We start from the raw sequence: 110,679 nt of genomic DNA on the forward strand, positions 1-110,679 counted from the left end.
TAGGCTTTTGCAGTTTCAGATTTTCCACAGTCCAGTGGAAAGGGGCCATCAGGGCCAGGCTGCACCAGATCCTCAGCTGGATGCCATTCATTAGTCACTCAACAAACACAGAGGCAGCATGGTGCTGTAGGAGTTGCAAAAGGGTTTGGGATTCAAACTCCAGCTCTGCTACTTACTCTCTATGGGAACCTGGGCAAATCACTTAACCTCTTTGAGCTTTGGGAGGGTTTTACCCCACATCTGTAAAGTGAAGACAATATTCTCCAACTTGTAGGGCAATTTTGAAGAGTAGTAGTACGTAGGCTCCTGGCACATAATAGGTACTCAGTGATAACCACACCACACAAGACAAATAAGACACAGTTCCTCATCTCATGGATGTTTCACTTTAGCAGGAACAGCACTGAAGTGGCTAATGGTGACACACAGGCTGTCACATCACGGTATGGGCAAAGGAACACAGAGGAAGATGGGAATGAGTTCAAGGAAGGCTTCCTGGAGGAAGTGGCGTTCAGTCAGACCTTAAATAGCATTATACGGTCCAGGGTCTCAGCTTCTTCTTTCTAACTTGCTGCTAAATTTCCATGTGACCTTGAATCAGTCACTTCCCCACCCTGGGCTCCCCAGATCCCCATCTGTAACATAAGGTTGTTGAGCATCTTTTGAGTCACAAGCTCTTTGGAGAAGAATCTCTGAAAGCCAAAGCCCATCTTCTCAGAGAAATGCACAGACACGTAAGTTTGTCTGTAATGGGGGAGGGGGGCCCTTATGGACCCGGTAAAGCCACCCTAGACTAAATCCCAGGGTTCGGCGATCCTGGTGGATCGCTACCACTGCAGAGCTGGCCCTGTCCTCACACAGAGCTGGGCAGGCACAAGCAAGCAGAATCACTGACTCAATCTGGGAAAGCCCATCAGGCACTGGGCTTCAGGACAGAGCAGGAGCCTGGGGAGGGGAGGTCACTCCAGCTGGCTGGGGAACTGGAGTTTGGTTCTGGGAAAGCGCCCCTGACCAGTCCTCCCCTGACCTCACCTAGTTTATCAGCAACTGCTTTGGGGAGGAAGAGGAGCGTGGGCCGCTCTGGGCAGGCTCCCAAACAGGCCGCTGACCCCCATCTGTCACCCAGGCTGGAGTTCCCGGACACATCCTTCATCTTCCCTAATCTAAACACCCGCAAGCCTCGGGTGGTCCACCCCCCTCCAGCTGCATCCAGCCTCCCAGAGGAAGGCAAGCTGGCTGTCCCTGTTAACACTGGAGCTGCTGCCATCACCTGCCTGCCTTTCCATTCAGCCAACCCTCAGTCAGCATTTATTAAGCACCTATTGTTTGCAGGCAGCTGTGGATGAGATGGTGGAGGATCTCACCTTACCTTCCTCCAAGGTCTCTTCCTCCTGGCCTAGGTCCCCTAAACTCCCCTCCGCGGAAGATGCTGTTGCAATCCCACTCACCTGGAGCAGGTGGGTGCTTTGAGGAAGTAGGCTCTGAAGTGGCTAATTGGGTGCTGGGAGGAAGATCAGCTCTGGGTTGATGTCTGGGCACTGCTCAAACCTGCTGTGTGATCCTGGCTGTGTCTTACCCTCTCTGGGCCTCAGTCTTCCCACGTGTACACTTCTGGTTCATGATTCCATCTGGCATAGAAATGGGCCTTGTTCGCCCCTCCTCACTCCCCTCCCCCAGAACAGTGGAAGGAGAAGAGAAAGCCACCCTGGAGTCCTCTAAGATCTTCCTTTGGGCAGTCTCTGGATCGTGGTCATTCATTCACTCAAGCACTTATTGAGCACCTATTGGGTTCCAGGCCCTGGGATGGGCAGCTGGAATGTGAAGACGACTAGGATTCAAGCAGGAGACCCATAGACACCTCACTCCAAGCCTGGCTTCCTGCCTGGGGTCCCAGACCGGCCTAGCCGAGGATTTGGGGCGCCCGCGGACTCGCGTGTCAGCGCCAGCGGCGCTTCGGCCCGGTCTGTCTCCTCCCCTTCCTCCTTCTCCGCCCCCTCCGCCGCCCCTCCCCGAGCGCGGCCGCGGCCGCCTCCCACCCGCGGGATCCCGGCGTCCAGAGCCGGCGCGTGCGTCCGTCGGTCGGCGGGGCAGTCTGTCCGCGCGCGGAAAGCCCAGCGCCCCGGCGTGCGGCGGCCGCGGGGCCTGGGAGGGACAGGGCGCGGAGGCGGGACCGCAGCTCCCCCCCACTCCGGGGGGAGCCCAGGAGGCGGCGGTGCTGGAGCGCCAGCGGAGAAGGAGGCAGCACAGCGGAGAGGCGGTGAGAGCGCGGGGTGCTGAGGGACCCCACCCCCGACTCCTGCAGGGGGCCGGCGCCGCTGGGGAGGTCTGGGCTGGGGAGGGGGCGCTGGCACCCCCAGAGCGGGAGGCAGCGACGACCCGGCTCTGGCTTCGCCTCCTCGGTGACGCGACCCCCGAGGGGCCCTGGGCCGCGCCTGCAGCGCCGCGCATCCCCGCGCATCCCCGCGCATCCCCGCGCATCCCCGCGCATCCCCGCGCACCCTGCATCCCGGCCCGGGCGCGGGCCCCGGGGACGGGAACGCTCGGGGAGCTGAGGAGGGGGCGCCGCGGGCGAGGAGCCTCGGAAAGCCGCGCCCCCGGCCCCAGCCCGCCCTTCGGGCCTGCCCCCGGGGAACGCGGGCGGCGACCCCCTGAAGCCCCCCTCGCCGGCCCCCCCATCGGTGCCCCATTGTTCTCAGCCGAGCGCTCTCCCGGGAAGGGGGAGGGGGTGCTGCGCTCTCCTCTTAAAGGGCCCTCTCCGCTTCTTGTCTCCCGGCAGGTCGCGAGCACGAGTGGGGTGGGGCGTGCCCACGGGCCCCCGCCCCCCTCGTCCCCCCGCCCAGCTCCGAAGCCGCAGCCCGGCGGGCGGGCCAGGGGTACGCGGCGCGCCCTCCCCGGTGCGATCTTCAGCCACCCAGGCCTACCGGGACGCCGTGCGGAGCGGGGACGAGGGGGACTGGGACGCCCCCGTGAGCAGGAGCCGTCGGAGGGGCGGGCCCGAGGCCAGGCGAGCAGCCCCGTTGGAGCCGGGCGCAGCGGCTGGGACGCAGCTGGGAGCGCAGAGGGCCGGCGGGGCGCCGCAGAGCCAGCAGGCTGGCCCGGCCTCCTGGGTGACAGGCCCTGCGGGGCCGGCTGGGAAGAAGTGACTGGAGACCAGCTGGAAAGAGACGACCTAGAGTAGGGGCGGCTGCCTTACTCCCTCTCCCGAGCCAGCCGAGGCAGCCAGGGAATTGAGAGCAGCGTTTCCCCAGTCATAAAAGAGACACTTGCTTTCCAGAGCAGCACCTTCGCCCAGACACTGCTGGGGGGAGGGGTCCTTGGAGCCCGGAGCACCACCCCACACTCCCTTGACTGAGGCCTCCGGGCCTGGGAGAGGACCCGAGTTAGAAAGGAAGCAGCGGTTGGCTTCTTGCTGCCCCCGAGGGGAGAGGACGTTCCCTGCCGGTCCCCAGGCCCAGAAGGAGCTGGGCCAGTAAGAGTGGGGCCCTGGCCCCTGAGGCTGCAGCAGCGGCCATGTCAAGGCCAGGCCAGGGTGTGATGATGCCGGTGAGCGGCCTGGGCTTCCCACCGCAGAATGTGGCCCGGGTGGTAGTGTGGGAGTGGCTAAATGAGCACAGCCGCTGGCGGCCTTACACGGCCACCGTGTGCCACCACATCGAGAATGTGCTCAAAGAGGACGCCCGCGGTTCTGTGGTCCTGGGGCAGGTGGATGCCCAGCTGGTGCCCTACATCATCGACCTGCAGTCCATGCACCAGTTTCGCCAGGATACAGGTGAGCAGACTCGTCCCCACCCCACCCCACCCCACCCCACCCCACCCCACCTCACCTGTCGGGCCAGGCTGAGACTGAGACAGAGCATCACTAGCACACCACCACCCTTCATGGCGGGATGCTAAAATCCCTGCAGCATTCCCGAGGAGGGAGACTGGAACTGCAGGGAGGCTGGTGTGCTGGTCCAACCTTGCTGGGCTCCCAAAAGGGGCAGCCTAGCCTAGTCCAGATGAAGACTTGGGTTCCAGTGCAGCCTTTTGTATTAGTTGTAGGACCTTAGGTGAGTCACATCACCTCTCTCAGCCTCAGCTTCCTTATCTGTAAAATCGGTGGGTCAGTGTCTCTCACAACTGTGTGAGGATTAGATGAAATTGTGCGCACTGAGCGAGCACAGGACCTAGAAAAGCGTTAGCACTCAGGAACGGGGCTTTCCATGCACTTTCTCATTTGACTCTGTTCCAACAATCACAGACACCAAGTCTTATTATTGAATAATAATTATTATTATCATTATTGTTAGTCCCATTTTACAGATAAAGAAACTGAGTCTCGCAGAAACAGATCATTTAAACTCAGAGCCGGGATTTAAGACCAGGTGATTGAATTCGAGAGCCAGTGCTCTTGACTGGTTTCCTGCAGTGGCTCCAGATGTTGGTGGTATTGGGATGGTGTGGTGGGGGTGATGGTGGGGTCAGTGTTGGTGGTGTTGCCAATGGTAGTGTTGATTGTGGAATTGGTGGTGGTGGCATTGATGGTTGTGCTGGTGGTTTTCATGGGGGGAGGGTGTTGTGATGGGGCAGTAATGATGGAGAAAATGAGGTTGGTGGCATTCGTAGTGGCTGTGTGATAGGTGATGATAGTGATAAAGATGGTGAGATCCACGCTCAGCATTCATGTTCTGGAAGCATGCCATCGCTGTGGAGATCTCTCTGAGTCATTGTTGCTCGGTGGTCTTTGACAAGCTTGGTGGGCAGTGGCGGATGGTGAGTGCCTGCCTCAAGGGAGCTGCCAAAGAATCCTTGGCACGTTTGAACCCAAGGATCAGCTGATGGAGGTTTGGGGGAGTTCCTGTGAATCCCTGGTTGAACTGCCTGTAACAGCCTTGAAGATAGTAGGTCACTTCCCTGCTCTCTAGAGCTGTTCCGTACGGTAACCACCAACTACATGTGGCTATTTAAATTCACATCAGTTAAAATTTAGTAAGTTTTAACATTCAGTCCCTCAGTCCCATTATTGCCCCATTTCAAGTGGGGCAATAGCCACATGTGTCTCACAGCTACCATATTGGACAGCACAGATCCAGAACACTGCCCTTATCACAGAAAGTTCTAGGAGACAGCTATGCTCTAGAACATTGCTTGGTGCCTACCGATTGCTCACCAAGTGTGGAAACACAGATGAATTCATAATACATGGTTTTAGTATATCTGTTTCCATAATTCCAGGCACTGATCTCAGTCACTGGTGGTGCCAGGCATCCATTCATACTACCACACAATCATTTATTGATCTCGCTGTGTGTCAGACCCTGTGCTCAGCACTAGAAAAATGCATGGAACAAGACAGGCAGGGTCCTGAATAGAGGTTTGCTGGGGGACCTACACTAGAGGACCTACACTGCAGGTCCCAGGGAGCAAACAAACACATAATGCACAGATAATCAGTTGCAGGTGGGAGAACATGCAATAAACCTGGTGAAGGGGTGGTGACGGAAGGTTAATCTGAGGAAGTGGTGCGTGAATGGAGATCTGAAGAATGAGTGAAGGGAGCAGGGTTCCAGGCAGAGGGAACAGCCAGTGAAAGGCTCTGTGGCAGAAAGGAGCAGAGTACATTCAAGCCCACTGTGTTTAGAGTGCAGTGAACGAGAAGGTGGTGCAAGAGGAGACCTGGAGCAGAGCTTGAACAGTCACGAGAAGGGCTATGAATTTCCTCACGACTGTAGAGAAGATCACCATTGAACCCTCCTGCCCATTCTTCCAGAGAGGCACTGAGTCCCTGATAGAAAAGTGAGAAATGATAGGCATCCCTTGCCCTATTCATCTGGTTTATCCCCAAACCTTCTCTGGCGCAGGGCAGGGGTCTGACATCAGGAGGAGGTGGGTTTCTCTTTGGCTTGGTGCTTGGCTTTCCGCAGGTTGAGAACTAGCACTGGGCATGAAAGTGTTCCAGGGCCTGGCTTGGAGTGTGGTCCTTAGAGGGAGGGGTAGCCCCATCCAGGGCTGCCAAGTTGGCCACTCAGTCTTTGATCCCCTTTCGGTCCCCTCTTTTCTCCTAGCACCCCCACTTCGGCTCCTAGCTCCCCAAACTGCCTCCATTTCCCCCTCCAATAGTCCCCTTACTCTCCATGGCACCCCTCTCAGGATTCAGCCTTGCCGAATCCCCCAGTTCTCTGCACCTCCTCCCCAGAGCTGTTCACCCACACCTGCCCCCTGTTAGCCGGAAAAGGGAAAAAAACACTTATCACTCAACAGGCTGCTGGGAGTCTGCCAAAACCCCCCAGCGAGGGAGGAAGGCCTGGAAACCTATGGGGTGGAGGGTGGGTCACCTTGGTTGTGGAACAGTGTTGGAGGGAGGGGCTAAACGCCTCCCCACCAGACATGTTATGGTGTGCCCCCTGCCTCTCCCAGAAGTAAGACAGTGACATCTTGTTCTCACTGTTTATGGTCCAGGGGAGAGCCTCAAGCTGGTATCCTTAGCTCTCTGTGCCTCAGTTTACACATTTATGAAATGAGCAAGAGTTTTGCCTTGCTAGTAGGTGGTTGGGTTGATGGGGAGAACCAAGCCTGTTGTTTTATCCCGCAAACATTGACTAATCACCCACCATGTGCCTCGCATGTATTAAACACTATGGATGCACAGGAGATGGGTAGGAAATGCTAAATCTTGAAAAGATTATGATTCTCTCTCTCACTCTGTCTCTCTCTCTCTCTCTCACACACACACACACACACACGATACAATATACAGTTAGAAAACCCAAAGCTCACATATATGTACTGAAATGAACACAGCTCCTATATTGATATTCTAATTGTAAAATTCTTCTTCATCTTTTTTTTCCTTAAATATTGTGTTTATTTATTTATTTATTTATTCATAAGAAACAAGACAGAGAGGCAGAGACAGAGGCAGAGGGAGAAGCAGGCTCCCTATGGGGAGCCCGATGCTGGACTCGATCCCAGGATCATGACCTGAGCTAAAGGCAGACGCTCAACCACTGAGCCACTCAGGTGTCCCTAATAGTAAAATTTTTTTAAACGATTTTATTTATTTATTTATTTATGAGAGACACAGAGAAAGAGTCAGAGACACAGGCAGAGGGAGAAGCAGGCTCCATGCAGGGAGCCCGATGTGGGACTTGATCCCAGGACTCGGGATCACGCCCTGAGCCAAAAGCAGATGCTCAACCACTGGGCCACCCAGGTGCCCCTAACTGTAAAAATCTTGATAAGCTCACTGAAGCTGGACTTTAACTTGTTCTGGGGGGAAGTAGTAGTGTGCCCCAGCTTTGCTAGTGCCCTAACACTGAAGCTGACAGCCTTTCTGGTAAGGTCAGATAGTAAATATCTTAGCCCCTTATGGGTCATATGTCTCTGTTGTAAGCGCTCACTTCTGCAATTGCAGTATAAAAGTAGCCACAGACGGTGAGCAAATGAGCACATGTGGCTATGTTCTAATAAAACTAGTTGTGGACACTAAAATTTGAATGGATAGAATTTTCACAAGTCATGAAATGTTCTTTTTTTTTTTTTTCCAACTATTTAAAAATGTAAAAGCCACTGCTTGGCTCAGGAGCTGTGCAAAAGCAGGCAGTGGGCAGATGTGGCTCGTGGGCTAGGATTCACCAACCCCTGCTCCCTTGTGTTCTTAACCTGCCCCGGACGTGAGACAGCCACAGCCTGCCCGGCACAGCATATACTGAGCCACACACTTCGTGGTGTGCACCAGAGCGCGTATGCGTGTGCATACATGTGCCCGGCACCAACCCGCTTGTATGCCACGGACACACGCATACCCTATCTCTGTGCCTGTCACACATCCAGCGGAAGGAAGCCCAGGTGTCAGGCTCGGACCACAGGAGAGGGGTCAGGCCCGGTCCCATGGGGGCTTCTGTTTGTTCAGCTGGTGTCCGCTCACCTCTTCCCTGCTGGACTGTTTTCATCTCTCCCCATGGAAGGTGGGGTTCCCTTTGAAGCTCTGCAGGCCCAGAGCCCACGTGTAGGGGGAATGCCGTGACCCTGGAACCACGTGATGTGAGATCCCTCGCAGGGGTGTCCCAGGCATAGGGCTGGAAGCCAGAGTCAGAGGTAGGCGAGGGATACGTCAGGTGCCCCTTCACAGGTGTGTGCTCGGCAATATCATGAGCTGCATCTTGCTGCTTCCCCAAAGCTTTCCTCATCTTCCTTGGGCTTAAGCTCCCCCTACCACAGGCAAGTCAAGATTTCACGAGTGGGAAACCAAGGTCAATGGGTTTGCCTGGGTGGGTACAGCAACTGGGAGCAGAGCTGGACCTGGGAGCCACGGTGGCCTTCAGGGAGAGGAGGTGGCTCCCACTAGCAGTGGGGAGATCATTTGGGAACCACTTTCTGCCTCCCTTGCAAGGCCATAACTTCCCTGAAGATAACTGCCTCCCATCCTGCTGTTGGGGCCTCACGAGCCTGGATTTTCCTCCTGGACTCACATGGCGGGGGACAGAGGGACAGGCCACCTTTCTGACTTGGTGTCTCCCATTCACTTCTCCCTCTGCTGCTAGAGTGACTTAGGGCAGCCCATTCTGTAGATGGGACAGCTGAGGCCAGGAGAGGCCAGGCCAGGGACCATCCACAACTGCCGTCCCCCAGGCTCGAAGCAGGCTGCACCAGCACTCCCAAACCTCAGGGCTGGAGTGACAGGGGGTGGCTAATTTCAGTGTCTCCCAAGCCTACATCATTCGTTCTCCAGGTCGCTTGGGCTCCACATGGTCCTGGTCACTGCCCTTATGGGAATTTCCTGTCTGGCACAGCCATCACCAGGCATCTAAATTCTGGTGAGAATTTAGACTCCTAGGCAGGACATTGTTACAGATAGAGAGACTGAGGCCCAGAGATAGTGACTTGCCCAAAGGTCACACAGCCATTCAGCCCCCAGCTGGAATCCAGGCCTCTCAGACAAGTCTCAGGGATGGAGAACAAGGTGACATTTGGTATTGGGCTGAGAGTCTCCTCCCTCTTCTCCCAGAGAAGGGAGCTCTGTTGGGGCTTGTTGTCAGGGTCTTTACCAGGGCAGGAGCGGCCTCTGCAACCCCAGAGGCCTCTGGGACCAGCTCCCTAGTTACAGGACCCCTTGGGACCTTCTCTCAGCCAATCTGGAAGGCTCCTGCAGCTGGGCTTACCAGCAGAGGCAAGAAGGATGATGTGTATTTGGGCAGGGAGGGGTCTGTCCCATGGTGGCAACAGGTCCAACTGATCCATTCATGGCTGTCTCCCACTACCACCTGTTACGCTGCCTACATTTCCACCACTTTTGGCCTCTGGCCGCTTTTCTGGCTCCAAGAGCCTCTTCTGATAACGTAAACTCATTTTCACTTTTATTTGACAGTTCAGGGGTGCCTACTCAGTGACAGGCACCGGGCCGGGTCTTGGGGACTCAGAGAGAGGGACACGACCCTCGCCAGATTGATCTCAGAGTCTGGTAAAGTCAAAGGCAGATACGTAGTATGGGAATAGCAGTTGAACGCTCTGACTCAGACAGGGAGCCAAATTCCAGCTTGGCCTTTTGCTGGCTGTGTGTGACCATGGCCAAACTCCCTAACCTCCGGAAGCCTCAGTCCTCTCCTCTGTGGGAATGACAATAGTCCAATAGTCCCTACCAGAGGGGTATCATGAGGATTAAATGAAATAATATAGGGAAAAGCACGAAGGCTGTTACTTTGCACATAGTTATCACTCATGCTCAACTAGGAAAAACATCGAAATGCTCCATAGGAGAGGTGCAAGTTGCCTTCAGCCAGGTGAAGGTGAAGTGGGCAGGGTGAGCCTGGGGGCTCGGAGAGAGAGGACTTCCTTGAGACAAGTTCTGTTTGAGGAACACTTCCAGGTGGAGGGAGCAGCATCAGCATGGTCCTGGATGAGACCTCAGGCCCAGGTAGAAGAGGTAGGCTGTGACAGAAGAGAGGAGGGGGTCAGGGAGGCGTCTTGGGTCCCACTGGGCATCACAGGGCTGCCAGCTGCTGCCCTTTAGCGGACGGTCCCAGGGGACCCAGAGCCATGCTGCAGGACCAGCCTCGTTAATCACAGGCCCTTGGAGGCCAGAGCTGAAACAGGCTGGGTGGGGGCTAACACAAGCACATCCTTACCGTCCTTTGGGCTCCCTCTGCCCAGCCAGTAGGCATCACCTCATTTTTCACACAGCAAAGCTGAGGCTCAGAGGGTGGGGAGCCACCCACCTGAGCTAGGAAGAGGTAGGTGGGACGTTCAGATCCAGGTCTGCACACCCACCTAGCGCCAGGCCTGGCAGCCCCAGCACCTTGGACAGCGCTGCCAGCGCCCCGCCCATACCTGCAGGGGCTTGGGGTGTGGTGGGGGGATCCTGGGTCAGATCCTCCTCACAGCCAGCCCTTTCCCCCTCCTCTCCTGTCCCCTGCCCCTCCTTCTCCTCTCTCTATCCTTCCCTTGCTTTCTCCCAACCTCCCAGCCTCCTCCTTCTAAGGGAGCTCTGGAGTCTGACCCAGAGGTGAGGGAGGTGGTGAGCGCCGAGGTGGGGGCAGGGGACTGATCTGCTATTACAGTAAGGTGGAGTCCGGGCGTGATACAGGCGGTGGTGTGGTAGTGTCAGGGAGAGTCATAGTGGCTGTCGTGGTGGGGACAGAGGACAGTAGGGGTTCTATGGGGGGTCAGGGGTGGAGGGTGGAAAGAAGATAATGAGGAGTGAAGGAGAAGGCATGGGAGTTCTGATGGGGAGGTGATAGAACACATGACTGGAGGCTAATGAGGAGGGGTCAGGGTGGGGAGGCGATGGGGTGGGACTGGTCATAGCTGTGGTGCCCACTCAGGCCCTGAGTGGTGGGGTCCCTAGTTCCCGTCCCCAGTGTAGTGGAGTTCTCAGGGTGTGGAGGGTGCCCTGGGGCTTCCCCAGCTCCCCTCCCCTAACATCCACGCCTCCCAGGGCCTCCCTCCTCCCACTAACTCCTGCATCACACCCCAGGGTAGCCTCTCCCAGGACAGCCTCCAGGCCCTAAGACAGTCATCCCCCTACCACATAGCCCACACAGCCTCTGATTGACACTGATACCCTCACCTGTCCCCGGCTGCCCCTGGCCAATACCCACTGAGGACATGGGGTCCAAAACCTGGAACTGGCTGCTTCAGGGAGTGTTGCTGGTGAGGCCCAGGCTCCAGGTTCCCTATAGGCCAGGAGAGGAGGGGCAGGCCTGTGGCTTTGAGTAAACAGCACTCCCTCCCCAGCCTCCCTTCCTCCTCTCTAATGTGGACCCAACAGCAGCACCTATCTCGAGGGATTGTAGTTAGTATTAATTCCTTCATTCATGCAGCAGGAATGTCATGAGCACCTGCTATGTGTCAGGCACTGTCCTAGGCTCTGAGGCTGCAGCAGTGAACAGCACAGACAAACCCCTGCCCTCAGGGCCCTTTTATCTGGTGTGATCCAGGAGGCCAGGCACCAAGGAGGTCCCAGGGTGTGGGGCTATTCATGACCTTGGGGCCCCACGAGCTACCAGGTTGAGGACTCAGTTTCCTCTGGATCCTGTGTGGCTGTCACCCAGATCTGCTACCCTGGCTAAGCTCCTCTCCCTCTCTGGGCTCCTCCCCTTGTACCTCTGGAGCTGCTCCAGGCTGCTACCTCCACCTGCCCTGGCAGTAGTAGCAGGCCGATGATGGGGTATGGGAGGGAGTCTGGCACCTGGCCCTGGAGCTGACTGCCCTGAAATGCAGAACAAAGGACAAGACAATCAAAGGAGGCAGTGCTGGCGGCCAGGACAGTCCTGGCAGCAGCTGCAGCATAGCCACCTCTCCTCCCGATGACAGGCTGTGCCCCACCACTGCTGAGCCTCTGTCCCCTCTTCTTCCAACTGCAAGCAGAACACACCAGAGGAAGCATACAATTTACCTGAAATCACACCATTATGGGGCTCTCCTTGGCTCCTCTCTCCTGGAGAATGAAGGTTCATTCATGCCAACGTCTAGTCACCTGGTCCTGTGGAAGTAACAGAAGGGGTTGAGTTCAAGATCTGCATCTAATTTCTTTTTTTTTTAATTTTTATTTATTTATTCATGAGAGACGCGGAGGGGGGGGAGGGGCGCGCAGAGACACAGGCAGAGGGAGAAGCAGGCTCCATGCAGGGAGCCTGACATGGGACTCGATCCCTGGTCTCCAGGATCAGGCCCTGGGCTGAAGGCGGCACTAAACCGCTGAGCCACCTGGGCTGTCCTGCATCTAATTTCTATGTGATTTGGGCCACGTCCTTTTTCTTTCTGGGACCCAGTTTCCCCATTTTGACAGAGGCTGAAAATTCAGATGCCTACAGAGCCTCAGCAGCTAACAGAAGTGTGTGCAGGGGCTGGGAAGGCAAAGGTTTTCATCTTGCTGCTCTCTAGTGCTTGGTACACAGTAGGTGCTCAATAAATACTTGAAATCGTGCATGTGGTGGCCGTGACTCAGTTTCTGCTAACGGTTGCCAAGGAGGCCAGTGCCTGCAGCCACATCTTTGGATATTTTGGGATTTTTGAAATCCAGACTTGAGTGAGTCTAGCCCAGTTTTTGAATGCTGGTCATTTTTAAAAATGTAATATAACATGCAGATGAGAACAAACTCCCTTCCACCACTAACTTGCCATCTCCAAGCTAGTCATTTGTAGCACTCACTTAGGTTCACTCATGTATTTGGTCCTTCTTTCCTTCATTCAGCCAGCATTCTCCAAGTGCCAATCCCTGTGATCCAGGCTGTCAGGGGATGCTAAGGTGGCTGAAAGCCAGACCAACTTTTGAGAGGCTCCCAGGCTGGAGGGAACACAGCCTCGATATTTTAGTGAGCTGTGTGCTTTAACGGGGATACTGCAAGTGCAAGGTGCTATGGGAGCCCCAAGGAGGGGGTGATTCTCCCTAAGGATGGCAAAGAAAATTCAGCTCAGTGCTTGAGCTGAACCTGGGAGATTGCTTGGGAACTCAGCAGGGCGGAGAATGGGGCAGGTGGATGGAATGCCAGAGGCAAATGCAAATACACAGAGGCATAGGCATGCGGTGTGTTCAGAAAATAACTAGAAGCTTGGTGTGGTTAGAGTGTGAGGCTGTACAGACAGCTTGTGATTCCTAAGGGCACTAGGGAGCTACTGATGGGTATTGGGCACAGGTGTGATGTGGTCAGACTTGAGTTTGGCTCTGGCTGCCACCTGAGGATGGCCTGCAGGGTGCAGAGGGTGGAAGCTGGGACACAGGGCAGAGGCTACTACAGTAGTCAAGGCCAGCAATAATGGTGGCTTGGACCGGGCTGGTGGCGGTGGAAGTGGGTAGAAGTTCAGATCCGTCTGGGTGATATCTTGGCTTAATAGCTTAGTAGCTGTGTGATTTGGGGCAAGTCATGTCACCTCTTTGTGCTACAGCATTTGGACCATGCAATGATGCTAACGTACCATTCTGTAGAGCATTGTGGGGACTGAGAGTTGGCATATGTGAAGCACTTAGAACAGACTCTGGTGCGTAGTAGGTCCTCTGTGGGCATTTACTACTATCATTATGGGTATTTCAGAGATGAGGAAAGAGAGGCTCAGAACAGCCAGGTCAGCTGCCCAGGGCCACACAGGAGACGGAGACTGTCTGTTTCTTCTATTCCCTACCCCCTCATTTCCCACTTGTAGCTGTCACTGCTGTGCCAGGGGGGCGGAACCCAAGTGTGCCAGAAGCCAGGTGACCGAGAAGCCCCACACGCAGCCCATAAAGTGGGCACAGCCAGCTGCCAGCTGCCAGGAGCCTCTCGGGCGAGGGCCTTTCAAAACCCATTTAAAGGCAGTAGCCTATCCAGCACCACGCAGCCCCTCAACCCAGCCCAGCCCGCCCGGCCCTCCCCTCCCCACCCTCCCCACTGCCCTGGCCTGGCTGCCAGCCGACCCTGGGGAGCCTGGGCCAGCTTCAAATGTGCAGAAACCACTAATGGGCCACGGCTCTGCCTGACGAGTCCCCTGGGAGAGTTTGAAGGCAAACAGAATGCTGCGGGATTATTGATCACAGGGTGGGGGGTGGGGGAGACGTGCCCTGGGGGCCACAGCCTGCCAGTCAAATCCCAGCCAGGCCCCTGCCTTAGCCACACCCCCTCATCTCCTCAAGGAGCCTGACTTGCCCCATCTTCCAAATGGGGCTAGTACCTGTAAGGCCATGTGGAGACTGGGTGGCGCACATAAACCCCTGACCCTGTGCTGGGGGTGCTCCTGTGCTGGGGGTCGAGCACAGGAGCAGTCGATAAATCGAGATGGTTGTAGCTGTTGCTGCTGCTGTCAGAGGGTGTTGGCCAGCCATGCAGACGGGCACTGGGGATTAAGGGAGAGAACGTCTATCCTGGAAGGTCAAATAGGCTGGAGCCTCAGCGGTGTGCCTTGCCTGACCTCCATGCCTCAGTGTCCTCCTCTGGAAAATGGGCTAGTGGGAGTAGAGCAGAGCGGTGAAGGGGACAGCGATGGGAGCCAGGCAACCAGGCATGGGGTCTGGCCAGACCACTTGCTCACACGTAACCTTGGACATGTTCCTAAACCACTGTCTGTCTCCGTTTCCTTGCCCCTAAAATAGGGTAATAATCTCCCTATCTCATTAGGCTGTCATGTGGATTACAGGAGTTTACATGAACCTAAGCCAAGAAGTGTGTTCTCTGGGAGCTGTTGGTGTTATGATTACTTCTGGGTTGGTGGAGGAGTCAGCTACCCTAAAGTAGCTGAGGCCCGGCATCTAGTGGGTGCTCGGCTCATGCTCAATCCACTGCCCAGTGTCCGGTCACAGGCCTCAGCCTGCAGCAGGACTCCCTCCACCTGACAGGAAGTCCCATGACCACCTCCCACGGGGCCCTCCTTCCCATTGGGGTCTGGGTGCCCCCCAAACTGAGATCACTTCCCGGCAGGAAGCCACCCCCAGAGGGAGTGCTTCCTTGCTGGCCATTGGGGCTGGCTCAGTCCAGGGGGAGGAGCCCTTTGGAGGCTGAGGGGCAGGCAGGAGGGCAGGGCCCTCTCTTCTCTATAGTCAACTTCTTCTTAATGCCAAAAGCTGGGTGCTTAGACACCCACACAGCCCACCTCCAGAAAGGGGGTCAGACCAGCACCACATTCTCAGGGCACAAACCTCTTACAGAGAGCAAAGCTTAGGTAGTGACTTCCTGGTCACTGGAGGTATCCTAGGCTAGGCTGCTGCTTAGCTGGGTTGAAACCCTGAGAACTGGTACCACATGGCCTTTCCTTTACTCCACGAATGGAGCATCAGTCCCAGCTGTCCCAAGGTTTCACTTCACTGGGCCTCAGTTGCCTCATCTGTAAGGCAGGAATAATTCTGGTCCCTCCCTGGAAGGAACCGTGTGCAAGGAGAAATGAGTTAGTAAAGGAAAGTGCCAAGCACAGCATCTGGCACACAGTGGGTGCTCAGTAAATGCTCGCTGCAGCTACTGTCAGACCCCTCGTCTCTCCTCCCGGCTCTTCCTTGTCTCTTGGCTTCACCTCTTGTTCTCTCTGACTCTCCGTGACTACGTCAGTCTCTAGGTCTGGGCTTTGTTTCTTCGTGTCTCTCCCACGTGCTCCCCGTGCTGCCCCCAGCTCTCCTGGTACCTGCCACAACATCTCCCATTTTGATCTTGGCTTCCCTTTGGCAGTCTCTCTGTGCCTGTGTGTCTCTCTGCACCCCTCTCTACCTATCTCTCACTCCCCACCATGTTTCCATCTCTCTCCTTGTCTCTGCCCCAGGCGGGAACCACTCAACTGGCTGTAGTGGCTGAGGCTGCGGCCACCCCCACGCCCGGTCTCAGCGGGCCCAGCTCCTGAAATCCTCCAGCTGACATTTGGCCAAAGCTCCTTTTGCCTCGGTTCAGCTGGAACAAGATTGAAATTTTTCAACCAAACATTCTTAAGAAACAAAGGGGAGTTTAGGGGACAGACAACGAAAGTAGACACACAAAAACAGGCCCAGAAGCGGTCTGTGCTTGTCACAGGTTCCTAACTGCCACAGGGGGAGTACGTACCACTGTGGTCGGTGTGCTGGGTACCCTGGATGCCCGAGAGGGAAGTGGTCCTGCTCAGGGACACTCAACAGAGTGGGTGGGTGAGAAAGACCAGCTGTGTCTCCAGGCCCCCAGTTTCCCAGGCTGAAGAACCTCCAGCCCCATCTTAGACCCATTGTTGTTGCCAAAAATCTAGGCCAAAGCCACTGGGGAGGAGAAGTGCTCCTGCTCCCCTAGAAATCTGAAGATCGCAGCCCAGGCATGTCCCCGGGGAACCAGCCGACCCCCCTCAGCCTGGTCCCCGGCCAGCCGGAGCCCCAAGGTGGATGGAGGGGCAGGCGGGCAGCAGCAGGCATTGCAGGGTGCAGGGCCCAGCAGGGAGCACAGCAGCTGCCCTAATTACTCCAGCTCTCCAGGTTCCAATCTCGTTTCAAAAGGACTCCAGGGACGCAGCCTTTAATAACTACCAGTAAACAGGCAGGAAAATCGATACGTGGTAAATAGAGCCCTGGAGAGAGGGACGCCTGGGCTGGCTGGGCCTGACCTGCTGGGAGGGGCTCGGAGTCCTTTGTCGCGGAGCTGGCCAACACTGGCCTCTGGAGCCCTGTCCCCCCTTCCCCGGGGACCTGTGTGCGCTTTGGCTCCCGCTGCAGTCTCTGCTCCCTCTCCATTGACATCAGCCTCTCCTCCTCCTTTCCACTCCCTCCGAGCCCCAACCTGTGCCAAGTAGCTTGCCCATTTCCGTTGCAGACACCTCCTTTGCGCCAGGCTCTGTGCCTGGTGCTGGGAACGCAGGCATGGGTCCGACCTGGTTCTTGTCCTCCTGAAAGTCATCAACCAGTGAGGGATATTAAGAACAAAAATGAATCATGACAATGCAAGGACAGTTGTACAGTGTAAAGCTGCACACGCCGGCCATAGCAGCAGAAACAGAAAAGCAAGTCCAGGAAGAGATGGACACGTGGAGGGTTTTGTTGGATGAATAGGAGCTCACCAAGTGCATAAGGATGGGGAGAGAGGGCATGTGGGTAATGTGTGTAATAATATCAACTGTCCTAGTTAGCATTCATTGAGCACTTACAGGGGCCAAGCACTCTGCTGGGCACCTATGACAAGCATCGTCTTGTTTTGTCCTATAGTACTTCTTTGGGGTTTTTATTCATACCCCCATTTTACAGATGAAGACACTGAGGCTTTGTGTGCAGCCAGGATTTGCACATGGCCTGTGAGACTTCTGAGTTGTCTCTAAACCACTTCACTGTGCACCTCCCACCTCTGATCCTGCCCTGCCCAGCTCAAGACTTGACACACAGAGGTGGTTAAGTAAAGCAAGTTCCCATCCTTTCCCTTACCATCCAGGGGTTACGCCTTTCAGGTAACAAGGTGCCTTAACCCTCACTAGGAGGCTAATGGTGGTACTTGACACATGTCAGACCTGAAGACCATCTATCACGAGCCCTCATTTTGCAGATGGGCACACAGGCTCTGGGGAGAGAAGACCAGCACTCAGGAGCAGAGCAGGAACAGAATTCAGAAATGTTGCCTCTAATCCCCTCTCAGGCCTGCCCTGGAGGAACAGCATTGTCAAGGAAAAAATCAATATGCACACACTCAATTAAAATGATAAATCAGGCATCAGAATGAGGCAGCCCGGGAGACAGGGCAGCGGAGCGGGGGCGGAGGGGTGTTCATGTGATTGGCTTGAACAATATAGGAGTCCAGGGACTCCACCCTCACATGTCTCTCTCGCATCCATGACTACAGCTCTCTGCCTTGATTTTCCCAGCTCTTGGAGTCTGGGCAGTTGACAGGAGGCAGGGGTAGTCCATAGCCCTTGGGATTCTGACAGAGGGGAGAGCAGAGCACAAGCTGTTTCAGCCCTGGGTAGGGATCCAAGTGAAGGTCAAGGAGAGTCTATGCTCGGGAGAGAAGCCTGAGCGAGGCGGGGGGGAGGCAGGGGTCTTCAGGAAGGTTCATGGTGGGTCCCCACCCATCTGGCTGCAGATCCCTCAGCCAGGCACCTTGGGGTTGTGCCAGTTAATAGCAGTAATGCCCTCCACGTTGTGAGGGTCTCCTGCCTGCCAGGCTCTGTGCTTGGCCCTGGGGATACAGCAGTGAGCAAAGCAGTCAAGATCCCTGACCTCTTGGGCTGACAGCCTAATGGGAAGAGACAGCGAATAAAGGAAGTATGCAGATTAGTATATCGTATCAGGTAGTGCTGAGTGCCAGGAAGAAAAAGAAAGCCAGGTAAGAAGAGGACAACCGGACAGCTGTGTTAGAAAGGTGGTCTGGGAAAGTCTTTCTGAAGAGGTGACACTTGAGCAGAGCCCCGAAAGAATGGAAGCAGGAAACCATAAGAACATCTAGGGTCCACTAAGTCATATTCCAGGTGGAGGGAATAGCAGTTGCAAAACCCCAAGGCTGGACAGTGCTTGGATTGTTGGAGGAACCACAAGGAGACCATGGTAGCTGGAGTGGAGTGAGCCAGAGAGAGGCGGTAGGTAATAAGGCAGAGAGGAAGACGGGATTCTGTAGACTCATGGGACTTGGTAGGAGCTTTGTAGACAATGGGGGCCTCGTAGGTCATAGTGAGGACTTTGACTTTTACTGCAAGTGAGAGGGGAGCCATGGGAGAGTTTTGAGCAGAAGAAAGATGTAATCTGATTTGCCTTAAAAAAAAAGGTCCCTCTGGCTGCCATGTGGGAAACAGACTACAGATGGTACAGGCAGAAGCAGAGAAGTCATCAGTCTACTGCAACAGTCCAGGCAGGAGAGAAACAGTGGTTTAGACCAGGTGGAATCAATGCAGTGAGAAGTGGTCAGGTCTGGAGTGTTTTTGAAGGTAGAGGTGACTGCCTCTACTAATAGACTGGATATAAGGTATGAGATAAGTCAGGGATGAATCCAAGTTTGGGGGCAGGGGTGGTACTGGGGCCCAAGCAGCTGGAAGGATAGAGCTGCCAGCAATCACAATGAGGAGCACCTCAGGAGGAACAGGTTTAGGGTGGGGAAAGATCAGAGCAGATCTTTTCGCAGGGGGTAGTTTGAGATGCCTGATGGGCCTCCACAGCAACCTGCCGAGGAGGCAGCTGGCAAGTCTGGCTCTCAGAGGGAGAGGGTGGGTCTGGAAATGATGGAATTTGGAATCATCAGTGATCCTTTTCACAGCCCCACAAGGGGGTTGTGGGGTTGGTGGCTTGTGCCCATTTTAGAGATGAGAAAGCTGAAGCTCAGGGATGTTGAGTCACCACACCACAGGCACAGAGCTGGCAAGTTGGGCAGTGGGACTTGAAGTCTGCCTGCCTCCCTGCACTGGTGCCCAGCCCAGCCCCTGGGCTCTCTGGCCATTCCCACCCAATCCTCCCCGCAGCTCTGTGGGAGGTGCGTCATGGGCTGGCATCACCTTCATTTTTGAGATGAGGCTCCGAGACTAAGGGAGACTGAAGGGACTTAGCCACAGTTGAGGAGCAGTCAGGTGTGCCAAATGAACCCGGCAAAGCAATCCCTCCACAGTGGTCCCAAGGCACAGAGCGGGCTAAAGCGTCTGAGAAGTCCTGCAGCCAGGACCTTGCCTTATCTCTGTTTTCATGCAGGGTTCCAGGGAGCCTCACTCTCAGCACCTAGAGCTTTGGGAAACATGAAGTCGTGTTTGGGAGCAAAACCTTTTTTTTTTTAAATGGGGGTGAGAATGCTCACCTGACTGGGGTTATCAGGTGGTTGTGTGCATTCTGAATGTACACTCGGCGTGGAGTCCCCCCCCCCCCAAAGAGCGGTCAGCAAATATCTGTTCAAGGAAGGCACACGTGAACAAACAGATGAATAAAAAACAAAGGAATTGGTGGGTGAAGGGGGATGGACAGATGGAGGGATGGAAGGAACACAAGAGTGACCAAACCCAAAGATGATCCGAGTCTGAACTACTGACTGCATCCAGACATTCAGCAACTCTCCGCTGAGCACCTACTGTGTGCAGGCGCCGGGGATACAGCAGCAGTGAGGAACACGAAGTCCCTGCCTTGGTGACATTCTAGCGAGAGGAGACAGAAAACAAGATAAATCTGTAAAATAGAACTTATGCCAGATGGAGAAAACCAAGCAGGGATGGAGAGAGAGGAAAGGAAGTTTGTGGAGGGGTGGCACATTTTTAAACAGGGTGGCAGTAAGTGAGAGAATGGCTGAATGCATGAATTAAATTAGGGAGTGAGAAGACATGCATCAGGGAGGGGCAGAAGGGATGACTGCAGGCATGGGTGGAAGATCCAGTGAAAGAATTGTTGAATGAAGGAAACCCAGGAAGATATGAATGCAGGAACTAAGGTGGGAAGGAAGGAGGAAGGGAGGGAGGGAGGGAGGGAGGAAGGAAGGAAGGAAGGAAGGGAGGGAGGAAGGAAGGAGGGAGGGAGGGAGGAAGGAAGGAAGGAAGGAAGGAAGGAAGGAAGGAAGGAAAAAGGAAGGAAGGAAGGAAGAAGGGAGGAAGGAAGGGAGGGAGGAAGGAAGGAGGGAGGGAGGAAGGAAGGAGGGAGGGAGGGAGGAAGGAAGGAGGGAGGGAGGGAGGAAGGAAGGAGGGAGGGAGGAAGGAAGGAGGGAGGGAGGAAGGAAGGAGGGAGGGAGGGAGGAAGGAAGGAGGGAGGGAGGAAGGAAGGAGGGAGGAGGGAGGGAGGAAGGAAGGAAGGAAGGAGGGAGGGAGGAAGGAAGGAGGGAGGGAGGGAGGAAGGAAGGAGGGAGGAAGGAGGGAGGGAGGAAGGAAGGAGGGAGGGAGGGAGGAAGGAAGGAGGGAGGGAGGAAGGAAGGAGGGAGGGAGGAAGGAAGGAGGGAGGGAGGGAGGAAGGAAGGAGGGAGGGAGGAAGGAAGGAGGGAGGAGGGAGGGAGGAAGGAAGGAAGGAAGGAGGGAGGGAGGAAGGAAGGAGGGAGGGAGGGAGGAAGGAAGGAGGGAGGGAGGAAGGAAGGAGGGAGGGAGGAAGGAAGGAGGGAGGGAGGGAGGAAGGAGGGAGGGAGGGAGGAAGGAAGGAGGGAGGGAGGAAGGAAGGAGGGAGGAGGGAGGGAGGGAGGAAGGAGGGAGGGAGGGAGGAAGGAAGGAGGGAGGGAGGAAGGAAGGAGGGAGGAGGGAGGGAGGAAGGAAGGAAGGAAGGAGGGAGGGAGGAAGGAAGGAGGGAGGGAGGAAGGAAGGAAGGAGGGAGGAAGGAGGGAGGGAGGAAGGAAGGAGGGAGGGAGGGAGGAAGGAGGGAGGGAGGGAGGAAGGAAGGAAGGAAGGAAGGAGCGAGCCAGTGGGGGAGTGGTTGCGGGAAGAGATAGATGACTTCGGGCCTGGGGCTTGAGCTGAAGCCCCAGGAGGGAGGGGAGGCGTGAGGCCGGAGGCCGGCGGGGTGCAGGCCCCAGCACCCCGCCCCGCCCGCCGCGCCCTGACCGCCGTCCCCTGTGGGCGCAGGCACCATGCGGCCCGTGCGGCGCAACTTCTACGACCCGTCGTCGGCGCCGGGCAAGGGCATCGTGTGGGAGTGGGAGAACGACGGCGGCGCGTGGACGGCCTACGACATGGACATCTGCATCACCATCCAGAACGCCTACGAGAAGCAGCACCCGTGGCTCGACCTCTCGTCGCTCGGCTTCTGCTACCTCATCTACTTCAACAGCATGTCCCAGATGAACCGCCAGACGCGCCGCCGCCGCCGCCTGCGCCGCCGCCTGGACCTGGCCTACCCGCTCACCGTCGGCTCCATCCCCAAGTCGCAGTCGTGGCCCGTGGGCGCCAGCTCGGGCCAGCCCTGCTCGTGCCAGCAGTGCCTGCTGGTCAACAGCACGCGCGCCGCCTCCAACGCCATCCTGGCCTCGCAGCGCCGCAAGGCGCCCCCCGCGCCCCCGCAGCCGCCGCCGCCGCCGCCGGGAGGGCCGCCGGGCGCGCTGGCCGTGCGCCCCAGCGCCACCTTCGCGGGCGCCGCGCTCTGGGCCGCGCCCGCCGCGGGCCCCGCCGAGCCGGCGCCGCCCCCCGGGGCGCCCCCGCGGAGCCCCAGCGCCCCCGGCGGCGCGCCCACCCCGGGGCAGAACAACCTCAACCGGCCCGGGCCCCAGCGCGCCGCCAGCGCGAGCGCACGCGCCTCCATCCCGCCGGGGTAAGACGGGCCCCGGGCGCGCAGGGTGGCTGCCCCCGGGGCTAGGAGCGCGGTCCGCCGCAGGACCCTAACAGCCGCGGGCCTGCCTAGCAGGTATCCGCGTTGTGCCAAGCCTTAATTAAGCACCCTGACGTGCTCTCGCTGGTTTCCCAACATGCGCGGGGACTCGGCGTACAGGTAGGTCCGGCATCACCGCCCCCACCTTTACAGGTGAGGAAACCCAAGCACAGGAGGGTTGTACTTACACCCCCAGGAGCACACACCCCACAAGCGGGGGTGGGGTGGGGCGTCAAAGCAACAGAAATGGAGTATGGAGTGAGCTCCGTGTGTATCGCTGGCTAAACTGTCTGCCGCACCTCATTTATTACCTGCAGCCCCCCCCAACACGGTCCTATCATGACTATTGCAGGTGGGGAGGCCCAGGCTGGGAGGGGTGTGTTACCTTCCGACAGTCACCCAGCTGGAGAGCAGGGATTGGAATTCAGAGGACGAGGATTGCAGAGCGGGTGTTGTGTGGTCTTGGAGGTTTTAGAGGGTTTCCACCCCTCCTCCGCTCCCCAGTCTCTGCCCATCTCCTGCGGAGGCTCCAACCAGCACTGGCCCGTTGTTGAGAATATTTCCTCCCTAGGCCGCACCTGAAGTATCGCCGGGACTTTGGGCTAATACTGTGGTTTTCAACCCGCTGCTGAGACTCCCTCGCGAGTCACCTGGGGTAGTGGCAGCAGGGGGTGGTGGATAAGAAGTCAGGCACACAGGAGCCAGCCTCCCTGCTCTTGTTCTAGCCAGAGCAGCCCTTTTAGGAATCTCCTATGAATCGGTTTTCCCCGCACGATTTCACTGAGGAAGGGAACCCGGTCATGCGTCCTACGATCATAGTGAGAGGGTGGAAATCCCCGGGTGAGAGCATTTCCAGGCTCCAGGATAGGGACCCAGCTAGTCTGTCCGCTGCCTGCCCTGGAGCCCTGACTCCCATCAGTCTCAGCTTGAGGGAGTGGGAGTGAGAAGGAGGAGCAAAGCCCTTGACCTTGGGACAGACCAGAAGGGAAATGACCAAGTGGGGTGTGAGTTGTCTCAGGCCCCAGGCAGGCACCAAAAGCCAGCTCTGCTTATATCGCTGTGGCATGATCCAGGGAAGACCAGCAAAGGTCGGCCCTGGATATAACCTTTGAGGTCACCAAGTCCAGGCTGGAGAAGGGAAGGGACCCTAAAGCTGGCCACCTTGTCTGGCTTCTGTACCTTTGAAAGTGACTACTTTGGTTTAGATCCCCTCTCAGGCACTTGTGAGTTGTGTGGTCTGGGGAAGGAGCGTCCTTCCCCATCATTGAGCCTCAGCCTCTTCACCTGGAAAAGGGAGGCAGGGTGTCCATTGTGTGGGGACACGATGTGCCTGAACACCGTGTCTACTCCTCGCAATACTGCCGCAGCGGCACTTAGGACTCTTAGCGTCCAGGGAGAAGGTCGGTGTGGGGGCAAGGGAGCCACCGCCAGGGCTCTGGGTGGGCGGATGACTCCTGATTCTTCAGGTGGACTACAGCAGCCTTGTCATTCTTCCCTGCATCCTCCCCCCAGGTCCTTCCTCCAGGAGGAGAGGAGGGGTGCAAGCAGAGGTGCACCCCATGTGGCCCCAGCCTCAGGCAGGCCCTGTACCAACAGAGAGGGGCCCCTTGGAGGTCAGGATGTCCTCTTGGGGAGGTGTTGCAGGAGGGACTCATCCACTTGGGGTCATGGGACTGGAGTGTTCTTTGTGGGTAGCTGCTTGGCTCTATTGTGAGAAGGGGGGTCTGGCAGGCCCCGGAATGACAGCAAGAGTAGTCAACAAGCCCAAGTGGGTGTGGGAGGGGGCAGGACCAGGGAAGTTCAGCAAAAATTTGAGAATCTTCATTCTGGAGCTGTATTGATGGAACCCACTGGTGGGTTATGAAATCCAAAGGTTGTAACCAGATTTCTCTTGGAATGGAATGGAATGGAATAAAGTAGAATAGAATAGAAAATACTGGCATGTATCCTACAAAGTGATCATAAGAATTGTACCAGGAACCTTTTACATCCCTTCTCCGTATGTTCAGTGGGTTTCCAGGTGAACTGGATTTCTTAGTCGCTAATGGACTTTATGCAATCCAGTCTTTCAGTGAAGGCTGGGAATTACTCAGCTTTTATTGCTCAATATTAATTCTCCAAGTATGTATCGTGGGTGTGTGTTCACAGAATTGAACAAGGCACACTGGGCCCAGAGAGACGGGGAGACAGACATACGGCAAGTAAATGAGCTAAATGAACACAGTGGCTGGAGAGGGAAGTGCTGGGGTGGTGTGGCCGAGAGGGAGTGGGCAGGTCAGGGAGGACCCCTCTGAGGAGGTAACCAGATCTGAAAAAAGGCTGTTCCAGGTAGAGGGAAAACAGCATATGCAATTCAGCGAGGCTTGGAGAACCTGGCACATTCAGGGAAGGGCTAGGGGTGTGCGGTGCTGGTCAGAAGGACTGGTCAGGCAGCGGCCCTGCAGGTGCAAAGAGGTGGAGGAGAGAATGTGTCCAGCAGGTTCTGGAAACCATACAAGGATGGAGGTTTCCTGCTGGAACAGTAGGGGCTGAGATTTTTCCCAAATGGGGTACAGAGCCAGATTGTGTGGGGATTTAGGGGAGCCTGGGCTTGGTGCTGCCGACATTGGGGAGCTATAGAGTGTGCTTGAGCTCAAGAGGGCTGTGGGGAGAAGAATTTCTCCTTGGAGGTGCTGTGCTGATCACTGAACATGTCCTCCTGTGACCCGCTGGAACTCTGTTCTCCCCAGCCATGTGCCCCCGCCCAGTCTGTGCTGCTTCCCTCCTCCGCCCCCTGGGAGCCTTTTGTTACCCTAAGAACTGACATTGGCCTGGCAAGGGGGGAGGTTGGAACCGTCAAGGGCTTTCTCATCCCTCCCCACCCATGCAGACCCTGCCCAGCCAGACAAGCCTGTGTCAAGGCTCCCAACCCACTTCCCCAAGGAAGCCCAGCTGAGAATATGCTGTGTGGCTCAGAGCGGGGTGGTGGGCAGGGAGACGTTGGGCACAGGACCCATGGAGCTGCCTCGGAATGGGGGGCGGGTCGGGTTCCTCCCGGCTGAAGCAGCTGTTGCCAGGGCACAGCCTATGGGGGGAGAGGGATGGGGGTCTCCAAGGAGCCCTGCAGCCAGCCCCCCAGGCCTCACCCTGGTCTCCCCACACCCCAGAGCCCTCATGGCCCTCCTCACGGTCTCTCAGACTCTGTGTTCATGTGTCCAGTTTCCTTTGTGAGGACATTGGTCATAGGCTAGGCCCACACACACAATGTCATTAGACTTCATTCCAGTCCCCTTTGCAGGAACCCCGTCTCCAAAGGAGGGACTGGGAGTAAGGACCTCAACATCGGAGTTCTAGGAGGACACAATTCAGCTGATAACAGGGTCCCTGTGTCTGGCTCTCTGTGTCTCTGTCCATCTGCCTGTTATTGCATCCCTCCACCTTTCCTCTTCCTCCCTGCTCCCTTCTCGGTACTTCCTTCTGCCCCACAAGACTGACACAGACCCCGAGTCCAGGCCTTTCCTGGTTGGGTGACCTTGGGTGCATGGCTTCGCCTCCCTAGCCTGTTTCCCTATCGGCCAAATGGAGCTAAGACCACTACCACTCACGTGTGCCAGTTCAGCGGGGTCCATGGCACGCAAAGCTTTAAAACTGCCCGCCCCGAAGTATGATCACATCTCAGCCCTGGGTGGGGAGCAGGACAGGAGGCCCAGAGAGGGGCAGCGACTTGCCCAAGGTCACACAGCCAGTGGGGCTGGAGTGTCCTCCTGGCCTGGGTATTTTTCCACTGCCCCTATGACAGGGCAGGGAGCCAGCTGGCAATCTGGGCCTGGGGGGACAAGCAGGGGTGGGGAAGATCCGCCCTGTCTCCTGAGAGGGCAGCGTCCAGCACTTTGGAACGCAGCTGTGGGGCAGACTCAGAGTTTCCACCCCACGTGGTGGAGGGGAGCGAGGGGACAGCTGCAGGCCTGTTTCCATTTACTGAGCCCATGCTTTGTCCCAGGCTTCATCTCACAGCTTTTACATGCACTGCCTGTCTTTGTGCCCACAGAAACCCCACTTGGCCAGTCCGATTTTCCCCACTCTTCAGGGGGAGTAACGGGGCTCTGAAAGGCTGCCACTTGCTCAGGGTCCCCCAGTTGGGAGTGTGATCCAAAATCCCCAGTCGGCAAGGGTATTGGGGGTGCCCTCCCCTCCCCTGCCTGTCCACACCAGGGTCCCAGAGACCGGGCCCTGATGCCACAGGGTGTCAAGGAGACCCGGGGGGAGTGGATGGGCCCAACTTCAGCCTCTCCGCTCACTGTGTGACCCTAGTGAACTCATGGCCCTCTCTGGCCCCTGGCTTCTGCACCCATGAGGCGGGGCTGCTGTCCAGCACAAGGCCAGATGTCACAGTGCCGGTGTTCTCAAGCCTGCACACACCATCTGCATCACCCATCAGCAGTGGGAAGGGGTGCTTCTCCTTCCGTCCCTAGCAGACTCGCACCCCACACCAACCCGAGTGGTGCCACAGAGGTGCCCTGAGTGGCATTTCCCTACCTCTGGTTCTCAGTGAGCCTGAGAACCTCTTCCCATTTGCTGGCTGCTGTGGTTCCTTCTTTTGCCAATTACCTGTTTATTCCTTTTGCTTGTCCTTCTCTTGGGCTATTTATTGCTTCCTTATTGATTTGTACACATTCCTTATGCATTAGGGGCATTAACCCTTTAGCTGTCATCTTTTTATCTGTCACAGTTTGCTGTTTCTTTTGACCTTCTCTATAGCTTATCTGTTTTTAAATGAATTAACCCATATATATTGAGCAACTACTGTGTGCCAGGCCTTGTCTGGGGCCCTAGAGATGCAATGATGAACAAAGTAGATAATCCCTACCCGCTGGGAACCACAGTCTAGTGAGAGATGAATAATAACCTAAATAGATAAATCCTGGAATGTGGTCCAGAGAGGAGTAACTGCTGCAGAGGGAAAATAAAGAGTGGAGGACACATAAGGGCTGATGAGAGTGATGTAATTTTAAATAAAGAGGTCAGAAGAGGTTACTTCACTGAGAATGAAACGTTTGAGCAAAGACTAAAAGAGGTTAAGAAGTAAGCCATGCAGAGAACTGGGGAAGGAGCATTCCAGACAGAGGGAACAGCTTGTGCAAAGGCCCTGAGGCAGGAGCAGGCCTGGTATGTTTGAGGAGGTCAGTATGGCTGGAGAGGCTGCAGAGGGTAGGTAGTAGGTTGGGGGGGGGAGGTCAGAGATGAAATGGGGCCAGTCCTCTAGGGGCCTGAGGCTGCGGGGGGACTTTGGCTTTTATTCCCAGTGAAATGGAAGCCAGCAAGGTTGTCAGCTGGAGAGAGACTGGTGTGATTTTGCTGTAACAGGTCCCCTCTGGATATTGAGAATATGCTGCAGGTGAGGCCAAAGCAGGAGGCAGGAACCCATCTTGGGGTGGCCTTTGATGTGGTAGGTGTATTTGGGTGTTTTTTTTTTTTTACTTCCCACCACCAATGATTTTTTTTTTTATTTCCCACCACCAATGATTTTACGTTTTTATTTTAAAGAATTCATATTCTGTTCTCCAGTGCTTTAATAGACATTACATTTCAATGCTGCGAAAACAACAAAGTACTGAACAGTACAACATGACAAGTCTCACCGTCAGTCACCTCACCTCACCGTGTCCCGGTGGGTCTGTTGCTTGGCCACCCTCCCCCTTTTCCTGGCTTCACTGTGGTGCAGTCTCTGCTCCCTCCCCCAGGCGTCTCACCACAAGGTCAAACCAAACACCCCCACGCCCCAGACCTGAAGCACTTCCTGCCCTGCTCCCTGGGAGGCCAAACCACACACTCCTGTCTGCATGCGGCTGCCCTGGGCCGTGGGAACCGCCAGCCTGGCCCTCCCCTGCCAGGGTTCCCCTGAGAGAGCACTGCTCTGGGGGGTTGGGAGCCCAGGGGGTTGAAGGAGAGTGAGGCTGAGCCCCTAGGCCTCTGGATACATCTGGCCCTAAGTGGCCACCACCCCTCAAAAAGTGTCTGTAGGGGACTTTTGCACCCTTTATTCCCTAGGAGTGGACAGGGGCAGGGATGAGAGGTCCCATTTGACAGAGGGGAAACCGAGGCCCATAGAGGCTCAGAGGTTTGTCCAGGCAGAAAGGGGGAATGAGCAAAGGCCTCCACACAGTGGCTGTGATTGGCCCGTAGGTTTTGCTGGGCCCCTGGGGCACCCTGGAGCTCACCGTGATGTCCTTGGCCTGCAAGCCCTGGGAGACAGTAGGAGTGGGGACTTGGTTGGCCCCAGGACTGTGGGGGTCAGGGGGTCAGGTACGGGTGCAGGGGGCACTGAATGGGGGTGGGGGAGGGGCGCAGACCCAAGGAACATGGAGCCTCTCCAGGTGCTGTTCCTTGGGCCTCTCCCCTGACATGGCACTCTCACTACTGCCCTCTCCTCACCCACTTGGACCCAACTGACTGAGGCTGGAGCCTCCCAATGGCCTCCAGAGGACCACAGGGTAAGTGTCAGGTGTCCGGAGGACCCTTGAGGCCAATCGAGGGACCTGGAACCCATCATCAGAGAATGTGACATGTCTGGTAGGGGTGGACAGGAAAGCCAGATGTGGGCAGAGAGATGGAATCTCAGCTGGCCTAAAGGGAATGTCCATGTGGCTTCCTTCTTGCCCGAGGTCCCAAACTTCCCTTTATACCTGGGATAGAGAGAGGCAGCCGGAGCAGGCAGATGGGTCCACTTGTATAGCTTCTCATACAGCCTGGGCCTGAGCCAGCTTCAGGGTCCAGGTCAAAAACTTCAGCCTACCTGTGGGGTACAGTGGGCTCGGAAAGCTTGCTCAACTCCAGGTGCCCCACAGATCAGCCTGATGGGGTCAGCCCTGGCCTCTGACTCAGAAACTCCGGGAACCAGTGCCAACTGCACCACTAACCAGCTGGGTGACCTTTGTGAAGTCACTTCCCTTTTCTTGGCCGTAGTCCCATCATCCATATAACAAACGACAAACAGATTCCATCTCATGCACCATCTCTGCTTGAATGGTTACATCTTCCTGGAGCGCTCTTGAGGAGGAGTCTGAAGTTGCATTTTTGGCTCAGTAGAAAGGAGTGCTGGGATTGATTGGCAATGCCTGCCATGGGTGGAGGATTGGCAGTAGTACTATGTGTGCCATGTATTTGCCATTCCTGCTTCAACCTTGTCTCTGGGGGGACATTTGGTATTAGAACTGCAGTTTCTAGGGGCACCATGGGTCCTCTGAAAGGACCACAGAGCTAGCAGGCCAATTTCTCCTTTGGTTCTGTCCTCCATTCAGTACTTCTGAGAACCCATTTGCGTGGAGTTTCAGCCACAATCCTGGGGTCACAGGGCTGGTTCAGACACATTTCTAGAAGCTCACAATCTGGCAGAAGAGATAGAAGTGGAACCACACAATCAGAAAGCAAGATATGATGTCTGTATCCTAAAAAAAAAAAAAAAAAGAAAGAAAGAAAGAAAGAAAGAAAGAAGAAAGAAAGAAAGAAAGAAGAAAGAAAGAAAGAAAGAAAGAAAGAAAGAAAGAAAGAAAGAAAGAAAGAAAGAGAAAGAAAAGAAAGATAGATTGTCCCTTGGGAACTAAAAGGGGGTGGCCACTTAAGGTAGATCAGAAATGTCCTCATGAAGACAGTGGCCTTTGAACCTGTTTTCAAAGAATAGATGTGAATTAGGAATAGACAGTATGGATAGGAGGAACAGTGTGGCAGAGGTGCCCAGGCAGGGAAAGAGTAGGGAACAGTGTGAGGAACAGCAGCTTGGAAAATCTTGCAGTATCTCATCCTGCCTTTGAACATTGCCTTCCAGCCGGTACAGACATGAAGCATCTCTGCTTTTTCTTGGCAAGAAGGAAAGCCAAACGCCCCATCCTTTTTTCCCAGACTAGTCCCAGGGGTTTTTCTCTCAGACACAGCCTCCTATATGGTCCTCTAAGCCATGGTGAGGGAAATTAGTTGGCGTAGCATGGCTAAGAGCACAGACTTTGGAGTCTGACAGCCTGGGCTGGAGTCCTGGCTCTACCACTGGACAATCACTTCACCTCTTTGATGGGATGTCACAGACTTTGGGGAATGATTAGATGAGGGAGTGAAGCATGACAGCAGCGTTGGGCTCATGGTGAGTGCCTGGAATATTTGACCACGGAGAACACCCCACTCTGTATGTGGCACATTTACTAAGACAGTTGTGTGCAATGCCCAGATTCCCCCAAAACCTTGCCATGGAACCTCTGCCCCAAGTGGGATGTGGAGCATTTCTGGAATTTCTCAGGGAAAGTTTGCATGGGTTGTTGCGCAGGATGCTGACTTAGCATAAGTGCTGGCAGAGAAGCTCCAGGGCACTAAAGGCTGCAGACGGTGTTTCTCTGGGACCGCTGCTTCAAGGCTCACTTCAAATGTGCAAAGAACACATGGGGAGAGTGTGCCTGAGCATGTGCATGGGAGTCATCTGCTCAGAATGTTTTCACAATATTCAGGCTTCCTTCATACATGCAACAAGTGTTTATCAAACACCTGCTATGTGCTATAAACTAGGGTTGAAGCCAGATGGTCAAGGAAGGTCTCTCTGATCAGATGGCATTTGCAACAGAGACCTAGGTGAGCTATTCAGCATCTGGAGGGAAAGCCTTCAGGTAGAGGGTACAGCAGCTACAAAGGCCTTGACAGAGGACCATGTTCAGTGGGTTAGAGCCGCAGCAGATGTGTCCAGAGGAGAGAGATGGAGGGGGTAGGAGATGAGGTCACAGAGGCAGGAAGGGCCTGGTCAGACCAAAGACTTTATAATCAGGTCATGGTCAGTGCTAAGACAATCAATCAATCAATTGATAAGGTAGTGCAAAAACAAAGATTTCTCTGGAGTAAAATGGTAGGGAAGGTCTCTGATAAAGTGACATTTGAGCAGAAATCTGTGTTAAGTGAGGGATCAAAGTATGAAGACATCTGGGAAAGAGCATTCTAGGAAAGAGAGATCAGCAAGTGCAAAGGCCCTGGGGTGGGAATATGGCTGGCATGTTCAAGGAATAGCACAAAGATCAGGGAGGCTGTGGTAGAATGGGTGAGGGGTGAGCACAGGGAAATGGAGTTCAAGGGATAGATACTGGCTATCTCATATAGGGTAAGGACGTTGGATTTTACCCCGAGCAAGGTAGTATCTGTGTGGGGTTGAGGGCAGAGGAAGAACAGGACTCGAAGCAGAGGTGGGAAAGGCAGCAGGAAAACCAGTGTGGCAGTGGGACCCATCTCCACCCTGGGGTAGCCAGGCCTGACTTCTGGTCAGAGCAGATCTCAAGGGGGCCTGATAGCTTCCTCCTACCCGTTGCCAGGCTGGGCCCCAAGAGGGTGGAGCAGAGAGTGCAGGCCGGCCCCCCTTCCGGGAGGCCTGCGGGCAGCAGACTCCTGTCCAGGGCAGGAGGATGTTCTCGCTGACTCGGAGGAAACAGCGCATCCCACATCAAAAGGGGGCCCCGGTGGCTCCCACGCTCGGGCATCGTGGGAACCCTGCTACCCTGGGTTCTCTCAGGGGGCTTGCAGATTGAGAGAGGCTGGGGGTTGCCTTCAGACTGTTCCCCAGCTCATGATGAGTAAATAAAAAACAGCCCCACTGTCACACCCTATCCACAACCTTCCCAGGAGCAAGACTAATTTTTGTAAATCAGGCCCGGTGGTTTCTAAGGGCTGCCAGAAATTGTAGGGCAGCTGAGATTTAGAAACCTCCCTTCTGAGGTGCCCCCATGCCTACATCCCAGGCCAAAGACTCAGCAAGACTGCGGCCATGAGCTGGACCAGATGCTGGGCATTAGAGAGACCTGGGGTGGCCAACTGTCCTCACTGATTGGTAGAGGCTGTCCTGAGGATTCTGTTCAGCTCGACAGTGCTGTGATGGATTAGTAATGTCTGCCACAGGTAGGCGACAAGAAGTAGTGATTTGCACGCTAAATATTGTTCTTGCCATCCATTTTACAGATGGCTCTGGAGAAAAGGAAGGATTTTCCCCCCCATGATACAGAGGGGAAGGAAGGAGTTGGGGGACATCTAGAAATATTGAGAGCCTTAGCAGTGTGTCTATACTAGAACTCTTTTGAAGGACAGGGTAGGGAAGAGGAGAAGCTTGAGTTACATGCCCCCTTTGCTTTCCTGTAAGAGTATGGGAAGGGATGGGGTTAGGTGATACCCCACAGGAAGGTCCTGGAGGATTATGACAGACCCCGAGAGGGTCAGATGGAAACTCAGCCCCATCTCTTGGGTCCCAGCAGGCTGCTAGAAGGAGAAAATCCTTCTCCACTCACACCCCTGCACCAAACTTTTGTATGTTTCAACTCACTGAACCCTCACAAGGCTTTATCCCCATTACAGATGGGGAAAGTGAGGCACAGCATCTTTCCCCACACACACCTCAACTGACCAGGTGCTGGGGGCCTGCCCGCCAGTAGCACCTCCCTCAGGAGCTGAGTTCAGTGGCTCAGGTCACCGAAGCGTTCGATGAGCCTGACATCTGCTCCAGACACTCCCCACACCCTCGGAGGGGTCTGGGAGGAGTGCTGCAGTAGACCCACATTAGGCCTGTGTTGCCAAGCAGTCAGAGCGGAGAGGTTGTGTGCAGTGCATGTGTGCATATGACTCTATGCAAAGTGTGGACCTCCCCAGCCAAGCATCTGTCGGTGTGTGGGAGTGTGGGTCACGGCGTGTCTGTGTGTCCCATGTACGGCGCGAACATCTGCCCGTGTCCCCATGTGCAGTGGGTGGCTGCATGAGCTGGCTTCCCTGCTCCAAGCAGATGCCCTTACAGTGTGTGCATGGGTGTACCTCTGTGTGTGGTGTGTTCCCCGATGTGTGTGTGGATGTGTTTATATGGTGTTTTCCATGCAGAAGTGTGTGTATGTGTGTGTGTGTCTGTCTGAATTTCTGTATGTTCATGAGTGTGTTCCCTGAGATGCGTCTGTGTGTATCTCTGTATATATGTATGGTATGTGTCCCCTAGTGTGCTGATGTATTTGTGTGCTTGTGTGTCTGCGCGCAAATGTGTGTGGCATGTTCCCCAAGTGCATGTATTCTGTATCTGTGTATGGAGAATGAGCTTCCTGAGATGTGTGTGTGCATGTATCTGGGGTGGTATGTCTGTGTGTCTGTGTGTGTAACGTGGGGAGGTGCCTGTTTGCGCTCTGTTCTCCACGTCGTAGGTATCTGTCTCTGTGTACTTGTGTGTGTATGGAGATATAGCACCTGTTCCCCTGGAGTGTGTGTGTATGTGTGTGTGTGTATCCACTGCAGCTGCACCCAAGCCTGCCAAGCATACCGTTTGCTTTAAAGATGCTTCCCAGCCGGCGGCCCAGTAGTGACTGTGCCTGCCAGGGGCAGGTGACCAGGCAGCACTGGCTGGGCTCAGACCTCAGGCAGGCAGACGGGATTGTGGCAGCAACTTCTCCAGCTGTCCCTGCCCCCATCCCTTCCTGCACCCCCTCCTGGCACATCCCCCAAGCCCTTCTGGTCCCCCCGGCTTTGAGAACACTCCTGTTCATCAAGACATATCCATCCAGCACTCCATGCCCTTCAACAGCCAGACCTTATCACCTACGTAACCAAGCGCTGAAGTCATGAGGACTCAGGCAGGCACAGTGTACAGATGGCCACAGACCTTCTCATTCAGCCCTTCCAGCAGCCCTGTGGGTGAGGTATTATATTATCCCCATTTCACAGGTGAGGAAATCGAGGGTCACAGAGGTGAAGTGACTTGCACAAGCTTGTCGGTAATACTTTCATGGTTTCCTCTCCAAGGTGAGAAAACCTGGATTTGGAAAACCTGGATTTATCATTGCTAATCATATCTCCTTATGCAAGACTTATCAGAGCCTTCAGTGTACTCATGTATGTTGTGAATTTTCAAGGAGACAGTGAAGTGTTTCATACCTTACTTGATCCCTGAGTGCCTCTTTCCCACAACCATTTATGGGGACGAGGGCTCCATATAGCAAACTTGGCAGAAATGCTGAAATGGCTGCATTACTAATAGCTGGGCTTCAGGCACAGTGGCCAGCGAAAGGCAGCTGTTGGCCGGCAAGCTCTCACAAGAGAGGCCAGCGGAGGGGTGGGGAAGAGTCTGTACTGAGTCTAGGGGTCCATTACGTGATAACTGGGGCAGAGGTCCCTGTCACACCCTACCCCATAGTAGAGGATGTCTGTGTCACCCGTGATCATTCCAAGTGCTGGGGACAGGCCACAAAGACGGCCGAGTACGTCCAGGAGCCAGAAGGAAGGCAGGATCCCCTGATGCGGTGTGTGGGGCTGGAGTCCAGCTGCGGCCTCTCTTCTCCCCTCAGGGTCCCCGCGCTCCCGGTGAAGAACTTGAATGGTACCGGGCCGGTCCACCCGGCCCTGGCAGGTGAGAGCCAGCCCGGAGGGACGGCAGGCGGGGCCCGCGAGGAGGCGGCCCCACCTGTTGCCCGTGGCTCCGCCCCTGGGCGGGGCCGGTGGGCGGGGCCCGCAGGAGGCACCCGAAGGCCGAGCGGGTGGGCGGGGCTTGGGCGAGGCCTCCGGCGCCCGCCCATTGGCGGGAGGCCCGGGGGCGGGGCCGGGAGGACGCCCCGCCCCCTGACGGCCCCGCCCCCCTCAGGGATGACCGGAATCCTGCTGTGTGCGGCCGGCTTGCCCGTGTGCCTCACGCGAGCCCCCAAGCCCATTCTGCACCCGCCGCCCGTGAGCAAGAGCGACGTCAAGCCCGTGCCCGGCGTGCCCGGGGTGTGCCGCAAGACCAAGAAAAAGCACCTCAAGAAGAGTACGCCTTCCGCGCCGACCCTGACCCCACTGACCTAACCCTTGACCCCAGCCTCTCAACCCCTCAACTCCAGCTTGTTCTTAGGACTTAGAACTCCACCTCCACCTCCTGGTCTCAGCTCCCTTTCCCCCGATCCCCTCTGCCACCAACTCCGATTGCAGCAACCGCTGACAGGTGACTCCTGCCAACCCCACTCTGACTCCTGACCCCATCCTGAGCCACGCCCTGAGGGGGAGACTCTGGGCACCCTCGAGCACACCCCGCTGTGTCCTTGCAGGTAAGAACCCCGAGGATGTGGTTCGAAGGTACATACAGAAGGTGAAGAACCCACCCGATGAGGTGAGCCCCCACTGGAGGGTCCTGAGGCCTGGGCAGAGGGCGTGAGCCTCGCCTCCCCAGCCCCTGACCTCCCATCCTCTCCCACTCCTCCCGTGGGTCTGTGTGTTACAATCTCCTCCCAGCCTGCGGGCTTGCTTTCTCTCCTCTACGCAAGGTCTTCTGATAAACGGAAATGCTTCAAGTTCACAGAAGCCTATCAGTCTTCTGACGATGGACAGTTTTTGTATCCGATTTTCACCCATATTTTCCATGCAATGTTTAAGTTCTGCCTTTGATAGTTAAGCGTTGAATCCCTCTGGAGGGGGTGTGAGGCAGCCCCGTCTTCCTCTGCCATGCATCTGCATTCGCCTAGGGGGCTGTCCTCTCCCTTAGCCAAATGCGCCCAGGAGGTGGGGCAGCCTGCCACCACTGGGGGCCCAGCCCCGCCCAGGGGCAGCGCTGACCCGAGGGTGTCCTGGCCTGGCCAGTCCTCAGTCTCCCCTATGTGCCCCCGCAGGACTGCACCATCTGCATGGAGCGCCTGGCCACAGCATCGGGCTACGAGGGCGTGCTTCGGCACAAGGGTGTGCGGCCCGAGCTCGTGGGCCGCCTGGGCCGCTGCGGCCACATGTACCACCTGCTGTGCCTCGTGGCCATGTACTCCAATGGCAACAAGGTGGGTGGAGCTGGGGGGTGGGCAGCAGGGCGGGGGTGGGGATGGAGCACAGGCAGAGGGGCTGGGCCAGGATGCCTGGGGGCCTCACCGCCAGCCTCCCTGTGCCAGGATGGCAGCCTGCAGTGCCCCACCTGCAAGGCCATCTACGGAGAGAAGACAGGCACTCAGCCGCCCGGGAAGATGGAGTTCCATCTCATCCCCCACTCGCTGCCGGGCTTCGCTGACACCCAGACCATCCGCATTGTCTACGACATCCCCACAGGCATCCAGGTGAGCACCCCACCCCCGCATGCCCCCCCCACCCCTGACCTCAACTCCTTTGAACCCTGCAGAGGCCCCTCACACCTGTTCATGGTTCAAGCCCCCACCGCCCTCCCCACAGGGCCCTGAGCACCCCAACCCAGGCAAGAAGTTCACCGCGAGAGGCTTCCCGCGCCACTGCTATCTGCCCAACAACGAGAAGGGCCGGAAGGTGGGTGCCCTGAGGGTGCAGGGGTGCGGGAGCAGGCCAGGGTCCCCCTAACCCGCAATCCCTGTTTCCTCCCTGCACCAGCATGGACCACTACCTCCCAGGGCTTGTCCAGCCCTGCTGGTTGCTTCACACACATTTCATTTCCAGCTTGGTGAGGTCAAGGTCTTGACCCCTGAGAAGCCTCAGACAGGGCGAGTAACCTGCCCAAGGTCACACGGCTAGTAAGTGGGAGAGACTGGATTTCAACCCAGGCAGTCCATCCACGCTCTTCACCATCACACTCTGGCTTGTCCGCTTCACTTTTTGTTTTTCAAGAGAAGCCAGGCGTTCTGATTTTCATGTGACATTTCCAGATTTTTGAATATTGCCTAGGAAGTCACCAAATGGCTATCTAGTGAACCAAACACAGCTGAGGGTCTTCAGTTTGAGACCCAGATGAGAGAGGCAGATGATCTGTAAAGAGCTTTTACTGGGAGTCCATCTAAGGAAATGGACAAGCTGGGCGGCCATTGGCAATGCTGCAGGGCACAGAGGGCAGCTGAGGGAGCCACAGCGTGGCCAGGGAAGGAGGGAGGCTAGGCTGGAGGGGCTCCGGCCACTCACCCACATGCCCATCCTGGTGCCCACCCGCCAGGTGCTGAGGCTGCTCATCACCGCCTGGGAGCGGAGACTTATCTTCACCATCGGTACTTCCAGCACCACGGGCGAGTCGGACACCGTGGTGTGGAATGAGATCCACCACAAGACCGAGTTTGGATCCAACCTCACAGGCCATGGCTACCCGGATGCTAGCTACCTAGACAACGTGCTGGCTGAGCTCACAGCCCAGGGTGTATCCGAGGCTGCAGCCAAGGCCTGAGGCCCAAGGCTGCCCGCCTTCCCTCTTGCTTGGCCCCTGGTCTGGCACTTGCCTCCCTCCGCCAGGTGTGTCCTGGTGGCCCCAGTTCAGGGCTGGGGAGGAGCCTGTGATAGCCAGAAGCATTCTGGGGATTTGGCTGGTGGGAGTTGGAATGACAGGAACATGGCAGGCCAGCCAGCTCCGACTTGTAGCTCCCTGAGAGGGTGGCCAAGAGAGTACCAGGAACCACAGCAGCCTCCCTACCAAAAAGACAGAGCCCCACCCCCTCACGCAAACACACGTGTCCTATTGAACACATGCACGCACACCCACGTGCCTCTACTTACCCCCAAACTGGGGGGGAAGAGACAGAAGACCCCTGTGATACTCCATCCGGATTCCCATCTGTGTCTCTATCACATCTGTACAGGCTTGTCAGCAAGCAGGATTCAGGTCATACACCTGCGGGCCCGCTGGGGCTAGGGGGGAAAGGGGCCCTTGGGAAGCTCAGCCTCCTCCCACTTATGCCACCCACCAATGGGCAGTTGTAGGGCCTATGGGGTAGGAGCCCCAAATCAGAGCAGTTCTGCAGAGGAGCGGGCCAGAGGCAGGGGGACCAGAGGGATCTTATTTTGTGCTTGTGTCTCTTCATCCTTCTGGGATTCTGACGTCCTTCCTCTGCCTTCTCATCCCCGGGCCTTATGTCTGTCCCAGATAAAGGCACTGTTCTCCTTTCCTCCCCACCCCATCCTCTCCATCAAATCACTCCCAACATCGAGATCCAAAGGCTGGAGCTTCTGGCTTCAGGAGTAAGACGAGGAGGCCTAGCTTAGGCCAGCAGGGCTGAGAAGCAGACCGGACAGCAAAGAGTCCATTTCCCTTTCCTTGGGAGTGGGCAGTGGGGTGGCTGATGGTCTTGGCCAACCAGGGGCCTGTTGCCCAGGCAACTCACCAGCTCCGCCTCTGTTGATTGGCTGCCACGGTGGAAGACAGCCAAGATTTAAAGGGACGCCAGCGATTGCTCTTTTGAAAACCTACCAGTCCCACTGTGGGTGGAGAAATAAATGGTCTTTCTCCTCCTCACTCAGTCTTTTCCTGCCAAAGGGGGTTGGGTGGGTGACTCTGTTCCTGGGGGCCTCTGGTCCACCTCATCCAGGAGCTTGCAACAAAATATGACCCCAGGACCATTGGCCCTCTCAGCAATGGGCAGCTGGAGATGGAGGGGTCCCCAGAATTCTCTTGGGGTAGGCAGGGAGGAGTGTGAGGGTGACAGAGGCAGACCCTCCCAGTCCTAGTCCCCAAGAGGGCAGGGCTGAAGGTGCTGTTCTGAAGCACGGCACAAGACAATGCACGCAGCTGCTCCCCGATACAGTCCTGGGGATGAGGGACCTGCGCTGGGAGCTGAGAGCCTCTGGGAAGCCATGAAGGAGCTAGGGGACACCGTGATCGGCTGCTTCGACCCCAGCCCCTGCCCTAAAGAAGGAGGACCCAGTCTGTCTAGGAACAGATCCAGGATCTGCAACAAGCTTCCCATCAGCTCAGCAGCATCCCAGGATGCTGGGTGGCTGCGGCTCCAGGCGACCCCTGCTGACCATCCTTGGGATCGCGCCGCATCTTTCCCAGTCCCCTTTACCTCCAGATCAGCTTTGGTTTCTGTCCCACCCTCTAGTCACACAAAACCAGAAATGAGTCCTTGGAGGCCCTTCCAGTTCTGTCAGTTGGGTGTTCCCAAACATTTTACCCTCTATGATTCATTCTCAAACAAAATCTCACCTCAAACCCTAATATACAACATTGCCCAGCCCCATGATCATCAAATCTCCTGTTATTTTTATCACCAGGGGGACCTTGTTAAAAATCCTGATCCCTGCCTCCACACTCCCTCGGATTCTGATTCAGAAAGTCTGGGTGGGGTCCTGGAATCCACATTGCTAGAAGACAACCTAGGGAGTAAGCTTTGGACCACGGTCTAAGAAAGCCCTCCCTGGCTCCCAAGCCAGCACCGTGGACCTCAGTTTGACAACCACACATCTAGACACTCCTCATTTTATACAGCATGAAATGAGGTCAAAAGACGGGATGAAAGCCTAGCCCAAGGTTTCCTAGGCTTCAAGGGTCTGAGTCTGGGACATTGGGCTCCAAGCCTCCATTATTCCTGAGGGAACTTGATTCTGGAAGCTTGTGGCTAAGACTCTTGGCTACGGCAGGGCTCAGGAGGATCAATGAGGTTTAACGGATTGGCAGACATGAAAACAGGAAGGGCTGAGCCTCTTTAGTGCCTGACTGGGGCAACCAGGCCACATAGGTGTCAGTGATTCAGGTACAGTTGTATCCAGCAGCTCAGGAACGGGCTGGCCTGGTTGGTGTGGGAAGAGCCCAGTCTGGTATAGCAGAAAGCTTCTGGTGAGCCAAATGAGTCAAGCTCCTTATCCCACCCACTCCCATCTGCCTCAGCCCAGAAACTGAGATTCATTCAGTACAAGGCCAGCTCCCTGCCAGAGGGCTTCCATGCTAAGGGCTCTGGACTTAGGGCACTGAGACTAGGAGATCTCTGGAAGCCTCCATGCTACAGTGTCAACGAGGTACAGGACAACCCCAAGGGGCCAGGGTGCGCTGAGAAGGACCCGCTGGCTCCTTCCTCCTCCTTCCGGGCTGGTTCTGGCATCTCCTCAGTGCCCAAGGGGGCCCAGGGCCACCTTCTGCTGCTCCCGCTGCTGGAACTCCTCGTGGGCTTGGTCCAGATCTGCGAGCACCTCCAGCAGGCGGGCAGCTGCCGCTCTCTGCTGGGCCAGGGCATCAGGACAGGCCCCTGCGAGGGAGACAGGGAACCACGGGGCTCAGCCAGGCTGGGCAGGTGGCCATAACCCAGACCCAATGGCTTGCTCAGGCTCCAGACTGGCCCTAGCCCTGAGAGCCCCCATACTCTGTCCCATCACTCACCACACCTGCTGGTGAACTGCAAATGGGACACTCATGGGGAAGGACATAGGAGTGTGCTTGGCAAGTTGTGGGAGGTGGCAGAGAAGGCAAAGAAAGGGGACCTCCTTAGCTTCTTACCTTCCATGGCCCTGGAGCCCTTCTCTGTGTCTGCCTCCGGACTTGAATCTATGCTGGGATCTTCCTGGAATTTTATCCTGGCAGTTGAAAGGGAGAACGATAAGGTTAGTCCCTGACTCCCAATCTTGTTCACCACCCCAGAGATTCTCTGCTGGTTTCAGGAGACACCACAGGTTCCCTTCAGTCACCACCACCACCACCACCACCACCATCATCACAGCAAATACTTAGAGTGCCAGACACTATTATTAGCCCTTCACGTGTATTAACTCATTTAATTATAACAAAAAAAAATGTATCTGAGGTACGTACTTACTTGTGGCTCCATTATACAGTCCACTGAGACACAGAGAGGTAAAGTAACCTGCCCGAGGTTGCACAGCATAATAACTGCTACCACTTACTGAAAGCTGTGACCAGGCATCTACAAAACGCTTCACCTGTATTAGCTCATTTGACCCTCAGGACAACCCAATGAGGAAGGTACTATTCTTATCCGTACTTTCCCGATGAGGAAACGGAAGTACAGAGAGGATAAGCAACATGCCCAAGATCATACAGCCAGTAAGTGGCTAGTCCAGAATTCGAAGCCTGGCAGGGCAGCTTCAGAACCTACTCAAGGAGGAGTTGGAACAAAACTCTAGAATAGTGGGGAAACCCACCAAGAAGGAACAGGAACACATCCCAGGCCTGTGCCCATGTCTCAGGAGGCCCGGCTATTAAAAGATCCAAGATCCACTTCTGCATTGGGGCCTGCCTGAGGATGCCTCCCAGTCCTCCCCTTGAGCCTGCACGCCCCACATCCGGGAGCTCAGCTGAAGCGTACGGAGAGGATGAATAAATGAACACGGCAGGCCATGCGGGGCAGCTGGCCTGGCTGGTCATAGCGGGGGAAGTGGGCCTGATGGGGGCTCCCACCTGAGCTGGTCCCGTCCCAGGAGCAGCTGCCGATACACCATCTGGATCTCGGCGTCGGGATCCAGTGGGTCACTCCAGTCCCCCAGGGTGACGGCCGAGTGTGTGCGGCTGCAACCAGCAGCTGAGGGGAACATGGCACCATCAGTACCGCCTCCCCTCGCCCCTCCAGAATCGCCCCCCCCAACCGTGGCAGATGGTCGCCAAGCCCCGACCCTTCTGCCTCTAAAGTCATTCTCCCAACCTACTACTTTCACCAAGCTCCACTGCCTCCACTCCCGCCCAGCAGAGCAGTGGCCTCTCTCCCCCTCCAGGCTCCTCCCACAGTCCAGGCTCCAGCCACACAGACCCTTTTCAATCTTTCAGCTCTTCCTGGGCCACCACCGGGCCTTTGCTCATGCTCTCTACTCCACTTACAACACTTCCTTACCCCATCCTTGTCACCAACTTCACTGCTTAATGCCTACTCTTCTCAGGTCACATCTAAACAGCACAATAAAAATTAATTTATAAAAAAAATAAAAAAAAAAATAAACAGCACCTCCTCCAGTAAGCCCTCCTTGATCTCCAGCTCTGGGGCTGGGTCAGAGGCATTCCCTAGAGCCTCAAAGGCCTCACCTTGGTACTTATTAAGACTATTACAATTGTCTGGTTATTCACTTGTCTGCCTCCAGAGCAAGCCTCACGCCTGTGTACCACTAGATGCCTGGCGCATAGTAGGTGCTTAAAAAATACCTCACATGTAATGAGCACTATGTGCTGGGCAGTGTTCTAAGTGCTTTGTGTGTATCAACCCACTCCATCCTCAAACAACCTAAGAAAGCAGATACTTTCATTAACCCCATTTCATGCTTGAGGAGCCTGAGGCACAGAGAGGTTAAGGAACTTGCCCCAGGTTGCACAGCCAGCCCAGGCGGAGGTGGGACACCGCTGATTGACAGGCAGGGAGGGAGGAACCTGAGCCCGCCCTGCCCCCTCACCTGAGCGCTCAGCCCGGAGGCAGCAGGTCCAGCGCGAGCTGCGGAAGGCACCGGGGTGGCAGGCGGCCAGCTTGTCCGGGTTGGGGGCGCTGGCCTTCCGCAGGGCCGACAGCCACTGGTTGAGCTCGTTCACATTCTGCAGGGATGGAGGGGCGGTCAGGGCTGGGGTGGGACCCGAGGGACGCCCTCCGCCCCATCCTTGGCGCCTCACCTTGCACTGGAGGTAGGTGGTGTGCGGCGCCCCCGCACCTGCCTGCGTTACCACCTGCATCACGTGCGGCAGCTGGAAGGCGCCCTCGTCCACGCGCTCCACGGCGCGGATGTGCGACACCGGGATGGAGGAGCGCATCTGGGAGACAGGCCTGTCGCTGCAGGGTGGGCTGGGGGCCGGAGCGGCGGGGCCCAGGGACAGCTTTCCTTTGGGGACGTGCATCAGGGGATGTCCCCGCCGCGCTCCCCGCCCCCGACCCCGGAGTGGGACACTCAGAGCCTGTGTTATCTGTAATCCGGGTGCACTACCACTGTCATGCCGCGAGTCCCCGGCTCCGCCCCATCACTGCAAGGCAGCGACAACTTCCCGGGGCACCAGCTTCCATCACCATCACCAATGGGCATAGCCACCGCGGGCTCCCGCGGAGGGGACGTGCTTCCCGGCACTCCACATTTATCAACCTACACACATTTCTGGGGCTGAGTCCATGTGCAGACGAGCAAACTGAGGCGCAGCAGGCTACCTGACCCTCCCGAGGTCACTCAGCTAGTGGAGCTGGGGTTGGAAACCGGGGACTGGAACTCTAGAATCTCTGCTTTGCTGACGAAGTGGGAATAATAAGCAACCACACCCTGTCCAGCCTTAGCTACTATTCACGGGTGGGCAGACACAGAAATGCAAACGTGCCAGCAGGTGCCTGAGTTGCTGTGGATTTCAATGGCAAGCTCAGGAGAACAGGGATTTTATGTCTTCTTTACTGCTGTATGTCCAGCGCCTAGAACACTGCATAGTGTATAGTAGGCACCCAAAAAATGTTTGATGAATGAGTGAGCGAACAAATGCCAGCACGCGTGTACCTACACAGCCAGGCGGAGACGTCTGAGCTAGCAGATTCAATTTTATGGGAGTAGGACAGCGTGTGGGCATAGAGCTGGGTGGGAGCACCTGAGGGCAGCTACCATTGTCCGTGTCCTGGGCATGTCCACACCTGGGGGGTGGTGTGCAGGCCACTACAGGTGCACATTCTGAAGGATGTCTGATGGTGAATGTAGGTAGTACCTGTGTCTGTCCTGTGCCCACACTGGCACAAAGGCATGAGCAGAGCCTGGCCTGAGACTCTGGATTGGCTACGTCCTTGCCCCATCCTGTCCTCAGTTTCCCCCTGGTTACAGAGAGGCAGTTCTACGAGGGCAACCACCACTGGAAACCCCTCCACTGTGGGCTGGAGCCCCACCTGCCACTCAGGACTCTTGGAGTAGGAGAGGGTCTCCCCGCTGAGCCAGAAGTAACGCTTCTTGAAGGCAAAGCGTGTGGCCAGGCCGGCGGGCTCCTCCTTGCGCTTCAGCAGGTAACCTTCCCGAACAATCACCGAGGGGGCCACCAGGGCCCTGGCTGGGCTCCCAGCCTCTGGGAAATGGGGAGGGGGACAGTGAACCCCTCATATCCAGGCCCAACCTGCCCTGCCCCTGTACCCTGGGCTTCTATAGCTGAGCATGAGGCAGGATGATGGACAGCAGGACAGCCTTGCGCTACACTCCTCCAGGTATCACTGGAGGTGGGGTGAGGAGCACAAAGTAGGCCACAACAGTCCCTCTCCTGAAGCTCTGTAGACAGTGGTGCAGGCAGCCCGCAGGGCAGCATGCCTCATGAAGTCAGTCCAGGGAATACCTGCCAACTAGGCACCCTGGGGAGTCCCTCCCCAATGCCAGCCATGGGGACCCTGCTATGCCACAACCAGGGTTTCACATCAGGACAGGTTCCTCCTATGTGACTTGCATCCAACTATCTCTTGCCCTGGGCCCCACACTGTGATACAGACTTAGCCCCAACTCTTCTGCTTAAAACTGTCCCACGTTCCATTTCACTGCACAGCAAAGCTCAGCCGCCTACGAAGCCCCACACAATCTGGCCCCTACCTCTCCTTTGTGCTCCCTCATTCACTCTTCTGCATTGGCTCCTCCTTGTTGCTACACCCCAGGGCCTTTGCACATGTGGTTCCCAGCCTGGAATTCTCTTCCCAGGGATCTTCATGGCTTACTCTCTGTCCTCCTTTAGGTCTTTGCTCCAAGAACACCCTACAAAGGTCATTTCTGTCCACCCTACCTAAAAGTCGGACCTGCCACCCCCACCCCAACATTCTCTTCCCTCTTTTTGCTCCTTATGCTGTCATTCCTGGACATACTACATTATATGCTAACTCATCTTGTTTATAGCCTGTGGTCCCTGCTCAGATAAAACTTCCATGAGAGCAGGATTTCTTCTGTCTTCTCTGCTGCTGTTTCCCCAGCACCTGGAAGTGTCTTGTAAGCACTTAAGAGATATTTTTTGATTGCTTGCACAGCATGCAACAGCACTCAGACACACCTCCACATCGGCTGGGATGGCCTGGAGGACAGGGCCTGAGCTCTGTTCATCTCTGGGACCTAGCACAGTAGGGGCCAGGAGATGTTAGTTGACTGAGTAGCTGACCCACTGGTCCACAGTCTCAGTTCTGGGGGTGGGGTGGGGAAAGGCAGGTCCCGAGGGTCCATAGAGTGACAAGCCAGATGTGGCAGGAACAAGGGACTCACCCTCCTCCCCATCCACATCCACCAGCTGGTCCAGGAAGTGTCTCACACGTGAGATACTCTGCAGCAGGAAAGGGTGGAGGGGGGCCATCCACAGCTCCTTGCCCTGGCCCAGTTGCTGGCCCAGGTTTCCAATGCTTTGCACAGCCTGGAGCAAAGAAGCAGGGGATGCCAGGGCCGAGGTCACTGCAGGGGAAGGGCTGTCTGTGAACCCAGAACAGAGCCCCTGAATCTCAGATCAGTGCTCAATGAAAGAAGACTCGTGGCAGCATCTGCTTTGAGCAGTATCTACCCCTCCCTGTGGACAGATATGCACCCCTGGTGCCCTTATTCTGTTCCCTCTGGAGCCCAATTCCCCTCCCCAGGACTGCCTGATCCTATCATGCATACTTTGGAGCCCATCGGAACCTCAAAATATGGCCACTTGGCAAAGATGGTCTAATTCATACTAAGGTATAAATGACTACTAGCCCACTTCCTGCTTTCCTCCTGGAAGGCTGGGGTTTTCTTTTCAAGAGAAGAAATTGGAGAACATATGAATGAATGCCTTCCCATTCAGGATGGAGGGCTAATGGGTGTTTCAGACTGCTTTCTCTGAGTCTCATTTGGGTCTTCTGCAAGTTTGGCCTTCCAGCTCTATGCCTACGCTTTTCCCTGGCTCAGAACCCCCAGGATGTGGGACTCCACTTTCGGCACCTTGGCGAGGAGTAGCAGCGAGCGACTGGTCTGGGGATCCGCGTGCTGGTCCCGGAGGTCAAACAGCTTCGGGGTGAGGATGGCAGGTGCAAAGAATCGCAGGAAGAGAAAGCCACTTATGGCCAGGTACTTCACGTCCTGCCAAGAGGAGCAGCAGGTGAGAGGAGCCCCCAGGAACCCACTGCCCAGATGGGGAAACTGAGGCAGCACGGACTATAGGTGGGTGGTGCAAGGGGAAGTGGGATGGGAGATGGGCCAGGAGACCATACTGGTCTGCCAAGATGGCTTTTTCTCTCTGGACCTCAGTTTCTCCACCTGCAAAATAAAGTGACAATACCAATCCTGCACAATCAGCTTGAGCCCAACATCCTCAGTCTGCCTTGTGCCAAGCACCATGCGAAGGGCACAGCCCTATAGATGAAGCAGCATCATATTCCCCTTTAACAGACGAGGAAGCAGAAATTCTGAGATGCCAGGAGACTTGCCCAAGGTGACATAGTTGGTGACTAGAGGCAGAATTCAATCCTGGTCTATGATTTATTGCATTATCAGCACCACGCCAGATACCTCTGCATCCATTTATTTAGTACTCACCCTGGGAGGGGTTCTATCTCCGTTTTACAGAGAAGGCAACTGAAGCCCAAAGAGAGGCCACTTGCCCAAGGCCACACAGCTGTAAATGGCAGAGCCAAGACCTGAACCCAGGCAGGATTGGAACTCTCAGCTCTTCATCGCACTCTCCCCGCATCGCACTCTCCTGTGGACCACTTGCTGAGCGGCAGGAACCAGCCTGAACTAACAATCCCACGGCGTACAGCGTACGGCGTACGTATTATTTCCCTCATTTTCTGGATGAGGAAACAGGCTCAGGAGTGAATCCAGTCCAGCTGGCTCCTGAGCCAGTCCTGTGTGCCCCCCCTAGCCCCAGCCCCTGCCTCCTACAACCTGTAGAGTACAGTGCCCCTCTGTGTGAGTGCCAGGCCTGGGCCACCTACCTGCAAGCGAGACTGGTTCCCCCAGCGCCAGCAGAGGGAACTGAGAGAGAGGGTGTGCCTTTATCCTGGGTGCATCTGGCTCTCCCCAAATCACTCCCCACCCACCTTTCACACTTGCCTAGCTATATTTAGCCCAAGAATGTGCTCCAGTATTTATTTAGAGGTTGTATTCACACTTGAGACAATACCTTCCCTGGGTGCGTGCCAGCTTCCTGCGGTACCTCTGCATTCACAGGGAGCCCTGCCAAAAGCTGGGTGCTTAACACTGCCCAGAGGGAGGGTCTCTGCCCCCACTCCCACTCATCTGGGACCCTGAGCTGCCCCCAAGGCCACCGCCCCCTCGCCTGCCATATTCCAGGGTAATGTGAGTCTTTGATATGAGCTCTTCGACTTCCTCTCTTAAGAAGGAGGAACAGGTGTCAGAGCGGCAGAAAAAGGGGTTCCCCTGGGTTTCCATGACCCCATCCACCCTCATGGGTCTGAGAACGTCCCTGCTCCCTGCCCATGGCCTCTGCTAACTGTGGGAGGTGAGAACAAGAGGACACTTGGGTGTCACTGATATTGGGTCCCCCACAAGGGCCAGACTGTCTAGGGAGCTGGCCTCTCCACTTCCCTGCCACAGCTGTGTCCCACTTAGCACCTCCAGCCCAGGCGAGAGCCTGGCAAAGTGGGGCGTAAATCAAGTCACGTCACAGTTTGGAGGCCCAGAGCTCACTCCTCAGCGGGGCCAAAGGGGAGAAGGGAAGACCCCCACTGGGAGAGTAGAGGCCTCGCTTGAAGTCCACAACCCTCGGCCAAGGCTCTTGACCTCTCTGGGCCTCTGTAAACAGAATGCGGGGAGAGGCGTAGCATAATCAAAAGCTCTTAATTCAAGTTCTTAGGGACCAGGCCATTACCTCTCCACCATTTAGCAGATCTTAGATTCTTTTTTTTTTTTTTTTAAGATTTATTTGTTGATTTATTTATGATAGACACAGAGAGAGAGGCAGAGACACAGGAGGAGAGAGAAGCAGGCTCCATGCCAGGAGCCCGACGCGGGACTCGATCCTGGGACTCCAGGATCGCGCCCTGGGCCAAAGGCAGGCGCCAAACCGCTGAGCCACCCAGGGATCCCCCAGATCTTAGATTCTTCTACAAACTGAACCCCCAGTCCACATTTCTATTACCTCAGCACAACCTAAGAGCCTGATGTGAGGCCATTTGTAAGATAGGACAACAACAGCCACCTGGAAGGGATGCTGACCATTAAACCGGGGGGGCTCAGACTGGTAACCCACGGGCCAGTCCAGCTGCAAATGTGTAATAACTGGCTCAAAGTGGAGTTGTTTTGTAGTTGTTGTTAGGTGAATTAGTGCCAACATTTTAAAAATGAGAGACCTCACATAAAATCCAGAGTGTTGGCTTCAGAAAATGAACTCTCAGGATCTGGCAATACTGGGTCCCCATTCCAACATGACAATAACTGATTGTCTGGAGCTGCCCCCTGAAGACAAGCTGTGGGAGCTCCAGTTTGCCACAGTCCCTACCATTCCCTGCTGACCCACACTGCAACCACTTTGTTCATTTATCTCACCTGCGGCAGCACCTGGGCTCTCAATTTTTTTTAAAGATTTTATTTATTTATTCATGTGAGACACACAGAGAGAGGCAGAGACATAGGCAGAGGGAGAAGCAGGCTCCCTGCGGGGAGCCCGATGTGGAACTCGATCCTAGGACCGCGGGATCACGCCCTGAGCCAAAGCCTCAACCACTGAGCCACCCAGGTGCCGCTGAGCTCTCAACTTTGATATCAATATTGACAAAACACTAGCACATGTGGGGCTTTATACTTAGGCTATTTTGGGGCATCCGCTACTGAGCACCTACTGTGAGCCAGCGTGCTTACTCGTTCTTGCGTGCTCTCTCTCACTCACTCTGATAGCTGAATTTTAGAAGCACTTACTTTGTGCCAGACTCTATTATTTGGTGGTTTTGAGTGCAGACTCAGAAGCCAGCCCACCCAGATAGGTGCCCATCCCAGGACCATGTGACTTAGTCTCTCTGGGCCTCTGTTTCCTCCTCTGTGAAATGGGAGCATACTGGTACCCACCCCATAGGGTGGATATGAAGACGAGCTAAGGTAAGGAATACATCAAAGTAGGTCCGAGCCCTGGTAAGCGTTGGCACCTGTTACTACAATTACTGTTATTCCCACCACGTCTGGTTCCCAGAACCCGCCAGGAATGCCATCTTCACTTGTGCCAGGACACACCATACACACAGTTCTGTCCCATGTCTGCCCTACCTCTCCGTGTGACCCTGGACGAGCTGCTGCCCTTCCCCAGCCTCAGTCTCCCCATCTGCTCCATGGAAACATGTGGCCCACCTGGTGCTCCGCCTGGGGGAAACGCTTCTCCACGCACTGGTGCAGCTGCTTGAAAGCAAGGCGCATGGCAGGTGGGCAGCGCCCCACAGAGCCCACGATGGCGTCCACGATGGGCCCCAGGTAGCCCGTCAGCAGCCCCAGGCTGGCGTCCCGCACGTGCTCCTCGGAGGGCGTGCCCTTGAAGGAGATTCTCCTGGGGAAACGGAGTGGCTGTGCCTCGGAGCCCAGCATCTGTCTGCTCAGAACCCTCCACCAGCAACCTCCCCAGCCGAGCTGAGAGTACCCACCTTCCCGTCCCACCTCCACAACCTCCCCTCCTACCATCCCCACCAGGCTCCTGCTGCTGCTTAAGCATGCTGAGCTTATTCCTGTCTCGGAGCCTTGCACATGCTGTTCCCTCTGCCTGAGACACTCTTGCACCCATTAACTCAAATGACCCCTCCTCAAAGAGGCCATCCCTTCCACATCACACATCATCACCAACTCTGGTTCAGGACATTGTCAGCAGGGACATGCTGGACACATGCTCCCACCTTTGCACTTGCTCTGCCCTCTGCCCGGGACACTCTTCCACCAAATCTCTGCCTCCCTACCTCCCTCATCTCCTTCAAGTCTTTGCTGAAAGGTCCCCTTCTCTGTGAGGCTGTCCTTCTGAGCACCCTGTGGAGTACTGCAAGCCCCTGCCCTGCTCCTGGCACTTCCCACAACCCTTCCCCCACTCTCTCTCCCTCCATTCCACTGAGCAGCTTCAATAGCCTTCTTTAGTTGACTATCTGCCTCCCCCTGAGAGGCGGATTTGCATCCACCTATTCCCTACTGTGGACCAGTGATCAGTTCAGCCAGAGACTGGCACATAGTAGGTTCTCAATGATTGTTCTATTGGGTGTGTGATGGCATAACACTTTAGTACCTGCAGTATTTTCATCCCTTCTTTCTTGTTCCCATATAGGTGTAAGGTCTGTCTTGCCCACCTCAGAGTTGGGATTTGAACCCAGGAGCTGTTTCGGAGTCCTGCCCATCACCACTACCCTACACAGCCTAAGGATCTCGGTGCTCCCGGTGAGGCTTTATGCTGGAATTGCGGAGCTCCCGAGCAACTGTGCCAGAGGGAGTGGTGACTACTGGCACAGCCCCAGCCTGATAAAGCTCTGGGCAGACAAGGGGGCTGCCAGGGGGTCAGGGTTCTCCCCTGAGGCTTTGCTCACCTGGTGCGGCCCAGGTCCATCTTGCACGGGTCCAGCTCCATGTACTTCTTTTCCTCGAAGACGCGGGTAATCACCGGCTTCAGGACCTCGTGCAGGTAAGGCATGCCCACGAGCTGAGGGCAGGAGCACCCCATGGGACTGAGGGCTGAAGATGAGGCCGGGGCGTGCCCAAGAGGCAGGGGCAGGGAGACTGTGCAGGGAGAGCCTCAGAGCGAGGCTGTGGCATGCCCATGAGCGGGAGTAGTGGGCACTATGCAGGTGCATCTCAGGGAAAGGCCAGGCACCAGCCACCAGTACCCTGACCCAGCTACCCTGAGCCAGTTGAGACCAACCACGCTCTGGGCCCCACCAGGCCTTTGCCTGCTCACCTTCATAAACTGTTCCATTGCCTTGGATGCCAGGGAATTAGAACGGAAGAGGGTGTTGGGGTCAGCTGGGAGGACAGAGGGAAGTGTTTGCTGAGATTTGGGGGCTGGATCCACCTCACCCCATCCACCCAGGGTGGGAGTCGTGATTCTTCCAGCCTCAGGAATCAGGTAGAGCTGCAACATCAACTCCATCCACAATCCAGGGGCCCAGAATGGTTCAATGAGCTGCCTAAGGTCACACAGCTCAAGAGTAGCACAGCCAGCACCTGAATCCAACACTGCATCCCCAGCTGGCTAGTGGTGCACACGTAGGAACCCCCCCCCACACACACACACAGTCCCCACATATGAGGCCCGGCCTCTGCCTGACGCCCCACCCCTGTTTCTCCCTCAGAGACCCTATGCGGACCCATCCCTGGGATGTGATGTCTGGGGCTCACGTAGGCAACTCACTGGTCCGCATAACCTCACGCCGGGTGAGATAGTCCAGAAAGGGTCCAGCCAGGCCTTTGCCAAGAAAGAGCTTCACCAGCTTGGTGGCAAGGTCCTGGCGGCAGTCCCCCAAGGTCAGTTCCTCCAGCACAGCCAGCGGACTAGCAGCATCCTCCTGGGGAAGGATGAGAGGCAGGAGAGGTGGCCCAGGGCCCTGAGGCCCCAAAGCAAAAGAGCCCCGGTAGGGATCCCTAAAGCAGGGGGAGGCCATAATCCAGATCCCCAGCAGAATTGATGCACTCACCTCTGCTGGCTCCAGCACAGATGCCATGAGCAGCTCCATGAGCGGCTGGTAATACCCGGAGGGCAGGATTCGGTCCTCGCTGAGGCGCACCTTCAGCCGCAGGGCACCCAGGGTTCCCCTGATGGGGATCAGACCACAGAGGAGAGAGCAGTAAGTATGTATGTGCAGGTGTGGACGGCCAAGATAGGCAGGCACAAACACAGATATGGAGCATGCATATTAGCAAAACGAGGCAGATGTGGGCAGATGTGAACAGGTGTGGCCAGGGTGGGCAGGTGTGAACAGGTGTGAGCAGATATTGACGGGGATAAACAGGAACGGCCGAGCACAGAGTCAACAGATACGGCTGGTGTGGAATGATGTGGCCAGGTAAACAAATGTATACACCGTGAAGGGACAACGTGGAGAGGTGTGGATAGTATAGTCAGATGCAGACAAGTGTGGGCAGGTGTGGACAGGTGTGGGTATAGTGAACAGATGTTGACAGGGATAAACAGGAATGACAGGGAAAGTCAATGTAAACAGTGTGGCCGGTATGAGGTGTACAAGAACGGACAGTGTGAACAGGCATGGGCAGGTGTGGAAGGACCCAGGGTTTTGAACACGCATCGACTAGTGTGAACTGACACACTCGCATGCAAACAGGTGGATGGGTACAGGGTGAACTCATTTGGACATACGGAAACACCCATTATAAGACTTTTGTGAAGTGAGTGAATGAAGTGACATGGTGACAGCTTGTGGGCAGACTTGGGCACCCACGAGGACCTGCCCGCAAGCTGAAGATGGCACTCAGCACGGGTTCAGCCTGGCCGCCCCCCTCCGCGCCCACATTTACCCAGAATCCTCCTCGGCTCTGGGAAAGGGTAGGAGACGGAACCAACCACTGGGTGCGTTCTGCTGCAGGACCTGCGGGGGGAATTCCACCTGCGGTGGGGACACGAAGACCCTCAGGTGAGCTCCACCTTGCCAGGCCCAAGGCCTCACCTGGGCCTAGAAGAAGAGCTTGGGCTGCCCCCCTATGAGGAGGGGGGAGGCATTTACTGCCGGGGCCCACCTCCTTTCTCCTACCATGCCCCATCGACACAACAGCAGCCACACTCCCTCCCCTGGTCCCAATTTACTAGCTCCTGTCAGGACACTAAGGGCCTCCAGGGTGATTCACATTCGGGGAAACTGAGGCCTGGAGAGATAGAGTGACTTGCCCAAGGTCACACAGCTTCTAGAGACCACATAACTGGACTGAGGCCATCGTCAGCTGTTTGGGTACACAAATCGCATCTGTCCAAAAGCTGAAAGACAGTCCAGAAGGCCCCTGAGCCCCACCCTCTCTCTCTTTTAAAATTACTTTATAAAGATGTCATTTGCATCACATACAATTCATGTATTTAACAAGTGTAATTCAGTGGTTTTCAGTCTACTCACAGAGCTCTGCGAAACCATCACCACTAATTTCGGAACATTTACTGTCAGCGCCCCCAAACTCCTGTGCTCATTAGGTGTCACTGTTCAGCTCCCACCCGCACCCCCAGCCCCTGGCCACCACTGATCCACTGTCTCTCTCCACATGTTCACCTACGCCAGACATCTCATGTAAATGAAATTGTATCATATGTGGGGGTTTGGGACTGGCTTCTGTCCCTTAGCATGTCTTCTGGGTTCACCCAGGTGCCACGACCTCGTTCCCTCTTATGGCCGAGGAACACTCCGTTGTACGGATACACCTGCTGTATGTATTCACTCAGCTGCGGAGGGACATTTGCGTTGCCTCCACTCTTGGCTCTCATGGACAATGCTGCTGTGAACATTCATGTACAAGCTTTTGTGCGGACATGTGTTTTCATTTTTCTTGATGCAAACCTAGAGGTAGAATTGCCAGGGCACGTGGTGATGCTTTTTAACCATCTGAGGGACAGCCAGGCTGTTTCCCACAGCTGCTGCACTGTTTATACATCCATCCTCTCACCGCCACTGGCTGTGCATAACCTAGTCTCCCCGAAACCTGCTCGAATCTTGCCTTCCTTTTAAAAACCATCAGCCCCAGGACCCCTGGGTGGCTCAGCAGTTGAGCGTCTACCTTCGGCTTGGGGTGTGATCGCGGGATCCAGGATCGGGTCCCGCATCGGGCTCCTTGAGGGGAGCCTGCTTCTCCCTCTGCCTGTGTCTCTGCCTCTCTCTGGGTCGCTCATGAATGAATAAATAAAATCTTTTTAAAAAACATTTAAAAGTAAATAAATTAAAAATAAATTTTAAAAAATAAAAACTGTCAGCCCTGACTATACATCCACTACCACTGAGAGGCAGGGGCAGTTGCATCCATTTTACAAATGTGCAAACTGAGGTTCCAAGAGAGACCTTGAGCCCGGTGCTTCCAGGGGGTAGGGGTTAAGCACTGAAATTCTGGAGTCAGAGAAACCTGAACTCAGATCCTGGCTCTGCCATTTCCTAGTCGTATAGCCTTGGGAAAGTCACCCAGCTTCTCTGAATGAACCTCGGTTTTCCCATCTATAAAATGCAGACAACAGCCCCAGTCTCAAAGGGTGGTCATGAGGAGTACATAAGTGAGATCTTGCTGGAGAAGCACTTAGCACATGGTCATTCTGAGTACCCTCACCCCAGAATGAGGATCTGGGCCCGCCCTGTGACCTTGGGCAGGTTCCTGCCCCTTGGAGAGCCTCTGTCTCCTCACCTGTACAATGGGGCAGTGGCACTCCATCGCCCGGGCCGGGCCAAGGAGCTAGTTGAGACAGCCTTCACATCAATCCTTCCAGATCTCAGGATGCACAGCCCATCTCCCCTCTCCTTCCCTCGTGGGGGTACTGGGGATCCATGAAGGGTGTTGGGGAGGGGGTGCTTACCATGCCTAAGAAGTCATTCTTGCCCACCATGTCCCAGTCCCAGAGCTCCACCCGCAGCGGGGCTGGGGCACCTGGCATCTCCCGCAGCTCCAGCACTTCATCCCAGTGTGGGAAACGGGTCTTCTTGATAGTCTGGGGAAGGCGGAGAGAGCGCAAGAGCTGAGGAGGGCCCGCCTCCATGCCCACCCCTCCCCGGATCCATGACACCACTCACTGAAGTCTCCAGGCTCTGGCTGCCCCAGAACACTCGAGCGAATGGGTCAGATGTGCCGGTGATGTCTCGGGGGGCCAGGTCCCTGTGGACAGATGAGGAAAGGAGTGAGGGATACAGGAACTCTGAGGACCAAATCCCAAGCTAGACCTTGAAAAGGGGGTTCAGGGGGGAACTATTCAAATGCCTCTGGCCTCTACTGTGGGGACCCAACAAGGAGTACCCCTCACCCTGCCTGTCCAAGCCCAGTATCTTCCTGTGGACCAGTGTGACCCTATGAGGAGGCCCTAGTAAGGCCCTATCTTCCAGATAAGGGAAATGAAGCACCAAAAGGTCAAATCCTGAATCACAAGGCCCAAGAGGTGAAGGTGCAGTGGGGAGTGGGAAGAGAGCCTCAGTTTCTCTGGAACCCCTGGATAGGAGACCAGACGCCAGGGTTCAAAGCCTGGCCCTACCACCCTTTGGCTGGGGGACACTAGGGAAAGTCGCTTCACTGCCATGAGCCTCAGTTTCCTCATCTGGAAAATGGAAATAATAATGGACCAACCTCACAGGGCCGAGGCTTAAAGGACATGATGTGTATAAAAGGCTGAGCACAGCAGCTGGCAGGATGTGAGCACCCATTCATTCATTCATTCATTCAACAAACATTCATGCCTCCACCCTGCCTGGGACCCAAGAAAAGGCTTGAGGCAAGGACCTCCTGTCTCCGGTTGCCACGACAACCCCAAAGTCTCACCTCAGTCAGTTTTCCCAATCCCTCCCTCCTGAGATCCCCCAAATCCAGTACAGCCCCTCACCAGGGGCTGCTGGCTTCCTCCTGCTGCGCCTCTCCCACCCCTGCTTGGCATCCAAAGCCTTCTTCGGTTTCCTAGGAGCCAGCCCAGTTGCTAAGCGACAGCAATCAGTCCTCTCCTGCTTGCAAGGATCCTGCACAGCCTTGTGGCTGAGGAGGAAGCCACTGGCACAAAGCAGATGAGGAGCCCACTGTCCCATGCTCAGTCCTTTTGCCCGTCCTCTGCCACCCTGGTACTCCATCCAGATGCCAGGGAACCCTGGCTGGAGACAGAAATCTGGAGATGGTGAGAGAGGCACAGAGAGGGCAAGGAAAGGCTTTAAGGCCACACAGCAAACCAGAAGTAAAGGTCCTCCCCAACCTGACTGAGGACTGGTCTAAAAGTGAGGGTTGGGGGAGTAAGGTGTGAAAACAAGGCAGAAAGACAAGATGAGAGATGAGTGGGGAAGAGGGATGGGAGTATTTAAGGAAGCAGAATGATGGGGGAGCTGAGGAAGAAAGGAGGGGACTGCAGAGTGATAAAAGGCAGGCGGAAAGACGGATATCCCATGAGCTGGTGCCCCTGGAGGGTCATCTGTGGGTTTCACTGGTCCTGCATTCATCTTCCTTCTCCTGTTTCTTTGGGACAGGACCTGTCCCTCTCTCACTCCCAGCTCACATAACAGATAGGCTGATCCCTCTCTCACTCCAAGAGTGGGTGTGGGACTCAGGCCCATCCAATCAGAGTCCATGTAATTGGTTCAGAGATAGGTATGTGCCTCAGATTGGGCCAGTAAGATTCAGTCTCAGGACATTCGTTGGAAATGATGAAGGAAATTTCTTTTCCGATTAGACCTGCCAAGTTGGCAGGATGCCATCCTGCTGGGGTCATCTTTGCCCACACCTGGAGACAGACTGCCTGAGAATGAACCTAATACAAAAGACAGCTGAAAAGTCTATGTCTATAGATTCCTGATCTCACTGTTTGAGCACCTGAATCCAGCCATGCCTGAAGCTGCATGTCATTCATATAAGCCAATCTGCTTAAGCTAGTAGGAATTGGGTATCTATCACTTACAATTTGATTAATACACCTCCATGCTTTTTCTGGCCATCCTGAGTGTCTGACCTTTGGTTGCTGGCACCTGAAGACCCAGCAAAGATTTTGCTTGTGCTCTGACCCCAGGAGTCTGCAAACCTGGTGAACTTGGACTGTTTGTCTACAAGTGATCCTGGTTGTGAGCCCAGAAATTTCCCAGAGTGATGCAGTCTCAAAAGCCAAGACAGCTGGGGGCATCCAGCAAACTCTTGCTCATTGTCAGACCAACCCCACACCAGCCCCCATCATGACTATACCTGGCCTGGAGCACGTGACAGCGAAGACAACGGCCCCGCGTGTCCTCCAGCATCTGCACATCCAAGCAGACCTCACCCTGCACCTCTGCATCTGGGTCGACACGGCTCAGGTTGATCCAGCTATCAATTCCTGGAGGGCACAAGTGCTAACATCTATTAAGCACTTACTGGACACTGGCATTGTGTTAACAATTCAATTAACATTACACATGTATTAAGTCATGGACCTCTCGTGTTCGCCTTTGATATAGGTGCTGTAATCAATCATCCACCTTCCTGATGAGGAAAATGAGGCACAGTGAAGGAAAAGCTTTGCCCATGATCCTGCAGTTACTAAGTGGCAGAGCTGGGCACTGAATGCGGGCAGTAAGTCCAATGCCCTTCACCCGGTACTATCACACTCTTCACCCTGCTGTACAAAACACTTCATTGTTTGGTTCCAACATACTCCCCCTTCACAAAAAACTTGGGCATTCCTACCTCTGACCCTCCATCCAGGCAGTTCTCTCTGCCCAAAACAGTCAAGTCAATTTCAACCTCTCTCTCTCTCTCTCTCTCTCTCTCTCTCTCTCTCTCCACTCTGAAGATATCATCCACTAACTTCTAGCTTCCATTGTAGCTGTTGAGAAGTCATTTCAGCTTCATAACTGACCTTGTGTCAATGATCTACCTTTTCTCTTTAATTTTAAGGACTATGTGTTTGATGTTATCCAATTTCACTGCATAGGCAGGTAAGAATTTTCTTATCCTGCTTACTGGGGGTTGTATTGTTTCTATTTAAGGAATCATGTCCTTCCTTTCTTGAGTTCTGGAAGATTCCAGGTCATCAATTTTTTTCTAGTCACTTCTTCTCCCTAATTTTTTCTCTTCTTTCCTCCTAGGACTCCAATTCAATGGATGTTAGACCTTCTCAGTAATTTCCTATGTCTCTGAACTTCTCTTTTATATTTTCCTTCTTGTTTCTCTGGGCCAATGTCTAAATAATTTCTTCATATCTCTCTTCCAGCTCATTAATTCTCTCATCATCTCTGAATGATCTGCTGTTGAATTCGGCCACTCAGTTTTCAATTTCAGTGACTACTTTTGATCTCTACAAGTTTGCTTTGGTTTTTTTTCCAAGTCTATTTTTTAATGTATTGCTCCAATTTATTATGATTATGATTGGCTCTTTCTGGGGATTACATTTCTATTTATTTAAATAGTATATTCCTGGGACACCTGGGTGGCTCAGTGGTTGAGCATCTGCCTTTGGCCCAGGGCGTGATCCTGGGGTCCTGGGATCAAGTCCCACATCAGGCTCCCTGAATGGAGCCTGCTTCTCCCTCTGCCTGTGTCTCTGTCTCTCTGTGTTTGTCTCTCATGAATAAATAAACAAAATATTTTAAAATATATAGTTAGGATAGATAGATAGTTTATTCCTTTTAAAATCCTGTGTATCATAATGATAAAATCTAACATCTTTGCAGGTTCACATCTGGTGGTTATTGTGTCTGCTGACTCTTGCTCATGGTGGCCCACTTCCTCATGCATATGGTGAGCTCTGATTACAAAGTCATGTCTGTTTGAGCTGACTCTGTGGGAAACTTAACATGAGGATGCTTATCCCTGGAGAGGAATGGTGGTTGCTTATTCTAGGACACTTAAAGGGTCTTCATCAAATGGGAAATCTTGGGTTCAGTAGCATCTGCCTTACCCTGGCCCAAGATTTAGTCTCTTTATTGATGAGATGTGATGCTGACATTTACTTTCAGGGAAATCTTTCCTTACTCCTTTGCTTATTATTCCCCACCCCCTGTCAGGTTTTCGCTCATAAGTGGTGGGAGGAGGGTGGCAGTGGGGGGACTAGAGAATAGTGAGAATTTTTTCTTCTTTGCAGCAAGTCCTAAAATGTATTAGGTATCCTGTCTAATTCAGGATCTCACTGTTATGCTACAGGAGGATCTAGTGCCACACACTACTGGGAGTTTAGTCCCCCCTCACCTCTATCTTTACTGTTACCCCCAAATCCAAGATGCCATCAGCTTCCTGTCACTTGATTACTGCAACAGACTCCTAATTGATCTCTCATATGTACTCTTGTCCCACTGTGATCCAAAATCCACAAAGTAGCACAGAGATCTTCTGAAAATGTATCTAATCTCTCCTATCACTCCATCCTCTGATAATATGGCTCTACTCTCTTTGCTGTCTTGCTAAAGGACCATCAATGGCTCCCTAGTGCCTCTAGAAGAAAGTCCAGACTCTAGCCTGTCACCTATGGCCTTCTCCAATTGAGACCCACTGAGGACTCCATCTGGCCTGGCCTATGCCCAACCCTAGAAGAGAATTTATAGAGACATGTCTTAGTGTCTTTGCCAAAGCACCTTTAAGAACCAACTCATTCCCCTTCATCCAGGAAACCTACCTTGACTACACTAGCCCTCTTATCCTCATCCACTGTCATGCCAGTAATATTCCATATGCCTCCACCCCTACATTCCTATCCTGCTTAAAAAATAAAAAGCACACACATGGACAGTTCCCCTTTTTTTCTTGTTCCTTGTTCTGTGTGAACATGTTCTGTTCTCTCCTTCTATCTGGCCCACAAGCTCCTTGAAGCCTGGACTCATACTTTATTCATCTAATTCCACCCCCTTGGGTGGATGTTTGAGGCATAACAGGAACAGCTCAGCAGACAGGTTGAAAGCATAGACTTTGGAAGCAGGACAGCCTGGACTCAACTCCCAGCTCTGAAACTTCTAGGAGAGGCAAGTGCCCTCACCTCTCTAAACCTCATTTTCCATCAGCCATAAATTCAAGATTATTCTAGTGCACACTTCACTTAGTGTTGTGAAGACTAAATATAGTTATATTAATAATAGTAAGCGCTCATTAAATAAGAGCAATGGTTATGATTATTAGCACATAAGTTTTCAACTAATTCCCCCAATGAAAAAATACATTATTCAATTACTGACGTTGAGACAATTAGTAGTTATCTAGAGAAAAAGCAATATAGTTCAATCCCTCTCCATACCTTGAATCTGGATAAATTCCAAATAGATCAAAGATGTGAATGTACAAAAGGAAAACAAATTGTTTTGAGAAGGAATCATGGTAAAAAAACATCTTCTCTTAGAGTTGGTAAGGCCTTTTTAGGTATCACAGAAAATCAAGAGCCATAAAAAAAAGATAAAGTTAACTAGAGAAAAATAAAGTTTATACATAGAACAAAATGATAAGCAAAAACACAAGTGACAAAGGAAGAAAAAATATTTGCAGCTAATATGATAGAGTTAAATTTGCCTAATATGTAAAGAGTTCCTACAAATCAATAAGAAAAGCCAAACAACCCAGTGGGGGGAAATGCACAAAAAATGTAAATAAATAACAAACAGAAAAGGAAATAAGGCAACTCTTAAATATATAACAAGGCTATCAATCTCATTCATAGAGAAATACAAAATAACCTAAACAAAGAGGCAACTTTTTACCTGTAAGATACAAGATCAAAAAGTTTGGTAATTGCTGGCAAAAGTATAGGGGGGCAATTTGTTATCTCCTCCATAGAGGGCAACTTAGCAATAAGTCTCTGATATGCTAATGTGGATACTCTATGACCAAGCAAATCCACTTCTAGGGACTTATCAGGCTGATTAACATAACTTGCACATGTGTGAAATCACATTTGTACAAGGTTAATCAAGGCTGTATTATGTGAACTAGGGAGAGACAGTAAACAACCCAAGTGTCCATCAATAGGGAACCAGCCAAATAAATTATGGCATTTCCATACAATGGAGTGCCATGAAGTCAAAGATCAAAGAATGTTGAAAATTTGGGGAACTTATATGGAAAGGTCTCCAAGATACATGGTGAAGTGAAAGGCAAGGCACAGGGGTGCCTGGATGGCTCAGCTGTTAAGTGTCTGTCTTTGGCCCAGGCCGTGATCCGAGGGTCCTGGGATCGAGTCCCACATCGGGCTCCCTGTGAGGAGCCTGCTTCTCCCTCTGCCTATGTCTGTGCCTCTCTCTCTCTCTCTCTCTCTACCTCTCATGAATAAATAAATAAACAAAATCTTAAAAAAAAAAAAAAGGCAAGGTACAGAACAGTGAGTATATCAGGCTGCCATTCCTATGAGCAGAGAAAAGACACATATGATGCTGTGTTAATAGCACAGACTGGAGGTAGACAATCGTGGTTCAAATCCTGGCCATTCACCTAATAACTCTGTGATCTGGGGCAAGCCATATAATCAGTCCCATGTGCTTCAGGATGTTCACCTCTGGAGTGGGCATCATAAGAGTTCCTACTTCACAGGGCTATTATGATAATTAAATGAGTTGATTCATGTAAAAAGCACTTAGAATTATGAACCCTATTTGAAATATCTTTAGGAACACCTGGTTGGCTCAGTCAGTGGGGTGTCTGCCTTCAGCTCGGGTCATGACCTCAGGATCCTGGGATTGAGCCCTGTATGGGGATCTCTGCTCAGCAGAGAGTCTGCTTCTCCCTCTGCCCCTCACCAACTCCTGCTCTCTCTCTCTCTCTCTCTCAAATAAAATCCTTAAAATATAAATAAAATAAAATAAAATAAAATAATCTCTAGAAGGACATACAAGAAACTGACAACCTTGAAAATGAAAATGGAATAGCTGGATTAAGAGGAACAGTTTCACCACTAATTATATTTTTTGAATACTGAACTATGTAAATTAATTAAACTACTCAATAAATAAACTAAATTTTAAAAAATTTAAATCAACAACTGATGGGGCACCTGAGTGGCTTAATCGGTTAAGCATCTGACTCTTGGTTTCAGCTCGGTCATGATCTCAAGGTCATGAGATTGAGCCTGGTGTCAGCCTCTATGCTGGGCATGTTGCCTGCTTGAGATTCTCTCTCTCCCTTTCTCTGTCCCTCCCTCATCCAACTTGTGCATGTGTGTTCTCTCTCTTCCAAAAAAATTTTTTAAAATAAATAAAAATCAACAACTGAAGTAATTTTCCACTGGACTCTGTGCTTCCCCGTGCCACTTGCTATGGTGCTTGCAAACCTGGTCATGGCCACCCCTGCTCCCTCCACCCAGCTGAAGTCTACTGCCCCTCGCCCACCTCGGGGGTCGGCTGTGATTGCTTCCCTGCTCAGCGAGATCTTGCCAATGATGTCGTCGTGCCTGTGGAAAGGCGAACAGGTGACAGTGTAAGTCATTAAGCAGTGAAAGCAGGCAGTAAGGGCTGGCTGGGTGGATACTTTGCTTCGGGGCACCCCGCCTTCCCCCAGGTGCCCAAGCATAGGTCCCCAGGGCACACACCCCACTGTATCTTCGTCCAGAACATAGAAGGCCAGATGATGGAAATCCAGGGGCAGGTGTACAGTATACTCCTCCCCCCAGAAGGGGCTCAGGCTCCGCCAGACAGTTGCGGTCCTACAAAAAGAGGGCACAGGGGGCTGGGGACCCTTGGGCCACACAGGTGGAAGACACCTGGGGACCCCCATACATACACACATACATCCATGATGTGCATAGATATACACACAAATGCACACAACGAGGGGTGCCTGGGTGGCTCAGTCTGGTAAGCATCTGAACTTGATCTCAGCTCAGGTCCTGATCTCAGGGTCATGAGTTCAAGCCCCCTGTAGGGCTCCATGCTAGGTGTGGAGCCTACTTAAAAACAAAACACAAATACACACAGAAACCCCAACACCCATATACCCTGAGACCTACATACACACATACACACACACACACACACACACACACTCACACCAGGATACACCCTGAAAGAGAGACACAGATAGACCAAGAAAGCCAGAGACACATTCCTGTATGCACAGATACACATAAGCATCCTCAGAAATTTCTAGAAATGCACATCTATGTGTTCCTACATATGGATACACGCAGATACACACAGAGAAAACAGACACATTCACACAGACACATAGATCAAAAGGAAAATGCTCAGCACATAGAGATACACAGAAACCCACAGACACACACTGACATGCATAGTGATGGATGGCAGGTACACACACACAGAATCCCAGAGCGTAGTAACTGACAACGCACAAACTCCATTCATTCATTCCTTCACTCCATAGACACCGTGACTGCATGCCAAGCCTTGTGGGCGATGGAGAATCAGAGGAAGAGGTGCCAAGGTCCCTGCCCCCACAGAGCCCCCCTCAGTGGGCAAGTGCTCCCTCCTGAGCTCTTGTGACACACGATAGCAAGAGAAGTCCTGTGATTTAGGTTAGCTCAGTGGCACCTGGCTTGGTCTGGGGATGTGGGTAGGAGGAATCAGAAAAGGCTTCTTGCAGGAGCTAGTCAGGCAAAGGAGGCAGAGAAGATGAGGACAAGATGGTTGGAACAGCATGTGCAAAGGCCCTGAGGCAGGGGTGGGCTTGTTGAGTCTAAGGAACAGGAAGGTGCGGGCTGAGAAATGGGGAAGTGTGGGGGGCCAAGAGCCCACGAAGTCAGCAGGAGCCAGAGCACTCAGGAAGCAAGAGGGAACCACAGGAGGGTTAGGGACCAAGACAAGCCTAAAACAGACACACACAGAGAGCATCTTCACCCAACACTTCCCTTTACTCAGCAGGGAACAAAGAACCTACTTTGCCCAGTGAAGACACACTCAAATCTATTGCTGCAGAATTTGGTCATACGCTGGCCACTCCTTTCTTCCCTTTCCCCACACTCTTCCCCAACAAAGTGTGAACATGTACACATGCATGTATGCACCGATGCACACTGTGCCCTCTACCCCAGCCCAGGCCACCACCATCAGAGGTCTCTTCTTCCCAAACACCCTGTTCCTCCTGTCCTGGTCTTTTCCCAGCTGGAAGTCTCCCGCAGAGCACACATGGGGAGATGGCAGCCTGGGATCACACAGAGAATTCTATCTGTCTGTTTGGGGGGTTTGGTATCACAGCGTGTGGTGAGGGGGGAGCATGCGCATAGGGAACAATGGAGGGGGGGGGTCAGCTGGGATGCTGCAGGCTGACACCCCTCCCCAGGAGGGCTTCCCCACCCCCAGCTCCCAGACCATCTGGACCAGAACCAGCACCAAAGGCATCCTGAATCCTGCTGTCTCCATAGGAACCCAGGCTTCAGCCAGCCGCCCACCTGCCCACCCACGCCCCTCAGGCCTGCGGGGCCTGAGAGCTGTCCCCCGACCTGCGGGGGTGGGGACCAGCTACGCCCAGACCCACCTCCCTCCACCCCCACCCAAAACTCACTCATGCATCAACCCCCTCCCGTCCTCATGTGTGTACCCAAACAAGCAGACACTGGTGCTCACATGTGTATGCAGGGCAGACCATGTGTGTGCACACACTCAGCTACACACACACACACACACACACACACACACACCAGACTGTACACAATGTGAGCTTGTGAGCTGCATACCCCCAGGGACATGCACATGTGGTCGCAGGCATTCATGCCAGCCCTTCAAAACCCACCCCCACACTGAAAAGCAGGCCCAGCTGGTTATGCATGCGCGCGCGTGCACACACACACACACACACACACACACATACACACACACACACACCCTGGTGCCCGCAGCACCCAGCAGGCCCGGAACCAGCCAGCCCAGCCAAGCGTGAGATGCCCGCCTCCGGGGAGGCCACTGTGGGAGACACAGGCTGGCAGCCGCTGAGTCAGCCTCAGGACAGCGGCAGGGACATCATCTGGTCCAGGGGGACCGTGTCGGCCAGGCGGTGGGGCAGGACGGCAGGAGGAGCTGGCAGTCCCAGCTGTCTGTCCCCAGAGGGGCCAAAGCACATGGCGTCCACCGTCAGCCCCACATGTCCACCCTCGGCGTAAGCCTTGTCCTTGCCCCGCTCCTCTTTTCAACATGCAGTCTTGTGCCTGGACCCCCCAGGTCTAGGAGGAGCTCCTCCTCCATCCCCTGCCCTGTTCCTCTTTCCCCAGGCCTGGCCTCTCCACTCCTCACCTGGCCACCACCTCGTCATCCACCTTCACGATGCAGTAGGGGTCACTGCTCCCAGACCTGCAGAAGGAGGACGTTCAGGAGCGAGGTTGAGAGGGCAGCCACGAGTGGAAGTCCCAATCCACCCCCATTATACGTACGGATAGGGGCAACTGCAGCCCAGAGAGGGCAGGGTACTGGCCCAGGGTCACACAGCGAGTCGGGCTAAGAGGCAGAACCTCAGGGGACCAGCAGGAGATGTCATGGGTGCACAGCCCACCCACCGCAAGCCTGACCCACCATGCATGGGCTCTCTGGGCTTCCACCCAGAGAAACAGAACACTGAGGCATGAGGCCAGAAAGTTCCCAGTGCTGGTCCTAGGCAGCCCGGAGCTGTGGCCAACAGCATGTGCTGGAGAGGCATCCTGGCTTTGCTACCTGCTAGCTGCCGGAGCCGGTAAGGCTCCTCCCCCCTGTCTGTGGGTGCCAGCTTTCCCTCTCTCTAGCGTTAACACACATCTCTTGGGTGGGCTGGAGGAACTAAAGGAGTTAATGCATGGGGTGGTGGATGCATCACAGGCTGGCCCCAGAGCTCTCCCCCGGGAGGCTCAGCACTACCCTCTGGAGAAAGCATTGCCCATCCCAGCTTTTCATTTCCATGGGACTTTCCCTGCGAAGGGGGGCTCCCAGTGCTTGGCCCACTGGGGATGCACCTCTGCTGGCAAAGACCAGGGCACCTAGATCTCAAAACTCAACCAACAGCAGCACAGATGCGCTGCATCCCCTTGAGTAGGCATGAGCCACAAGCCAACCAAAGCCAGCTCCATCCCCCTTTCATAATAAGAGTTACCAGCCCCCTCCCAAGCTGCCCCTAGGGTCCTCATGTCCCCTCTGTCCCATCACACACAGGCCTCCTTTATCTTCCACCAACCTCAGTCCAGCCTCAGGGCCTCTGCGCTTGCTGTTGCATCTAAGATACCCTGTCCCTGATCTTATCCTGGCCGACTCAGTCCAAAAATCACCTCACCAGAGAGACCACTCCCAGCCCCCTCTATCATTTGTAAAATTGACTCCGATCCTTCTGAAGGCATCTTGTTCCCCGTTTCTCTCTGTGTTTAGTTGTCTTCCTTGCTTCCTCAAACTTCTGGGGGAGCCCCCACCCTCTCTATCTGCCACTTCCAACCCAGAGATGCCACAGGATTTCAGGGAGGGGGCTGTTGGTGCCAGGAGCCAGCTGTGATCTGAGCCTTGTCTGCTGGACGAGTCCTTCCTTAGGCCTCAGCTCCCTCTGTGTGGGTGCCACCATGCCTCCACTTCCCCATCTGGCCTCATCACAGAACACCTCAGGCTGGGTGGTGGCCTGTGTCCCTGCATTCTTTTCTGGGTTCTACCCTTGAGCCCCCTTCTGACTAGTGCCCTAAGCCTCAGTTTCCCCTTCTGAATCTATTTCAAACCCACTGGGCTGAGTAACCCTAGCAGCCTCAGTTTCCTAATCTGGCTCTCCCTGGGGGTTGCCTGTGGCTGGGTAATCCCTATATCTCATTTTTCTGGCTCAGGTCCTCTATCCCTGAGCCTCTTTTAGATATGGTCCCATTCCTCACTTTCCCCAGCTGCAGGCATGGGAAGATTGGCCGGGATCCGACTAGCAAAGAGTTGGGAGACATGTCCCCTTCCATCACCCAGGCCTGACCCTGGGGCCCCTCTTGGGAGCCAAGCTGGCTAGTCAGCTCCACAGCACTGACGCACGAGGGCCTTATCAGGCTCCCATCAGGTAGGAGGCAGCAGTGGCAGGAGGCGTGCCCCTTCCAGACCCTCGATCTCTCCAGACCCTTGGCCTCTCCCACGGCCCCTGCCCCAACTCAAGTGTGGGAAAGAAGGCCCCTCGGCCACCGCCTGCCCAGTGTGGTTTACACACTGGAGTAGTCAGAGCTCAGATCCAGCTGTGTGACCTCAGGCAAGTGACTTTGCCTCTCTGGGCTTCAGTGTCCCCCATTTAGAAACAGAAATGCTAATAGGGCCACAGGAAGTGTTGAACACAGAACCCAGCCCAGAGGAAGCCCTGGACGACTTACAGCTGCTATTATTACTAATACTACTACTCACAAATGGTCAGTTGAGGCCTCTTCCAGAGTCAGGTCAGGCCCCGCCCTCAAACCTGACAAGGCTTCAAGGCTTGGGAACAAGTCTGGGCCCTTTCCCATAGGAGACCAGAGAGAGAACACACCCCCATCCAAGAGTCTCCATGGGCATGGAGATCTCGGCATGCTCTGAGGACGGCCCCTCTTGAAGAAGAGAGCCAGCAGCTAGAGAAACTGAGGCAGGGTGGCTGTATCCTCCACTAGGGTTAGTGACTCCTTCCCACCCTTGCTCTGGGGCTCACCTGGGCCCTGGAACTTGGGGGAGGAGGGGTGGCCAAGAGATGCAGGAACCAGATGAGTCAACTCCCTCTGCAGGAGAGGCAGAAGGAGCCCCGGGAGCCGTGTCCAGGGCCAGGGGCACCACCTGCCACTCCCTCACGGCCCTCAACCAGGATCATGAGATGGAAACCTGATTACTCCAGGGCCCCCCCCCCTTCAGCCATGCGGCAGTTCCCAGGCCCCCATTCCTGGCCTCACTGTCGCAAAAGTTCCAGAATGTCATTCTCAGAGGCTCTGAGAGGGTGTCCCAGAAAGAGGGAAGCAGGGGCTTGTCCAAAAGCTGCATTCACACAGCAAGTGCTCTGCTTTTATCCCAAGTGCATATTTATTTGGGGTAGCTGATGAGGATGAGAGGAAGCTAAGACTGCTCTCAGCAGCCCAGAGTTGGGGAGGGGCAAGGTTCATGAAATCAGAGGCAGGGGACCCTTCACTGGGGACCCACAGCTGGGGGGAGTCAGGGCATAGCTAAGCCCTAATCTCCACTCAGGTAAAGGCTCAGAGTCCAGATTTCTGCTCACCTTGGCCATGGGGTAAATCCTAACAGGGTCTCCACCTCCATAGCGGCTGGGGGCTGGGTGGCTCCTGTCCAGAGCTCCCATTGTCCAGGCAGGAAATTGAGACCCAAGAGGACCAGGTTCAAGGTCACACAGCTGATGCCCTGCCAAGGATCCCACACCTGTCCCAGGTGCTGACACCTCAGCACCCCTTCTGGGCTCCAGGCCAAGCAGGAGGGGGATCCCTCCCGCCATTCTGCTGATTCGGCAACTGCTGACTCAGCCCTGGAGGAAGCAGAGCCAAGGACTGGTACCAAGGGGAGCCCAAGGGTCCTCCAGCTCCATCACACCTGGCTGGGGAGGGTGCTACGGTGGAGGTGGGGTGGCTCTCCAAGCAGCTCAGCATCCAGGGAAGGCCCACACAGGGAGTTCCTAGCTGGGGAGCACAGGGCTCTAGGTAGAGAGGACTCCAGATTGGTGTCCCCCCCACTCCCCATCCCCACCCTGGCTGGTGAGCCACCTGATGACTATCTGCGAACCTAAACACCAGATGCACACGGAGGAATCCTGCGACCACCCGGCACTCTGGGCCTTCTTCCCAGGGTTCTTTTGATAGGCACCCACCCTGGTCTGGAGAAGCCCCACCTCCGGCACCTGCCTTAACTAAGGAAGAGACGACACCCCCTCCCCACCCCGGCCGCGCTCCAATACTCTCCGCAGCTCCAACAAAATTCGACCTTCTAATAGTCCCCTTTAGTACAGCCCAGGAACAAAGACACCCCACTTCCTGGGGGCAGAGCGGTGCATCTGCTCAGTCTGGGCGCCCCTCTGCACTAGGTTTCACGATGGGCACGGGGCCTCTAGCCCGTGAGGGCCGACCTGCCCCAATACTGGGTCTTAGATGAGAGCCCCCCCCCCCCCCGCCCACCTCACGGGCCCTCCCTGGCATGCGGCCCGCCCTCCCCACGTGCGGCGCCCCTCACCCGGGACTCGACCCGGGGTACTCACACGTCCTTGGCGGGCAGCGCCCGACCCTCCACCACGCGGACATTCAGGGAGCTGCTCTTGGCCATGGCGCCCAGCCCCAAACTTTAAGCGCCGAGGGGTGCCCAGGTGCCGAGGCTGCACCGCGGAGGGGGCGTCTACATGTCACCAGCTGCTGTCCCGGGGTCCCAGCGCCGCCTCGGCGAGCCGCGAGGAGCTAGGCGGGAGCTTTCCGGAGGAGCAAGAGCGGGTGTCCAGGGAGGGGGAGCCCCTCGCACTCCACAGGTAGGAGGTGCGCGCTGCAGCAGGGCGCGCGCGGGGCACCGCGGCTCCAGCCTCGCAGTCTGGAGCTCGGGGTGGGCGGGCAGGGGCGGGAGGGGCGACCCAGGGCCCTCCCCCCATCCCGCCTCCCGCGAGCCTCCCGCCCGTCCCCGGGCGCCCTCGCGCGCCCTCTGCCGGCACCCCAGCCCCGCGCACCCGCGGCGGACACCGGGCGCGTCGGGGCAGCCGGAGGGGGCGGGCCCGCCAGCGGCGTGGGGCTCCGAGGACACAGCGCGCCCCGCCCGCCCCCGGGGCCCCCGGGGCCCCAGCTCCGCGCCCGCTCGGGAGCAGTACCCGCGGGGGGCGGGAGGCGTCGCTAACGAGGGAGTCGCACCTGCGGCGGGAAGGGGGGGGGGCGGGGGATGCTGCGCGGGGAGCGCGTCGGTCCCGAGGCAGGGGAGGGGCCTCGCGCATCCCCTGCGCCCTCGTTTAGTTTCCAGTTAAACCCGGACTGTGGGGACGGCGGCGGCTCGCGCGTCACGGGCTGGCCCCGCGGGGGAGGCGGCGGCGGCCGGAGGGGGCGGGGAGGGGCGGGGAGGGGCGGGGAGGGGAGACCCAAGTCCTGTACGACCGGCCCAACACTTACCGCGCCAGGCACCGCTCTGAGCCGCTCGCGTCCCCACCAGTACTCTCCGCGCTCAGTCCTGATGCACCATCGCCCCCTTTCTACGGGTAAAGAAACGGGTTCGGAGGCATTAGATGGCCCGAGAAGGTGGCAGGCAGGAATGGGCTGGCTGTCCTGGATTTGAACCCTGACTCCACCACCTGCTGGCTGTGTGGCCTTGAGCAAGTCACCGAACCTCCTCTCTGTGCCCTGGCTTGCTTTCCTCGTCTGTTTTTGTTTTTTTTTTTTTAATTTTTTATTTATTTATGATAGTCACAGAGAGAGAGAGAGAGGCAGAGACACAGGCGGAGGGAGAAGCAGGCTCCATGCACCGGGAGCCTGACGTGGGATTCGATCCCGGGTCTCCAGGATCGCGCCCTGGGCCAAAGGCAGACGCCAAACCGCTGCGCCACCCAGGGATCCCTCCTCGTCTGTTCAATAGGAATAACTATTTTGCTCACGGGGTTTTGAGAGAATTCGATGTGTTAAGGCAGGTATGAGAGAAGCAGATACAGTTCTCAACACAGTCACAGGCACATAAGAAGCTTATGGAAAGCATTTGCTATTATTATTATTATTATTATTATTATTACTATTGCCCTTCCAGGCATAACTCAAATGTCACCTCTTCTAGGAAGACTTCCAAGATGCCCTTCCAACCCAGACAGAGTTTTTCTTCTCTTTTTCGCTGCTCCTCAGCTCAGCAAGTTTCAAAACTTGTAGTCTGAAAAACACAGTTGAAACAATGTGACAGGAAGAGCCTGTCCCAGGGCAGGTACTTACTCTATTTCTCCCCCATGAGTTTGTTGTTTACCTGCCTAAGAGTTCTTGGAAGAGCTGGCACCAAGCCTTACTCACTTGGGTCAGCCCAGGGCTGGGCACCAATGAGAAGGCCCCAGCAGAATGACTACAGAGGCCCACGCCCAGACAGGTGGGACCAGGAGGGCCTGTGGCCCAGCCACTGGAGTAGCCAGTGGTCTGCCTCCCAAGCTCCCTCCTTGACTTCCCACCCAGCGATCCTGCCAAGCTGGTAAGGGAGGGATTCGATCCCTGGAGTTCTCTCCCCAGCTGGCCACTGTCTGCTGAGTCCTCCAACTTCCAAATACTGGGCCTCAGTTACCCCATCTGGGATATGGGTCTAGCAGGGCTGGCCCCAAGGCTTAGAAGTATTGCAGCATCCTTCATCAGGGTACAAGAGGTGATCCAGGGTCGGATCCAGAACCCCAGTAACCCCAAGGAAGTGTTAAATACCAGTAGTCCCCTCCAGGTGCCTTACTAGTCACTCCAGATCCTTCCCAGGGGAAAATGATAGTGCTTGCTATTCAAGACAAGCACTCTGTCCACTTTCCACCCCAGCCCAGATGAGAGCTTTTGGCTAACCTCTTTTCTTCTGAGATCCTGCAGAGATCTCAGATAGGCTGTCCAGCCCCCAGGGACCCCTGATGGAACCTGAGGGCCTTGGTCCTGGGGCCACCTGGGATGCCAGCCAAACTGCCACCAGCCAACTCAGCCAGTCTTGCAGAGCTGAGCAGGAAGTCACATTCCCAGACGCCCGCCCCCTGCCCCCAGGGAGGTTATGAGGGCTATGGAATGTGCCAGCCAGGCCTCCAGAGGGCTAGCTCTGTCACCTGTCCAATAACTGGCATTAGACCCTGAAACGCGCCCGGGGCTGTGGCCACAGTCCTCAAACTTTCCGAATGGCTCGGCCACTTCCTGTTGTTCTGAGAAGCTTTGACTTGAAACTGGCAGAGGGTTTGAGGTCTCGCAGGGCAGCTCCTGTCAAGGGACCAAAGGGGGAAGGGGGGCGAGAGAAGGAGTGTGACCTGCTGGAGGCTACCCAGCTCAGAGAGGGGAGGGTGGGCTTATGAGCACCCAAGCCTGGGCTGTCATGTGGGAAGGGTTTCACCTTTCCCAGGGCTTGTTGTGAGAGTTGATCAAGAGGCAGTGTAAGGCACCCAGCAGCATTCCTGGCACAAAGTAGGTGCTCAAGGAATAGTTAGCCTCTCCCCCCTCCTCTTCCCCTAAGCCCTTAAAGACAAACCTATAGTCATCTTCTTGCCAACTCTCTGCGTAGTCTAGCACCTCTGGGATGCGCACAGCAAGTGCTGCATAAAACCTGAAGTGGCAGGAGATGCTGAGCTCAGGAATTAAGCGCAGAGGTTTTAGCATCCAGCCAAGCCAACCCGGGATGGAATCATGGCACCTACACTTATGAGCTGGGTATTCTTGGGCACCCTCTGGGTGCCTTGGTTTCCGTATCTGTGTATTGGAGATAATAATAGCACCCACCTCATCGTGTGGGTGTGAGGATGGGATGAAAAGAAGTCAAATGTTTAGCACAGCCGGGCACCCAGCCGGGTTCGGTGTCACGGCCACACAGTAGGACATCCTGAACCCACTGCTGTGCCTGACACTGACCTCCTCTAGGTGGAACACCCGGCCTCACCCCGAATTCCAGGGATGGATGGAGCAACCATGCCTCATTAGCCAGCGTGGCTCCAGGCTGCTGAGCCGAAGGAATCTGGAGCCTTGCATCTCAGCTGAGAAATCTGATTGGGAGATCCCCAGGTCAGGCTCTTGTACCCTGATGGGCCCTACTGCCCAGAGTTTGCTGAGTCCCCCGCCACTTCACCGGGGGGCTGGGCCTGGGACGCAGGGAGAGCTCCAGACACAGAGTAGAGGGAGCACCTCGTCTCAGAGCAAGAACCAGGGATGGGCACTACTGCCTGTTCCTGAGGGCCAGCTGTGCCCATGGCTTTGCAACTCGATGTTCAGCAATGCCACTGTGGGAACCTGAAACCGTTCATGGTAGGAGAATTTACCCCCATGGAAACTGGCAAATGCTACCATGCGGGCAAGGGGGAGTTGGAGGGTCAGTTTAACAGCACACCACTGGGCACCAGATGCCCCGACCACATAGCCTTCTAGACACCACTCCTGAGCTCAATACTTTTAAGATTTTACTTGCATCCCCCCACCTGCAGTGCTCACAGTGCCCTTGCCCTATCCTGCCTGCCATCAGGAAAGCCCTTCCTCCACCCCTTTTTGTACCTGGTTCCTTGTTGTTGTCCTAACCATACAACTGAAGAAAGATTAGGAGTGGTGGGGCTAACAAAGCATAGACAAATGCCGTGGAATACTATGTAGCTGTTAAAAAGGATATATTCCAAGACTTTGAATGACGGAAAAATGGTAAAAATGCTAAAAAAAGAAACACAGGTAATGAGGAAAGCACAACCGTTTACACAGCATGATCCTGCTGCCACACAGCATTATATGGATGTTCTTTGCATGAATATTCCTTTTATTCAACAGATCTGTGTTGAGTGCCTACTGTGTCCCAGGCGTGGGGACACAGGGAGGTATGAGACAGCCCAGCCTGGCTCTCCCAGGGCTCTCGGTGGCGTGGGGAACTGGCAAAAGTAGCAGGCAGCTGAAGAATACACTCTTGGTAGGAAGCAGGGAGTGATACGCAGCCGATAAAGCAGGCATCAGAGTGGGGCAGGGGCTGCAGGCTTCCCTACACATAATGACGGGTGCTTCTTTCATCATCAGAAAATACTTGGAGCTGCCTGTCTGAAAGCACCACCTCCCGGGCTTTGTTGATGGCCCACAGCCTCCGGGGAGCCCTGGAAGACGCCTGGGGAGGCAGCCACGACCACCGCCCCCACCCCCCCCCCCCCCACCCCTGCCTGTTGGCACCATTCCGTGACCTTGGTCTCCTGTTCTCTTGTTTTGTGGTATTTTACACGCTCGTCGTATCTCTTAAATGTCAGGGACAATGTCTGATTCATGCCGCACCTCCCACACCGCTTGGCACATAAGAATGAGACTCAAAACACACTCGCGGGGTTAAACAGAATTCTGTTCCCCTCCAGGGCTGGAAGCTGGCCTCTCCTGTGATAATGGTCGTATTATTTGTTACTTCCTCTGTCCCCACAGTACCTGGGGTGGCAGCGTAGTCACTGCCAGCTTAGCACCGCTCTGCTACACCTCCACCCCCCAAGCAGGTGGAGCCCCTCTTCTGGCTCCACAGACCCGTCTGCCTCTGGGCCTCCGTTCCCCTCCCTGGAAAGTGGCACCATCCCTTCTGCGGCCGAGGTGGGGGCAAGGCAGGCCAATCCTGGCCCAGGTTGGGGGTGAGGAGCGTGTTCTTTGTCTCAGGCACACAAAGCCCCGTTTGTGATCGCTGGGCACGATTCTGGGCAGGGAGCCATGGGGGACAGGCGGAGTGGGCAGGACGGCCGCAAACCCTCCCGCGGGCTGGCTGCCGAGGAAGCAGGAGGTGCCCTCCTCCCACAGCCTGAAACAAGGTGTCCGTCTGTCAGTCTGCAGCCCTGCTTCCTCCTTCTTCAGCCCTATCGCCAGGGTGCCCCCCGCCCCGCCGCCCTGCCTTGGAATGGAGAAGTAGGAAGGGGAAACCACCCAAGCATGAGACTTGGGGGTGGGGTGGGCGGATATTTCCAGAGCTGTGCGTTGTCGTGGCCAAGGGCAAGGCCAGCTGAGAATCTGTGTCCTGCTGTCACTCAGCAGCCCCACCCCCCCTATCTCCCAGGATGTGGGGACAGATACGGGATGGTGGGGGGACTTGGGACCTCTGCCTCAGCAGCATAGCAGGGGAGCTCCAAGAGGCCCTGGGGAGTGGACCCATAGCTTCAGCCTTCTGAAGACAGGCTGTTTGGGCAGGCACCTTTTCCTCTCTTCAAAGCCATGAGCAGTTCAAGGCAAGGATCCCTTGAAAACAAAGCTAAGGCCCATCACTTCTCTGCCTCATGTTCCCAGAGACTCATTTAACTCCCCTAGACCTCAGTTCCCTCATCTGTTCCTGGTCACAGGTCTGGCCCCTCCTTGGCCCTATCCAGTCATGACCTATCCCATCATCCTTAAATTCTGCACACCAACCTACAGACCTTTGTTCTTTTCTAGGATGGTGGGGGGGTGGGGGGGGCACATCCTCCTGCCTCAGGGCCTTTGCAATGCTGTTCTCTTTACTTGGAATACTTTTCATTTCTTCTTCTCACCCCTCCTCATCCTTCAGGTCTGGGTTCACATGTTACTTCCTCAAAGAGGCTTCCCTTCTGCTTCTTGCACCCTAGAATTCTCCCCCTAGCCTCCCCAGCAGCCTGTATGCCCCACAAGGGCAGGTTCTGGCTTCTCCACTGCTATATCCTCACACAGTGCCTGGCACAGAGTAGGTGCTCAATAAACAATTGCCCCCCCCCCCAAAAAAAAAGCCTCTAAAAGAATAGAAACTCAAAAGGGAAAAGATGCATACTATCTTCAAGATGATGACACCTTCTGGAGAGGGAAGGAAAGGAATGAGCCTGAAGAGGGAAAGATCTGTATCTGTATCTGCCCATCTGTATCTGCAGTATTGTGGTTAAGAGGGTGGGCTCCACACCCAGGTGGTCCGAGTTCAAATCCCACCTTAGACGTGACTCAATGCATAAAGGAAAAAGTGGCAAATAAGATCATCAAAATTTAAAACCTTGCTTGGCAAAAGATTATGTGAAGAGAATGAAAAGATTAGCTACAGCCTGGGAGAAAATATCCAACAGAGGACTATCTGGAACATGGAGACCTGTATCTAGAATATATAAAGAAGTTCTCAAAATTCAACAGCTAAGAACAATTCATTAGAACATAAGTAACAGGGGCAGCCCGGGTGGCTCCGCGGTTTAGTGCCACCTTCGGCCCGGGGCCTGTGGGGGCCCAGGGTCAAGTCCTGCGTCAGGCTCCCTACAAGAAGCCTGCTTCTCCCTCTGCCTGTGTCTCTGCCTCTCTCTCTCTCTCTCTTTCTCTCATGAATAAATAAATAAAATATTTTTTAAAAAAGAACATAGGGCAACAGATATCTTGCTGAAGAGGATATACAGATGGCAAATAAGCACACAAAATGATGTTCATCATCATTACAGCTGGGTGGAGGATGCCAAGTAAGACCACAATGATACATCACCACACACCTAGTGGAATGGCTAAAGCAAAAATGGTGATGATCACAAGGAGGCAGAAAAGCTAGATCATTCATACATTGTCAGTGGGAACTTAAAATGGTATAGCCACTCTGGAAAAGACTATAGCAGTTTCCTTAACAATTGTGCTGGTGGGCATTTATCCTGGAGGGATGAAAACACGCTCACACAAAAAACAGGACCTGAATCTTCATAGTGGCTTTTTTCATGACAGCCCCAAACTGCAAATAACCCAAATGTTCTTCTACCTGAATGCTTAACCAACTGTGGCACATCCATCCCATGGCATGCTACTCAGCAATCAAAAAGAATAAACACTGATGCATGTAGCAAGTAGGATGGATCTCAAGAGAATTAAGCTGAGTGAAAAAGCCAGTCTCTAAGGTTACATACTGTACAATTCCACTTATGTAACATCCTTGAGGTGACAAAACTGTACAGATGGAGAACAGGTACTCAGTTGCCAGCGGTTCAGGAGGCAGGAGGGAGGGAGATGGTCCTGGCTATCAAAGGGTAGCATGAAGGATCCTTTTGAGAAATGTTCTGTATGTAGCCTGATTGTGGCTGTAACAGAAGTCCGCGTGTGATAACTGCCTGCAATGAAATACATACACACACACACACACACACGCACACACACGATTGAGTGCATGTAAAACCATGAGATCTGAACAAGCTTGGTGGATTGTATCGACACCAATTTCTTGGTTGTGATATTGTACTGTAGTATACAGGATGGAACCATTGGGGAACACTGGATGGAGAGAAACAGGATCTTCCTGTGTTATTTCTTCACCTGCATTTGAATCTACAATGATCTCGGGATCCCTGGGTGGCGCAGTGGTTTGGCGCTTGCCTTTGGCCCAGGGTGCGATCCTGGAGACCCGGGATCGAATCCCACATCGGGCTCCCAGTGCATGGAGCCTGCTTCTCCCTCTGCCTGCGTCTCTGCCTCTCTCTCTCTCTCTGTGACTATCATAAATAAATAAAAATTAAAAAAAAATTGAATCTACAATGATCTCTAAATAAAAAGTCTTCCAGGAGCTACACATCTATTAGAATGACTAAAAAAAAAAACAAAAAACCAACAATACCAACTGGTAGTATTGGATATGGAGCAACGAGACTGTTCATGTATTGCTGGTGTGAATATAAAAATGATACGGCCACTTGGAAAAAGTTTGCATTTTTTTGTACAGTTAGACATAGACTTACCATATGACTCAGCAATCCTACTCCCACGTATTTATACAGAGCAGAGTGAAAGCTTATGTTCACACAAAAAAAACTGTACATGAACACGGGCTCTCTTTGTAATTGCCCAGAACTAGAAGTGACCCAGCTGGAGGCTGAATAAACAAACCATGATATATAATCAAATACTACTCAGCAAAGAAAAAGAATGAAATATGAGTACACACATCAACATGAATGGATCTCAGATGAACACTTCTGGGTTATAGAAGCCAGACTCATTCCATTTCTGATATTCTGGAAAAGGCATGATTACTGGGCTAGAGAACAGGTCAGTGGTTGCCAGGGGCTGGGGTGGGGACAGCGTTGATTATGAAGGAGCATGGACTTTTGGGGTTGGTGGAACACTTTGTATCTTGACAGCAGTGGTGGTTACACAACTTTATGCATTTGCCAAAACTCATAAAGCCCACACATGGGAAATAAAATTTTACATGATGTAAATTATACCTCAATATTTTTAAATCAAGAAAAAATTAGGTCATGTATCTTATAACTTTACATTGATTTATGCAGAAGGATATATGTACGATTTAATGCAACATGCTCAAGGAGAAAAATGTACATTATTTTAGCTCCTTCCTAAAAATATGCTTAGGAGTTGTTTTAAGCAATGTAGGCATTATAAATATAGCTTTTTCTAATAGCATTATTCTCCAATAAGAAAATACATTTCTTTACATGAAAAAATAAATAATTTAAAACATAAAAGTAAAGTGATAGAAAGTAAAGATGATGAGATGCTAGCGTGTGTTATTTCGTGACTTTTCCTATGGTATTTGCAGTATTACTCTGGGCACTTTTCCCTAATACCACCCCATGGAGTGCTTGCTGTCTTAAGAATTAAATTGATATTATATAGAGAGTGTCTAGCACAGTGTTTGAGCAACAGTAATTGCTCAGAGTATATCAGCTCCTCCCCTACTACATCCTCCAAATCTAGATCATGGGGCCCTTCCAAGCTGGACTCTGCTGGGTGGTGATCTCTGTAACCAGGCTGGGGGTTCCATGAGACTTGGCCAGGGTAGCCCCATCCCCCAGCAAAGGAAGCTGACCTTCAAGGGGCTGGAACATAGTAAGCCCTCAGCACCTTGCCAGGGGGTGAATGATCCTGCCCAGGACCTGGCCAACAGTGGATGCCCAATAATTATTCTTTTGAACGGACAATTGGCGTACAGCTACGATAAGAGGCGGTCCCATCCCACCAGCCAGGAAGAGGCTTGACCAGGAAGACATGGGGTACCAAGAGGGGAAATTTTTGGCTGAGGGACACACCTCCTCCTCACCGCACCCCAGTTTAGATTGGGAGTTAAAGCTGGCTCTGGAATCAGCAGAGCCTGTTCTGCTCCCAGGGGCCCCGTCTGTGCTCCCCCAGGATGGATGCCCCTGGCCTCAGGCAGGCAACGGAATGTTGTGTGGTTGGTTGCCCCGGCAACCAAGGCCTGCTAGGTGGCTGCCTTCTTAGAGTACAGAGCACGCTGCCTCGCTGCCCTCCATCAGAAACCCCCAGGGCCTCCTGAGCTAGTGCAAGACTCCGGCCTTGTGGAAAAAAAGCCCAAGAAAGCCCGGGGCAATTGCCGGGAGGATGGCCGTGCCCTGGGAGGAATATTTCCGACTGGCCTTGCAAGAGAAAATATCTTTGTGAGTGCTTCAGAATGCAGGGAGGGGTGGAAGGAGGGCAGAAGCCGGTGGGATGACCCATGCCTTCCCCTTGCCTGTGGCGCCTGGCTTCCTTGGGCAGTTCCTGGTGGCATATTACTGTCCCCACTTCACAGAGGAAGAAACTGAGTCTTAGAGGAAAATGATCTCTGGCCGGTTAGGACAGCGCTAGTTAGGGCAGAGCTGGGTTAACAGCCAGGGCCTCTCATCTGTTCCTGATCCCCACTCCTGGCTGACTTCCAGCTGAGGTTAAATCGTTTGAACTGAGGTGGGAAGGAATTCTGTGAACTCCTGCAAACTCTGCATTTTCAAGGAAGCGTGGAGGAAGCTTGTCTGGTGCCTGCTTTGTGCTCAGCAGTGACTGAGTCTCGAGCTCTGTGTCAGAGTCTGGAGCGGTGCTGGGAAAACCCTGCTGAACAGAATGTTCAAGCATCCCTTCTGCTGTCTACACAGCCACTGTGGAGGGCTGTGTGCAGCTCCCCCGCCCCACTGCCACACCCCAGCAAGTCTCCAGATCCCAGCCTCCTCCTGGAGCCCTCCCAGGGAGGTCGAGGGGAGGTCTAACAGTCTTCCAGCCACGCACAGCTCCAGCCGCACAAAGGACCTGATCTTCCGTGTCCCATTCAGCCTCCCACCAGCACTCTCCTTCCAGCTCTGAGTTCACTTTTCTCTCCCTTCTCACCCCCCATCACTGCACCAACTCTGCTCTCAAACTACAGCATGACTGACCCTCCTCACCTCTCCCCTCCAACTACCCACCAGAACTACTCTGTCTCTGTGTCATCCCAGACCCCCGTCACTATTTCCTGCCAACTGCTCTGCCTCTCCTGTTAGTCCTCGGCCCCCACAGCAGCCTCAAGCACCTTCTACAAACCAAGCTTTTCCCTTGGGGCCTTGGCATTGGCTGTTCCCTGTAGGTATCCACGTGCTCACTCCCTCTTGCCCCTCAGTTCTCTGCCCAGATGACCTCAGGGTCTCCCCGGAGAAACTTTTTCACCTCCTTGTTGAAAGATTTCCTTTTGCCTATTTTTTCTCTGAGCACCTATCAGGTCCAAGCATTATTTATCATTTGTTAGCTTTGTTTTCTGTGGACCCCCTCAGCAGAACACCGGCTTCTGGAAGGTGGGGATTTTTGTCTGCCTTGTTCACACCTGCACCCCGCTCCCCAGTGCCTGGAAGGTGCCTATACATGGAATAGGTGCTCAGTACAATTTGTTGAATTAATGAACAATTCAGCAGCTAGTTTATGGCTCATAGGGGCATTTCAGGCACTAGAGGGGAATTTGGGGCCCTGGCTCTTGCCTCCTTCATCCCCACCTCCTCCTTGAGCCCCTCCAGGAAGATCCCAGGGCAAAATGTGGAGCACCTCCCACCAGTGCTGCATCTCCTGGAGAAGAGGCGGGAGCTGGTGGATGTGGACCGGAGCCTGCAGGCCCAGAAGGAGGTGAGTCTTCTCTGCAGTCCCTGAGACTTTTTGGAACCCCCTCCTCCCCCGAAATGGTGAGCTAGTTGGGAAGTGATGGAACCAACTTATGAGCTACAGGGTCTGACAGGTTATTTTACCACTCTGAGCCTTGGTTTACTCATCAATGATCAAATGAGGATCAAATGAGATCAGTTGGTGCAAATAAATGTGCACTGAACACCTACTATGTGCACGACACTACCCTGGGATCTAGAAGTCTCATTGCAGTCCTCACCCTCATAGGGCTCACAGTCTAGAGAAGGAGACAGGCAAGTTCTGGGTGATGACTGCTTCAGGCGGGAAAGCACTGAGAAGACTGTGGGAGCCCAAAGGAAGCCGGTCTCCACAAGAGGGTGGTCAAGGAGGCATTCCTGGAGGATATAATGTCTGGGGACCAGGGACGAGCAAGTGAGCTTATTCAGCAAAGGCGGGTAGGGTGAGGAGGGATAAGCAGGCAGGGGGAACAGTGCATTATCCTGGAAGGCAAGGACAGAGCACAGGTGGATGAGGATCTGGAAGACAGTCAGGGGAAGGGGGTAAGTGAGGCTAGAAGGAAGGAGAGGCATGTCCCCATGCAGGGGCTCCGGGAGGGCATTCAGGCTTCATCACGTGAGGTGGGAGCCAATGGGTGGATTTGGGCTGCGGTGTAGGACAGGATCAGGGACAACAGGTGACAGAAGTTAAGAAGTCTTGGGATGCCTGGGTAGCTCAGCAGTTGAGTGTCTGCCTTTGGCTCAGGGAGTGGTCCCATGGTTCTGGAATCGAGTCCCGCATCGGGTTCCCTGCATGGGGCCTGCTTCTCTGCCTCTGTGTGTGTGTGTGTGTGTGTATGTGTGTGTGTGTGTGTGTAAATAAAATAAGTAAATAAATAAAATAAATAATAAAATAAATTTTAATAAATAAAATCCTTTTTTTAAAAGATTTAGTTATTTATTTATTCAGAGAGAGCGAAAGAGAGGCAGAGACACAGGCAGAGAGAGAAGCAGGCTCCATGCAGGGAGCCCGACGTGGGACTCGATCCTGGGTCTCCAGGATCACACCCCGGGCTGCAGGCAGTGCTAAACCACTGCGCCACCGGGGCTGCCCTAAAATCTTTTTTTTTTTTAAGTTTAAAAAAGAAGAAGTCTGAAAGCGCTGGATAACTTGAATCCCCCAATACACACAGACACCCCCTCCTCGCCTCTCCGCAGGTGTTCCAGACCAGGATGGCAGTGCTGAAACAGCGCTGGGAACAGGTGAAACAGAAGGAGCGGGAGCTAAAGGGATCTTTTGTCCACTTTGACAAGTTCTTGCAGGTAGGTGGAGACTGCTGGGGGCAGGGAGAAGCAGGCCATTGGGTCACAAAGTCACAACCCTGTCGGGGCCAGACTCGCACCGAAATTTTAAAACTAGGCTTACCAATACAAGGAATAGTAGGAGGCACACACGGCATGATGCATGTGAGTTTTTAAAGAGCTTGGGGAAGAAGTGAGGGACAAAATCAGACGGGGGGAAGCTACCCACGGGCCATCTGTTTGCTACCTACCGCTGGGCGTGCAAGTGTTGGGGCCGGGGGAAGCGGTGAGCCCCGCCGGCTCCCGAGTCCCAAGTCGTGCGGGCGCTCGCCTCCTTTCCATCCGCCTCCCCAGGACACAGAGGCCCGGCGCAGCCGCGCACTGCAGAGGGCGGCAGAGGAGCGGCGGCGGGCGAGCCGCCAGGAGGCCGAGGCGCTACGGCTCCGGGCCCAGCTGGAGAAGCTGCGGCGGGAGCGCGAGGAGCTGCAGCACCGGCTGCAGCGCCTGGAGCCCTGCGCGCGCCTGCTGGGGCAAGTGCTGGAGCTGCTGCCCGAGGTGAGCGCCCTGCGGGAGGCTTGGGGCCTAGGCGCCACCGAGCAGCAGCGTCCAGCAGCCTCTGGGACCGCTTTGGGTGTGCACTGCTGGAGCGCTGACTGTATGCCAGGAACCACCACTTATTGAGCACTGACTGTATGCCAGGGACAAGATTTGCTCTTGAATTCTCCCCAATGCCCAATGACATGAATCCCACTCTCGTCAACTTCATTTTATAAATGGGGAAACTGAGGCTCGCCATGGTAGCTTCCACTCAAGGACACAGGCACTCCATAAATATCCGTTGAATGGAACAATTGCAGGTAGTGAAGCTGGGCTAGGCTTTATGTTGGAGTGGGGAGGGGCGGAGTGGCCCTCAGTTCTGGGATAGGCACTGTGTGATGCCCTCATTTTGCACGTGGGCTAACCCAGGAGGTGCTGGAGGGCCAGGTGGCCTGCGGAGGGCAGGGGCCTGCGGGCCACCTGAGGTCCACATCTTGACCCCACCCCAGTTCCAGAGGGTTCCCGAGCTGGTGGCTCGCTTTGAAGGCCTGGCTGATATGCAGGTGGCACTGAGACTCACAGAGCGCCAGCGGCTGGAGGAGCTGGAGGAGGCCCGCGGGCGGCTGCAGCAGCTGTGGGACGCCTGGCAGGATGAGGTGCTTAGGCAGAGCCAGCAGCGAGTGCAGCTGCTGGAGCGCCTGGAGGCTGCGAGGGAGCGCACACTGTGCTGGGTACGGGCCCGGGAGGAGGTGGGCACTAGGGACCCCAGCCTCTCATCACTAGAGGAATGCTGGGGTTCCTAAGAGCAGAAGGAGCAATACTTACCCCAGATGGGAGCTGCCCTAATGGGGCCATCAGTAAAGGCCTTAGGGCACAGGAGGCCAGTCCTAGCAGAACCTGACAGCCAGTTCCTGCATTTCTCTTTCGGAGGCACCCATGCACACCTAACTGGAGCAAAGTGGATGGGCCCCAGCCTTCCTGGGCAGGTTCAAATCTTGATCTGGGAGGAGATGTGGTGTTCTTTAGGAATCCAAGTGGATTCAGATCCAGAACACAGCGGCAGCGAAGACCCTTCTCCTGGGACGCACTAGAATGGCAGCGCTCAACCTCTTCCAGCTAGTGTGTCAGCACAAGAGGCAGCCACCTGCCCTGGACATTGAGGACACCGAAGGGCAGCTGGAGCAGGTGAGCCCCCTCTTTATGTCCCCTCCCACTCCCAGACCTTCGGGAACTTCACAGTGCCTGAAATCTCATCTACTTTGGGTTGAGTATGGCCCTCTGGGAGCTGAACGCACACTTCTGACACCACAGATGTGGACTCCATGGCCATCTGGGGACCCTGCCTAGGAGGCCTGGGTTGGTCTTGGCCCCGATGGGCATTTGCTCTGTGGCCCCAAAAAGTCATGCTCCTCTCTGGACCTCAGGGCTCTCCAAGGGCTGGGGTGTGTACTGATGATGCCGCACATTCATGACAAGCGTCTGTCTTTCGTCCCAGTGTCAAACAGCACAAACAAGTGATATCAATGAGAAACTGGGTTGAGACTCACCTTTAATCAATACCTGACCCCCCTGTCCTGAGGCATGGACAGGCCTCAGCTTCCTAGGGAGGGAGAGGGAGCGTGGGGCTGTGTCCTTGTCCTTCTTTCTGTACAAATGTCACTATGGGCCAAGTCATTCAGGTTTGCAAAGCTGCAGAACATGTGACATGGCTTACAACGGAGGGAAAGGGTTTCTGACTTTGGACACCTCTGTTGCTTTTTTTTTTTTTTTAAGATCTTATTTATTTATTCATGAGACACAGAGAGGCAGAGACATAGGCGGAGGGAGAAGCAGGCTCCCTGTGGGGAGCCCACTGTGGGACTCGATCCCCGGACTGGGATCACACCCTGAGCCAAAGGAAGACGTTCAACCCCTGAGCCACCCAGGCATCCCACCTTTGTTGTCTCTAATGGGAACCCAAAGCATGGCCCCTTTCAATGGAAGAAACAAAAGAAAGGCACCTCTGCCCATACAACTCCTGTCCTGTGCCCATCACCCCAGATCCCAACCAAACATCAAGAACTTCGGCCCCAGGAGCCTACTTTGTGCCATATGCTGAGTGGGACAGGTTCACGTACACCACTTGTTGTCCCAAGGGTGGCCCGGCACCCTGCGGTATGCAGGACGAGTCCAGGGACAGAGGCTCAATGTGACCAAGTGAGCAGAAGCCTGCCCTTTCAACCAACCCTGAGCCCAAGGAGGAAGGCTCTGTGCGGGTGATTGCTTTAGTCCCACAGTGCTCCCTGGGCTTGGGCCTCACCTGATGCCCCCTGCAGGTGACGGCGGTGGGGGGAAATGCAAGGGCGCAGCAGGGCTTCAGTTCATAGCAGTTTGTCCAGTTGCCTCTCTACTTATGACGAGTATAGCTTAATTCTTTTCTATTTTTGTTAGAAACATAGTTTCCTTCTCAAATGTTTCAGTGACAAACGTGAAGGGAGAGCCCAAGGGTAAGTTTGCCTTAAGTTCTAGCTCTTGCCAGTGGACCCAGGGGCATTAAGTTCCTATCAATAAATAATTAAAACAAAATATGGGCATGTTAACCCCATGGAGATGAGAGCAGGTCAGCCACCAAGGAATATGACTGATCCAATTAAAAGGGGAAAAAATGAATTAATGTTAAGTGAAAATACTCATTTAATTAGAATGCAGGTGATAGATAACCAGCTAGGAAACTGAGGGTGTCTGCTCACAAACCATTTGGAGGCTTGGACCGAGGCCCAAAGGACCCAGAACAATCTAGGGGAGGTTTGCTGGCCCCAGGGAACCATCATCATAGCTTTATTAGGGGTCTCCACCCCCCCCTCCACTCTGCAGCATCCTACGTTGTATTTGTGGGGGGGTGGAACTGGACACCCAGGGGCTGGGATGTGACTGCTATGTTGGGGACCCACAGGTGAAGCTGTTCATACTGGACCGGTCCTCCATGCTGACCAGTTTTCGTCGGGCCCAGGCCAGCCTTGACCCAGGTGAGCAGGGGGGCAGGGGGACCCCTGAAAAAGAGGTATACATTTCCTGCAGGGTGTGTGCCAAGTGGTGCCCACCTGAGATGGGAGGGCCATGCTCGCTCAGACTGCCGTGCGGAGTACAGGAGGGGCATATAGCAAGTGCTAAATAAGTGTGCACTCGGCGGGGGGGGGGGCGGGGGGGGGCACCAATCCCTCATCTGCCATATGGCCTAGGACCGGGTCCTCCCACCCAGGGCAGTCATGGCATTAAACAAGCTGATGTGTGTCAAATGTCTGGAATGAAGCCTGATGCAAATTCTGGTACATTCTGAGTGTTTGGGAAGTAAAGTAAAATAGCCAGACTGGCGAGAGGATCATACAGCAGGCACTTGCACAAAGCCTCCTCTACTGCAGACTGTTGCAGATAATTGGTGGCCTGAAAATCCAGCTGCTGGAGGCTACCTTTGACTGTCCCAGGACCCCAAACTGGGGCTGGGGGCACAGGGCTTGGAGGGCAGAGGCCGGGACCAATTCTGACTTCTGGGGGTGTGATGGAGCCATGTTAACTAACCCCTTTACAGCCGGAGGGGAGCCACTGAGCCCTCTGCCCCACACCCTGCTTCTCGCCTCCCTCCCGCAGCCCCCACTGGGTCTCTCAGCTCAGCAGGCACACCTGTTTTAATATCTGGGTCTGCCCCTTCCAGCTTCTTGGGTAGACTGCACTCCTTGTCCACTGGACGTGCGTAATAAAGATTTATTACATTAAAAATCCATCACTGGGCCTTAGGCACTCAGGGCTCAGAGCCATGTGGCCACCACCTCTGAGCTCAGAAACCACCCAGCACGCGTGGAAGCAGGAGCAACTCAGGTGTGGCCGCCTCGACCTCACCAGCAAACTCCTGGGAGCCCTTAAAGACTGTTTAAACGTCTCCGTTCTCTGTCTCTGTCTTGGGCAGAGGTGGCTGCTGCCCTCCGTGGCCACACAGCGCTCTTCTTCAGGGTGTGCAGCGCCCGCAGGGAGCGCCACCAGCACCTGGCACAGGGCCAGGCACACGGTGGTACACGGGGTCATCTGCGATGTGCACCCTGACCTTTGGAGCATGCGAGGAGTCACAGGGCCGGGTCACCGCCCTCACATCCTCTTCCTCATCTTGCCCTTCTTGGAGGGGGCGCCCCGGCCAAAGGCACCCCGCTGCAGCTCCTGGGCACGGCGCCGGTTGCGGGCAGAGAGTTGCTTCAGGCCCCCACGCTGCAGGAAGCGCAACTTCTGCGCGCGGCGCCGCTGTTTCAGAATCTGCTGCTTGGTCTTGAGCTCTGAGCGCACGCGGCCTGCAGGGGCGCCTGGGCTGCGGGGCTGGGCTGCACCTGCCAGGACGGGCATTCAGGGAGTTCAGCCATCGAGTCCACTCCCAGAGGCCTCCAGACCCCTCACCCCCACCCCACTATGGTTCTGTCTTCACTGCTATGGCTCTGGGCTCTGGCTCACCATAGGTGCTCAATAAAGCTTCCACAGTCTGTTGTACTGGTCAACAGCACGGAACCTCAGGCTAAACTGCTGGGGTTCAGATCCCAGCTGTGACCTCTCGGAACTTGGGCAAGTCGCTTAACTCCTCTGAGCCTCTGTTCCCCACTCTGAACTAGAGATAACAGCACCTCTCTCACAGGTCCTAACGAGGAGCAGATGAGGAGGTGTGTACACTGCTCAGAACAAGAGGTAGCCCAGAGTAAGGGCCTCCGAAGTGTCCCATCATGATTACAGAGCATCCAATGAGGATTTACTGAGATGCGCTCTAAGCCAGGCCCTGGGGACCCAGCACTGACGAGAAAGACTCCGATCCCTGTCTCCAAGGACTGCATGCTCTAGGCTTGTTAGCTTAACTTCTTTTGGCAGGACAGAGGTCAGAAAAGACCAGAGAGGGGAAGGGATTTGCCCAAGGTCACTTAGCAAAGTGGCAGCAGCAGCAGACGTCAGGTCTCTGGGAAAGCACTTACCTTTGCATCCCTGGCTCCCCCAGCAAGCCCCGGGTCCTCCTCCTCTACCACGTTCCCTCTCCCTGCCTGGCTCTTCCCTTCCTTGGGCTCCCACACACAAGATCACAAAGGCATCCCCAGATGTCTTCACAGGGGCCAGGGTACCTGACAGGGACCCGTCACCTCCACAGAGGACAAAGCTGGGAAGGAGAACACCTGTTCCTTCCTGAACCCCCCCACAGGGCCCAGAGGAACAGCCTGCTCCAGCTGGGGTAAAACCAGGACTAAGCAGCAAGGGGTGAGAGGCCCGGGGAGGCAGGGGCACGTCTGCAGAGACACAGAGATGGAGACAGAGACAGAGGCAGAGGCACCAAGAGGGAAAAGAGAGACTCTGAGAGACAGGGAAAGGGAGACAGCGAGTAGGAGATGCGTGTGTAGCGAGAGGAAAAGAGATGATGGAGGAGACAGATGGAGGGAAAGGAGACAAATGCAGCCTGAGGAGAAAGGAAAGAGGAACAGAAACAGGGATGCAGAGTCGGGGATGGAAAGAGAACAGGGAACTGGAGAGAGAGAGCCTAGGAAATGATGGAGAGGAGGCTTCCGAGAAAAAGAGAGATGGAGACGGAGGGAGGAAGGGAAGAGACCAAGCCAGCGAGGAGACACCAAAGGGAGAGGGGAGTGTGTGGAGCACCCAGGAGGCCTGGAGTGAGGCACAGAGGACCAGCCTAGGGGCTGGGACAGTGAACGGCCCCAGAGGCCATGAGCAGCACTGCAGGATTGTGGGGAGACGGGGAGACGGCAGGACTAGCCCCCCACCGACTCCCTCGGGAGCCACTCTGGTCCCCTCGCCTATAAGACAGCTGCTCTGTCTTCTCACCACCAGCTCACAGGTGGCATGTCCAGCACAGAGCCTGTCCCCCCACAGGAAGGGGGAGCCTGCTGACCACAAGCTTGCCCCCAGAGGCAGGGGCAGGGCAGGGGCCCTGGCAAAGGTCCTGAGCCCTGCCATCCCATGGCCCTTCTGCTCAGAGGGGCTTGGCACGCAGGGCTGCTGACCCAAGCTGTGGCTGCGAGGAACGGGCTCCAGCTGACAGAGCCCCTTCAAATCCCCCTGCAGCCTGAAGGGCTCAGGCCCAATCAAAGAGAACCAGGTCCTGGGATGATCCGATGCACCACTTGCCAACCTGTTTTGAGGACTATCCTACCTTGGCCTCTGCCCCGCTTCCCACCTCTTCGCTCTGGGCCTCGCTGGTGGGATGTTCCTTCCTCTTCTGAGTCACGATCATCAATTTTCTGTTTCTGTTTCCACTTCTGGTAGCTGGGAAGCTGCGTTAAGGAGGCTGCATGCATGACCATGATGCCCTAGATGCCAGTGGGCAGGGAGCAGATCCTGCATCCCCTCCAGCAGATCCAGGTACCACCACTACAGAGTGGGGCAGCAGAAGCTGCTGGGCGCTGCCCCCCACATCCCGAGTACGCAGTGCCCTGGCCCTGATCCCACTCCCAACTCTAGGAGATGCAGAGGTAGAAGCTGCTGGGCCCCACCCCTGGCCCCACCCCTGGCCCCACCCCTGGCCCTGCCCCTTGGGATACAGGTCCCGTTTGTAGGAGCTGCTGATGTAGCACCCACTCTCTGTCTTGATCTTTTTCTTGTCTTCCTGTCCTGACTGTCCCACAAACCGCTTCTTCTTCCGGTCCCTGCAGGAGAGGGAGTTGAGAGAGCTACTAGGGAAGGAGATGGCCTGGAGCAGCCCTCTTCCCCTCGGCGCTTTTCCTCCCCACCTCCCCAAGGGAAGCAGCCTGCCCATGTCTAGCATACAGCAAGTGCTCTGCCCCTTGTCACCTCTTCCTGGAAGCCCAGGGCTCAAAAGGTGGTGTGGGGGTTATTGGGAATTGGGGGGCCTGGGTCCAGATTAGGGGCCCAAGGGGGGGTTCCCAATCCTACACTGCCACCTCCTGGGTCTATGACCCTGGGTTGAGTACCATCACTTCTCTGGAACCAGAGTCCAAATGGGACAAATGCGTCATGAGCTCTGTCGAGAAAGACAAGCTAGCAAGAATGACAGATGGATTAAGATCCCTGTTGTGCACGATCAAGCCAAGGGGACAGGATATGGTGAGGGAGATGGTGGGGTCACTGTCCTTGCTGTGTGTGATCACATGGGGCAGCACAGGAGGCATCACAACCCACGCTGTACACAATCAAATGGGGGGTGATATTTCCTATTCTAGGGAAATAAATGGGAGTCGGGACAGATGGACCACATGTCTGTCGTGCAGGACTGACCACATGGCAGACATGTGGGCATGGGGGTGCATGTTTGCTTGTTTGCTTACTCACCACTTGAGCTGCTGCCGGCCCCTTGTCAAGTTCTGGGCTTCGTCCCCCATCAGGTCCAGGACGGCGCCAGCCACCTGCTGCTCAAATGCGCCCCCATCCCCACTGATGCTCAGGCTGCAGAGGAAGGGTGGGGACATGTCATGGTTCAGTGGGGTGCCAATCAGGCCCTACCTGCCCCACCCCAGGACCAGCTGGCCACTCACCCCCGCTCGCTGTCAAAGTCCTTGGGCCGGTAGGGGACATAGAACTCCAGGTCCCGATGCCGGGCCTCCTCCCTCCGCCTCTTGGCTCCCCCTTCAGGTCCTGGCTGTTGCCGCTTCCGGCCCATGACCTCAGTGAAGACATCCTGGCAAATGGAGGCCCAGTGTCACACCTGCGGCCCCTAGGGAAGCCACCCGGCCTCTCCACCCTGCTGTCCAGCTAGAGTTAAGGACCAGGGGCTTCCAGGACTTTAAAAGTTTGGTATTGCCACTTGGACACTCTGCTTCCTCATCCACACTATGGGATGACCTCAGCACCAGCAGAGCATGCTGGTAAGGGAGGAGGAGGCTGTGGTGCCAAGTGGGGCAAGACCATCCTGCAGCCCAGGCTGGTTCCTTGGGCTGTGTGACTAAGGCAAGGCCCTGCCCCTCTCTGGGCCTGGCCCTGCTCTATACAACATGGACTAGTCCAGGAGTTTTCACCTGTACTTTTTGGCTACTGAGACCTCTGTACAAACCAAATATAAGAGGAACATGCTGGTAGATGAGTAGGCTTAGGACACTGCCCACCAGGCGGACCGGGTGCTCTTGTACCCCAGCCTGCCTTTTGGCCTGAAGGCCCCATGTCTGAGGCTGCCTGTGTCATGCCCTCACTGTTGCCATGTGTCCCTGCTCGGCCTCTGTCTGCCTGCCCCAGATCTCAGCCTGAGACTGTCATGGGGAGGATGACAGTGATACAGCTGCCACTGGGGACCCTCCGGTGCTGCCCTGGATCTGCCCTGTGGGCCCAGGACCAGTCCCATAGTCATCTGGCCACAGTGCCCTAATCCACAAGGTTATGGAAATGAGCTTCCCTGAGATTCATTTGATGGCAGAAGCCAAGCTTCTCAGCCAAGCTGAGACGATAGGAAGCTGCCTAGTTTGTGCCTGACCCCTCGGTGTGGGGCCAGCACAGCACATCCTGTCGTGGACGCTCTGATGCATCTGATTTGTCACCCCAGACCTCAGTGGGGTGGCATGCCATACGCAGTGCAGCCACCCTAAAGATTCCGGATCCTGAAACGCATCTGACACCAGGGTTCTGGGCGAGAGATTGTGGAGTGGTCCCATGACCCCACTCTGCTAAGATCGAGGCTGAGGCTCTGAGTCCTTCATTTCCACATCACAGGTGGAAGTGGAGTCATGGTATCCACCCCAAGGACTCCTCAAAGCCCTGAGGATAACTCCCTTTGCCCTTACCCCCAGGCCCAGACTCTAGGGTCCCAAGGGTGGGGCCTGTACCTCTATACTCTCTCCTGCTGCCTCCTCCTCCTCGTCCTCCTCGGGCTTCTCTTCCTGGGGTGCTGGGCAGCCTGGGGCTGGGCCAGCTGTGTCCTCCTGTCGCCCTCGTCGTCCCTGCTGGAAACTGGCGATGGCCTTGTGGTCCTTCTGCCGCTTGGCGCGCATCACCTGGCTGCTCAGGTCCCGACTGGAGGCGTTGATCTCAAAGATGGTCTGTGGAAGGAACACACGAGTCCTTCATCCACTGGGTTCCTTCTCTTCCCAGCCCTCACCAGCTTGGGGGGCAACATGTGGCATTCCTCCCCAAGTCCTTTCAATGCTATGAGGTAGGTATTCCCGTCACCTGCCTTTTACCATTAGAAAGGAGGCCCAGGGAGGGCAAGTGACCAACCCAAGGTCATACAGCTGAGACAAGCAAGAGTGGCATTTCAATCCTGGTTTACTTGGCTCTGAAACCATGACACTCTAGCTCCTTTTCCTTGATACTGGCTGTCTGGCAGCCTTGCCCAACTCCTGGGTAGGTCCTTCCAGCTTCTATGCATGCCCAGCATAGGCCTCAAATGGGGTGCCCAGCGGGAATCAAGAGGGATGAAAGGTGACGGAGAGCCAGTTCCAGGCCTCTGACAGGCCTAGCACACGTCACTCCCCTCTGTGAGCCTCAGTCTACCCCTCTGGAAATCTGAGGAAATGCCTACACACAAGGTAGCAGGGATGGTTCTCCTCTAGAGATGACAAGGGGCATCTCTAGAGATGCTCATGAGGCAGAGCCACAGACAGAGAACCTGCAAGCTCAGAAGAAAACCCCTGCTGGGGCCCCGCTTGGGGTCTGGAGGTCAGCCAGAGTCCCAGCTCCATAGTGGCCATAGAGTGCCCTCCCCAGCCACCCATGTGCTCTCCCACCCCCTTCCTCACCGCCCGCGAGCGGTAGTTCTTGATGCTGTCCACCAGCTTCAGCCGCTGCAGCTCCTTCTCCTCAAAGCGTGAGCCTGGTGGGGGTGGGGAGGAGGTGTGAGGCCAGGGAGGGGGGCTCTGTGGTGCCCACTCGCTGCCCCCGGCCAGGACTCACTGAAGAGGGGGTGGAGGCCCAGCCCTGTGAGGTCCAGCTCCTTGGCCCTCTTGATGGACTCAGGCGAGGGTGCAGGCCGGGAGCGCACATACTGCTGCTGGGCATTGTCAGCCACCCGGCTCAGGCCCCCCAGCTCCAGCGATGACGTCAGGATGCTCTGTAGGCCACTCTCCTCATCGTCCACCACGCTCTGTGGCACGCGGCCCAGCACACCATCCACACCTGCCAGCACACAAGGAGCCCATCGGGAGGCCTCCCAGCCCCGCCCTCTGCCTGCAGCCATCCTTCCCATCCCTGGCAGTGGAATCGCAGAATAATCCCTGGTTATGGAGCAGCTCCTCCAGCCAGCCACCTGAACCAGCTCAGCCAGGCGCCCCCAGTTCCAGCCTGAGGGCCACTGCCTGTTTTCATAAATATAGTTTTCTTGGAACTCAGTCCTGTCTATCCACTTTCTTATTGTCTTTGGCTAACCTGGCACCAGAAGGGCAGGATCAAGGTGCTGCCGTGGGTCGTGTGACCTGCAGAGCTTAAGCTAGTCCCTCACTCACTTCCTGCTAACTCTCCCATGAGACCACTAAATCCCCCTACAAAAATCACACGTTGCAGAAGAGGAAACTGAGGCTCAACAGGTTTAGTTTTGCCCCACAGCACACTGCAGGGTGGTGTCACAATTCAGCCCCTATCCCAAGTTAAGAACTCGCCTGCCCACCTCTTCTGCATTAAGCTAGTGCTGGGCCATGCTGCCCACCCTGACTAGCTCTGAGGCAAACGCACGATGGCCTCCCCCTAACAGGTAACTACTCCGTGGCGGGCTTCTGTTGGGACACTGCTGCAGGAGCAGCTTCCCTCTTTCTGCCCCTCCTACCCCCACTGCTTGGTCTCAACCCAGGAGGTCTGCCAAGGGCTCCAGAATCTGCATTTGGACAATGGGCCCAGCAGGCAGGGGCTCCTGACGCTTGGAAGCAGGGATGCAGCACACAGCGGGTGCTCAGTGAAGATGCATGGGGCTGTAGGCCGCCTCCAGGCCCCAAGCACAGGGGGCACTGACACCTGGGCTCCTGAATCTGGGCTTCCACTTCGTGCTGAGTAACAAGCAACATGGGACGAGTGGCCTGGCCTCACCTATAAAGCAACCGTCCCTATGGTCTCCAATGGACACGAGACCATGTACCTTTAGGGGTTTGACATAGAGTAGGACCACAGGAAAAGGCTACCATGATCAGTGTTGCCCACCCCACGCAATCTCACCCCACAGAGAATAAGGGAAAGTTCTGTGAGTTTGACCTCAATGAACCTGTCTCTGCCCTCTTGGGCGATCCCAGAACCTTGGTCGAGTGCAGAGTCTCAAGCAGATGCCCGGGGGGGGGGGGGGGGGGGAGGCAGGCAGATGAGAGAAGTGGGGGTGGGAGCTGCAGTGGACCTAGGGGCCCATCTATCAGGGGCAGAGGGCCTAGCACTGCCTGTACAGCAACCTCGGGAAAAGGCAAACTGGACAGTCAGACCCAGCAGTTTTCCAACAGCTGTCAGAAATCTGGATTTTTATGTGAAATTCTGAGTTTAAAATACAGGGCTCTGACCCTGTGGTCAAATCCAGCCCCACCTCCATCCGAAGCCATGAGCCCTTCTTCCCCACCTGCACCATGGACTCTGTGGGGAACCCACGGGGAACTCCTATCCCAGGGCCCCAGCCTCCACTCACCTAAGGAACCCTCATGGGGGCGGGCAGGAGTGAGGGCACGGCCGAGGAACAGGTGCAGGTCCAGCAGATAGGGGACCTCGTCTGGGGCCACCAAGGAGTAGGCTGTGCCGCTTCGGCCAGCCCGCGCCACGCGGCCTGTGGGAAGAAAAGATCGAGCTGAAGCAAAGACAAAGGATCCCACAACCCAGCGTGAGTCCCACGGGCCCACCTGTAAGGGTGGTGATCCAGACCTCGGTGAGCTGCTGTCCTTGACCACAAAAAGAGAAAGGGTACCAACAGTCACCAGGATTCCCTGCTCAAGTGTGTGAGTCCACACAGTGCTCTGGGAAGTTAGCAGAAATAAAGATAAGGCTCTGTGCTCATTAGCAATATTAAAAGTCTTTGGCATCCCCACTTTGGGAGATTTTTCCCCAAGGAAATAACCAAGGATCCTGAGAGTCATATTCAAGGAGGTCTACAGCAGCTCTGCCTGGATCAGCCCCAAGTTGGAAACCACTTCAACACTTGACAGAGGCCCGGCTAAGTTAATTGGCTGGTGGCCACATGGTGGGAATGACACAGGTGAGGGAGGGGGCTGGCAAACTGTGGCCAGTGACCAAAGCTGGCCCCCTACCTGTTTGTGTCAATAAAGTTTTATAGGTGCACAGCCATGCTCCTTCATTTACATATTTTCTATGGCTGCCTTCATGCTACAGCGGCAGAGATCAGGGACCGTATCCCCCAGAGCCCAAAGTATTTACTATCTGGCCCTTTACAGACACGGATTTGCCAACCCCTGCCACAGAGTGATGTTTAATGGTGAATGGAAAACACGCACAACATGCGCTGACATAAGAAAGAGATGACAGGAAAGAACGTCCACTGTGATTCTAATTCTGTGTTAAGTGAATCCAAGTGTAATGTTACCTTTGGTTTGTTTCTGCATCTTGCAAAAACAAAGTGTCACCACATTTGCAAGATTCGTTTGGGGCGGTCTGACTCACAGTGCGGGTCACAGAGCACATGAGAAACTCCCTTTGCGGGGGGGGGGGGGGGGGGGGGGAGGTGTCTGTGGACCCCTCAAGGATCGTACCAGCCAGCTCTTCCCAGAGCCTCGGAAACCAGGGCACAGCGAGCAGCAACCAACAGGGAGATGAGGCCCCCAGACCTGCAGCAGGAGCCCCAGATGGAGGCCTCAGACACGCCCCAACTGCAGATCGAAGCAATCCTCCTGGGGGCCCACCGTGGGCAGCCAGAATTTCCTTATTCAACAAGATTCAATCATGTGGAACCTGCCCACCAGATTCTTCTCTCACGGACCCACATGTAACTCACTCGTGTTTACCAAGGTAACACATACATTTAGGAGTTGAAAGAAGGCAAAGAAAGCAGAGTGGTGGTTGCCAGGGGCTGAAGGAGGGAGGACAGGGAGCTAGTAGTAATGGGAACAGAGTTTCAGTCTAGAAAGATGAGAAGGTTCTGGAGGTGGATGGTGGTGATGGTTGCACAACTATATGAACGTACTTAATGCCTCTGAACTTATACCTAAAAATGGTCAACATGATGATTGTGCATTAAATACACTTTACCACCTTTTTTAAAAGGGCAGCAGTGACAGAGTCAAACTAAAATGACAGCTGTGTCACCAGGGAGGCAAGGAGGGATAGTGGTGAAGAGGGGGTTCCAACCCCAGCTGCCCCACTTTGCTACCTGTGTGACCCTTGGCCAGTTATGAACCTCCTTGGCCGCAGTTTCTTCACCTGTAAAAAGGGGGCTGGTGCCATTGGCACCCTCTACAGGGGATTATTGTCGTGAAGATGGAAAGAGCTAGGAAAGCACTTGCACCCGGGCCCAAGAGGAGCACTGGGGAAGCAGAGTTGCTGTCATGCCACCAATGACAAGCATGTGCCTTCCTGCCTTCTACGTGCTTTGCTTCATTTTCCAGTTTTCCTACTATGTGGGTGCCTTACTTTTATCACAGAAGTCACTGGGTACTTGGCCTGGGAGGGCAGAGAGGAAGGTAGGGCCCTGCGAGCTGACTCAACCAAGTCAGGCACTCCCATCTGCCCTGGATGAACAGGACACACAGGGGCCCCTACGTTATTTGAATCTTGCAAAGGCTTAAAGGAGAGGAGCTAAAAAGACAGAGTTTTGGGGAGAGGTCTGTGAGGAAGGAGGATCGGGGGACAGGCCATTGGACCGTGACAGGACAGGGAGAAGAGAGCCCAGAACAGACAATCCAGAAAGTGGAGAACTGCCTGCTTGGAGCCGCAGGAATCATGGCTGGGCCACATCCCCCAGAGATGAGAACTTCCCCAGGCTTCAGTTTCTCCACCTATAGCACCAGGCTTGGTCCGGGTCCAGCCACGGGCTCCTTACCCACACGGTGCAGGAAGAGTTTGCCCTTGGCAGGAAAGCTGTAGTTGATGACATTGTCCAGGAGCGGGATGTCCAGGCCACGGGCCGCCAGGTCTGTCACGATGAGGGCAGAGCACTTGTTGTGGGTGAACTTGGCGAGGTTGATCTTGCGGGCCGTCTGGTCCAGGGCACTGTAGATGTGGGTGCAGCTCACGCCCTGGGTTGTCAGCAGCTGCTCAGAGTGAGGACAAGAGGGAGGGAAAGGGGTAAGGAGGCTTGCAGGAGACAGGAGAGGACACCAAGTCATGGCGGGGATGCCACGATGCATTAGGAAGACCAAGGGCTCTGGAGTGGGACACCTCTGGTCTGAATCCTAGCTCTGAGGGGTAGCTCTGGTACAAATGGGGCCGGTATCACTTCCCACCTCTCCACACAGCCAAGAGCATCAACAGAGATGACACACGTGGAGGTCTCCTGTAGAGGGAAGGGCCAGCCCAGGACATAAACCTCATCCCCACTCTGCCGCGAGTGAGCTGTGTGACACTGACAAGTTATCTGACCTCTCTGTGCCTTCACTTTCCTCATCTGTAGAATGGGGAGACTAAGAGTTCCTTCTTTATAGCTTTGTTATGAGGATTAATACACATACAAGGCTGAGCACACGGCCTGGAACATAAGAAGTACTGTGACAGTGTTAACTGCTCTTTACAAATTACTATTTTGGTTTTATTCATCAGTGACCCCAGCAGCTGCACAAAGAAAGCACCGTTAAATGCACGTCAACAAAGTGAAACCCAGTGAACTGCGTCCTCAGATAACAGACCCCAGGTGTGGCTGACCCAGGGTAGGTGGCAACAACCGGCAAGGGGCCCTGGTAGCCTCTGGGGCACACGGACTGTCCCGTGCTGAGGATCACAGGTACATACATATGAGAGAAAACTCCATCAAGCTGCTCCTGTAAGCTTAGGATACTTTACACAGCTTCCAGCTTGTAGGGCACACCTCCATTTTAAAATGTGAGATACACGGGACACTGAAAATCTACCGAAAATGACAGGATTGGGGGCAGGGGATGTACTTAAAATCACCCGGATGTAGGGAAGTAGCAGAGCAATCAAGACGGGCCATGAGTTGACAACTAAGTACCTGGGAGTTCATTATGTTATCTGCTGACGTTAGTTATGTGTTTGGAATTCTTTTCTATTTTTTTTTTGTTTGTTTTTAAGATTTTATTATTTACTTAAGACAGAGAGCAAGAGCGGGCACACGAGACAACCAGTGAGAGAGCACGAGCAGGGGAGGGGCAGAGGAAATGGGAGAAACAGACTCTCTGCTGAGCAGGGAGCCCGATGTGGGGTTCAATCCCAGGACCCTGAGATCATGACGTGAGCCAATGGCAGATGCTCAATCGACTGAGCCATCCAGGCACCCCTGGAATTCTTTAGGATCAAAAATTAAAGAATAAAACAGGAGGAGCCCTGGCCAGGCCTGTGTCCAGCTCTGGTGCTGCCCTCTGGTGGCTGCACACAGAACTGCAGCTCCAAGCTCACGGAGGAAGCTGTGCAGGTCCTGAGGCCCTGAGGCCCCGAGGCCCTGAGACCCCGAGGCGAGTGGCCCGGTGGTGCTTCCCCAACAGGGCCCTCAGAGCCCCCCTCACCTCGCTGAGGTACTCGGCGTGGTGCTTCGTGGCCACAAACACCACCGTCTGGTCTTGGGGCCGCACCACGGAGCGCAGCAGGTGGAGCAGCACAGCAGCCTTGGTGTCCTCGCGCACAAGGAAGAAGGAGGTCTGCGGGGAGAGGGGCACAGTGTGCTCACAGGGTGGGCTCATGGGTGTGGGGCTGCAGACTGGGGGGGCGGGGCACGAGCAGAGTCTCACCTTGAGCTGCTCATTGAGTTTGGCATCCACATCGAGCCGGATAAGTACGGGCTCCGTGAGGCCTATGGTCGACACATGGAAGGTATGGGGGCGAGCCTCGGGAGGACAAGCACCCTCAACCCAGGCCCCTAACCGGGGCGGGCCCCAGCCGCAGCCCAGCTCACTCACCTGCCCGGGCAAACTCCACAAGCAGTTTGGGCAGTGTGGCAGAGAACAGGACCGTCTGGTGGCCCCCGGGGAGGCGGCCGATGATCTCCTGCAGCTGCTCTGCAAACCCCATCTCAAAGAGCCTGGGGAACAAGGGCGGGGTCAGGAGAGGGCCGTCCATTCCAGCAGCCTTGCCCCCAGCGCACTCTGCCATGTGCACTGGTGTCTGCCCCGTGTGACTCTTTAACTCACTTTCCAATCACTTTGTCTCTGTGTGCCCGCCTCACCCCCAGCAGGGATGACCTAAAAACCTTGAGTCTGTCCTCCGTTACGTTGCTCAGTGTCATGCTGAAGCCAATTCTAGCGGCCCTCCCTCTGGGCTGGGCACGATTAGAATGCCTTATAGGTACTGACCCTCCCAGCATCCACCAGTCTGGGCTATTGGATCCTCTGTCCGTGGACAAGCCTGCCAAGGCCCACAAACCCTCAGATGTGCCCAAATTCAGAGCCGGGATACAATCCCACCCGTCTGGCTCCAGTCTACGCTCCGGCTTTGTGCTATTTATTTCTTTGTGATCACATGTTTGCTATTTTACTGTTTTCTTCCACATCCCTAAAAGTAAATACAAAATAAAAACTGTGTGTCCAGGGAGCTGTGTCAGCTCCGGTGCTGCCTAGGGTCTGTAGCCCATGTGGCAGGAAACACTGCTTTGAGCATGGCCACACCAGTCTCTCCAGGCAAAGCCCTTCCTCCCGGCCCTGGGGCCAGCCCTGGTATGGGGCACCCGGCCCTGACAGAGGCATCCGGGAAGAGGCACGGGCTCACCTGTCTGCCTCATCGAATACCACGTACTCCACACTCTGCAGCTTCAGGTTCATCTCCACAGCCACGTGCACCAGACGCCCTGGAGTGGCAATGATTCTAGAAGAGGGTGTGCAGGCCAGGTCACCCAGGGCCAGGGGCACCCACACAGCCCGCCTCACACTCCCCAACAGCTGGCCACTGGAAAAGAGACCCCGGACCACCATCCTCAACCCAAACTCACATGTCAGGATTTTCATGCAGGGCTGCAAACTGGTCTTCCATCCTAGCAGAGGGGAAGAGGAGGTGTCACCTTGACACACAGGCTGCTTTAGTCCCTCTCCCTCTCCCTAACAAGGGGGCCAGGTGAGGCCTATACCCCCTCCCCAGGCTCAGACTTGGGGAAACGCTCTTGCTGAGGTACTGGGTGACGGTGCTGCCCTGATAAGACATACAAGTTCAAACATACGAAAGGACTGATACCACAGAGTTCCCCAAAGAGATGGGCTCTCTCTTTCTAGACTGCAGCAAACCTGTCTCTGCTTCCAGCACTACCTACCAACTAACCCTGGAACTGCCAGATCCCCAAGATTCCAGGTTTCCTGGATCTCTGTCCTTGTTCTCGTTTTCTCTCTCTCTCTCTGTTTTTTGACAGATTGAAAGATTTTATTTATTTATTCATGAGAGACACAGGCAGAAGAAGAAGCAGGCTCCCTGCGGGGAGCCCGATCCCAGGACCCTGAGATCACGACCTGCTGCCAAAGGCAGATGCTATCCACTCAGCCACCCAGGCATCCTTCTGTCCTCGTTCTTAAACCTCTAGGCACATAGCCTTAACTCTGCACCTCCTCTGCAACACCCTTGGGACACCTGTAGGAGCCAGAATTTTGAGGCTGGCCCTGCCCAGGAAGGCATTTCGGACAATCACAAGCTCCAGAGATAATCAAGTACAATGTGGGCAAAAGAACATTTAAAAGTCAAACACTCGGGGGATCCCTGGGTGGCTCAGTGGTTTGGCACCTGCCTTTGGCCCAGGGCATGATCCTGGAGTCCTGGGATCAAGTCCCACATTGGGCTCCCTGCATGGAGCCTGCTTCTCCCTCTGCCTGTGTCTCTACCTCTCTCTTTCTGTGTCTCTCATGAATAAATAAATAAAATCTTAAAAAAAAAAAAAATAAGTAAAAAAAAATAAAAGTCAAACGCTCTTCTCAGAATCCAAAGTGATCAGTGACAGTGACATTCTAAGAGCAGAGTAAGGAGTGGGGGCAGCCCCCATGGCTCAGCAGTTTAGCGCCACCTTCAGCCCAGGGCCTGATCCTGGAGACCGGGGATGGAATCCCACATCGGGCTCCCTGCGGAGAGCCTGCTTCTCGCTCTGCCTGTGTCTCTGCCTCTCTCTCTCTCTGGTCTCTCATGAATAAATAAATAAAATCTTAAAAAAAAAAAAAAAGAGTCAGGAGGGGCTGCTGGGTGAAGGAGAAGCTGTGGGATGAGGTAGGAGACTAGGTTCCAATCTTAGCTCTACCACCTAATCACTGTGTGGCTTTGAGCCCATCACGTCCTCAGTTTGCCCATCTGCAGAACAGGTGTGGTGATTGCCACCGCAAGAGATCGGATCAGGAAATCCTAGATTTTTCAAATCTGAACTATCACAAACTTTCCTTGGTTTCTGAGCAATAGCTCAGGATTAGGCATATATGTTAAAGTAGGTATAAATGGGCAGCCCATTGAGTTGACCCTGGGTAGTACCAGCAACCCCAGGAGTACCAGAACCCTGGCTGCAGAGTTGGGTGGGAGATGCCTCCGGTATTTTACTGACTGTTTCCCCTTTTGTCAGGGTGCAGAGAAGCTGCCATTGCTCTGAAGCCTCCCAGACTCAGTCGATCTAACACCCTGGAGACTCAGCCTATGCCTGCACGGCGGGCTGGTGGCACGAGGAAGGGGCACTCTTACTTGTCTCCTCCCAGGATCAGGGCAGTCCTGAGGCCTGTGAACTTGCCAAGCTGTGGGGGGTAGAGAGAGAGAGAGATAGAGAGAGAGAGATGACTCACCCCAGCAGGCCTCCCTGACTGGCCCCAGCTCAGCCCATCAGCCCCGGCCCCAACATACCTCCTTGGTGAACTTCATGGTCTGCAGGGCCAGCTCTCGGGTGGGCGAGAGGATGAGGGCACGGGCCCCAGTCTGGGCGCTGTGGGTCTTGAGGCGCTCGAACATTGGGATGAGGAAGCAGGCTGTCTTGCCACTGCCAGTCCGGGCCATAGCCACCACGTCCTTGCCATCCAGGATCACGGGAATGGTCTGAAGAAAAGTGGACAGGGAGAAGCAGGGTCAGCTTCTGCCCCCTGCACCACATGACCCAGAGCACTGAGCCTGCAGGGTGTAGGCAGGGGCCTGTTGCCCAGTCCTCCTGAGCCTATTCCTGCCAAGGTTTATCTGTATGCTTCCAGCAACAAGCAGCTCACTATCCCCCAACTCTTTCCACTGATGGACACATCCTTCTTTAGGTTAAGCCAGACTCTATCTCTCTGTCTTATCCTCCTCCTTGGGACCCCAGAGAATCACTGTCCACGTCTTGGCCGAGAACAATACTCATGACCCAGGGGTGATAATGGGGTGCCTGCGAGCTGCCTGGGCAGGGGATCAGCAGTGGGTAGCCTGGGGGAGGCTGAAATGGCAAAGAGGCCAGCTTTCTCCACTTGTGAAATGAGCCGACTATGAGGCTTTAGCCAGAGTTAGAGGGAAGATAGATATGACAGCCCAGACAGGGAGAGTGTGTCATGAGGCTGGACAAGAGGGCCAAGTCAGTCATCTCCTCTTCCCAAACCCCATTAGCCCTTCCTGTCTCGTACCTTTCTCTGGATGGGTGTTGGCACCTTGTAGCCTTTCTTCATGATGCCCTTGAACACTGGGTAGCTCAAGCCTGGAAGAGACACGGGGATGGCCAGGGGGAGGGCAGCCCCAGAGGCACACCACACAAAGCTGACCAGGACAGATGACTGTCATCAACCTCGATGGCAAGAAGAAAAGGGGTTGGTGGGAAGGTATATCATGCAGATTCTGACTTGAACACACTCTTAGTGCCATGAGACCACTTGGGGTGTCTCATGCAGGGTCTCGGGTGCTGCCGAGGAACCCCCTGCTGCAGGCATGGGAAAGTCATGTGGGAAGTATTTAGCAATACTGAGTGGGGATGTCTGTGATTCTTGTCAGAATCATCCAGGATGGGCAGCCCGGGTGGCTCAGCAGTTTAGCGCTGCCTTCAGCCCAGAGCCTGATCCTGGATTCCCGGGATCGAGTCCCGCATCAGGCTCCCTGCATGGAGCCTGCTTCTCCCTCTGCCTGTGTCTCTGCCTCTCTCCCTCTGTGTGTCTCTCATGAATAAATGAATAAAATCTTTAAAAAAAAAGGGGGGGGGGCTTCTTCTTTTTAAAATTATAAAAATATTCACCTTGATATTTGAATCTTTGCACCAGACATTACTGATTTGCAAAGAGCAAGAGAGTTCTGCGTTGTTTCCAGCTAGCCAGGTGTCCCGATACCACCCAGAACTCCACCTTTCCTCCATCTCCTCTGAACTGCACTCTGTCATGCAGCAAACCCTGAATGTCCTTGCCTGTTCTGTCGCCAGCACTGCCCCATGTCGGCTTTGACTGCCCTCTCACGGGGCCGGTCCCTAGGCCACCCAACTCCAACGGCTGTGCTGGGCCCAGGGCAGACATCGGTACTGGAGCACACAGGGCACGATGAGCCCCTGCTGCTGCCCCCTCAATGTGCCCAGACGCCTGGCTCACCCACCCATGGACTGGAAGCCTCCGGACTTCTTCTTTTTCTTGTTCTGGGCTCGCACCATCTCCCGTGTGTCCGGCTCCACGTCGGAGGTGCATTCTGAGGTGGGGAAGGCGGGCAGGGGTCTGCCAGGCCCCAGCTGGGCGGGAGGAAAAGAGACACGTCAGGCCAGGCACAGTCACACCACTGGGGGCAGGGAGAGGGCCTATCCAGCAGCGGGCATCCCTCCATTCAGGCCGACGACACCCCTGCCGGATGGTGGGCCTTGTCTGCCAAAGGGGCCCCCCATGACAGGGCCAGGGTAGAGCGGAGGGTCAGACAGCGGGCCGTGCAGTTAGACTGTCCAGGTTTCAATCCCTGCTCCGTCACCTGCCTGTTGTGAGAGACCTCAGGCAAGAGATTTAATCTCTCTGAGTCTGGATTTCCACCGCTGGGAAACAGGGATGATAGACAAGAGCATGTGTCTCACAGGGCACAGGAAGATGAAAGGGGTAAGTGTAAAACCTAGAACAGCACCCAGCACGTAAGTGGTGATGTATCATCACTGTCATCCCGGTCTGTCGTCCAAAGCCCTCAAAATGAAAATCTCTAGAGGGCCAATCAAAGCATGTACTGTGTGTGTGGTACTCGAGCTCTCCAGGTTGCCCTGTCCCCCTCGGCCAAGCCCCGTTCTGACCCATCACTCCTCCCAACTCTGCTGTCTCTCATGCTGGCCTCCTTCCTGCCTAGCCAGGACCCGCCTGTCCTGGCACAGCTATATCCAACCCAGACAACCCCTCTGGGGGGCCTTCTCAGACCACAGAACTGTCCCCCTTCTTCTCAAAAATAACACTTATGGAACACTGATTCATAATACCTGCTAAAACTTTCAGGGCACTCACTCTTAAGCCAGGTGCTGCTCTGAGCATTCATATAAATCAGCCCACTTTTAATCATCATGGCAACTCTGTAAAGTAGTTACTATTAGTTTGTCCATTTTACAGAGAAGGAAACTGAGGAACGCAGCGATGAAGTGACCTCCCCACCCTCATACAGACAGCAGGGATTTGAACCCTGGCTTCAGAGTCTATGTTCTTTCACCTGTGACCCTCTGTGGTCCCCTTCAACTATCTGGGTCAGAGCTGCAGCATGTCTACTACGGTCGGTGAGCTATGAGTGGGTTTTATACATCTAAAAAATGGTAAAAAAAAAAAAAAAAAAAGAAAGAAAGAAAAAGAAAAAGAAAAAGAAAAAAAAAGAAAAAAATCAAACAAAGAAGACAGTGACCTTATATGGCCCCACAAACCCTAAAATATTTAACATTTGGTCCTTAACAGGAAGAGTTTGCCAACGTCTCTTCTAGACACATGAACACAAAATGCCTGGAACCCACTGGTGCCTCAGCAACATTTACTGAACGAGTAGAATGCACAAACACTGTAATTTAATCCTTTCATGAGTCTCTGAGGCACTTAAAATCATGTGTCTTGTACACATGTGCCTTCTACAGGTGTGGCCCAGAGAGGTTAAGCAACTTCTCCAAAGTCCCACAGCCAGTAGACTTGGGCCACATTTGAACGCATAACTGCACCAGGGCAAAGGTCTCCATCTGAACCATATCTGTGGGCTCTTCTTTGGTACCTACTACCTCTGCCCTCCTGTGCTGTGGCGATTCCTCCACTTTTATGGAGCACCTACTATGTGCCAAGCACTGGCTCCACTGGGTGGGTGAACATGGTACGATTCCATCTGGTCCTTGACCTGGAGGAATGTGGTTCCCTCTTTTCATCTAAACACCTACCCTTAAGAAAAAGTGGGGGGGAGACACCTGGGTGGCTCAGTGATTGAGCATCTGCCTTCGGCTGGGGGCGTGATCCTGGGATCGAGTCCCGCATCGGGCTCCCCGCAGGGAGCCTGCTTCTCCCTCTGCCTGCGTCTCTGCCTCTCTCTCTCTGTGTCTCTCATGAATAAATCAAATCTTAAAATAATAATAATAAACAGCACCCTTTCATCCACATCTGTGCCAGGCACTGCCGGGCACAGGGCTGCGGGAAATAATGGGCTTTAGCTACCTGCCGGTTGGTGCTCACGCACCCACCCCCACCCCCACCCCCATCCCGTGCAGAGAGCTGGCGCCCAGTGGTGGAAATAGCACAGGCCGGAACCAGAGGTCGGCATCCTGGCTCTCTGCTCACAAGCTGTGAAGTCTCGGTCAAGGTGCTAACCCCTCTAGGACTTAGGGTCCTCCTCTGGGAAACAGGGATGGTGGCACTTAGCTCCCAGAGCGGTATGAGGATTAAAACGAGGCTGGTCCAGTTCTCAGCGTGAAGCCTGGCACACGGCTAAGCGGTCAGCAAACGCGAGCTCCGTTCGCCACCACCAGGGGGGACCCAGGGGATTCCAGGCGTGGCCGTCTCAAGCCGCTGCGCCCGGCCTCCGCTTAGTCCCACCCGGCAAGAATCCCCCAAACTCCTCAAGTCAGGGCTTCGGCACCCGCACTTTTCATTGGACCGAAGGGCGCTGGGCCCGCCCCCTCGGCAAGAGCCAGCCAATGAGGGGCCGCGACCCAGAGCCGGCCCGGAAGGCCCGCAGGCCCGGCGGCTGGAACGCGGGGGCTCGGGCTCCGGAGCCGGGCGGGCCGGGCGCGGGGACACGTGCTGGGGCTGGCGGCCCTGCCCGGGTCCTGCCGGGGCCCTGCCGGGGCCCTGCCGGGGTCCCCACCCTCAGCCCCGGGGCGATGCGCGGGGCCGGGCGCCCGCTCCCACCTTCTGGGCCCGGGTGTCATCGTCCGCTTGGATCTCAAACTCGCCGTCCTCCGAGTCGCTGCTGCGGGGCTGGGAGGCCGCGCCTCGGCGCCTCCGCAGCCCCTTCTTCTTCCTCCACTGGGCCATGGGAGCGCGGGACCGAGGTCCGGCCGCCACGCGCGCACCGGCCGCCATGCGGGCCCCGGGGCGGGGAGCGGGGAGCGGGGAGCTGGGAGCGGCGAGGGGGCGGGGGGCGGGGCGAGGGGCGGGGGCGGGGCCTGCGGGACGAACCAACGGCGCGGCCGGGCGGGGGGGCGCCGCGTCTCTGCGGCCCGCCTGCGCCGCCTCGAGGCTTCGGGGAGCTCCAGGGGCGCCCCCCCCGTGCTCATGGTTCCGGCCGCCCCGCCCCTCGCTGGTTGTCGCTGGGGCCTGGCTGCAGCCGCGGGTGGGTCGGTGCGGCTCCCCGGGGCTGGGGCTGCGGGGCCCGGGCTGCAGATCCACTGGGACCGTGGAGGCCCCTGCAGAGGAGGGGGCGCTGGGACTGCAGCCCACATCCTGGAGCCGAGATTCTCAGGTAAGGAAAAGAACTCACGATGCAGGGGCCTCGGACCTCAACCGGGGTCTTGACTTGGGGAGCAGGGAAGATGGGGTAGTTGGAGGGGTGTCTGTGATCCACCAGGAGCGGAATGGTTACGTGCATAAGCTCTGCACCCCTCCGTCAGGTTCAAATTTCTCTTCTACTGTTTTAGCCTTATTTAGGTGCGACTTACAGGTGTGACTTCAGCGTCTGAAGCCTCAGTCTGGTCATCTGTAGATTAGACATAACCGAAGCTACTTCGCAGAGCTGTTAAGAGGATTACATGAAATAATGCTTGTAAAGCTTTTTGCGCAAGGTAGGCACGAGATAATGCTGGTTATTGTATTAACTCCATAAATGTATATACGGGATAGAAGGACCTGCCCTGTCTCCCCCATCCCACCAGGCTAAGTTTTTTCCTTGGTGCCAAAATAGGCACAGGCCTCATCTCTTCTTCGTCCCCCTAGCGTTCTGCATGGAGCACTGTATACTAGGAATGCACATTTATTCATTAAATATTTGCTGGTAGCACCCCTCTCCCTATCGTTGTGACAGCTGAGAGACAGATGAACCCATTTCTGCAATGTCCCCTGGGGTTGGCAGCTCCCCTTTTGTCCTTGGGTTGGGAGCTTAAGAGATGGGCCACCTTCCTCAGCTGGCACTGCCAGTGACGGTGGTGTCACCCTGTCCCCCTTTCACAGGGAGCCCTGGAGGCAAGACCCCGCAGGCAAAACATGCCTGCTCTTACCCAGAACCATGTGCAGCATGAAGACCCCCGTGGAGCTGGCAGTCAATGGGATGCAGACCCTCCGCCTTCAGCACCATTGCCAGGGCAGCTACCGGGTCAAGGCCAGGCCATCATATGTGGATGAGACATTGTTTGGCAGCCCTGCGGGTACCCGGCCCACACCACCAGACTTCGACCCACCCTGGGTGGAGAAGGCCAGCAGAACCAGTGGAGTGGGCACAGGGGCATCACAGGCCTCAGGGGCCAAAGGCAGCTGTGAGACCACCTCCTCCAGGGGCAACACTCCCACCCTCACACCAAGGAAGAAGAACAAATACAGGTAACAGGATGGGGAGATGCAGCCCTGTACTCCTGAGGCCGCCTGGGTTCCTATTAGAGCCCTGCTGTTTACATGCTGTGTGACCTTGGACTCTCAGCACCTTGACTTCTCTGAGCTGCACTTTCCTTATGTGGAAAATGGGACCTAGTGGGACTATTGAGCGTAAATGAAGTGAGGTGTGTACAGGGCTTGGCACAGTAATCTGACACCTAGGAAGTTCTCAGTAAGCGATAGTGAGGATGGTTGAACACCCATTTCCCAAATGCCACAAGACCAGACAAGTGAGGTCCAGAGGGGTCTAGTGATTTGTCCAAGATCACAGAGAAATTTGCATAAGAATATTAAGGTGCTTGATCCATGAAATGACATAGATGCAGTGGGTGGGTCCCAGTTTCAGTAAGTCATTTCAAAAATGTTTTTTGTGGCCTTTTCATGAACAAGCTAGAAAAACAGGAGTTGAGGCTAATAGTTATGATTGTAAATTAATCAGATTATTTGGATCATTTCAGGTTGATACCAGCCTGGAGGGAAGTGTGTAGTGGGGGGCCACAGGGCTCTATCTTGTTTATTGTTATCAGTGATTTGGACAAAAACACAAAAGACTGGAATATTCATTTATAGCTATCATAACAAAATACAGTAGCTGGGGAGCTTAAACGACAGAAATTCATTATCTCATAGTTCTGGAGCCTAAAAGTCCAAGTTTAAGGTCCTGGCAGGCTGAAGCCTCTCTTTGGCTTACAGACAGCCACCTTCTTGCCTTGTTCTCACATGGCCTTTTCTCTGTGAGCGTGTATGTTCCTGGTGTCTCCCCTCTTCTTATAAGGACTCGATTCTTCTTGGTATAGAGCCTACCTTTATGACCTCCTTTAAGCCTAATTATCTCTCTAAAATTCAGGGTGAATTTTGGGAGGACATAGTTCAATCCATAACAACTAGCCAATCATATTTAGGGTCCATTCTGAGCCAGGAGGAACATAGGTTGGTGGAGAGAAGTGAAAATGGGAATGCTGCCTATCTTAGGAGATAAAATTCAATGAGGTAAAAGCAAGACTCCAGTATTAGGTCAGGTTGAGCACCATGCATCTGACATAGAGCCAGGGTAACATTAGCACCGCTGACAACTATAGTGTAGCTGAAAAGGCTGATGTAAGTGTGGGGTGTACTAACAGAGGTATGGTGTCCAGGACAAGGGACGTCAACTCCATGTTCTCCTGGAGGGTAGAATTTCATGCAGGATGCTGACAAGTAGAGGGTGTCAAATGAGAAGATGCGTAAGAGAGAGAGATGCTCTTAAGTAAAGCCTTTGGCTCCAGGCAGACATAGGCAACAAGCAGATACAGTTTGAGCAATTAAATCAAATGGCAAAAAGTTGACTTTTCAAAGACTTGCAGTCTTTTTTTTTTTCCTTTTTTTTAAAAATTTTTTAAAATTTATTTATGATAGTCACAGAGAGAGAGAGAGAGAGAGAGAGAGAGAAGCAGAGACATAGGCAGAGGGAGAAGCAGGCTCCATGCACCAGGAGCCCGACGTGGGATTCGATCCTGGGTCTCCAGGATCGCGCCCTGGGCCAAAGGCAGGCGCTAAACCACTGCGCCATCCAGGGATCCCAAGACTTGCAGTCTTAACACAGAAACACTTTCAGTCATGACTACAAGGCATGGAGCTGTTGCCTCCTAGGTGTGCCGTGAATATTTGTGAGATTAATAGACAAAAAAATAATTGGTGAGTGAATCTAATTAAAGGTGAGAAGCCTAGAAGTCCCTTATATCTGATATACTGATCCCAGAGCTTGGGCCCTTGAGCCAGGCTGGATTTGAATCTTGTCTTTACCCTCTTTCTTGCTGTGGGGCCTTCCCCTCCCTATGCCTCCTTTTCTCATTTGTAAAATGGGATTATCATATCTCCCTCCTGTGGATGTTTGTGAAAAGTAATGAGATGATGCACGGTGACATGCTGAGTTCTGGGCCTGCACATGAAGAGCCCTCAGTAAATATTCAAAAATGTAAAAAGCTTCTCTGGTGATGAGGCCAGGTCAGCTTTATAATAGGAGTTCAAACTGAGCACCCTCTCTGTGCCAGGCACTGTGCTGTGTTACTTCAAATACAGTGAGACCGGCCACAGGACTGCAGAAGGTTCAGCTGACAAGACCACTAGGGAGAAGGAGAATTGGAGGGTGGGGTATGAAAAAAGTGAAGACTGTAAAGATTAAGGTTATATTAACCCAGACTCTTAGATGCAAGTGGCAGAAAACTTAACCCAAACTGGCTTCAGCAAAAAAAGGATGTTTGGGTCTCTTTTATGAGGGGCTCAAACTATTGTTGGATCCCATCTCCCTCTTAAGGCAGCTTGCCCCCCCCCCCCCACTCCAGCCTAGCCAGCCACCAGCTGCTTTGCCCTTACATCCTGCCGGATTATCAAAACCAGATGGCAGACAAACCTCTTTCCTGGTAGTTTCAACAAAGCTCTTAAGGCAGGTGCTCCTTGGCAGGATGGGTCATATGATCATTCCCAAGCCAATCAGTGTGGCCAGGAAGATGGAATATGCAAATTGGCCGGGCCTGGGGCATCCGTGGGGAAAATGGGGAGGTCAGGATGCAGGGGATTGGATTCTTGGCAGGGGAAACCAACCGAGAGAGGAGTAGTGGCATACCAGAGGGCTGTGGCCTCACTGTGGGTGCCTGGCAGGGGGTGGGGGCTTCAGGTTTTTAGGGTTTGTTCATTCCACCAGCTCACTGCCTTTCTCCTCCCTTTGCCAGATTGATCAGCCACGTTCCTTCTTACTGTGATGAGTCACTGTTTGGCTCCCGACCAGAGGGCACTAGCTGGGAGGGCCCGTGGATGGCAAAGGGTGATGCTGCTAAACTCCATGCCCTCTTCTGGACACCTCCAGCCACCCCCAGGGGCAGCCACTCATCCCGCTCCCGGGAGACCCCGCTGCGAGCCATTCACCCAGCTGGTCCGTTGAAGGCAGAGCCCAAGGTGGCAGCAGACTCCCGGAAGCTGTCTATGGCTGGGTTGGACTCTCCGCACCCTCTGAGGCGGGAACGTTCCCATTCCCTCACACACCTGAATGCCCCCAGTGCTTGTCGCCCACCCGCCAGCACCCTCCACACCAATGGGCCTCGGGATTCCCGGCCTTCCCCCTCAGGGGTGACCTTCCAGAGCCCCCGAGTGACTCCTAGGGCCCGCTCCATTCGTGATTCAGTGCCAGCTGCCCCCCAACGGGGTGGGGCAGCCACCCAGAAACCAAAGCCCCCTTGGAAATGAGTTCCTTGGTCCTCCCCTCCTCGAGCTTACTCATGGGGTCACAGTGCGGAGCACGGTTTCAGAGGAGGGCACTGGTTGAGGGTGCCCCTAGAGAGACCAGAGTCTCCTAGGTAACCATGAAGCATTGGAAAAGCGTTCCTGGGGGCAGACATAGCGGGAGGAGGCAGTGCCTTCCTTAAGCACCAGTTGCTCCCTACCTTATACCCAATGACAGGGATTCGGTGGCTGCCCCTTGAGATGCCTGTACCAGTCTTGCTCTAGCCACAGGCCGTGCCAACCCAGGGGTGCCTACCAGTCCCCCATCACTCCCGCAACCTTGTCTTGTCACCAGTGTGAATAAATGGTGTGCTTGCCAACCTAGGAGGGTCCCTTCTTCCTTCATGCCAAGCTTCCTGCTCAGGAGGAGTCTCCAGCTGAGTCTGGAGTTTTCCCAGGCACAGTGTATGGCCTGTGGGGAACAGAGGATCTGGGTGACTCATGGGTGGACATTTTTTTAAATTTTAATGATCTTGTATTTATTTCCACGTATTAAAAATATATCAGTAGCTCATCAAAGCCATGACTTTGACTAATTTTATTTTCCTTAGGGTAAGGGCCAATATAGGCCTGGGTTGAATTAAATAGCAAAGTTAAAAAAATATATATATATATAATAAGGTAATGGCAGAAATCATGAGTTTGGGAGTTGACAACTGAGGTTTAGCAACATGGGCCTCATACATTTCTCACATTTTCCAGAAAGACAGAGTAACGAGAACTTGGCTAAGTGGCGAAGCCCAGGAAGACCAGAAAGTTAACATGTATTTGGAGAGCACTCAGGACTGAGGTACAAGCAGTCCAGGAGCACCTTGCTCTCTGGCTCTGCTCCTTGTCACCTGTACCTCCTGGGTCAGGTCATGAGAAACAGCAAAGCCTTTGCTTGGGTGGAGTTGTGCCCCAAATCCCGGGATCCTGCCAGATTTGGGTGGAGGCCAGGCTTTGGCCTCTTTGTGTCCCCATCACACTGCCCCCCTGCCCTGATGCACTTTCAGGAAGCACTGGGATTAAGAGCCCAGTTGGTAGCCGTATCTTTGGTTCTGTACCTCCACCTCTGGGAGGGGAAGAGCAGACATGTGGGGAACTGGTCTGGGAGCGACCACCAGTGCCTGGGACATCAGGGACGCACGTGCA

At 54.8% G+C, this 110,679-nt stretch overlaps 5 protein-coding genes and 1 long non-coding RNA gene across 12 annotated transcripts; 4 read left to right on the forward strand and 2 right to left on the reverse strand.

Annotated features, from left to right (window-relative positions):
• The first annotated feature begins 3,073 nt into the window (after positions 1-3,073).
• Positions 3,074-38,258, forward strand: DTX1 (deltex E3 ubiquitin ligase 1). The gene is made up of 9 exons (XM_026018906.2): positions 3,074-3,769; positions 21,373-22,054; positions 34,417-34,478; positions 34,710-34,871; positions 35,149-35,210; positions 35,707-35,865; positions 35,974-36,135; positions 36,248-36,337; positions 36,972-38,258. Exons 1-9 carry the CDS (start codon positions 3,511-3,513, stop codon positions 37,194-37,196), a joined length of 1,863 nt encoding a protein of 620 aa, XP_025874691.2. The 5' UTR covers positions 3,074-3,510; the 3' UTR covers positions 37,197-38,258.
• A 620-nt stretch (positions 38,259-38,878) lies between these two features.
• Positions 38,879-81,209, reverse strand: RASAL1 (RAS protein activator like 1). Of its 2 annotated transcripts, none has more exons than XM_026018905.2 (24): positions 81,094-81,209; positions 69,841-69,939; positions 69,198-69,277; positions 68,315-68,518; positions 64,420-64,476; positions 61,764-61,877; positions 61,564-61,625; positions 56,471-56,600; positions 54,343-54,424; positions 54,129-54,260; positions 52,109-52,197; positions 51,271-51,388; positions 50,988-51,141; positions 50,535-50,599; positions 50,167-50,279; positions 48,962-49,154; positions 45,602-45,739; positions 44,909-45,053; positions 43,573-43,745; positions 42,339-42,476; positions 42,128-42,263; positions 41,151-41,271; positions 40,233-40,309; positions 38,879-39,984 (listed from the first exon to the last, which is right to left on the reverse strand). In XM_026018905.2, exons 4-24 carry the CDS (start codon positions 68,377-68,379, stop codon positions 39,845-39,847), a joined length of 2,442 nt encoding a protein of 813 aa, XP_025874690.1. In that variant the 5' UTR covers positions 68,380-68,518; positions 69,198-69,277; positions 69,841-69,939; positions 81,094-81,209; the 3' UTR covers positions 38,879-39,844. The 2 variants fall into 2 exon arrangements, with proteins under 2 accessions (XP_025874690.1, XP_072578980.1); XM_072722879.1 differs by lacking the exon at positions 81,094-81,209 and adding an exon at positions 70,844-70,991.
• On the forward strand, positions 45,674-50,169 carry LOC112935256 (uncharacterized). Its single transcript, XR_003238138.2, has 3 exons — positions 45,674-45,758; positions 46,226-46,426; positions 49,911-50,169. It is a non-coding gene; the product is annotated as an uncharacterized lncRNA (long non-coding RNA).
• On the forward strand, positions 77,909-91,656 carry CFAP73 (cilia and flagella associated protein 73). Of its 5 annotated transcripts, XR_011994642.1 has the most exons (9): positions 77,909-78,085; positions 79,442-79,547; positions 80,759-80,863; positions 81,197-81,397; positions 81,889-82,110; positions 82,406-82,564; positions 83,810-83,865; positions 84,312-84,384; positions 87,653-87,705. XR_011994642.1 is itself a non-coding variant. In XM_072722880.1 (8 exons), the coding sequence occupies exons 1-8, from the start codon at positions 78,030-78,032 to the stop codon at positions 87,667-87,669; spliced, it is 939 nt and encodes a 312-aa protein (XP_072578981.1). In that variant the 5' UTR covers positions 77,909-78,029; the 3' UTR covers positions 87,670-91,656. The 5 variants fall into 5 exon arrangements, 4 of the variants coding, with proteins under 4 accessions (XP_072578981.1, XP_025874645.2, XP_072578982.1 ...); XM_072722880.1 differs by lacking the exon at positions 83,810-83,865 and having other exon boundaries at positions 87,653-91,656; XM_026018860.2 differs by lacking the exons at positions 83,810-83,865; positions 87,653-87,705 and having other exon boundaries at positions 84,312-84,986.
• Positions 85,104-104,850, reverse strand: DDX54 (DEAD-box helicase 54). The gene is made up of 20 exons (XM_026018857.2): positions 104,617-104,850; positions 101,882-102,011; positions 100,936-101,006; positions 100,196-100,384; positions 100,040-100,089; positions 98,331-98,372; positions 98,111-98,206; positions 97,306-97,427; positions 97,138-97,199; positions 96,916-97,047; positions 95,280-95,490; positions 92,922-93,056; positions 91,223-91,444; positions 91,069-91,142; positions 90,157-90,369; positions 88,879-89,021; positions 88,676-88,789; positions 87,928-88,032; positions 87,540-87,652; positions 85,104-85,728 (listed from the first exon to the last, which is right to left on the reverse strand). The coding sequence occupies exons 1-20, from the start codon at positions 104,788-104,790 to the stop codon at positions 85,496-85,498; spliced, it is 2,631 nt and encodes an 876-aa protein (XP_025874642.2). The 5' UTR covers positions 104,791-104,850; the 3' UTR covers positions 85,104-85,495.
• On the forward strand, positions 104,623-110,064 carry RITA1 (RBPJ interacting and tubulin associated 1). 2 transcript variants are annotated; one of them, XM_026018859.2, is made up of 4 exons: positions 104,623-104,759; positions 105,368-105,488; positions 105,874-106,239; positions 108,999-110,064. In XM_026018859.2, the coding sequence occupies exons 3-4, from the start codon at positions 105,929-105,931 to the stop codon at positions 109,507-109,509; spliced, it is 822 nt and encodes a 273-aa protein (XP_025874644.2). In that variant the 5' UTR covers positions 104,623-104,759; positions 105,368-105,488; positions 105,874-105,928; the 3' UTR covers positions 109,510-110,064. The 2 variants fall into 2 exon arrangements, with proteins under 2 accessions (XP_025874644.2, XP_025874643.2); XM_026018858.2 differs by lacking the exon at positions 104,623-104,759 and adding an exon at positions 104,905-105,169 and having other exon boundaries at positions 105,345-105,488.
• Positions 110,065-110,679: the final 615 nt, after the last annotated feature.

The sequence above is a fragment of the Vulpes vulpes genome, chromosome 10 (genome assembly GCF_048418805.1).
Source record: "Vulpes vulpes isolate BD-2025 chromosome 10, VulVul3, whole genome shotgun sequence".
In the NCBI taxonomy this organism is placed as follows: domain Eukaryota; kingdom Metazoa; phylum Chordata; class Mammalia; order Carnivora; family Canidae; genus Vulpes; species Vulpes vulpes.

Bases quoted from the DNA above. Each gene is read 5' to 3' on its own strand.
- DTX1 (XM_026018906.2), top strand. From the start codon at position 3,511: ATGTCAAGGCCAGGCCAGGGTGTGATGATGCCGGTGAGCGGCCTGGGC. The intron at 34,479-34,709 runs GTGAGAGCCAGC...CGCCCCCCTCAG, and splicing joins GGTCCACCCGGCCCTGGCAG to GGATGACCGGAATCCTGCTG. The intron at 35,211-35,706 runs GTGAGCCCCCAC...GTGCCCCCGCAG, and splicing joins TGAAGAACCCACCCGATGAG to GACTGCACCATCTGCATGGA.
- RASAL1 (XM_026018905.2), bottom strand. From the start codon at position 68,379: ATGGCCAAGAGCAGCTCCCTGAATGTCCGCGTGGTGGAGGGTCGGGCG. The intron at 61,878-64,419 runs GTGAGGAGTGGA...CTCTTTTTGTAG, and splicing joins GATGACGAGGTGGTGGCCAG to GACCGCAACTGTCTGGCGGA. The intron at 43,746-44,908 runs GTGAGTCCCTTG...CCCATTTCCCAG, and splicing joins GGATGTGGATGGGGAGGAGG to AGGCTGGGAGCCCAGCCAGG.
- CFAP73 (XM_026018860.2), top strand. From the start codon at position 78,030: ATGGCCGTGCCCTGGGAGGAATATTTCCGACTGGCCTTGCAAGAGAAA. The intron at 79,548-80,758 runs GTGAGTCTTCTC...GCCTCTCCGCAG, and splicing joins GCCTGCAGGCCCAGAAGGAG to GTGTTCCAGACCAGGATGGC. The intron at 82,111-82,405 runs GTACGGGCCCGG...GGTGTTCTTTAG, and splicing joins GGGAGCGCACACTGTGCTGG to GAATCCAAGTGGATTCAGAT.
- DDX54 (XM_026018857.2), bottom strand. From the start codon at position 104,790: ATGGCGGCCGGTGCGCGCGTGGCGGCCGGACCTCGGTCCCGCGCTCCC. The intron at 100,090-100,195 runs GTATGTTGGGGC...TACCCCCCACAG, and splicing joins CCATGAAGTTCACCAAGGAG to CTTGGCAAGTTCACAGGCCT. The intron at 97,200-97,305 runs GTGAGTGAGCTG...TGTCGACCATAG, and splicing joins TGTGGAGTTTGCCCGGGCAG to GCCTCACGGAGCCCGTACTT.
- RITA1 (XM_026018859.2), top strand. From the start codon at position 105,929: ATGTGCAGCATGAAGACCCCCGTGGAGCTGGCAGTCAATGGGATGCAG. The intron at 106,240-108,998 runs GTAACAGGATGG...TCCCTTTGCCAG, and splicing joins AGGAAGAAGAACAAATACAG to ATTGATCAGCCACGTTCCTT.